Source organism: Mustela putorius, unplaced genomic scaffold, assembly GCF_011764305.1.
Source record: "Mustela putorius furo isolate JIRA1106 unplaced genomic scaffold, ASM1176430v1.1 tig00003937_pilon_pilon_pilon, whole genome shotgun sequence".
Taxonomy (NCBI): domain Eukaryota; kingdom Metazoa; phylum Chordata; class Mammalia; order Carnivora; family Mustelidae; genus Mustela; species Mustela putorius.
The window spans coordinates 8324174-8468352 of NW_025422082.1; the positions used below are offsets into that span (position 1 = coordinate 8324174).

At 35.5% G+C, this 144179-nt stretch overlaps 2 pseudogenes; both read right to left on the minus strand.

Annotated features, from left to right (window-relative positions):
• Nucleotides 1–23746: 23746 nt before the first annotated feature.
• LOC123389001 lies at nt 23747–83758 on the minus strand (annotated as a pseudogene).
• Nucleotides 83759–95641: 11883 nt separating this feature from the next.
• LOC123389008 lies at nt 95642–95742 on the minus strand (annotated as a pseudogene).
• Between the last annotated feature and the right edge of the window lie 48437 nt (nt 95743–144179).

Below are 144179 nucleotides of genomic sequence, written 5' to 3' on the forward strand. Positions count from 1 at the left end.
TTTTTGAAAATCACTCAATATAATCCATTATGTAAATAAATTAAAGTAGAAGAATCTTGACTGTATCAAAAGATGCAAAAAGTTGACAAAATTTAATATTCAATTATAGCAAAATTCAGTGAATTGGGTGGGAAAAAAATCTTCTACCTGAAAAATGACAACTATGATAAAGTAAGAACTTACACTATACTTCATGTTAAAAGAATAAATTTTCCTCTCAAATTCCAATCACAGTAAAAAATATTTATCCTATTAAGGCAATTAAGATAAATATAAAGCATATAAATTGAAGATCTTGTTTGATTAGAGATGACAATCTTCTATGCAATAAGTCATAAAAAACTCTACTAGAACTAGTAGAGTTTATCAAGATCACAACTTCTGTTCTTTATTTTTTTATTTTTCATTATTTATTTATTTATTTATTTTTTAAAGATTTTATTTCCTTATTTGACAGAGAGAGATCACAAGTAGACGGAGAGGCAGGCAGAGAGAGAGAGAGAGAGAGGGAAGCAGGCTCCCTGCTGAGCAGAGAGCCCAATGCAGGACTCTCGATCTCAGGACCCTGAGATCATGACCTCAGCCGAGGCAGTGGCCCAACCCAATGAGCCACCCATGTGCCCCATTATTTTTTATTTTTTTTAAAGATTTTATTTATTTATTTCACAGAGAGAGGGAGAGAGAGGGAGAATGCTATCACAAGTAGGCTGAGAGGCAGGCAGAGAGAGGGGAAGCAGGCTCCGAGCTGAGCAGAGAGCCCGATGCGGGTCTTGATCCCAGGACACCAAGATCATGACCTGAGCTAAAAGCAGAGGCCCAACTCACTGAGCTACCCAGGTGCCCCACAACTTCTGTTCTTTAAAAGACATTGTTAAGAAAATCAAAAACATTGAAGGGCAAGACACATACTGAATTAAATATTTATAAAAAATACACCTGAGGTAGAGGAGTCAAGATGGCAGAGAAGTAGCAGGCTGAAACAACTTCAGCTACCAGGAGATCAGCTAGATAACTTATCTAAAAATCGCAAACACCTGCAAATCCATCGGCAGATTGAAGAGAAGAAGAACAGCAATTCTGGAAACAGAAAAACAACCACTTTCTGAAAGGTAGGACTGGCGGAGAAGTGAATCTAAAGCGACGGGAAAGTAGACCCCGGGGGGAGGGGCCAGCTCCCCGCAAGTGGCGGAGCAACAGAACACAAAATCAGGACTTTTAAAAGTCTGGTCCGCTGAGGGACATCGCTCCAGAGGCTAAACGGGGGCGAAGCCCACGCTAGGTCAGCGTGGCCTCAGGTCCCGCAGGGTCACGGAAGAATCGGGGGTGTCTGAGTGTCACAGAGCTTCTGGGTATTGGAACAGGAAAGCCGGCTACAGAGACAGAGCCGACAGTGAGCTCGCAGCTCGGTGTTACCTTGAACCGGTCGCAGGCTCGGTAAGCTCGGAGCACGGCCGGAGGTCAGGCAGACGGGAGTAACTGGGCGCTGTTCTCTGAGGGCGCACTGAGGAGTGGGGCCCTGGGCTCTCGGCTCCTCCAGGCCGGAGACCAGGAGGCCGGCATTTGTATTCCCGTCCTCTGGAACTCTACGGAAAGCGCTCAGGGAACAAAAGCTCCTGAAAGCAAACCCGAGCGGATTGCTCACCCCGGCCCCTGGTAAGAGCGGTGCAATTCTTCCTGGGGCAAAGACACTTGAGAATCACTAAACCGGGCCCCTCCCCCAGAAGATCAACAAGAAATCCAGCCGAGACCAAGTTCACCTACCAAGGAGTGTGGTTTCAATAGCAAGGAGAGCAGCAGAATTCCAGAGGAGGAGAAAGCCAAGCACAGAACTCATGGCTTTTTTCCTGTGATTTTTTTTAGTCTTGCAGCTAATTTAATTTTTTTGTTTTTCATTTTTAGTTTTTTTTTTTTTTCTTGCCTTCTGGTAAAATTTTTTTTTTAACTTTTACCCATTTCTTTTTTAACTTTTTTAACTAGTTTATATATATTTTTTTCTTTTTTATATTTTTCTTTATTTGCTTTCTTTTTTTAAAAAATTCTCTTCTTTTCTTTTTTCTTTTCTTTTTTTCCTTTTTTTCTTTCTCCCTTTTTGAACCTCTTTTTATTCCCTTTCTCCCCCCTCATGATTTGCGATCTCTTCTGATTTGGTTAAAGCATATTTTCCTGGGGTTGTTGCCACCCTTTTAGTATTTTACTTGCTCCATCATATACTCTTATCTGGATAAAATGACAAGAGGGAAAAATTCACCACAAAAAAAAAGAACAAGAGGCAGTACCGAAGGCGAGGGACCTAATCAATACAGACATTGGTAATATGTCAGATCTAGACTTCAGAATGACAATTCTCAAGTTTCTAGCCGGGCTCGAAAAAGGCATGGAAGATATTAGAGAAACCCTCTCGAGAGATATAAAAGCCCTTTCTGGAGAAATAAAAGAACTAAAATCTAACCAAGTTGAAATCAAAAAAGCTATTAATGAGGTGCAATCAAAAATGGAGGCTCTCACTGCTAGGATAAATGAGGCAGAAGAAAGAATTAGTGATATAGAAGACCAAATGACAGAGAATAAAGAAGCTGAGCAAAAGAGGGACAAACAGCTACTGGACCACGAGGGGGGTAATTGAGAGATAAGTGACACCATAAGACGAAACAACATTAGAATAATTGGGATTCCAGAAGAAGAAGAAAGAGAGAGGGGAGCAGAAGGTATACTGGAGAGAATTATTGCGGAGAATTTCCCCAATATGGCAAAGGGAACGAGCATCAAAATTCAGGAGGTTCAGAGAATGCCCCTCAAAATCAATGAGAATAGGCCCACACCCCATCACCTAATAATAAAATTTACAAGTCTCAGTGACAAAGAGAAAATCCTGAAAGCAGCCCGGGAAAAGAAGTCTGTAACATACAATAGTAAAAATATTAGATTGGCAGCTGACTTATCCACAGAGACCTGGCAGGCCAGAAAGAGCTGGCATGATATTTTCAGAGCACTAAACAAGAAAAACATGCAGCCAAGAATACTATATCCAGCTAGGCTATCATTGAAAATAGAAGGAGAGATTAAAAGCTTCCAGGACAAACAACAACTGAAAGAATTTGCAAACACCAAACCAGCTCTACAGGAAATCTTGAAAGGGGTCCTCTAAGCAAAGAGAGAGCCTACAAGTGGTAGATCAGAAAGGAACAGAGACCATATACAGTAACAGTCACCTTACAGGCAATACAATGGCACTAAATTCATATCTCTCAATAGTTACCCTGAATGTGAATGGGCTAAATGCCCCTGTCAAAAGACACAGGGTATCAGAATGGATAAAAAAACAAAACCCATCTATATGTTGCCTCCAAAAAACTCATTTTAAGCCCGAAGACACCTCCAGACTTAAAGTGAGGGGGTGGAAAAGAATTTACCATGCTAAAGGACATTAGAAGAAAGCAGGAGTGGCAATCCTTATATTAGACAATTAGATTTTAAGCCAAAGACTATAATAAGAGATGAGGAAGGACACTATATCATACTCAAAGGGTCTGCCCTACAAGAATATCTAACAATTTTAAATATCTAAGCCCCCAACGTGGGAGCAGCCAACTATATAAACCAATTGATAACAAAATCAAAGAAACACATAAACAATAATACAATAATAGTAGGGGACTTTAACACTCCCCTCACTGAAACGGACAGATCATCCAAGCAAAAGATCAGCAAGGAAATAAAGGCCTTAAACGACACACTGGACCAGATGGACATCACAGATATATTCAGAACTTTTCATCCCAAAGCAACAGAATACACATTCTTCTCTAGTGCACATGGAACATTCTCCAGAAGAGATCACATCCTCGGTCCTAAATCAGGACTCAACCGGTATCAAAAGATTGGGATCATTCCCTGATTATTTTCAGACCATAATGCTCTGAAGCTAGAACTCAACCACAAAAGGAAGTTTGGAAAGAACCCAAATAAATGGAGACTAAACAGCATCCTTCTAAAGAATGAATGGGTCAACCGGGAAATTAAAGAAGAATTGAAAAAAATCATGGAAACAGATGATAATGAAAATACAACGGTTCAAAATCTGTGGGACACAACAAAGGCAGTCCTGAGAGGAAAATATATAGCGGTACAAGCCTTTCTCAAGAAACAAGCAAGGTCTCAAGTACACAACCTAACCCTACACCTAAAGGAGCTGGAGAAGGAACAAGAAAGAAACCCTAAGCCCAGCAGGAGAAGAGAAATCATAAAGATCAGAGCATGAATCAATGAAATAGAAAACAAAAAACAATAGAACAAAACAACGAAACTAGGAGCTGGTTCTTTGAAAGAATTAATAAAATTGATAAACCCCTGGCCAGACTTATCAAAAAGAAAAGAGAAAGGACCCAAATAAATAAAATCATGAATGAAAGAGGAGAGATCACAACTAACACCAAAGAAATACAAACTATTATAAGAACATACTATGAGCAACTCTATGCCAATAAATTTGACAATCTGGAAGAAATGGATGCATTCCTAGAAACATATAAACTACCATAACTGAATCAGGAAGAAATGAAAAGCCTGAACAGACCCATAAAAAGTAAGGAGATTGAAATAGTCATTAAAAATCTCCAAACAAACAAAAGCCCAGGGCCAGACGGCTTCCCGGGGGAATTCTACCAAACATTTAAAGAAGAACTAATTCCTATTCTCCTGAAACTGTTCCAAAAAATAGAAATGGAAGGAAAACTTCCAAACTCATTTTATGAGGCCAACATCACCTTGATCCCAAAACTAGACAAGGATGCCATCAAAAAAGAGAGCTATAGACCAATATCCTTGATGGACACAGATGCGAAAATACTCACCAAAATACTAGGCAATAGGATTCAACAGTACATTAAAAGGATTATTCACCACGACCAAGTGGGATTTATTCCAGGGATGCAAGGTTTGTTCAATATCCGCAAATCAGTCAATGTGATACAACACATCAATAAAAGAAAGAACAAGAAGCATATGATACTCTCAATAGATGCTGAAAAAGCATTTGACAAAGTACAGCACCCCTTCCTGATCAAAACTCTTCAAAGTGTAGGGATAGAGGGCACATACTCAATATCATCAACGCCATCTATGAAAAACCCACCGCAAATATCATTCTCAATGCAGAAAAACTGAAATATTTTCCGCTAAGGTCAGGAACACGGCAGGGATGTCCATTATCACCACTGCTCTTCAACATAGTACTAGAGGTCCTAGCCTCAACAATCAGACAACAAAAGGAAATTAAAGCCATCCAAATTGGCAAAGAAGAAGTCAAATTATCACTCTTTGTAGATGATATGATACTATATGTGGAAAACCCAAAAGACTCCACTCCAAAACTGCTAGAACTTATACAGGAATTCAGTAAAGTGTCAGGATACAAAATCAATGCACAGAAATCAGTTGCATTTCTCTACAACAACAACAAGACAGAAGAAAGAGAAATTAAGGAGTCAATCCCATTTACAATTGCACCCAAAACCATAAGATACCTAGGAATAAACCTAACCAAAGAGACACAGGATCTATACTCAGAAAACTATAAAGTACTCATGAAAGAAATTGAGGAAGACACAGAGAAATGGAAAAATGTTCCATGCTCCTGGATTGGAAGAATAAATATTGTGAAAATGTCTATGCTGCCTAAAGCAATCTACACATTTAATGCAATTCCTATCAAAGTACCATCCATCTTTTTCAAAGAAATGGAACAAATAATTCTAAAATTTATATGGAACCAGAAAAGACCTCGAATAGCCAAAGGGATATTAAGAAAGAAAGCCAACGTTGGTGGCATCACAATTCCAGACTTCAAGCTCTATTACAAAGCTGTCATCATCAAGACAGCATGGTACTGGTACGAAAACAGACACATAAATCAATGGAACAGAATAGAGAGCCCAGAAATAGACCCTCAACTCTACAGTCAACTAATCTTCGACAAAGCAGGAAAGAATGTCCAATGGAAAAAAGACAGCCTTTTCAATAAATGGTGCTGGGAAAATTGGACAGCCACATGCAGAAAAATGAAATTGGACCATTTCCTTACACCACACACAAAAATAGACTCAAAATGGATGAAGGACCTCAATGTGCGAAAGGAATCCATCAAAATCCTTGAGGAGAACACAGGCAGCAACCTCTTCGACCTCAGCCACAGCAACATCTTCCTAGGAACAACGCCAAAGGCAAGGGAAGCAAGGGAAAAAATGAACTATTGGCATTTCATCAAGATCAAAAGCTTTTGCACAGCAAAGGAAACAGTTAACAAAATCAAAAGACAACTGACAGAATGGGAGAAGATATTTGCAAACGACATATCAGATAAAGGACTAGTGTCCAGAATCTATACAGAACTTAGCAAACTCAACACCCAAAGAACAAATAATCCAATCAAGAAATGGGCAGAGGACATGAACAGACATTTCTAGAAAGAAGACATCCAGATGGCCAACAGACACATGAAAAAGTGCTCCATATCACTTGACATCAGGGAAATACAAATCAAAACCACAATGAGATATCACCTCACACCAGTCAGAGTGGCTAAAATCAATAAGTCAGGAAATGACAAATGCTGGCGAGAATGTAGAGAAAGGGGAACCCTCCTACACTGTTGGTGGGAATGCAAGCTGGTGCAGCCACTCTGGAAAACAGCATGGAGGTTCCTCAAAATGTTGAAAATAGAACTGCCTTATGACCCAGCAATTGCACTACTGGGTATTTACCCTAAAGATAGGAACGTAGTGGTCCAAAGGGTCACATGCACCCGAATGTTTATAGCAGCAATGTCCACAATAGCCAAACTATGGAAAGAACCTAGATGTCCATCAACAGATGAATGGATCAAGAAGAAGTGGTATATATACACAATGGAATACTATGCAGCCATCAAAAAAATGAAATCTTGCCATTTACGACAACATGGATGGAACTAGAGCGTATCATACTTAGCGAAATAAGTCAAGCAGAGAAAGACAACTAGTATATGATCTCCCTGATTTGAGGAAGTGGTGATGCAACATAGGGGCTTAAGTGGGTAGAAGAAGAATAATGAAACAAGATGGAATTGGGATGGAGACAAACCATAAGTGACTCTTAATCTCACAAAACAAACTGAGGGTTGCTGGGGGGAGGAGGTTTGAGAGAAGGGGGTGGGATTATGGACATTGGGGAGGGTATGTGATTTGGTGAGTGCTGTGAAGTGTGTAAACCTGGTGATTCACAGACCTGTACCCCTGGGGATAAAAATATATGTTTATAAGAAATGAAAAATTAAAAAAAAAAACTGTCTGTAAAAAAAAAAAATACACCAGAGAGTTTGTGTACAAAAACATACTGAACAATTCAATAGCAAAACAAACCACTCAATTAAAAATGGTAAAAATATTTGACTTTTATCAAGGAAGATAAACCAATAACTAACAAAAACAAAGCACAACAAAATAAAAATGACAAATGAAAAGATGCATATCTTGTATATATATATGTGTATATATACATATATTTATTTATATATCTATATATCTACAAATAATAAGACAACATTATATTCCCAATATAGTGGCTAAAAATCAGACTACCAATTGCTGATGAGAATCAGGACTAAATATCCTCACACATTTCTCTCTTGGGCATTTATCACAAAGAATTGAAAGGATATGCCCATAAAAACACTTGAAAATTAGTGTTTTTATCAGCTTTATTAAATTCGCCCCAGAATGAAAACAAACCAAATATCCACCATAAAATGAATGTGCGAATAATTTTATAAAATGGAATACTACTGAGCAATAAAAATCAATGTGTTATTCCCAAGATGAATGAACTGCAAAAGCTGTCATGAGGCTGAATCTACACAGAAAAGGCTGGTGAAGATTTCATGCATATACAAGTCAAGAAATGCAAAAATTACGTGGAAGATGGGAAGTACATACAATGTTTTACGAAAGAATTTCTGAGATGGTAAAATGTACTATAGTTTGATTATGCTGATATCACACAACTATACATAAGATTCATCAAGCCATACTTTTAAAATTGGCGAGTTTTCTAGTATATTACACATTCTACTCTTCAAAAGATACTGTTCTCAAATTTAATGAAAGTATACCTTAGTAAAGCAGAGAAAAGAAAATAGAGACTGAGACAGAAGGTAAAAGAGGGAGAAGAAAAAGAAGGACCATGGCAGTGTTATTCTCAGAGGCTAAAACCCAATTATATTTCTTCCCTTTACAAGAATAGTGAATAAAATATTCTACCTGTTTTCTAAGATATCTAAAGTTTACAATTTAATGAAATATGTCCTTGCCATTTGCTACAATGAGTGTTCGATGTTACTGGTATTCTTTTCTTAAATTTAAAAAAAATGTTTTTTAAAGATTTTTATTTATTTACTTGACAAAGAGAGGGACAGTGAGAGAGAGAACACAAGCAGATGGAGTGGTAGAGAGAGAAGTAGCCTTCCCGCTAAGCAGGGAGCCCGATGTGGGGCTTAATTCCAGGACTCTGTAATCATGACTGGAGCTGAAGGTAGACCCTTAATAACTGAGCCACCCAGGCGCCCCTGAACCAATATTCTTAACTGTCCATTCCAGTATTTTTATCTATAACCACATACATTTAGAGGCACTTGGATGACACAGGCAAGTATCTGACTCTTGGTTTTGGCTCAAGTTGTGATCTCAGGGTTGTGAGATCAAGCCCTACATTGGGCTTTGGGCTCAGCACAGAGTCAGCTTGAGATTCTCTCTTGCTCTCCCTGCCCCTCCTGCTTGTGCACTCTCTTGCATTTGTATTTTTTTAATTAATTGATTTATTTGATAGAGATATCAAATAAATCAATTAATTAAAAAAATACAAATGCATTTAGTAATTGCTGTCTTACTGGATATAGTTGACCACTCTTTATAAAATGTTTTCTTGACTTTCAAAACACAGCAATATTCTGGTTCTCTTTCAACTTCTTTCTTAAAGGCTGATTTTTGCTATGTTGACTATGTTACAAATTTTCCCTCCCTCTATCCTTAATTCTTTTAAAATATTCTGTGTTATCACATTTATAGCCCATCTTTATATTTTCCCTCATTTTGAAAATGGGATGTCACTCAAACAATTTTTCCAATTCTTTCTTATCCAGCAAAATATATAATCCCACTAATTTTAAATTCAGATCATAGATCTACTGTTGGAAAGTACATTAATTGCTCTCAATATGTGTTCTTCCTTTTCTACTTAGTAATAAAACCCTTGCTTGATATTTAGCTTGGCACATGCCACCTAGAAAAATGAACATATTTCCAAGCCTCCTTTGCATGCACATGTGGCTCACTGACTCCATTCTGGTAAATGGAATGTAAGTGGGAGTGGTATGTATAAATCTAGTGACATGACACATCCTGTTTCTGACTTCCTTCTGACTGGCAGAAGACATATAAGATCACGAGGTCACGCTGGGAATGAAATCGATGCATGACAGTGCAAGAAAATAGAAAAGGTCTGGGTCCTTTATATCGTATAACACCAAATCGTCCTTGAATTGACCACTTCAAATAATTCTTTTCTGAGAGAGAATTAGCTGCTATCAAAACTCTTATTTTAGAACTGCCTGATACTCACAGCTAATCCAATCCTAGTAGTATTCTAGTTCTCAGGTACCTTCAAAAGCAGACTATTGTCCAAGAAATAAAATATAAATGGTTAGTCTGTTTTGAGTCCATCACAATAGGGTCTACATCTATTTTTCAGTGCTCCCTCTTTTGAAATTAAACTTTGATTTTGTGTATATATGTATACACGTATAAACGTGTATGTTTCCTCTAAAGGTGCCCTGTAAACTCACTGCTTAGTAACTACTATTTCTGTTCTCTTCAGATGTCCAGATATCAATGACTGACTTTAATAATCTCTAAGCACCCTTCATTCATCTTTGCAGATCCAGTAATCTCTTTTGTTTAATTCACTGTGGATTTCTACCTGTACCTCCATTATCATGCTAACATTCACTGCCTTATTTATAATTATTTGGAGATCTCTCTTTTCACAGCGATCTGTTTTACGTATCAGTGTGCGTGTGAAGCAACCTCACATTAGAGACTGAGTAACAATTATTTTACAAAAAAACTACTTTAAAAATTAACATGTATTAAGCAACTGAATTCTTAGAACTGTTCAGTTTATGTGTCATTATTGACCATTTGCTTTTTTCTCACTGAATTAACTTTTGACTAAAACTCCTCTGAATTTTATATTATTTCTACTGATACAACATCATGAATTGGCTCCATTTTTTGGTGTATAACTGTGAGTTATTCAAGCTGAAATGTGTTACTTCTACTTAATCACTAAACATCATTTTAATACTAAGTTTCTCCATTTGTAAAACTAATAATTAAGTGACAGGATACAAAGTACAAAGTAGTACAAAGTACTAGATATTACAAAGTAGTAGATATTAAGATGGACTTGGGAGAAAGATTCTATGAGTAAAAATCCTTACTCTAAAATTTCCTATCTATAAAGAAATGATACTTCATAGGGTTGTTTTTATTTTATTTTTAAGGATTTTATTAATTTATCTGTCAGAGAGAGAGCATGCAAGCAGGGGAGCAGAAGGCAGAGTGAGAAGCGGGCTCCCAACTGAGCAAGGAGCCCAATGCAGGACTTCAGCATGGGACCCAGGGATCATGACCTGAGCCGAAGTAGATGAAAGAAGATGTTTAACTGACTGAGCCATCTACACATCCCTATAGGTTTGTTTTTAAAGAATAGATTGTTCATTGAATGTTATGTAATTAAACATTTTAAGTAGTTAGGTGATAAAATTTAAATTACATAAGATCTCCAAAATTCATGGAAAGGGTCTGGCCCAGGACAAGTGTTGAAGAAATGGTTACAATTAGTTTTGGTGACACTAAAGAATTTGAAAGTATGAAAACATTTTTAGAGGAATATTAAAATTATCTGCATCCCCATCATTCTTTGATTTCTTTTATAGTTTAATGCATTTAATTCCAGTGCTTTTTTTAAATCATAAAATTAACTATGGATTTTAAAAATATGTAATATGAAAATTATTTTATTTTATGTATCCTATGAATTTTATACATGGGCAAACTTCTCCATGTAATTAAGTAATCTTTAAACTTCAAATCCCCAAACTTCATTTATTGTGACTATTATACTTCTCAAAAAACTTTAAATTTCTTAAGTTTTCCTAAAAATATGACAATATCATAAGGCGCCTGCATGGCTCAGTCAGTTAAGCCTCTGCCTTCAGCTCAGATCATGATCCTGGGGTTCTGAGATTGAGCCCCACAGCAGGCTCCCTGCTCAGTGAGGAGTCTGCTTCTCCCTCTCCCTTTGTCTCTCCACCTGCTTGTGCTCTCTTTCTCTCTCAATAAGTAAAATCTTTAAAAGAATAAAAAGTTATGGAAATATCTCAACTTTAAGTCCTTTTCTAAATAAAAAATTGTTTAATCCTTTGTAATCTATTGTTGGAAGGAAAAATATTGGTGTGATCAAATGTTATTAAATGGAATATACTAAAACAGTACAGTTGGGCAGTGAACTTTACTTATAGCTAGTAAGAAATAGAAAATTATTAAACTCAGTGGCATTTTATTTATTGACTTAATGCCCTCTTTAAAAATCAGTTTGTAGAGAAAAACTGTAAATTGTAAAATGAGAATACACTAAAATGGAAATATTTGATTGCAAAAACAAATCAGCATCAGGAAAAAAATGCAAAAAAATAATTTTTTTTTATCTTTTAAAATTTAATTTAGTATTAAATTAATACATATGTATTTCCAAACCTGATACATGGAGGAAACAGGGACATCTTCCTAGCACCTGGAAGCACAACTTCTTTTAACTTTCTTCCTAGAATTGCAAAATCAAAGTCAGCACATAATAGATCTGATTAGAAGTTTATACAATGATAAAGACTGAAACAGTCAGTGGCCTCCAAGTAGGCAATACTAGGCTGTAAAGTAAATGATGGTATCAAATTTTAAGGAACTATGTGTCCATGAAAATATCAGAATCAAATTGACAGGGTCTTCACTGAGCAGTGTTCACCTAAGCACCCTCCAACAGAAAGAATTTCAATGCTTACAGACTAAAGATTCAAAATTCTGGACAAATATTTCCCTTTTATGAAAATTATATTTATAAGCTTTATAATGTGTTGTTACTACATTTTGAGACAATCAGTGTATATTTTCTTCAGTAGAATACAATTTCTGTGAGTGTAAGATTTTTGTCTGTTTCGTTAACTGCCAAATTCCCAGTGTCTGGACAAAGTCCTAGGGTCTGACCTCCATTATGTTCTCAGTGGGTATGTGTTGATTGTTGACTGACTGAAAGAAAGAATTCCATGCACATGTCAAGGGTAGTTGATTGTTTTTACAAGGAGACAATACACTGATCTTCTTTCATTAATATTTCAATTTGGTTGATAATAACATTTCTCAGTGGCCATGATATGAGAAAGGTGACGTATGAATGTGCCCTTAAAAAATATGCCAGGCTTATACTAAGTAGCTAAATAAACATTTCTTTCTAATCTCTCAGAAGAGATAGTTAAAATGATCCCTAAATAATGCTAAAACTATTGAAAAATGAAAGCTTCTGAAGTCCAGGGTTATCATAAGTAAAGAAATGAAAACTACTATAATGAATATTTCTTAAATATTAGTTTGGCAAATACTTAAAATATTAATAATAGCCAGGAATAGGAGGTGAGAAAACTGGTTTTCTCTTACACTGCTGGCATGAATTTTATGTTTACAAACTTCTTGAATATCAGTTGGGCAATTACTTTATATATATATATATATGCATATGTATTTATACACACACATACACACGTGCACTAAGATATTGATTGCAGCATATCTGTTACATTAAAATTTGTAACAAATCCAATAATAATTTCAACTGTACTGATTACATATGTATAACAAAGTATTAAACATCTGGGAGAAAACAGAGTGTGAATTATGTGTGTGATTACCTGAAAAATACAAATAGTAGATTTCAGAAAAATATATATTATAAATTCCTTTTTGGGAGAATATATGTGTACATGCATAAAAATACATGCACACATACATACATATATGTATATATCTATTTTTATTATGTTTCATACATATATTTGTGTCTATGGATGCATGTGTGAGATACATGTGCATATCCATTCACACATATATTTGTGTGTGTGTTTTTGTTTACTTACATAGGTGCTCATTAGAAAGCTGTTGCCTCTGGGAAATCAAAAGAGGAAAGATATGCATGTAAGTCATTTTTACAAAACAAAATTCTAGTTATAAATGAAAAACTAAAAAACGACTGACTTGAATATGAAGTCCATTTATGAAGAACAAAGAAAAGGCAAAATCAATTTATCAACTACTCAACTATTTTATGTTAGTTACCTGACCTTATCAAGATAGAAAGAGATTAGAAAAAATATGAATAAATGAACTTGTACTTTTGTATTTATACTTCCATTTGAATTTCCACAAACTCAATTGTAGAAATAGTTTTATTTAACAAAGTAAACTTCTTTGCTGTCCATCTTCTTTTAAACAATCACAAACTTACAGAAAAATTGAATAGTAAAAATAAGTTTTTGAACCACTTGAAAGTATTTGCTGATCTGATGTCTTATCTTTCTCCTGACTTCAGTTTGTATTTTTTATGACCACAGACATTTTCCTATATAACTAAGATACACTGTCAGATCAGCTAATTAATATAAATACCATCTGATTCTAGAATTAACTCATGTCTCAGGAATACCTTTTAGAGCAAAAGGTTCCAGCTGAGAATTATAGTGAACATTATAGCTTCGTTTCTCAGTTTTATTCAGTCTGGGTGAGTTTCTCGGTCTTTATCTTGATTTTTATGACCTCGATATTTTGAAGATTATAGGATATTTGTAAAATGTCCCTCAAATCACATTAGCCTGATGTTTCATAAGCACTAGATTCAAGTTATGTGTTTTATACAGGAAAATCAGAGGAAGAGCATTCCAAATGTTGCTGTACCCTCATTGCATCCTTTGCATTGGCACAGCATGTCATTTTGCCCTGTTACTGATGAACTTCATGTTGCTAACCTTATGAAGGTATTTACTGTCTGCCACACTTCTCCACTATACAGTATGTCTTCCCATCACAATCAATAAGTATTTTTCTGGGAGATGTACTGTAATTATGTAATTCTTCATACTTCGGTAAAATTTTGAACTATTCCAGATTTGGGAAGGGAAATTCTATTATTTTGTATCCTTTTGTAATATACTTTTTCATTAAGCATTCTTTCTGGCAGAAGATACTCTACGTCTTTTATATTTTCTTTGCCCCAGCCCACGAATCAGCAATTTTTCGAATTGGTTCTGTTTTGTTTTTGTTTTGAGGGAAAAATGTTAAGTAGAAACCAAGGTACAGGTACTAGATGTGCTGATTTTTATTCCATGCCCCATGCATCTCAGGGGATATAATTAGGCTGTACGTGTATGCATCCATGCACACATATACTCACTTGTATTAATATCTATATTTCTACATCTATCTTTATATGTTAAAAGCCATGACTTTACTGTGAAATACTCCATTTAGATCTAAACTACAACGTTCATTCTAGTTTTTCCTCTTTTTGAGTTTCTTTTCCCCAACTCAGTTTTTCTCACTGCATGTGGGTTTCAGCACTTCATCTCAGGATGTCCTCCTCACCCAACTTAGCTTTGTCATCCCCTAATAGGGTGCTCCCTTTTGAGATTTGTTTTCTGACACCCCATACAAAGAGGCCCCCATGCATGCATGACCCTGTCACCATGATTATGCCCCAGTAGCTCACGTTCACTGTTACTTTCCTCATTGCAACAGGCTCTGCCTTCTAGGTGGATGCCCTCCTCACTCTACTTAAACTCCCTTACTGAGCATACCTTACTGATTAAGCCTATTGCACAGTTGCTCTGCTTTCCCTTTTTCTGTTACTCACTCTAAATGTCATGACCTCCACTGATCAGATTCTGACATCCCACGCCATTCTAATTCTCTGCATATATATGTTCTTCTCACCCTTGCTCTTGTTATAACTTCCCAAGCCTAGCCTTTGCTTCTCTCCTGGAAACTTGCCTTGGCTCGTCTAGACTCTGACATTGCACTTTGAGCTCCCACATACCTCCCTCTCCAAACTTCATGGTGGCTGCCGTTCTTGCTTTGTTGCACCTAATAGTTTTATGCCTCAGTTTCTCAGCCAAGGAAGGTAAGAAAGCAAATAAGAAAAAGAGAAAGATGAAGATGAGGACTGAATCTTCAACTCATCATTCTTCGTACTACTATTTCTAAGAAAGTTGATATAGTCTTCCCTGTTTCCCAGGAGCCCATTTGTCTGTTCAATAAATATATACTGAGCCTTTATCACTTGCACAACATTTTACATTAGCCTGTAAATTCATGCATCTGTTCATTTGAACAAAGAAAACTATTTCCCTCAGATACAATATTTAGACTCTAATGTTAAACTCAAAAGTTCAGTAGATAATATACTGAGATTAAGATGTGCTATTTCATTGATAAATAATCACTATGAATAATATTACACTAACATCCATTCATTATATTTCCCTTTGTCTCAATGTACATTTTTTAAAAAATCAGTTGTAAGTAATTTGGAAGCTAATTGTGAGCTAGAAGCCATTTGAAATAATATGATTTCTTACATATCCTTTCATTGAATAACTTTTCCTTTTAGATTAACATTGACTTTAAGTATCATGATAGTAATTTTATACATACATTATACATACATAGATATATGATATAGATATATAGATAGATATTTATATCTATCTATATATAGATACGTATCTACCTATACATATATATACACACATACATATATGTATACATATATACAGAGATACATATATATATATATATATATATATATATATAGCACTGTATGCCAGCAATGATAACAGAATTTACACACTAACCCTGTTAAGTAGGTGCTGTTATCATCACAGTTACCATATGGGAAATCCAAAGTGTTAAGGTTGACTGGTTTTTCTAAGCTCACTGATCTTGTAGCAAAGGGGCATGGAATTAAACCTGAGTTGTTATAATTACTTATTTGATATTCCTAATCTTTATTTTTCATGTTCTGACACCCAACCCAGTTCTCATCAGAAACTCTATTCCATCACTTTACTATATACCTAAAACATAGCAAATTGCATATATAATTTATTTTATAAGTAGCTCCTCCCACGGTTTTAGAGCTTTTACACTGTGTTCCCTTACCTCCGTGATTTCTGTCAATTCACTTTTATTCTTGCAGACCTAGGACAGGAATCACCACTTCATTTTGAAAACCAGTATAGACCACTTACCCACCTCTAGACTGGTAAATTATACTTCCTATATATTCAAGTGTAAAATATTCCAATAAAGTTGAATCTTTTAAATGTATTTATTATTGAATTTTTATAAATTATCTTTTTATATTCTTTGTAAATCTACAATCTGATCCTTATTATTTTGAGGTAATTTCCAATTCACCTTAACCGTGTCTAGGTTAAACCAATGATAGTGTTTTAGAAAGAGTAGATGGTTATTCATTGTAGAGTAAAAAATGAATTGGTTTAATTTTTGGAGGGACAAAGTCTCTAAACCTATACAGCAGAGTGGTTATTCCATAAGACTTAATATTAGCAGTTAGAAGAAAATGTTTGCTCCAAGATAAATGTCACTGATACGGTTTAGATTATAGTTAGCTACAAAGAGTGAATGTCTTGCTCATTTTCTGCTTAGCATTTTGACATACATATTCTGTATCTGAGGACCATAGTTCCTCTTTTGGACTACTACTTGAAAGAGAGAAATCAAGCCTGTGGGTGAATCAGTTTTACGCACTGTAGAATACAAAATAGTCTATGGTGTTTGATAAATGCTAATATGAAGTTGAGCTATTAATGCACACAAAAATGACATCATGATGCATTAAACCTGTGTTCACTCCACTCCAGAACAATTAACTTGTCCTTTGCTTGTGAACCCACTCCAGAACATTAAGTTGTCCTTGGTATATCAGATTAGGGAAAAGAGTACCAGCTTGAAGGAGTAAAAAATATTCCAATATAGGGGCACCTATGGTTCAGTTGGTGAAGCATCTGCCTTAGGCTCAGACCATGATCCTGGGGTCTCGGAATTCAGCCCCGAATCCTCTACCTACTCAGCAGGGAGCCTGCTTCTCCCTCTTGTGCTCCTCTCTCTTTCCTCTCTCCCCCACTCTGCTCATGCTCTATTTCTCTCTCCAATAAGTAAAATATTTTAAAATTATAGAGTAATAATGGACTACACTGATGATCCATATGAACGGCCAGACCGCTTCAAATATTTTCTCAAGTGACTCTATGTCTTCATGATCAAGAAGGGAAAATCCCCATTTGTTTACATACATTTCAAAGGAATTTTTTTCCACAACCTAGATTAGAAATTGTTCTAATAAGACTGTAGCAATTACAGGATAACTGTTTCCATGCAATTTTTCAAGGAAGTGTAGAAAATATGATAATATTGTTGATAGCAATGCAATATACAGTAATTTATATTCTATATGCATAGGTTATTCATAAATGGAAGTTGATATATATATTTGGCATTTCACTTTCTGTATGTCACTGGATTTTCAATATGAACACCACCTTTACTTTAGAATTTACATTTTTCCTTCTGAAGTAATAAATGCTGTTTGTGGGTTTGCTTCAAAATGATGACATATTAATGAAAGTGAGGTTCTGTATGTATAATTATATACCATGTAGGTATCTTATTTATACTGCTTACATAGACACATTATTAAATGTTTGACATTAATTTTAGGATTAGGATGATCATCTTTTTACATTCTGAAATAAACATGTTTTAGCCACAACTGGCCTAGAAACAGACCTATACAGCCTATTCCTGTGTACAGATCACTTCTAAGATTAAGAAATAAGATTTGTAGAAATCTCTTATGCCAGATTATCTAAAATAGATTAACTGAAGGAAGGTATATGAGATATTTTGGATTAGCAGTTCTCAAATTTTGGTATTTGGGCCAGCAATATTGGCATAACCCATAAGCTTGTTAGAAATGCAAATTGATGGGCCACATCCCAAAAGACTGAATTAGAATCTCTGGGAATGGGACCTAGAAAATTGTTTTAGTAAGCTTTCCATGTTATTCTGTTTAACATTAAAGTTTGAGAAACAGCAGTAAAAATCAATCTACCTAATCTCATCTAACAATGATTAAATGAATAACGTGTAGATGAATATTTTAATATCTAAATATTCATATGTAGATGTCAATGCTAGATCTAAATGTATGGCTCTAGTTGCTGGGTCATTTGTGTGTTCTAGGTCATATAGTCATGGGGGGTATCTCTTGGGAAGAAAAAAGATGAGTGTCAGTGATAGCACCAACTCATGTTAGGGGGAAACATGGAGCACATATGTTTCTCATGACCAGGAGACTAACAGTAACTGGGGAGAGGGCATCAGTGATAAGCTGTAAAAGAATCAGGCCCTCATAGTATTAAAAATGAGAATCAGAGGATCACATATAAGAACAGCCCTATTACTAATGAGTCTCCTGTAATTTTTCTCAGGAAACCAAACAAATATAATCACTTATTTATAAGAAAACCTTGTAAACTAGCTATTTAAAAATTTTAAGGACAATCTGTATATTACTTAGAAATGTTTAAAGCATTCACTAAGCTTTTACATTTATCTTTTTTTTTTTTAAAGATTTTATTTATTTATTTGACAGAGAGAAATCACAAGTAGGCAGAGAGGCAGGCAGAGAGAGAGAGAGGCAGAAGCAGGCTCCCTGCTGAGCAGAGAGCCCGATGCGGGACTCGATCCCAGGACCCTGAGATCATGACCTGAGCCGAAAGCAGCAGCTTAACCACTGAGCCACCCAGGCGCCCTACATTTATCTTTGTTATATTTTTAAAGACTGTGCTTTTAGAGCAATTTTAGGTTTACAGCAACATTGAGAAGCTATAACAATTTCTATACTTTTTGCTCAACTAATTTCTATACTATACTATATACTATATACTATACACCATATACTATATACTATACTATATACTACTATATACTATACTATACTATACTAATGCATAATTTCTCTCATTATCAACATTTCCCACCAGAATGATACATTTATTACTATTGGTGAACCTACATTCTCAAAGTCCATAGTTTGCCTTAGGGTTCACTCTTGGTGTTGTACATTCTATGGATCTGGACAAGTACATAATGATATGTATCCATCATTATAGTATCATACAATAATCTAATCAAAACCTGTTTCCCAACATTACCTAGTTCTGCTTCTCTCTCTTTTTTTTTTTAATATTTTATTTATTTGACACAGAGAGAGAAATCACAAGTAGGAAGAGAGGCAGGCAGAGAGAGAGAGAGAGGGGAGAAAGCATGCTCCCTGCAGAGCAGAGAGTCCGACGTGGGGCTCAATCCCAGGGCCCTGGGATCATGACCTGAGCCGAAGGCAGAGGCTTTAACCCACTGAGACACCCAGGTGCCCCTGCTCCTTTTTTCTTTATGTCTTTAAGTGAGGTATATAACAATTAATTATAATTAGTTTGTAAGGGGCTGCATTTCATCTTGGATTTTCCCAATATCCTGGTTGATGTTTTTACTATTATTATTGCTGTTTGTTTTTTAAACTTCCCTCTTTGAGATGCACTATCATATGGATTTTAGGAAATACATATGCTATTTGTACCATTGAGCAGTTCCATTGTCCTAAATATCCCACTGGGCAACCCCTTTTTAGTCACATATTTCTCCTTCCACAACCCCTGATAGGTATTTGTCCCAATGGTTTTGTTTTCCATAATCATGTATTGATGGAATCATACAATGTGCAGGCTTTTGGATCCTTGAAAATGCTTTTAAAATTCATCCATGTTGATGCATGAAACAATAGTTCATTTCTTTCTATTCCTGCACAGTATTATATCGTATGAATAGACAAAGACTATTCCCCTGCTGAAGGGCAAATGAGTTGTTTCCAGTTTCTAGCGAATTTGAATAAATCTTCCATAAACTTCAATATACAGGCTTTTGTTTGAACATAAGTATTCAATTTGCTTGGGTAAATATCTAGAAGTGATTTAATTGGTTCAGATGGTAAATGACTTTTCAAATTTAAAAAAAAAAAAAAAAACTGCTCCACTGTTTTTCAAAGTGACCACAACATTTTACATTCTAAGCAGCAGTGAATGAGAGTTCCTGTTGCCCTGCATTCTCTGTGATATTTGGTATTCTTAAGATTTTTCCCCCATTTGCATTGTTGATAATTGTTTTAGCTATTCTAATAGATATATGGTAGTATTCTGTGCTTTTAACTTTCATTTCCTTAATGATTGATGTTGGGCATTTTTTTCATAAGCTTGTCAACTATATTTTATTCATTGAAGATTGTGTTCCATCTTTGATCACTAAATTTGGGGATTTTTTTTTTTTAAGATTTTAAGAGTTCTTTAAATGTTACAAATACGTAACTTGGTTATATTTTTCTGACTGAAGAGTCTTTTTTAACTTTTATTTTAGAGCTAGTCTGCTGACACCGAATTTCTGTTGTTTCTTCCCCTCCTTAATTTTAACAGATATTTTCACTGGATACAGAATTCTGGGGTGAATATGATAAGCCACGATGGTGCTTCCCCCCACCCCATTTCTGCATCTTCAGTCTTCTTAGATCAGTAGTTTGTGGCCTTAATTTTGGTAAAATCTGACCATTATTTCCTCAAAAATATCTTCTTCCCCCTCTTTTCTCACTTCTCTCTCTGGGATTCTGATCACACCCATGTTAGTTTGATAACTGTCCGAGAACTCTAGATAGTTCGTTCTGTTTTACTGACTTATTTTTCTTTGTGTATCATTTTCTTTGCATATCATAAGTTGTACTTATTTTTCTTTGCAGTGGTTTATCTTCAATTGTATTGTTTGTTTTCTCACCTGCATCAAGTCTTCTGACATGCCCATCAGAAATATTCTTCATTTCCACATCACTGTTTTTTATTTCTAGCATTTCCATATGCTTCTTTCGTATGGTTTCCTTCCGTCTGATGAAATTAACTATTTCCTCAGGCATGTGCTTACCTTTGAAATCAGAGCCTATAACACATTAATCACGGTTTTTTAAAATTCCCTAAGTGTTTAAACATCTGTGTCATAAGATTCTTGCTTACACTGTTTTTTGCCTTTCATATGCCTTGTAATGTTCTTATTGAAATTCAACATGTTTTGCAAAGTGGTAAATACTGAGATAAACACTTTTCTACTTAGAGATGAACTCATCCTTTTTTCAGCTATGTCTTAATGTGGGGGTTTGCGTTAATCTAGTTAGGAACTGCATGAGTTTTAAGTATCTGTTTCTGTGCTCATCCTCAGTGCCCCACAGTGATACCTTACATTTCTCTAGTGATATGTTGTGTTCATGATGTGGAATAATAAATCAGAGGATTCATCTCACTAAATGCTCTCTGCATCATTTGGGGTCTCAACTCTAGACTTTAGGTCTTCCCTTTGTGTTTCTCTGCCAAAGGAGCTATCTCTTATAGCAACTTCAGCTGTTGATGTCTTATTTTTACTTGGTTCTTACTACTGTGGCTGTGAGGATATAGAAGCATGTTTTCTAAAACCCTCTCACGTGTACAACCTAAGTCATGGGTAGGTACTGTGAAAATGGGGAAACGTCTAGGAGCATCCCTCCCTCCCTCCCCTCTAATGTATGTATATACATACATTAGATATGTATATAGATATACATATATACATATCTAATGTATGGAGATATCCTTGACCTTACCCCAAATTAATGCAAGTCCGGACCTAATATCCCTGCTCTTCCCCAGGAGCAGATATTCCCCACCTCGTCCCCTTATTTGTCTCTCCTAACTGCAACTGCACGAGTGCTCTATGTCTACATTTTTTGTGTATTGTGTTTTGTTTGTCTTACTCCCTATGGATTAAGGTTTTCTCTAGAAGTGTTCTATGTATAGTTTCTGCAGGGCCTTCGGTCCCCTTCTCCCAGCCCAGCACCACAGGGAGATTTCTCAGTAGTCCTCCTACCTTCCCCACGAGTGAGTGGTGGGGGTCCTAGAGAAAAAGCAACAGGGTGATTACTCCCCCGTATTTGCATGCCTTTAGGAGTTTTGCACCCTTATGCTACTCCACATTAATTTTCAGCAATTTGTTAAAAATTTTCTGTCCAAAACTTCTTACCGTTGAAACGGTATCTGGAATATGCCCCCAGGCAAACAAATGCTCAGGTCCTGTTTTTTTCCTTCAGATTGCTGGGGAAGGTCATTGACAAAATGTGACCCCCAGTTACCCGTGAGCTGGTCCAGTAATTCCAAGGCTCCTCACTTCCTCTCCTGTCCTTAGAATGTGAGTTCTGCTTGCCTTTCCCACTCCCAGAGGCTGCTTCAAGGACATAGCCTTGAGATAGTCATGTGGTGTGAAGAACAGCTGCATGATCTACATGACGACTCTAGCTAATGCCTCTGCATAAACTTTTAAGATGCGGTGGACAGGTGCAAGGGTGCAAGGGTCAACTTGCTACACTCAAGGCAAGCCTTTTGTTGATTAAAACTGCCTTCTGGGTGTGGTGCACAAACGATGAATCTTGGAACACTGAAAAAATAAAATAGAATTTAAAAAACAAAACAAAACAACACAGCCCTCAGCTAAGCAGGAATGGCCTGTTTCCTAGGTCTCTCCCTGCTCTCTGAGTACAAAGGCCAGTTTCAGATTACACTTGGGAAGCTCTGACTGCAAACCTACACAGACTTCTGCCTAAAAGTTACATCTGTGGTCACATAAGTCTTGTTTGCAACTGTTTCTTTTAAGAAAAAAAAAAATTTTTTTCTTTTTTTCTGTTTGTAAATTTAATGGCAATAGATTGTGGTGGGTCATCTCAGCTACTACTTCTGCTTTTCCAGTGGCAAGGGGGCCACTAATGTATGGAGCAGGGTGGGGGTGGCCACACAGTGGAGAGCTCTAGTGGTAGGAGGCAGCTACTAATAGAGACATCCAGGTGGCCCAAGACATAGGGATTGCTGGGTGGCACGAAGATCTCTTCCAGCTAGTGCCTAGGAATACGGAATGTGACCTCGGCTGCAATGGCTGCCTCGCCCTCTCACAGCCTTTGACAAGCACCTCCTCCTGGATGCTCTCACCTCTCCCCGCAACTTTTGCGGAGCCTACCCACAACAAGTAGGAATGTGAGCAGCCCACTGCCCCACTGAGGCCTACTCATTCCCTCCCTGTCACCTGATCATCCTGTTCTAGGAAGAGAAGCCTGGGATGATTGGAAGAGCTGCTCCTCTTTTCTTCCATTGGGGCTCAGTGCTGTGGATAAAAAACGACTCAGGCAGGGCCTGAGTGGCAGAGGACAGTCATGGTGCAGGTCTTAGTGTTCAGTGGTTGAGGAACCGTAACTGGACTCAGGCAGCAGCTGCAAGGGGCGGGCAGGGTTTGTTAGCGGCCTGCAACCTGAGGCCGAGGGCTAGGGTCCGGAAGTCCTCTCAAACTGGAGTTGGGAGGTAAGAAGGTGGGAAAGGCACAAGACAGGGCCAAGGAGGGGGGCAGGGGAACCTGTGAGAGTTAACTTACTTGGAGGTGTCTGGGTACTGGAAGCACATGGCTCTGGGCTCATCTGCCTGTGTTTGCAGGGCGTCCGCTGCCATAAAGTAAGTGATGGGCTGGGGCCTCCTGCGCGATCCTATGCAGCAGTGGCATGAGGAGACGCCACGCCTCCTAGAGCAAGTCGCTGAACTTAAGTGCAAATGCATCCCACAGAAGTCGTCTGGGATGAGGACTCGCATGCATTTGGGAGCTTCTCACACCTGTATTGACTACCATAAGCCAGGTCCAGTGTCTACACCTCGGGATCGAAGGACCATGCTGAGCTTTTTGGCCATCTGTTTGGTATGAGTGGCTTCATTGGGCTGCATGCACATCACCAGCTCCTTGGGCTTGCATTGCTGCTAGAAGCTTGTGGCTACCTTGGGAACAGCCGTACCTCAGTCTTGCGATCTTTCAGGACTCTGCCACACAGCAGGAAGAAGGGCACTCATTCTACCTTTTTGTTCTCTACACTGTGAAGGTGTCAATGGTGGACTCACGGAACACTGTGGGGTCATGCAGGTACACTTTGGTAGCCTCATCCTCTCCCTTGGGGTTCCGCACACATTAGTTGAGGAGCTCATTGTTCTCTTGTACTTCTGAGATACATTTTGATACCTTGACTTTCTTATTGCGGATACCCTCTGAGTTGATGGAGGCAGGCTTCTACACGACTACCAAACACAGCATCTATAGGAGGTCATTTTGCATCACATCAAGGATGATAACAAATGCATCAGAATAGCCCCCTGTGGCCCTCAGTGCCTAAAGGTTCCTTGAGGGTAAGAGTGATGTTATCCTGCTTACAAATGGGGCCAAAGATCCTTGTGGCAAACATTGGTACCATGAGGTTCTGGGCCACCTCCTTGACCATGTAGGGGTTAATTTGATAGATTCCCTCCTCCTGACACAGGAAAGAGATGTGCTTGAATCGCTGGACAGTCCCTCAGGAAGGGTTAGCTCCATGCTGAAGCAGTTCCATCCTTTCTAGATCATGTGGGTCTGGCCGATGTTCTTGGTGACAGTCTGAGTGACAGTTCTTGGTGATAGAGGGCATGGAGTAAGGTCAGGTAGTAGTGACATGTTGGCCTGTGGCCCTTGGTAGAGGGTGCTCATGTTGCTGTTGATGTACTTGTAAAAGATCACACTATTATACTTGCCAATCATAGAGTTTGGGTCAAGGAATGCCTCCAGCTTAGGTTTCTTCTCTAGAGTGGCTCTGAGGAAGGGCTCATACTTTTATGCAAACAGGCTGTACATTTTGGAGTCCTTATTATTTTCCCTGTGACCTCAATTCCCTGGTTGATTAAATTAAAATTATTAATTTGTGTATCTCTAGCTTTTTCCTTCTTTTAAAGGTGGAAACTGTGCTCATTCTTACTTAGTACTGTATAAGCTGAAACTGGTAGTCTTATCCTTTTATTTGTAATAAGTCTTATATGATTTTTAAGTACCAAGTATCATGTAGTTCAGATTGTTGGTGAAATTCTGAAATATTTATACTATATATGCTATAATTCTGACAGTTGGCATAGTTGTGTTTTTATAGTTTTCAATTAATATTGTAATGGAGAATTTATGCCACACTTTTACTCTCTTAATACCATGAAAGATTGGAGTTCAAAATTATTTTAAATGTGTCAAGTTTAGTGTTAGATTGTATTTGGCCTGTGAGAGAAAACTTGGTCTTATGCATCTTGTGGCATTAGTTGAGAAAATGAGAAGAAATTTGAGAGGTGATAGAGAAGTTACAAAAGCAGAAAATACAGCTGGCAAATGATGACTGAAATTGTGAAAATTGAGGTGGGTATGGTTCTCATGTGGAAGGGGTAAGTTTTAAAACTAACTTGGACCAGGTCAAGTGTTTGCACTGGAGAGGCCTGAATATTGTTATCTTAAGAAAAGGAAATAACTGGAAAGAATGCTGGAGAGGGTTGAATGTTAATATCACCCAAGTCCCATGGAATTACCTTCTATAGGAAGGAGAAATTGTTGGCAGATGCTGAATATATATTGAATGAGAGTTTAAAGTAAGTTTGTTAAAGTAACAACACTTTGTGGAAAACAGGCAATTTTGGGGGGTTGCATAAAGACATTTGGACGTAAATAAGCCTCTGAATAAAACTAACCAGTTTTTGGATATATTATGATTTTTGTCTAGTATTAGCGTTTTTCTTATTCCAGGTTTTAGTGGATCCCAGATTAAGTAATCGTTTGTCATATTATTCTAAAGTACATTGACAGCTTTCTAATTTTGGTTTAGCAACAGTTTGCTTCATTTTACAATCATGAGCTGGCATATTACTCAAACTGAGGAAGCTATTTTATTTGTATAGAAAGTAAATACTCTAACCTAAAATATATCAAGAAAATTAATTTGTCTAATATTTAATTGTCATTCTAGAGTTATCTGTTGGTATATTCTGCGTTCAAGTAACATCTTAGGGATGCCTGGGTGGTTCAGTTGGTTAAGTATGAGACTTTTTTTTTCTTTTTAAAATTTTATTTATTTGAGAGAGAGAGAGAGTGCTTGAGCAGGGGGAGGGACATAGAGAGGGATAAACAGATTCCCCACTTAACAGGGAACCTGTTTTGGGGTTCCATCTGAGGACCCTGAGATCATGAACTTAGCCAAGTCAAACACTACACTTATCCAACTGAGCCACCCAGGCCCCCAGGTGAGTGAATCTCGGTTTCAGCTCAGCTTATGATCTCAGGGTTGTGAGATCAAGCCTTGCTTTGGGCTTCACACTGAGCATGGAGCCTGCTGAAAATACTCTCTCTCCCTCTGCCCTCAGCTTGGGTACTTTCTCTCTCTCTAAAGAAAAGCAAACAAAAAACCATTAAACACTTCATGTGACTAGATGTTACATTGTCTAAACTTTTTCACTTGTTTAAAAAAATACTAGATATAGTAAATGCATTAGGCATAAAATGATGCCTTATACATTCAATTTTAGAAAAAAATTATATTGGAATTAACATTTCAAAACACTTGTAAATCAAGAAGATACCCTTTCTTTCTAATATCCCAGAAGATAATTTGTCTGTAATAGGTCAAAAGTCCATTACACTCTTTTAATAAGTCTTAAAAGACAGAAATACTAATAAAGAAAAGATATTTTGGGTAGAACGACAAATATTAGCAATCATTTGCCATTGGGGGATGGAGTATTAATTCCAGAGCCTGTCTTGGTCCACAGAGTCATTTTTCTTTGAGTTTTTGTACTGATTATTGCTAATTCTTAGGAAAAATTATTCTCTCCACCTCCATTTAAACATCTATTTGTCTTTGACCTATGGATCTACTAGCACAGAAATATTTCTGAAAAATCTGCTGTATCAAGCCAAATGGTGGTCACTGACTTGGCCATTTTCCACTCACTTCTTACAGATGTTAGCTGGCAACAAGCCACATGTTGGGGTTTTGTGATGGGGAGGCAATGATTATGACATTGAAGAAAAGTATGTATGAGTATTTAGGAATATGTCAATATTTATGTATTGGATCTGCATTGTATACATGTATATATGTTGTTGGGGAATGGATTAGTTTTGCTGTAATAAACATCACAGAACAGGTGATTGAAGCAACAGAAATATAGTTTTCACAGTTCTGGAGGCTAGAACTCCTGGATCCAGGCATCAGCGGGATTGGTTTCTTCTTCCTTTCCCCTTTTTATAGATGGCTGTCTTCTCTCTGTGTCTTCCAGGGCCTTTCCTCTGTGTCTCTGTGTCCTAATCTCCTCTTCCAAAGACACCAGGCATATTGGATTAGGGCTCACACTCATGACCTCATTATAATCTAATTATTTTTTTAATGGCCTATCTCCAAATACAGTCACATTCTGAGGTACTAGGGGTTAAGGACTTCTTCATATTAAGTTTGGGGAGACACAATTCAATGCATTACAGGAAGATAGATGAAGTGGCTAGAAAACATGTATAGATCTGTTACTATTTAGACTAATTATCATAAAGTGGCTATCATTAATTTGTAGGAGACATAGGTGTTATAAACATTTAGTTTCCAAGGATAAAATTGTGCTGTAAAATACAGTTATTTACCAATGCAGAACATTTCTGCACTGAATACCGGATAGTTTCGTTCAGAAAAAAAGGGTCTGAAAATGAAAATTAATCTATATCACTGGTAAGAAAGCATTTTCTATGGGCAAGACTACGTGTACTTTTCAAAGGTTGCTGCACAAGTTGTCTCTTATCCTTTGCACTTGAAATACAGTGTGAAGTCTGGCATTTCTAAAACTTTCTTACTTAGCAGCTGGTAAAATCAACCATCCTTAATAGTAGGTTTAGAAATAATCCCTGTAGAGAAAAGAACAAAAATCTGATGATTTTACTTAGTAGTTGTGTAACTGTAGGTCATGAGTTAGCTTCACATAGCCTTGGTTTAATTATCCCTAAATGAAGAAGAATTGTATCACCCTTGGAAGACTCTAGGTCATGATATCTCAACTTGAGTATGACTGACATTTTGGAAGGGATAAATCTTTGGAAGGGCTGCCCTTTTATACTATGCCGCTTAGCAGCATCTCTATCCTCCACCCACTACAAGCCACTAGGACAGTCCTCTCTCCCTTACCCTATCCCTAGATATGGCTAAAGGTTCCTCTGGAAGACACAATTACCTCTGGTTGAAAACCACTATCTAGCTATATGGAAACAAATATTGTGTCTGATGAGAATGACAAAGATTGCAAAAGAAGTGGTACAATAAAGAGAGCCCCACTAAAGCTTTTCAATTTTTTTTCCCCTAAATCCTCTCTAACCAAGAGAAAAGCCTAAAATTTTCAAGAAAATTATTAGAGAGTATATTTAGAAAGCATTCAAGATTTGGGCCAAAAATTTTTAAGTGCCGTAGATCCTGATGGGCTTATGGAGAAGACTAGATATGTCATCCTACTTTCACTTCTCCTTATTCGGCAGAGATGCCACCAATGCAGTAAGTTTAAGAAAAGTATAGGAAAAAGATACATAGGAGAAAAAAAAAATCACAGGCAGAGGCATTTATTATATGTATAAGAACTTTAGTACAGGAAAGGAGAGGTTTATACAACTTTTGCAAGTGCTGATGGGCCAGCCACCAATGATACCAGCCAGAAGCATTAAAGCAGGTTGTCCTCAACAGCTATCTAGAAACCCCCGAAAACTCCAGAAATTGTTTATTCCACTGAGGATAAGCTTCTCCTTTTGTTATGAAGAACTTCAATTGAATAAATTTGCCAGTGTTGACTGCTGTTTGCCTAGGCTGCCATCTTGGGGGCTCATGTTGTCTACATGATTAGCAAGAGCTACCTCTTCAGGTTGCCAGTTTGAGAGGTTTCATATGTCTATAAATACCTTGGTTCTCATATTTTAAATATCTCTTTCTCAGCTCTACTTGTTACCAAATTTTCAGATATGTCACTTACAGGTCTTTTACTCTGATGGTTACTTTTGTGTGCCAGTTTGGCTAGGCCATAGGGCCCAGATATTTGGAAAAACATTATTGTAGATGTTTCTGAAAGGGAGTTTTTGGGAGTAAGATTAGCATTTAAACAGATTAAATAGGATTTTGAGGAAAGTAGATTCCTTTTGTAATGTTGGTGGGCTTCATCCAATGAGTTGAAGGCCGTAAAGAACAAAGACTGCCCTTCCCCCAAAAGAGGAGAAATTCTGCAAAATTGACTTCCTGGGTCTCCAGCCTGTCCACTCTCCCTGAATTGTCAACCTCCATAATCAAGTGAGCCAATTCCTTAAAATAAATCTTTTTTTCTCTCTTTCCATATATATGTATACTCACACATATACACACACACACATCTGTCCTATTGGTTCTGTTTTTTTTTTTTTAAAGAACCCTGACTAAATATAGTTACTGTCTAATGAATCAGTATAAATCTGTACTTCTAACCATTTTGTCTTAAAGGCATACTTACTTAACCTTAATACCTGTAGATTTGTCAAATTTCTGCACACAGAAAGAATTTCTCTTCTCCATTATCCTTCAGAGAGACCCTCAATGGGGCTGTAAAATTACAACTGTTCTGTTTCTTGTGGTCCCACCATACTAGGCAGAACTACATTTGAATAAGTCCTTGGCTGGGAGATGCTGCACATATCTTCTTTTATTCTTTTAATGATATCTATTAATGATCAAAAATTACTCAATTTAAGATAGTGGAAGTGGGTCAAATCCCTCAAAACAAGCATAAAACTGTACAAAATTATTTTTTAAAAAATCAGTGCACTAGAAATCAACAAAACATGATAAGAAGTTGAGAAGCACTTACACCTGAAAACTGCCAGTGAGAAGTTTGTAGCTTTCTTGTCTTGATACTTTCCCATCTTGCTACCTCACCCTTATTTCCAGCTCAGGTTACAGAAACCTGACCTCTTTCTAAGTGGAGGGGATAGACTCATTTCACTGTGTCTGATGGGGCAGCTAAAACATTATTTTGGAAGTGAGAGGGCTATAGAAAGTGAGTTAATAATTTCTCTATGCATTTCTGACTGACTAATAACTGGATATATGCTGGAGACACCAGATAACATAGAGAAAATTGGAAGCCTGAGGAAATTTGCAAACGTGTTGAACTATTGAATGTGACCCTCAACCACAATCAACTCAGAGGGCAGATTTATTGACACAAATGTTTTAGCATAAATACTGTTCAAAATACTGTCTGCTAAGCTATATAAACACAGGGGAGATACCTGACAGTATAAGACTTAAACAAATCAACAAAAAAACAGAATAGTGATATCTGTAGTTGTACGTTATAGGTAACAAAATTTCACATTTGAAATCCAGGCAAGATAATTGTTTACTAAAACCAATAATATTAAAAAAACAAAACACAATCTAGAGATTTTATAAAACAAAGGCATATACCTGATTGATTCTATGCAGTGATTTACTTAGAAATCTGAGGTAGTGCAATAAGACAAAAAAGGAAAAGACAGATTGGAAATGAGAAAACAAAACAAAACAAAACAACTTTACCTGTAGGTGATATAATTCTGAAAGTAGTCACTCCTAAGACATCTATAAAATAGCTATTAGAATTTTGGGTGACTTTAGCAAGGTCATATACATTTATAAAAGATATAGGTTGATATGTAAAATATCAATTGTATGTATTATAAACAAAAAAAAGTCCAAGGACACATTTTTAAGTGTTTTATTTACATGGTATAAAATATTTAGAAATAAAATTTGACATAATGGAAACACAAGATCTGGGGGTGCCTGGGTGGCTCAGTTGGTTAAGCATCTGCCTTTAGCTCAGGTCATGATTCTAGGACCCTGGGACTGAATGGGATGGAGCCGAGCATGGGGCTTCCTACCCAGCAGGGAGCCTGCTTTTTCTGCTCCCTCTGCTGCTTCCCCTACTGTGTTCTCTTGATCTCTCTGTCAAATAAATAAATAAAATCTTAAACACCCACCCACCCACACACACACACACACACACAAGATCTGTATACTGAAAAGTACAAATCAGTACTGAGAGATACTGTGCAGAAGAATAAAGAATAGGAGGAAAAAAAATACCAGAAGCTTAAAAGATTCATTAAGCCTACAGAGAGTGGGTGGAATGAGATGGAAATAGTGGAGAAATAAGAATGAGATAACAGGCATGAGAAGTGGAAGACACTTCTAGGGATTTCTTTTTTATGCCTATGGTTGTTACAATCATGGCATTGTGTTATATATCCCAAAATAAATAATGAAAATCAACAAGTTTATGGAGGAAGCCCAAATGGAATGAAGTCAGTAACACATAAATCTGTCTTATAAATGAGTAACGTAATTATACCCAGGGGTTGGGGGAGGAAAGAACTAACTTAACTAATGTTGGAAAATATTTTAACTGTATATTGTAAAGTCAAAGAAAAATGAACCAAGAACAATATGAATTACGGTTAGTAAATTTGATTTTCACAGAGATATGAGCATATCTGAAACCAATTTATGCATATACTAGGAAAATTAGAAATTATTAAGAAAATGTATTGTGGATAATGAGAGCCAGTTTTCTCACTGCCAGGGAACAAGTAGAAAGATGGAAAATTAGAATAAATCCTGTGGAGTTAGATTGGTATTAGGGGTACCGGTATGAATGATTGGAATGTAAGTTTGTTTGTTTTTTTAATATACAAATATTAGTTAAGGGGATGAAATAGAAGTATAAATGTGTGTTAGGATACATAGATATTTAGCTTTACCTGTTGAGACTAAATGCAGTGACACCTGAAGGACAATAATAAATCTAAGACCCAGGTTGTATTTGTAAATGCCATTATCCAGTTAAGTGCTATGAATCTTTGAAGAGATGCTTAATTTCAGTTCTGGGGCAGGGAAAGTCCAAGACAAGCCTTGGACATCTTATGGGGTGAGCAAGTAAAAAAGTACTCACAAATGATGGAGACATTTTGAGAGGACACAGGAGCCAACCTGAAAGAGTTTCTAATTACCAAAGCTGGAATAATATGAGAAAAAAATAAATAATTATAATATTAGATTATAACTTATAAAATAAGATAAATATCATTTAATTATACTGACATAAATTTAAAAATGGGGAAGAAAGAGTCTCTCTTCCCTAAAGTAAAATTCTAATTATTAAATGTAGAAGTAATGAGGTTAATAAGAAAATCACCAAGGAGAACACTTCAGTAATACATGCTATAGGCAAGAATGATGGATGGATTTTAAAATTAATTGGGAGAAGTGTGATGAGAAATGAGATATTTGCATAGCCTTGAAATATATCCCCAAAAGGTATTTATTAAAGGCAAACCTATACAACTTTTCATGAAGAGACTCAGGCAGACCCTAGTCACACTGATTGATTAAGGTGGTCAGATGTGTTGACACTGTGTACTCCCTAATAGGATGCACTGAGGAGGGCACAACTCCACTTCCGTGGCTTGCTGCCCATATGCACAAACCCATCTGAACCATGAGAAAAACTGCAGGCCACCCTAAACCAAACATTCAGATATACCTAAACTATTTATTGAAAAGAATGTTTCTATATTAAATTACCTTGATTCTGTCAAAAATTTGTTGACCACATAGCTCTGTGTGTGTGTGTGTGTATATATATATATATATATATATATATATACACATTTCTGGACCCTGTTCTACTCCTTTGTTGTAAATGTCTGCCCATATCCATACCACATTATTCTAATTATCATAACTTTTTAGAGTCTTGAAATCAGGGTAAGTACTTCATATTTGCTCTTTGTTTTGAACATTTTACTAACTAATCTCAGTCCTTTGGATTTCCATGTAAAGTGTAGAATCAGCTCGTCAGTCTCTATGGAATATTTGGATAGATATATGATTGGGATTACATTGAAACTATAGAGAAATTTAAAGAGTAAAAATCTATAAAATACTGTTTTTCAATGTGTAAAAGGTAACTATCATTTTTTTTTTCTTTTTTTAGGTTTTTACTTCTTCACAATGATTTGCTGTTTTCATTCCCCAGGTCTTGAAAATACTGTGTTAACTTATTGCAAAGCATATCATAGTTTTGATGTTGTTATACATTGCCTTTTTAAATTTAAGATTGTTTGCTGCCAGTATATAGGAATCAAGTTGATTAATATATTGGTCTTGATTTTGGCACCCACAGCAGGATTGCTTGTTAGTTCTAGTAGCTTTCTTGAACAACACTGGGTGACAATTGAGTGTTTTCTGAGACTTATAGCTACAATGGTGGCTAAAATACTGCAGTAAACCCCAAAGTCCAGGAGGCTTTTGTCTTTTGCAATACAGTGTTGCCTTTATTCCAGGAGAGGAAGGAATCAGGCTGCTTCTCCGACTGCTTGGTTCTCCATTACTTTTAACTAATGGAGTGTCTTCAGAATTAAAACTCGGGGCGCCTGCGTGGCTCAATGGGTTAAGCCTCTGCCTTCGGCTCAGGTCATGATCCCAGTGTCCTGGGATCGAATCCCGCACCTGGCTCTCTGCTTGACCGGGACCCTGCTTCCCTTCCTCTCTCTGCCTGTCTCTCTGCCTGCTAGTGATCTCTGTCTGTCAAATAAATAAGTAAAATATTTAAACAAACAAACAAAAAACTCCTAGCAAGCTTTGCCGGAAGATTTCTTCCTGTTTCTGCCAAAAAGAATTGTGTTCATTAGAAAGAGTATGACTTTATAATGTGTAACTCAGTGTGTTATCATGGTGAAAATGAGGGTCGAACCAGGGTGAGTCCATCTGCCTTAAACAGTGACGTCATCCTGAAAGAGACTTGGCTGTTACTTTTCTATTTGAAGCAGACCAAACATATGACCTAAAAATCGGGCACTCCAGGATGCCTGGGGGGCTCAGTGGGTTAGGTCATGATCCCAGGGTCCTGGGATTGAGTCCGGCATTAGGCTCCTTGCTCAGCAGGGAGCCTGCTTCTTTCTCTGGCTGCCACTCCCTCTCTATTTTCTCTCTCTGTCAAATAAGGAAATAAAATATTGAAAAAAATCAGGCACACCATAAGGATGATATTGATACATTTCTCTGTTTTCAATTTGGACCCAGTCTATTGATAATTATAATTACTGGATACTCCTTACAAATTCTGAAAGGGTATTTTTTTTTTTTTAAGATTTTATTTATTTATTTGACAGAGAGAGAGATCACAAGCAGGCAGAGAGTCAGGCAGAGAGAAAGGGGGAAGCAGGTTCCCCGCCGAGCAGAGAGCCCGATGCGGGGCTGGATCCCAGAACCCTGAGATCATGACCTGAGCTGAAGGCAGTGGCTTAACCCACTGAGCCACCCAGGCGCTCCATGAAAGGGTTTTTTTATTAGAATTTTCATTTTTCATTATGTTGGAAGTTTAAGTTTTTAAACTTTTTTTTTTTTTTTTTTTAACTGAAGGGAGGTAGAGCGTCCATCAAGAGAGCTGGTTTCTAGTTTAGACATGTTATGTGGGGCTTGGTATGAGGCAAGTTACTAAACCTCACCTAGAACCTAAAGGGTTGAATTGAATTTAAAGGTATGAGTAGAGCAAAGAGTATATTAGGATGAGGGAAATACATATACAAAATAAAAATTTGAAATAAAAATTTCTGTCTCCTTGTTAGTTCTCTTGCTGTATTCTATGTAACTTTAAGCCTCTTAAATAACTTTTATGAGAAAAAGATAAATAAAAAAATTGAATGAAATTATAGTATATAGATTTTATCCTTTAAATTGAAATAATAATTCATTTTTATTTTATTAGAATTTTGGCAGATAAATTTTCTTTTATTTTTTTTAATTTTTTAAATTTATTTTCAGCATAACAATATTCATTGTTTTTGCACCACACCCAGTACTCCATGCAATCTGTGCCCTCTCCAATACCCACCACCTGGTTCCCCCAACCTCCCACCCCCCGCCCCTTCAAACCCCTCATTGTTTTTCAGAGTCCATAGTCTCCCATGGTTCACCTCCCCTTCCAATTTCCCTACAACTCCCTTCTCCTCTCCATCTCCCCTTGTCCTCCATGCTATTTGTTATGCTCCACAAATAAGTGAAACCATATGATAATTGACTTTCTCTGCTTGACTTATTTCACTCAGCAGAATCTCTTCCAGTCCTGTCCATGTTGCTACAAAAGTTGGGTATTTGTCCTTTCTGATGGAGGTATAATACTCCATAGTGTATATGGACCACATCTTCCTTATCCATTCGTCCGTTGAAGGGCATCTTGGTTCTTTCCACAGTTTGGTGACCGTGGCCATTGCTGCTATAAACATTGGGGTACAGATGGCCCTTCTTTTCACTACATCTGTATCTTTGGGGTAAATACCCAGTAGTGCAATTGCAGGGTCATAGGGAAGCTCTATTTTTAATTTCTTGAGGAAATTAAAAACAGCCACTGTTTTCCAAAGTGGCTGCTCCAACTTGCATTCCCACCAACAGCGTAAGAGAGTTCCCCTTTCTCCACATCCTCTCCAACACATGTTGTTTCCTGTCTTTGCTAATTTTGACCATTCTAACTGGTGTAAGGTGGTATCTCAATGTGGTCTTAATATGAATCTCCCTGATGGCAAATTTTCATATAAAATATTAAATAATGACTTACTGGTCAGTTAATATTGCATATAAAATACAAGGTACTTAAAAATAAACCATAAAATGGGGCACCTGGGTGGCTCAGTGGGTTAAGCCTCTGCCTTTGACTCAGGTCATGACCTCAGGGTCCTGGGATCGAGCCCCGCATCGGGCTCTCTGCTTGGCAGGGAGCCTGCTTCCCTCTCTCTCTCTCTCTGCCTGCCTCTCTGCCTACTTGTGATCTGTCTCTGTCATATATATAAATAAAATCTTTTAAAAAAACGATAAAATAAAAACAAATAATATTATTGCTGATATATGACATTTCAATTTTTTTATGGATTAAACATGTTTTTATATATTCATCTGGAGACCTAAGCACTATAATATGTTTTCAGGGAGAAAGATGAGTTTGTTTGTTTGTTTGTTTGTTTGTTTTAACCTACCAGCAGAGCATGCAAGTAGCACATTTCCCTGTGACAGACTCACTAGTATTAAGATAATGTAAATGTCTTTGCTGTTCTGTTGGTTCTGGGATGAGGAGAGAGTCTTGTCTTAGTAGTTCTTAATCTGAAAAGGTACACTGATAACTTCATTAGGCATTTGTCAGAGACCCTACATGGGTTGTATAAAAGTTTATTATTTTGTTTTTAAAACAAAAAGCAAGCATACAATGGGATGCGTCTTGATCATGTTTCCCTCTGAAATAATTATCTTTGTCTGATTGAACAGCCTAAACATTAAGCCTAAACCACCCTGCTGAGGTCCACCGTCCACCTGATGGCCTCTATTTGCAAGCATGGCGATGTACTAATGGCAGCAGTGACCATCTGAACTGTGCCTCCTACCCATCTAACCCTGCTGAAAGTCCTGTGTGGTAGTGCTATATCCTTATTTTATAGCCTATAGAGAATGTGAAATCAGGGAGGTTAATGACTAACCCTGATGTCTATGAATCTCAGTTAAGAACCCTCTTAGTGGGGATCTAGTGCCTACAGTTGTAACTTCTGCACTTCATTGCCTCCAGCATCACAATATGAAGTTTCTTAAGGGTCTTCTGATGTTCTCAGCCCCATATCAGTAAAAGCAAATTTATTTTTCCAAGAAGCTTATTATTTTCAGCTCACATGCTAGTCTACTTTCAAGGATAATTAACTTATATTGAAGTTTATAAGTTTCCACTGATTGTTTTAGGTGTGACATGCCTTGGAGAATTCATAGAGATATATTATCTGCATGTTGAGAAAGAGCTTTTTTTTGTAAACATTGTAAGTTTAAAGAGAATCCTAACATTTTTCAACTAGAGAATTTCAGTCTTAGAACATAAAATCTGAATCAAATTTTGATTCATCTATTTTTCTTTCTTTCTTTCCTTAATTAATAGTTAAGAAATACCTAGTGCTTTTTAAAATTGGGAGAATTTGTTCTTTTTTTCTTGTTCCCAGTGATTAAGAAATACTTTGGCAGAGTGCTCTAGAAGTCTTATATTTCATAATCTTCTGACAATTAGATCACAGATGGAATGTTCTTTGCTAGATGTCTTATTTAACAAAAAATATTCTATTCCTCTGTTCTTGTTTTTTATGGCATCTGTTTTTCCATGATGGATAATGAACTTCTTTAATAATTTTTATAGTTTGATAGGAAACTATTTGGAGAAAGAAAATTTTAAGTGAAATATATTTGACAGACATGTTTGGTAATATTGGCTTTCTTTGAATTTCACACACCTGACTTATTAATGTCCTATATAGGTGTAGACAACTGCAGTGCCACTGCTAGGTGTGCTAAAGCTTTTGATGTTGATTTCCACCACATAACCCAAATGAATGGTGAAATTTGGTGGCAAAAAAAAAGGGGAAATATCTTATTTATCCCTTCCTTTTACTTCTTCTTTTTTTTTAAAGATTTTATTTATTGATTTGACAGACAGAGATCGCAAGGAGGAAGAGAGGTAGGCAGAGAGAGGAGGGGAAGCAGGCTTCCTGCTGGGCAGAGAACCCAATGCAGGGCTCAATTTCAGGACCCCGAGATCACAACCTGAGCCAGAGGCAGAGACCTAACCTACTGAGCCACCCAGGCACCCTGCTTCCTTTTACTTCTTAAAGATTAACTCATTGTGTAGGTACAAAATTTTATGCTAAACAAACAAAAAAGTCATGTCTGATAACTAGTTAATTATGTGCACTCCAAAGTAAGTTTAGTATAAGACAAAATGTGATTCATGTGTGTGCAGTTCAAGGAGTTGTAAGTTGTGAGTATGTGTTTAATAAGAAAATGATAACATTTTAAGGAAATGATAGTATGCCAGATGTGGCTTGGGAAAAAAGTATGATTTGTACAGTCCATTTAATTAAAAGAAAATATTTTCCAAAAAAAAAAAAGAAAAAAAATTTTTATATAAATGAGTCACAGTCATTATCTAAAGAAATTGTCAACTTATGGAAAGAAACAGAGACATAGATAGAAAAATACAGTGCAGTGTGTTAGTTTTTGGTTTAAATATATATGTGGTAAGCTCTCACAAGGTTGAGGTACCAAGTATTGATAAGAACCTGAGGATGAATAGAAGTTAAAGATAAGAGTGGATTACAAAGTGTACCAGTATGAGGTATTACACATACAAAAACCAAAATGTGAAAGAAAACATAAACTCAGCTAGCTGAAATAAGATACATTTACTTCAGAACGTGAAGTGCAAGATTTGAGTGGTGTCACAAGTGCCAAGGAGGCTATACTTTATTCTAAGAACAGGTGAGTCTGACAACTGAAGGGCGACATAATTAAATTTGTACTTCAGCAGAATCACCGATTAAAAGAACCCACAATAAACGAGAGGAGGATGAAGTCTGTTTTGAGAATTCAGGTTCATGAAGAAAGTATTCAGAAAGCAAAATGTCATTAGGTCCACAGCAAAAATATTAAAATGGAGGAGAAAAGGGGAGAATTCCATTAGATTTCTAGGAAAATTATTGTCAACCTGGTATCATATACCAACCAAAAATTTCAGTTAGGTTTTGGGTAGGAACATAGTTTTTCAAAAGTGGAACAACTCAAAAATTACCTTTAGTATATAGGGAAGTTACCATAGAATGTGATCCAAAAATGAGAGATAGTAATAGAAAGGAAGGAAGAGAGGGAGGCACAGTAAGGGAAGAGTGGAGGAAGGAAGAAATAAGATAGGCAGAGGATCTAGGAAAAGGAGACATGATAGAGAGAGAAATAAAGAAATACCCACTGTTACCAGTGAAGAGAATGGCCAACATGAGAGAAAGGCAAGTCATACAACTCGGGTAAGAAGTTAAAAGGCTCTTCAAGATTGCTGTGGGGCTGGGGTGGGGGGTGGGGGAGCAATGGATCAATTACCTTTGTGCTTGACCATATTAGTTAAGTCCCGTAACTATTGACTGGTATTTAAACAAAACAAAACGGGGCGCCTGGGTGGCTCAGTGGGTTGGGTCGCTGCCTTCGGCTCAGGTCATGATCTCAGGGTCCTGGGATCGAGTCCCGCATAGGGCTCTGTGCTCAGCAGGGAGCCTGCTTCCTCCTTTCTCTCTCTCTGCCTGCCTCTCTGCCTACTTGTGATCTCTCTCTGCAGAATAAATAAATAAAATCTTAAAAAAAAATAAAATAAACAAAACAAAACTAAACTAAACTAAATTAAAAAATGAAGCAGTTAGTAACTTCAGAAAAAAAGATGATGGGCAAGAAGGAAAATGTAATGATATTGTACAATGTAAGTTGTTATTTGAATAACATTTACTAGTAAAATGATGCAAATCCTGAAATTTGATTTAACTTTATATTTTAAACTAACATGAGGAGGAGAACAGAGGGGTCATGTGTTTTGGGAAAAGGGGACAATGATATGAAAGAGTGGAATTTCCCCTTTATATTTGAAAGACATTAGATACTGTATAATATTAGAAAACCAAATGGCATTTATTATTTAGCATTAAAAAGTGAATAATAGGAGAAATGTCCAGAGAATGCACGTGGTTGACTATGAGACTGGACTTTGCAGGTGGAAATGGTAGGTAAGGTATTGATAATTTTTAAATTATCAATTTTAAAATTTTAAAATTTTTAAAATTTAAAAATTTTAAAAATTAATTTTCAATTAATTTTTAAATTTTAGGCTATATAGAACTATTGGCTGACTTTTTAAACTATGTATTATAATGATAAGATGAGAAATAAATTTTAAGATAAAAGATGTATAAAGATTTAAAAATAAAGGATTTACGGGCTTATATGGTAACTCTCATTCTGAAAGTTTGAGCAGTGAAGGATCAGAAATGGAGAAAATAGCTTGAATGATTACCAGTTACTTTTAAACTTTTCAAGGATTTGAATATCTGAGCATATGTAGAGGCAGAGGAAAAGGAAACAATGGTTTGGGAAATACTAAGATATTTAGAAAATAAAGAAATAACAGAAAAGAAAAATAAAGAATAAAAGAATAAAGAATATAAAATAAAATATAAAAATAAAGAATAAAAGAAAAGAAAATCCACAGCCCCTGGAAGGCATTTAAGACTGTCATATGCATACGCATCCTTTTAATTTGTTCTCTTTGTTTTCTTCAACTGTTGTTTAATATTAGTAAGAAAAAAAGTGCTAACCTCCTCTTTGTTTTTTCCATTCCACCTTGTTTATAAATAATAACCTTAAGCATTCCATTGGCTTTAAATGTAGTACTGGTCTATATCTAGCTAAAGAAAAGTTACCAATTGAAGTGAAAATAGTTGTAAGACCCAAGAGTATCATTTGATGTATGTAAAAGATTTAGAAGACAAATCTAAATGCGGTATGTAGGGTGAACATGAAAGAGAAAAGTAGTTCAAAGAGATGGTTCTGACTCCTGGGAAGAAGGCTTTCTCTGAAATCACTGAGGAGAGACTTGGAAGAAACTAAGGAGGACAGATACTGCCTTCATATTATAGGAGAAAGGTAAAAGATTGTAGAAGAGAGAACTTTTCCAAATGAATTTTACGCTGTATTTCTCCCCTAAATTCTTGCAACTTTAATGTTCCTATAAAGGCTTCACATTTTGGTTATAAGAAAGGTGGTTCCCTTGAAGTTTAGCTTTTCAGTTTTCCTACAGAAGCTCTTCACTTTGTGATACTTACAAAGATTGGAAGCTTTGTTTTTGTTTTTGTTTTAAGATTTATTTATTTATTTATTTGACAGACAAGATCACAAGCAGGCTGAGAGAGAAAGGAGGAAGCAGGCTCCCTGTTGAGCAGAGCCCGATGTAGGGCTGGATCCCAGGACCCTGGGATCATGATCCGAGCTGAAGGCAGAGGCTTTAACCCACTGAGCCACCCAGGCACCCTGGATTGGAGGCCTTTCTTTTATCACTTCCCTTGAGAAAACCATCTCTGACCCTCGGTTCTTCTCCAGAAGTACTCAAAGAGTCTTCATGTCTTGTGATTTCCTTCTTTCAAAGTAAAACTGACTATTCCCAACATCATTATCAAAACAAAGAAAATGGCTGTACTTTTAAGTCAAAATAAATCTTACATACTTTCTTCAGAAATCTTCACTGCTAATTAATCTTAGTTATTTTTCACAGGCCAACACTGCATGCTTGAACAAAACTTTCATTACTTCCTGTTACCTAAGAATCAAGTTAGAAGTTGTCTTGTTTTCTCTCAGAAGAGTCCTAATAGATAAACCAGTGCAGATTCATCTGTTGGCACATTTCTCTAGGGTACAGGAAGATGACTTGCAAAACACAGGTTTGTTGACACCAAGAGATGTGGGTTCCCATCATGGCCTTTCCTTTTATTAAATGTGGCATCAGGGATGTCATTTATTTTCTGTGAGGACATAATATTACCTGCCTCAAAGGAGATGTTGGTGTTGTGACAACTGTGTTCTTCTTGAGGGTTGATGTGCAGTCTCTTTTATTTTTATTATTTTGTTTCTGTATCTACCATGAGACCTCATACCTACTAGTTAACTCAACAAATGGCTTTTCCCCTTGACATGCCATGACAGGCATGAATGATCATGCCTGTCATATATAAATGTGGTGTCTGGCACAAGGTGAATGTTCCATGAGAAACATGCCTTCCTTTCCTTCTTGAATTATCTATGAAAAGGCTAATGGATAGTTTACTCTGGTTTACGTATTTGAAAAATTATATTATCCCTTTTTGGCCTAGCCTGACAGGCTTTGTGATGATATTCTTCATATGAAAAAGTACAAGTAAGGGTTTTCAAGGATTTTCATTTTGTATTGTTTAAAAAGCATACGATTGTGTTATAAACTGGAGACTGTCCCAATTATTAATAAATAACCAGAGATCTGTTCTTTTCACTTGACTTTGTATATTATATACATTAAGATAATATTACAGAAAGGAGATTCAGAGTCATGCTTCTCCCCTTCCAGTGTCCAAACCCAGGTCAATGTTGAAGAATTAGATAATAAGGATGAAGGAGAAGATTTGTACAAACTTGAGAAATCTCAAATCTTAACCTTTGAAGGCTGGATTGTTGTAACCCTGAAATCTGATACGCTAAGCTAGAAGCAAGCAAAGGCCAAGGGATATGGTGGAGAATGTGGCATAATTATAAGGTAGGACAGGGTTGTGTGAGAGGGCAAATGAAAAGCATAACATAAAGGATGAGGGATATAGATACAATGTATTTAAAATATTTGATAGCAGGTGCTATGCTGATTATTAGAAAAAAAAAAGCAATCCTTGATTCAGTGAGCTTACATTTAGTTAGGGGACAATGCATTACAATTAATTCTTCTATAGAAAATATGTTGTTAAAAAGTTCTATTTGAGGAAATCCCCAGTCTTAAGGAATGAAAAACAATTTCACTGGGTAACAGAAATCACTGGAAGAAAGAAGAACACTTGCAACTATATAGGGGCTTCAAAAGACAAAGCAAGAAATATAAGCAGTGCTCAGATGACAAGTAACCCTAGACGCCATGCAGAGGAGTTTGGATTTGAATTTATTGAAAATAGGATCAGGGAGAAAATTGTGATGTTCTTTTTCCTTTAAGAACTAACACTGGCAAAAGGGTGGTGTATGGATCTGCGGGTGGTAAGACTAGAGTCATGAAGATAAACTACTTTGCCTTAATGTTATTAATCAATTCTTTTGTCAAACAGTTATTGATTGCTTACGTAGCGCCAGTTACCAGGTAGGCTAAATTTCTTTTTAAAAGGGACTTTAATAAAGGCAGTTACAGTAGATCACAGAGTTGCTGAATTTTTAGAAGGTTGAATTAATAAGACTCTGTCATCTTTTTTGTAGGAGGAAGATCAAATTTTCAGAGGTCTGAGGCTGGCTCGTTAGGATGGTGGTAGTGTTCATGGTGAGATCTAGAAGCTGTCACCCGAAATCTTGGGTTAATTGAGAGAAGGAAGAAACTCATACAGGCTGAGTAGGAAAGCCAAGATAGATAGGTGAAGAACACAACCAAGAAATTCAGTCAGAATAATATATGGTTCCAGTTTCCAGTCTGAGATCAGTCCTAATAGAGCCAGAGTGAGCTGAGTATAATAAATAGAACTGAAGTCCTGCTATTCGACAAAAGAAGTACTCCCGCATTCATCTAGGATAAGGGGCATTTAGGGATCCGAGCAGAGAGGAAATTAGGAAAGAGCATGTTAGAATTTAGGGGCCATATTACCACCACATGGTAGAACACAGCTTTCTCTTTAAGCCTCCTTTCCTAACAAAGTGGATGAGAACTGTCCTGTGTGGAAGTTTAGCGTGTGTGTGTGTGTGTGTGTGTGTGTGTGTGTGTGTGTGTGTGTGTGTGATGATAGCACAGACAAAAGGCTAGGTCTAATCATCTAAAGTGTTCTTGTGAATCTTAGGCCAGATGTCCACAGTGGCGCAGTGGTCAGAGCGATGCTCAGTAGATTAAAAGAAAAAATTCTGGCCAGGGCATTCCTTCAGTGTGTACAGTGAGCCTTTGTTCCTAGCTGTCTGCTGTTCCGTTAATCCCTGTCATGCGATGGAGGCTAGAATTTCTGGTGCTCAGCATCTGTTTGTGTTTCTATTGTGTGGAGAATTTGGAAAATGCAGAGGGTGACTTTCTTTACCTGTAAGGCCAGGAGGATATTTTGTGTGACCTTCTATGAAAAAATTGGAAGATTTTAAAAAGTGTGTGAATGGGGTACCCACAGATGTAATTACATCTGTGACCTTTGAGTGTTCATGGGGAAGCTTATGGACTTGAGCTGTTCATTTTCTCTCTCCTTCTATCCCCCCTTCCTGCCTTCCTAGGTCACTCACTTCCTTCTTCCTTTCCTTCCTATTTACCAAGAAATGCAATTTTCCTGTGAGTTAGCATAATGTTGAGGATATAAGGATAAATGTGTCCTGGCCTCAGAAAGTTCTCAGACTGGTGGAAAAATGGCTTGTGAGTACCACAGAGCCTTACATGAGACTTACCAGTGGCATAGGTCTGTTGCTATGACTCTTCCTAAAGAGATAAGGGGACACTTCACAAAATAACTTTTAGCCTATATTTTTTGGCAGTGATTATTATGGTTATCACCATAACAAGAGAGAGGAAAACATCCTAGGCAGTGAATAGCAAGGAAAAGAAGTGTAAAAATATATGATGTGTTCACAAGGATTTGCTCATCTTGTGGTGTTGGAACATAGGGTATTGGAATATGATTTGAGGGGATATTGTAAGTTATCCCCAGTTTGTGAATGAGCTCATTTATCATGCAAAGCACTGAAAATTATAAGGAGCACACAGAGTATTTTACAGAAGGATGACGTGATCCAATTCTGTGTATATGATTTTGTTTTCTTTCTTTCTTTCTTTCTTTCTTTCTTTTTTCTTATTTTAGATTTGGTGGTAAATCCAAACTGCATGTCAGGGCATGTACTACAAGGTGATAACAGGAAGAAGATTGACTGGGTAGGTGTTTCTTGAGTAGAATTGCTAGGAATTGAAGTATATAAGAAAGGAATATTTTAGATATCTGGGATGAAGATCAGTGACTTCACTTGTGTGTTTTTTCAATACTTAACTATCTGTCAAATCCCCCAAACTAGAAGACACTAAGGATAAAATGTTGAATAAGAAACCATACTACTGCTCTATTAACCAAGCAACCTAGAAAGCCTTGATAAATTATAAATGCAACCACAAAAGGCCATTCCTGATTAATTGAATGCCTCTGGTGATCTCACACACACCATTTGACCTTACCTCTAATTTCAGAGATGGCTGTAGGAGATAGTTTTTAAGCATTTCACTTCAAGCATATGTCACTTAAAACTTCACCTCCCCCCATGAGATGTCTTATATAGTACAGAAACTTGCAGTCCTCCCATCAAAAATCCATGACCAAAGGTGAGGAAAATCCAGAATAAATGGCAGAAGATGGAGATGATGAATATCAAAGACTTAGGACCATTTAGAGCCAGATTATTTCATAAATCTTACATTTCTAAGTGTTTGGTTTTTTTTTTTTTTAAGATTTTATTTATTTGACAGAGAGAGATCAAAAGTAGAGAGAGAAGAAGGAGCAGGCTTCATGCCTAGCAGAGAGCCCGATGCGAGACTTGATCCCAGGACCCTGAGATTATGAACTGAGCCAAAGGCAGAGGCTTAACCCACTGAGACACCCAGGCAGCCCACATTACTAAGTGTTTTAAAGAGACCCAGCTTGCCTCTTGTCTGCACTTTTATTCTGTACATGCAAGCTTGAGTTAACACTCAGGAGGAAAATCTTGACAAGAGGGAAAAGGCCCTGGTGGATAAATGCTTATCAAGGTCAATCTTCAGGTTGATAATTCTGAGAAGCATCTTACTTGCTAAAGCTCCCAAACAGGAATTAAACACCAGTTTTCTTCAGTGTTGACTTCAGGATTCACTCTTATAGTAGCTTTTCATTCTTTATCTTTTTTTTCTTCATTTCTTCTCAGGCTCTGGTTTCATGTGGGTCCCTAAAACCACCAAATACAAAAATCAGTAGGCTATAGCCAATATTGAGGCAATAGATGATATTGAATAGAGGGAATTTTATGAGCAATGCAAGCTAACAGTGAGTGTATGCAGTTGCTAGTTGTTTTGGTACCCAGAGCAAGCTTTTCAGATGGTCTTATCTCTAGGCACCTTCCAACCTAGAATGTTTATACTTTCAGTTTAACTCTATTCCTAATTTAATATCATCAAACATTTTCATTGCTAAAAATAAAGATTCTACACTTAAACTGTTTAATTGACTTCCATTTGCAAGTCATGTACTTATGACTTGGGACCATATAAATGTCAAGATTTTTATCACACTGGTTGAACTGGAAAAAGCAGTTTTCTGGTCCAAAAAAGTGACATTGACAGTCTTTTCCCACCCTGAATAATATGAGAATAACTTTATAGAGAATTTTCCCAGATATGCAAATTTCTTTGGAACTTTTCAAGAAGTGTGGGTATCAAAAAAGTATTGAGATATATATCCCCACATATTTAGCCTATTTGATAAGCCTATAACATTAAAAGTAAACAAATAAAACATACTATAGTGAAATTCAGAGTGAAAATATTAAGGCTACTCAGCAAATTTTAAATCACTGGGTTATATTTGTTTGTTTGCTTTTTCTCTTTGAGTATTTCAGAGATTAGAAAAAGAAAGGAAAATTGATCTTTTCACACATTTTCTGTTATTGAAGAAAATAATGGTATTACAGACCATGAAAAATGATTTTCATATGGATGATTTTTATGTTGATACTTGATAAGATTTGAGAGCCTAATGCTGAGTTATTACACAGTAAATTCCATGGAAAATGCATTGAATTGTGAGACTATAAATGGACCATATTTAGCAGTCAAGGCAATCATCATATCCACATTATTTTCATACTGTGCATATTCCATCATGCTTTGGAAGCCACATTTAAAATGCAGAGCAGAAATGAGATATAATATTTGGAAGCAGTAAAATACCTTTATACAATTTAGTCATTAGATTTCTGGTCTATTTAAAGGAACATGACTGTATTTTATAATAAGAATTATTACTTCCAGTAGAATTTACAGTTATAAAATCTGTGCCAATAATAGAGTTAAAATTTTATCAATTCAAATAGAATCAAAATTTTAAAAGCACTAAAAATATATATAGGTTTATTAGTATGAAAATGTTAAGGTTTGCCTAGCCACTGTATTATCATCTTTTGTTTCTTCACGTTCCTGTATAAAGCAATTTTTGTAATCATGTGTTTTATTTAATAGGTAACAACTATATTTGTGGAGAAATTTAGGATGTTTTTCTACATTGAGTTGTATCATACTTAAGGCCATTGAAATGCAGAAATACAGTTTAAAATTTAAAAAATGGTTTTTCTAGCTAAGTTGTTCAAAAATACAGTTAATCTAATAGTTTATATTGAAATATATTCAGAACAAATACTACTCTGGGGGATTTCATGCCAACATTAGAGAAGAGGTTATTTCCAATACATATATCTGCTATTCTAATTTTTATTAAGAACTCTGATGAATTTATCTAACTGTATATTTGCCACTTCTAATTTGTTATATAATAGACTTATTTAAATTAACATGGCCAAAACAGAACTTGATTATTCCCTAACCTTCCAGTCCCATAGTCACCCCATTTTAACAAATAGTGTCACTGGCCAGTCTCCTAATTAAATCAAAACCAGATGAGATATCTCTGATTAAATTCTTTTATTAGCCAGTATTCATTCTATCTTCAAACCTTTATGATAAGAACTGTCAAAAACTGAGTATAGCAGGAATGTATCTCAGTATAATAAAGACCATATCTCATTTGTCCACAGCTGACATCATACTCCATGTGGAAAAGCTGAAAGCTTTTCTTCTAAGATTAGGAACAAGACAAGAATGTTCATTCTTGCTACTTTCATTCCAACATAATAGTGGAAGTCCTAACCAGAGCAGTTAGGCAAGAAAAAGAAATAAAATGTATCCAAATCAGAAAGGAAGAAGTACCGTTGTCTTTGTTTATAGATGACATGGTATTATGTATAGAAACCCTAAAGTTTCTACCAAAAACTTTTAAAACTAATAGATCCAGTAAAATTGAAGGATATAAAATCAATATACAAAAGTCTGTTGTTTTCCTATACACTAATAATGATCTATCATCAGAAAGAAAAATTCTGATCTATCAGAAGGGTAAATTAAGAAAAACAGTACCATTCACAATGGCATAAAAAAATCAAAATAGCCAATAATTTAAGATTTAACTGAGGTGAAATCCTGTGCCCTGAAAATTGTGACATTAATGGAAGATATTGAAGAAGACAAAAATAAATGGAAAGATACTTCATGATCATGGATGAAAAAAATGATATTGTTAAAATGTCCACACTACCCAAAGCAATCTACAGATTCAGTGAAACTGCTGCCAAAATTCTGAGTGGTATTTTTCTCAGAAATAGAACAAAAATCCTAGAATTTGAATGGGACCATAAAAAAAAGTATGCAAATAAGTAAGCAGGTCTGAGAAAGAAGAGCAAAGTTGGGAGCATCACACTCCCTGAAACCCAAGTGTATTGCAAAGCTGTAGTGGTCAAAGCTATCTAAAACTGGTATGAAAACGGATACACAGAGTAATAGAACAGAACAAAGAGTCCAGAAATAAACCCACACCTATACAGTTATTTAATTTATGACAACAGAGTTAAGAATATACAATAGAAAAAAGAAAATCTCTTCAATAAATGGTTTTGGGAAAACTGGACAGCCACATTTGAAAGAATGAAATTGGATCCCATCATACACCAGACACAAAAATAAATCCAAAGTGTACTAAATAAAGACTTGAACATAAGACCTGAAATCATAAAACTTCTAGAAGAAAATAGTGGGTAAGCCTTTTGACATCAGTCCTGGAAATGCTTTTTTGGATTTGACACCAAAAGCAAAGGCAATAAAAGCAAAAATAAACAAGAAGGACTACATCAAACTGAAAAGTTTCTGCACAGCAAATAGAGCTATCAACAAAATGAAAAGGAAGCCTACAGAATGGGAGAAAATACTTGCAAACCATATGTCCAGTAGGGGGTTAGTGTTCAAAATACATAAGGAACTCATACAGCTCAATAGCAAAAACAATCTGACTAACAAATGTAGAGGTGGAATCATTTTTTTTTTTTAAAAGATGTACAAATGGCCATCAAGTACATGGAAAGGTTCTCAGTATCATCAGTCAACAGGGAAATGCAAGCCAAAACCACAGTGTGATATCTCACTTCTGTTGAATGGCTATCAAAAAAGGCAAGAGATAACAAGTGTTGGCGAGGTTGTGGAAAAAAGGGCAGCTTTGTGCATTGTGGATGGGAATGTAAATTGGGGCAGGCAAAATGGGGCAGTATAGAGAGTCCTCAAAAACCTAAAGGTAGAATTACCATATTTTCTAGCAATGCCATTTCTGGGTAGAAGTCCAGAGGAAATGGACATAGAGTCTCAGAGATATTTGAACTCCTATGTTCATTGCAGCATCATTCACAATACCAAGATACAGATACAAACTAAGTTTCTATCAGTGGATAAATGGATAAAGAAAGTGAAGAAGATGTGGAATGTACACACACACACAATGCAATATTATTCAACCATGAGAATGAAGGAAATCCAGCCATTTGTGACATGGGTGAATCTTGAGGGCATTATGTTAAGTGTAAAAAGTCAGACATAGAAAAACAAATACTGTATAATATCACTTACATGTGGAATATAAAAAAGCTTAACTTACAAAAACAGAGACTAGAATTAGAATTGGGGGACATGAGAAGATATTGGTTAAAGATCACAAACTTCCAGTTTAAGATGAGTTAGTTCTGGGATCTTACGTTCAACATGGTGATTATAGTTAATAATACTGTATTCTATACTTGAAAGTTGTTAAAGAGAGCAGATCTTAAATGTTCTCACCACAAAAATAAAATTCTAATTTTGTGACATGATGGAGGTGTTTAGCTAATGTTATGGTGGTAATCATTTGCAATGTATAATCAACATATACACACACCTTAGGCTAACAGAATGTTATTTTTCAATTATATCTCTATAAAGCTAGGATAAATACTTTATGATATATTAGTGTTTATTAAAATGCTGCATCCCAATTTTTACAGCCTGATCTGACCTATGTATTTTATCAATTAATTAAGGAGGCACTCTGAGAAAGAAAACTTGTTTGTATTACATACCACTGCATCCCTAGTACATAATAGGTATATACAAATATTTGTAGATAGAGTTTATGAATACATTTTTGTATAACTTTTAGCATTAAATTCCTTCCTTCATAGAAAATAATTCTATTATGTCTAATGGTACGGAAGGCTGTTCACTAAGAAATATTAAATTTCGGGATGCCTGGGTGGCTTCGTGGTTTAATCATCTGCCTTTAGCTCAGGTCATAATGCCAGAGTCCTGGGATCAAGTCCCACATCAGGCTCTTTGCTCAGCGGGGAGCCTACTTCTTCTGCCTGCTGCTCCCCCTGCTTGTGCTCCTCTCTCTCTTTCTTTCTATCTCTGACAAATAAATAAATAATATCATTAAAAAAAAAAAAGAATACTAAATTTCTGGGTGCCTGGGTGGCTCAGTCAGTTAAACATCTTCCTTTGGCCCAGGTCATGATCTTGGGATCCTGGGATGGACCCCAAGTCAGGCTCCCTGCTCATCAGGCAGTCTGCTTCTCTTTCTCCCTCTGCCCATCTGCCCTGCTTGTGTACTCTCCTGCTTTCTCTCATTCTCTCTCTCTCTCTTTCAAATAAATAAATATATAAATAAATGGAATTTTTAAAAAAAACACAGAAATACTGAATTTCTTTGTATTCCTAGCACTCAAAGTGATACTCAGTGTATTGAAGGATAAAATAAATTTTTGGTTTTTAAGTGAATTAAATTTAAAACATGTTACTCTAGTTTAATGAAGATGATCAAAACACCACTAGTGTATCATTGCTTCCATTTGTTTACGCCCTTGAGAAAAAAAACTATGTTTTTGAGATGTAAAAGACATAATTGTCAAGATTCATGAGTTAATTAAGGGGGCACTAATTCAAATATGTATCTGTATCCATAAAATTCTAATTCATAATTCATGTATGAAAGTTAAATTTTTAATTCAAATTCATAAATTGATATAGAGGTTATAATATTTAGAAGATTTTTTTTCTAATTCAGACAAAATTCTGACTCTGATATAGATAAGACCATAGGCAATGGGAAACTGAATTTTCTTTCAGTAATAACAAAGATATCACTTGCTTGGCCCCTGTTTTCAGTAAGGAGATGGTAAGTATTCTTTGTCCACATTGTAGAATTTAATATTTCAGTAGGTTAGGTTATACAGGACATTATCTAAAAATTCAAAAAATGAATTAATTGTTGGGAAGAATAGCTTGAAGATGAAGATAATTTAATATTTGTTTTAGAGTTGTATGTGAGATAAACACACACACACACACATACACACACAAAATACTTACATAAGGTATTGGTGTGTCTTTTACATATCTTCAACCATGTTAAGACTTTAATTGTGTTTTGTTTCTTAGCACAATTACCATGCTAACCATAATATGTTGCTCTCAAATGTATAACTTTGTTTGTATAGGGATGGAGTGTTGGTAATGCAACATAAATCCTATCATGACTGGAAATTTTTTCCAAAATATCTAAAATGCAAATGAGGTCAGAACTGAAGAAATAAAGACTGTCCTAGGAAAGCAGAACCTCTTACATTTTAATATAATTGTTAAAGTCAGATTTCCTTAGGAATGTTTTTATAAACAAAATACTTTGTATGAAGTTGGAATGTCATAAAGTGTTAAAATGATTTAATCTCCAAATCAATTATTTGTTATGACAGAGTCACATGCCATTCATTATTTGCAGAGTAATGAGTACTTTTGAAGTTAAATGCTTAAAATACCAAAAGAGAAATATAGTTTGAAATTTAGATATGAAGAGAGGTCAAAGGAGAACAAAACGATCGAGGCATAAAACCTCATCCAGGGATCAGACTCTGGGGAAATAGGTAACAGTCGAACATAACAACATTAGGAGACTGTGAAGTGGGAACTGTTAATGTCTTTTCTAACTTAGCATGCTTTCCTTCCTCTAAATAACCCAGGATCTCTTAACTTCCAGTGGAGGCCTTTCAATGCTACGACATCAGAAGGACACATATTATGGCTTGCTTTGACTTTAGATAGAGCATTATATAACATTATGAATCAAACGACAATGAATATGCCATATATGCCATATAAAAGTATGCTTTTGTTAATTTTCTGCCTCTAAATTTTAAATAAGCAAATAAATGGACAGAAGCCCTTCAAATACTACCTCTATATGTTATTCATTAATTTTTTTCATCTTTCCTGAACAGAATACATATTCCATCTTTGTACCAAGCTAGTACTTAGACTGTTTCTTTAGCAAATATCTTTCTTTTGTGTTTATTTACTTATGTAATTCTTTCATTTTGCAATTAGACAATAAGTCCCCTAAGGTCTTCATATTAAGCATTTTCTCTCCATATTATGTCCTGTGTTTAGCAATTGCTCAGGAAATACATCTGTTTAGTCATATTGGTTAAATAAGATTTAAACTGTAAAAGTTTTAAACAATGTAAATATATTAATATTTTCATTATTTAACTTGCCTTGATATGAATACCAGAAAAAATTATCATGATTGCAACTGTTTTCTAAACAACTATCATTCTGATTTTAATTAGTATGATAAATGTAAGCAGAAGACATATCCATTTGTCATATAACATTATTATTTACATTTTTATAATTAAGGTGAATAAGAGTCAGATTTGTATTTCTTCATTTAATATCAAAATGCCATTAATCTATTATTTCGTTTATAGACTTTTCTTTTTTTAAGATTTTATTTATTTGACAGGGATCACACGTAGGCAGAGAGGCAGGTAGAGAGAGAGAGGAAGGGAAGCAGGCTCCCCGCTGAGCAGAGAGCCAGATGCGGGGCTTGATCCCAGGACCCTAAGATCATGACCTGAGCCGAAGGCAGAGGCTTTAACCCACTGAGCCACCCAGGCGCCCCTCGTTTATAGACTTTTAAAAGCATTTATGGTTTCTTTCTCTTGATAGCATATGAGATAACAAAATCTTAATGTCATTTTGGGTTAATGTTTGCTATTTCAGGGAGAAACATGAAATACTTAATTTTTGTAAAATAGGGAATAACTGCTTGTCAAATAAGTGAAATATTATAAAGGATGGAATTTATTTCTAGATAAATTATTTAAATTCAGCTATCATATTGCTTTGCATCTTACCTTAGTACTTAACAAACACAAAGGACACAAGATATATTAAGTAAATTTTGTGTTTTAGCTAACTTTTTATAAAAGGGCACTGTTTTATCATTTTCCTTTACTGAAGTATTTTGTGTCCTCTTGCACTAATCTCCCATGCAATTCAAAGCAATTGTATCTTCACTGAAGATGGTTTAAATCCTTACTTTGGTCCCCTGCACTTGAAAATGTCTAAATATAAGGGTAGCAATTAGCAGTGATTTACTGAACACATACATATACGCAAGCATGACAGCTAGAGGCCATAAAGTTTGATCTCATTGATTTTTATAATTGGAAAAATTAAGAATGTCCAAATAAGATAGCAGAGTAATTTAGCTTCTTGGGACATTTTTTTTTCCTTCAATAAGAAGATTATTCAGTTAGTTACATATGAAATCACTATATGGGAATATCTGTGTCATTAGTTTATGTGGTGACAGCTACCAGGTGCAATGAAGATCTACCACATTTCACTTATCCATTTATCAGTTGATGAACATTTGAGTCGTTGCCACTTTTTAGCTCTTGTGAACAGTGCTGTAGTAAATATTTATCTACCAATTTTTGTGTGGATATATGTTTTAACTTGCTTACTGGAGTGAGTTTGTGGGTTAATAAGGTAATTCTGTTCAACACCTTAAGAACTTTTCAAATTATTTTTATTTTTTGTTGTTTATTTTTTAAAGATTTTATTTATTTATCTGACAGAGACAGTGAGAACAGGAACACAAGCAGGTGGATTGGGAGAGGGAAAAGCAGATTCTCTGCTGAGCAGGGAGCCAGATGTGGGGGCTCAGTCCCAGGACTCTGGATCCTGACCTGATCCTAAGGCAGACATTTAACTAACTGAGCCACCCAGGTGCCCCATGTCAAATTATTTTTAAGGTGACTGCACAATTGTATATCCTTGCCAACACTGTATGAGGGTCTCAATTTCCACACATCATCATCAATGCTTGTCATTGTCTTTTTAATTATAGTCATCCTAATGGGTGGGAAGGTTCTATCCTTCTTGTTTTCACTTGGATTTCCCTGATGACAAATGTTGAACATATTTCACATGGTCATTGTATATCATATTTGGAGAGGTGTCTGTTCAAATTTTTTGCCTATTTAAATTAAGTTGTCTTTTTACTTTTAAGTTGTAGAAGTATTTTTTTTTTTTATATTCTAGATAAAAGTCATATATAAGGGGCGCCTAGGTGACTCAATCATTAAGTGTCTGCCTTTGGCTTAGGTCATGATTCAAGGGTCCTGGGATCAAGCTCTGCAATGGGCTCCCTAATCGGAGGGAAGCCTGCTTCTATCCTCTCCTACTCCCCCTGCTGTGTTCCCTCTCTCGCTGTGTCTCTTTCAAATAAATAAATAAAATCTTTAAAAAAAGGTCATATATGGTTTGCAAATATTTTCTTCTGTTCCAATGACTTGTGTTTTCACTTTTTTGACAGTATTGTTTGCATCACAAAATTATTAAATTTTGATGTAGTTCATTTTATCTATTTTGTGTCATTTGTGCTTTCCTCATTAAAACTGTAGATTCCATATGTTTTCTTCCCCTGTAAGAACAAAAATGCAAAATAGAAGCATTAATGAAAGAAAACAGTGCTTAGAAATCTGATTATTTTCCCTTACTTTACTAGCTAATATCCCTGCCACTTTCTTAGGCTTGCTCATTCCTTCTTAAATCTGAACTTTTGAACTTAATTTGCCTGAATTCTGGACACAGAACCTATCAGGAGTAATCTTAAAGCCAATTTTCATTCCTGCTTTAATAAGGTAAAGAATGTTCCTTGGCCTTATAAAATCAAGGAGGCCATATTTAAGCTGTAAGAGAATTCTGTTCAGGAAAATGCCTTATCCTAGTCTCTTATGGCCCACTTGGCTCTGCACTGTTTAGTATTCCAGTGAATGCTCTGATTATCCCATCATTAGCCAGCCTTCCATCTTTCTCAAAATCTCAAATTGTTCTAAATCTTCTGTTTCTCCCAGCTTCTAGAATCTCTCACCTTGAATATGCCTAACAGCATCCCCAGAGAGTCCATCATCATCTCAGTGTACTCTGAGACGCTTTGAATTTGAATTTACTTATAAGCTTACCTATTTGTTTAATCTTCTTTATGGAATTTTCCAAAATTTGTCAAAAAAAATTCCACAAACATTCTTTAGAAAGTACATGCTTTGAAAGTTGTTTTCAGTATTTTTAGTAGATTTATGATATTTAAAGATAATTTGTTTTCTTCTCCCACCAGTAAGGGGTGAACCCTTATGGCCAAAATCAGAATCAAAATCAGACAACTTAAATATAAAAATTACTAAAGAAAATAAGAAAAGAATACATTAACATTTAGTGAAGACCAGCAAATGAAATTGGACTACAAATTCATCATTTTCTATACATTATGGAATATTTATTGAGAAATATGTAAAAGTAAAGTAGAAGTTGTGAAATGACAGTTTATCCACATGTTATGCTGGAAGACCTAACCTTCCATCATTCCTTTAAAAAAGTGAAGGCTAATATTAAGAAATATTGAGAGAGTATCTCTGAGAAATAAGAATCTAAAGTTGATACCAAAAACTGTCAGCCACTAAACTATGATTAAATATATTAGGTCAAGCACTGTTTTATTAGCTGTATTACAAGGGAGATGACATATTGAAAATCTTTAACACTGGTTTCCTGTCAGTAGTGAAAAATCTTACGTTAATATGAAATCTACCTCTCCATTCCAAGAATTATTTGTCACGTAAAATAGATTGAAGCTGGTGACCAGATGACCAGTAAAATAGATGGATTTTGACAGAAAACCGCCTGGATAAAAAATGAGTCAGACAAGCCGGTGAATTGTCACCTAGGCTGAAGCCTGATTCTAGGAACTGAAAAGGTTTAGCTAGCTAGGGAGAGTGGTGTGGAGTCCTCTGAGGATTTTCATTGCACAGTTTGATCAGTGCAAAAGGACAGCCAGCTCGTGGGGCAGGGCGGAGTCTGAAAAGCTGAAATCTCTGACAGTCAACAAAGGCTTGAGAAGCCAATCCGTAAACCGGGGTTCATCCATCTGTCAGTGGAGGCAATAGATCCTTTTGGTATTATGTTTGTTCAGAAAGGCTCCTTAGTGACCTTTTCTATTCAGAGAGGTGGCCATTATTAATTGGCCTGTGTAGAAGACGTTGATATTTGTGACCAAGTGTCCCAGATCATTTATAAGCAACACAGGCATAGTCCATGTAAAGTTCCATTACTAGAAAAGATTATTTTTTTCTTGATGTAAACATGATAAACATGTCATATCTGTCCCATGTTACATTGACCTTCGGTTCTGCTTTTAGACAGAAGACACCAGATTTGAATCCCTTTGACATTGATTCACAATGATCCTTTTCTCCTCTCCAGTTACAACGGATGTAGAGTCTAAGACTGATCTTTTTATTTGTGCTTTGTGCAGTATACTCTTCCATCCTTAAAGATTTTTCCCCACCCTTCCTTTTTCTGTGTATTCATCTTCCACCTCTTTACTGGCCATATATAAACCCCATTTTGTTTTATTTTTTAAAAATATTTTGTTTATTTATTTGCCAGAGAGAGAGTGAGTGAGAGCAACCATAGAACAGCAGCAGAGGGAGAAGCACGTTCCCTGATGAAAAAGGACCCTGAAGTGGAACTCCATCCCAGGACTCTGGGATCATGATTTGAGCCAAAGGCAGATGCTTAACCAACTGAACCACCCAGGCATCCCTAATCCCTATTTAAAAAAAAAATATATATATATATATATATATACAAGCCTCTTAAATCTGTAAAATATATTAAACATAGAACATTATTTCTTCCTATTTGTTCCCATTTCTGGTGCCATACTAATGTTGCTTACCAAAACACCCACAAGGAATTACCTAGATTTAGAGTCTTGATTTCTTCATTTTCCATACATTTCTCAACCTGTCGGCTTTCTATCCCTCACCCCCAACTTGATGGAAACTGCTCTTTCCAAAGTCACCAAGGTTGTTTGTTTGTTTTTTAATTTTCAAATACATTTCATACCTATTTCTCACTCCTCATCTTTTACTAATTTTTTCCAACATTTTAAATTATGATTTCAGAAGTTTCTCATCCTTTACCACCCACTCTTTGGCTTGCTACATTTCTAACTGCATGACCACTAATCTTATTCTTTCACTTACATTCTTGTTTTTCTTGATGTTCTGACCCAAGCTTCCCTCTTTTACCCCTTACTCTTCATATATTTTATAAAGATGTTCTTACACTTCTATGGCTCTAGTTACTGTCTCCTTCCTGTTGATTTCCTTTCTCAATCTCTAATAAAGATCCCACTTCAGTGATATAAAGTAGCATATGTGGCTGCTTTAGAACATATCCACTAGAATACCCTAGAGTTATCCCCAATGCATATTTAAAAGCAAAATGATAGACCTGTGTCATTCAAATCTGCTCTTCTTATCACAGTGAGTATTATATCACAATAGCTAACATTTAGCAAACACTATTTACCAGGCACTGGGTTAAGTGCTATAAACACATTAGCATATTTGATCCTTTAATTTTTGAGATAGGTACAGTTATTAACCTCTTTTCCAAATGACAAAACTGATGTACAGGCAACACTTAATCAAAATCACACATGTGGTAGGTAGTGAGACCTTGACTCACACAGCCAGAGTCTGGTTTCAGAATCCATCCTTACCACTACTTTCTTTTGCATTGCTCAAATTAGAAACTTAGTTACATATGTGGTGCTTCGCTATGTTTTAACCAAAATAAATAAATTACCAGTCATATAGAACTACTTACAGATAACTAAAAGTCCTAAAAGTTTTCTTTCTTTCTTTTTCTTTTTCTTTCTCTCTTTTTTTAACCTGAATATGCTCGTATTTCTGTCTCTTTAAATATCTTCCACATCCATTGGTTCTGTCTTAATTCTCTCTTTAAATATCTTATTTCTGTCTCCTTAAATATCTTCCAAATCCATTGGTTCCCTCCAACTGTCATTGTTAGGAATCTACTTCCTTCTTCTTAAATCTCTTATGGATTTCACTCTAACAGCCTCTTAACTCTGGTTTCTGTATTTGTTTTTTGCCATGCCAATCTGTGATTTTCTATCCTATAGTTAGAGTGAGCTTGGAAAAAAAAAGTATATCTATAGTTAGAGTGAGTTTGGGGGAGAAAAATGTATATACTATACATTTGTGTAAAAGAATTCAATTAAATTTTGAACAAATTTTTGAAATCTTAACAGTTTATATTATTAGTCATCACATGTTCCCTAGAAGCAGAGTAAAGCATAAGCCAAAAAGCTGTCTGGCAAGTGAATTTCACAAATAGACTGATTTTTTTTTTAAGTATTCATTAGAATCAATTTTAGAGAGTGAATTACCATAATTTAATTATATTAATTCACTTAAAAATCTACTTAGTCCATTTTTATTCCATAGAATGAAAGATTTTTGTTTGTTTAGAGACTATTTAAATGAACAATAATTTCATAGTTGTGAATTTTTTTGGTATTTAAAGTAGAATTCTCTTGAGACTTTGTCTTCGATTGAGTTCCTCAATTAGGAATCTACCTTTCTTAGAAATATAAAGGAATTAATATTATTGGTACTGATAAATAAAGCATTTAAAATATATTCTCTTGCTTTTCCATTTCCTGGTTGATTCAGTTTGGAAATTTATATTAATATTTCAAACCATAAAATTGATAAACTATAAACTTAGAACGGTGCTTTATTAAAAGCAATTACTAAGTGACTGAAATTTGAAATGATACAATTAAATTGAAAGTAAAATTTTAAGTTACAAGAACCATAGTTGCTTGTTAATATGTTAAATCAGATACATTTCTTACAGTTATCAATAAGAGTTAATACATTAAATAATAAAATCCTCATTTCAACTTCGGGGTGTGTGTGTGTGTGTGTGTGTGTGTGTATTTATGTGTTTCTTCAGCTAAATAAATATGGAAGTAAAATGGAAGTTCTGAGAGAAGAAATATTTTCTGGCTTAAATCCCCTTTTACATTATTGTTGGAGTTGATTTACAAATCACATTCTTTGTCCCACAATTATATCTACTCTGGACATAATTTATCAAAAGTGCAAGAAGGAATTGTATTGCTGAATAAGCCTGATAAATTTTAAAATACAGTTTTCAAACACCATGTTATACTATAAATTCTGAATACTTTCTACTTAGGATTGCTTTAAGCTGCATTTGATGATACTATATTTGAAATTTAGAATTAATCACTCAGTATGCATATGTTTAGATTTTGATAGTTTTGAATAGAACATGAAAGTGTTTTTGAGATCAGTTGTAGGATCCTGTTAGTATTCCTTTGCCAAAAGGTAACTATAAGGCTGAAATTACCAAAATTTTGAAAATTATATACTAAGGATTGTGTGCTTGATTGTGACAGTCGCCAAACAAAAGCTGGTGATTTTGTATAGCTCCAATTGTTAACTATCATACTAACCTCCTTAGTATTCTGAAACAGCTCTTTTAGTGTGGAAATGTTCTTCCTTGATTACACTAGATCTTAATGTCTCAAATTTCAGGATGCTATTTTGAGATATAAGTAGAAGTGTGTCTTAGTCCATTTAGGTTGCTATAACAAAACATCAGAGCTTGGATGGCTTATAAACAACAGAAATTCATTTGACACAGTTCTGGAGACTGAAAAGTCCAAGATGAAAGCCCCAGTAGATGCAGGGTCTGATGAGAACCTATTTTCTGTTTCTTGAACATTTGTCTCTTCCCAGTGTCCTCATGTCTCAGAAGCACCAGGGCTTCTTTATAGGGGTCCTAATCTCTTTCATGAGAGATTTCCCTTCATGACTTAATCATCTTCTAGGCTCCACCTCTGAATATCATCATATTGGGAATTATATTGCATGACATGATTTAGAAGATATATATATTTGGTCATTGAGATGATTATATTTATATAAATTATAATTTGATCATTCCCATATATATTTCTCAAGATATATCTGTTCTTCATTTACAGTTAGGGCTTCAATATGTATCTTTTATTTGGTTATTGACTCATATCCTTTATCATATCCCATAATAAACTGGTAAACATGTTACCCTGAGTTCTGTGAGCCTCTCTAGCAAACTAAAAGAACCTAAAGAGGAGGTTGTTAGAATCTCCAGTCTGTAGCAGATTGTTCTGAAGCACATATAATGGCCTGGGGCTTGAAGTGGCACCTGAAGTAAGGATTGGTGTATACTCTTGTAGGACTTGTAGGACTGGGATCTTAACCCATGTAATCTGATGCTGTCTCCAGATACATCATGTCAGAATTGAGTTAAATTCCCAGACATCCTGCTGGTGCCTCAAAATTGCATCATGTTGTATATGGGCAGCATCTTCCCACAAACACCTTGTGGGAATTTGACATTTGGGAATGCCAAAAGAGGTTTCAACATAGGAATTTGGGGAATACACATATTTAGTCCATTGCAAAAGAGATAGTTTTACACACACGCACACACACACACACATGCATACATGCATATTAATCTACTCAGACTGCCATAACAAAATGCCGTTGACTGGGTAGCATAAATGACAGAAATTAATTTCTCACAGTTCTATAGGCTGGGAAGTCCAACATCAGGGTGCTAGAATGATCAGGTTCTGGTGAGAGCTCTTCTGGGCTCATAGACAACTGACTATTCACTGTGTTCTCATATAGCAGAGAGAAAAAATAAGCTCTCTGGTCTGTTCAAATGTATTAATCCCATAATGAGGGCCCTATCCCTCATGACTTCATCTAAACCTAATTATTTCCCAAAGGCCCCATTTTCAAAATCATCATACTAGAAGTTTAGGCTTCAACACAATGAATTGTAGGTAGGGGGACACATTTCAGTCCATAGTGATAAAAATGGATATCTGTGTGAGTATGAAAATATATAATACATGTTTTTAAAAATATCTCTTCCACTAGATGGAGGGGAAAATGTATCTTTTCAGATTTTCATTTTTTTCAAGTTTAAGGACAGACTGAAAAGGAAGAAGTAAGCCTGTCTTTATTACAGGTTACAACTGACATGATTCTATGCACAAAAAATCTTCTGTAATCTGCAAAAAAGCTATTAGTAGTAACAGAATACAAACCTGATGAAAAATTAATTACATTTCTGTATGTTAGTAACAAATAATTAGAAATTAAAAATAATAACATTTATAGTAACTTTAAAATGATAAATCCAACAAAAAATCTATAACCTATATATATTGCACACTACAAATATTGCTAAAAGAGATTAAAGATGACCTAGATAAATGGAGGTTTGGTGGGCTTATTATTATAATAATGTTGCTCCCCAAATTTATTTATAGATTCAGTGCAATTCTAGTCAGAGTTAAGCAGACTCTTTTTGTATAACCAACTGATTTTATAATTCACATAGAAATGCAAATGAACTAGAATAGCCAAAACAATTTTGAAAAATAAGAACTGGTCTGGAAGATTTAAAGTATCTAACTTCAAAATAAAAAGACCACAGAAATCAAGACAATTAAGAATATACAAATAGAGAGTCTAGAACAAAATACAGAGTCCAGAAGTAGACACATATATATGTGGTCAATTGATTTGCAACCAAACTACAAAAGTAAATCAGTGGGAAAAGGATAGTTTTCAATCATGGGTTTTAGAAAAACTAGACACTAACATGCAAAAAATAAAGTGTGATTCGTACTGCATATTGTTCATCTCAAAAATGGACCATAGATCTAAATGTAAAACCTAAAACTATAAAACTTCCGGAAGAAAATGTAAAAGAAAATCTCTGTGACCTTTGGCTAAGTGAAGTTCCTTTGAATAGAATACCAAAAGCACAATCCATTAAGATTAATTAATTAATTAATTAATTGGACTTTATCAAAATCAAGAAACTGCTACTCTTTGAAAGACATCTTAGGAGAATAAAAAGACAAGCCACTGACTGGGTGAAAATAATCACAAATCACATATCTGATAAAGAACTTATATTTAGGATTTATATAAAAAGTGCTCTCAAAACTCAGTAATTTGTAAACAAACTGCAATTTTAAGAAGTGGGCAGACAAGTCATGGAAACGTTCTAAATGTGAATGGATAAATAAAATGTCACACACACACACACACACCCAGGGGATATTATTCAGCCATACAAAGGAAATCCTGCTATTTGCAACAACATTTATGGACCCTCACGTCACTTATGTTAAGTGAGATAAGTCAGAGAAAGACAAATACTGTATGATACGACTTACATGTGGAATCAGAAACATAGAACTCTTTTTTTAAATTTTATTTGTTTATTTGACAGACAGAGATCACAGGTAGGCAGAGAGAGAGGAGGGAAGCAGGCTGCCTGCTGAGCAGAGTGCTTGATGTGATTGATGCTATGTGGGGCTGGATCCCAGGACCCTGAGATCCTGACCTGAGCTGAAGGCAGAGCTTAACGCACTGAGCTTAAAACACTGAGTCACCCACGTGCCCTACAAACCTAGAACTCTTAAAGAGTAGTTGCCAAGAGCCAAGGGGTGGAAGAAATGAGGAGATGTTAGTCAAAAGATAAAGCTTACAAGCTTTGTATATATAATATTATCCAAAATTATAAAATGAGTAAGCTCCAGGGGCTAAGGGACACAGGGTAGCTATAGATAACAATATTGTATTGAACATGTGAAAGTTGGTACGAGAATAGAACTTTTTTTTTTGAGAATAGAACTTTTTATTGCTCTCACAGAACAACAAAAACAATATTGTAATTATGTAAAGTGAAGACTATGTTAACTAACATTATTGTGGTAAACATTTTGCAGTATATATGTGTACCAAATCATCACATTAAGCACCTTAAACTTACACATTGTTATGTCAGTTATATCAATAAATCTGGGAAAAAATTAAAAATTAAAAATGGGCAAAAATTAAACAGGCACTCTACCAAAGAAGGTGTAGGAATGGCAGATAAGCACATGAAAATATGATTAACATGGGTAGTCAATAGGGACATGAAAATTAAATCATAATGAGATACCACTTCACCTATAAGAATGGCTAAAATTAAAAATGATTAATCATACCGAGTGTTGGTAAAGATGCTAAGCAACTAGAACTCTATCTCATACTGCTGATGAGAATGCAAAATAGTACAAATACTTCAGAAAACAGTTTAACAATTTTTTAAATAGTTAAAAATGTACCTTCCGTTTGACCAAGCCATTTCACTCCTAGGTATTTATCCCAAAGAAATAAAAGTATATAGTCTGTATATGACTTTTAAGAGTAAAAAATGGGAAATACCCCAAATGTCCCATATCAGGTAAATGGATATACAAACTGTGGTATAGCCACACAATTCAATACCACTCAGCAATTTTAAAAATGCACTATTAATTCATGCAACATGGATCAATGCCAGAATACTTACACCAAATGAAATAAGCCAGCCTCTACCCTCCTCAAAGAGTACATACTGTATGATTCTATTTAAAAATAATTCTAGAAAATACAAACTAATTTATAACGAAAGAAAGCAGATCTGATTGCCTGAGGACTGGGTGTGTTATGTGTAGAGAGGTGCTGTGGTTGAAAGGGGTCGAGAAGAACGGAGTAAGAGATTACAGAGGGCACAAAGAAACTTTTGGTGGTGATTCATTATCTTAATTGTGATGGAAGTTTTAATGTCAAAATTTATCAAAGTATAGATCTGGAAAATAGCATTGCATGTCAATTAAACCTCAGTAAAACTGTCATACAAAACTTTAAAACATGATTTTAATTTATCCAGTTAAGGAAAATCTAAATTATTTCTATGTCCTCTATTTTAAAACGTATTTCTTTTTAAAGAGGGCATGTTTCTGGAAATTGATTTTGTTGTTGTTACCTCCTGGGACTTAAAGTCTGTGGTAGTGTAGCTTTGGGCCAAGGAATCTGAGCTGCAAAATTTTCTTAGCTTATTTCACAACTGAAGGAAAAAAGGTATAGAAATAAGCTGTATGTGTGTGTGTTTTAAGATTCTTTGCTTCAAAACCACTCGAATCATGGCATTTTGTTTAAAATGACCTTTAGATTACTTGAAAAACATTGCTGTAGAAGCATTTTTCATGATTACTAAGGTGATAGTAAGAACGATAAAAAAGAGAATCTGGCCCACTCTGATTTCCTTTGGAACAAAGGGTATTTCAGATTGGAAAAGAAATGAAGAAAGCAGTTTTTCTGGGCTGGGATCAGATTAAGTTCACATTCAAGCTGTAATCCTTTCTTAACTGCTCCCAGAAATATCTTATAAAAATGTAGTCATTTAAAAGAAGTGGTTTCAGATGAATTATTTCCCTTATACCTAGGCTTTTAATTGTTTTCCTTTAAAGAGTAGTTCTACTTCACCTCTACTTTAGTTCAGAAATGAAAACTAGCTGAAAGTTTTATCAGAGCAGGGAAGACACTCCCTCACAGATAATTTGAAATGTTAATAATGAACTGCTGTGATACATACTCACGACTTTGATAGACTTTGTCTAAACCTCCTTTAAATAGTAAGTATGTTGGCTGCTTGACTGCTGTCTCTTCCCTAGCAGTTTTCTAGACAGGCTATCTCTCAGTGAAGTCAGACACTCTCTTCATAGTGTAGGTCACATGTATATCAGCCAACTCGTTAAAGCTCAAAGTGAGGGGATGCTGCCAACCTTACTAACTGCAGATTTCATTTTCATTATCAGTAGGTTAACTGTTCACTGGGTCTCTTATTAAGGTCAGCCTGATTCAATAGCCTGCAGTCTTCTTGAAGCCAGTCTGCATTCTCCCTGTTTTTCTCTGTGTGTGTTTTCAAAAATTTTTTTTAATTGCTATTGTCTATTAACCAGGTGAATGTCATAAATAGACTTTTGTTCAGGGGCAGATATCAGAACTTAATCCTGATATTCCTTATGTGCTATTTCCATACATTTTCAAATTAAAGTTGTGCAGCTAATAATCATTTGGGGAGTTTGGGGATTATTTAGGTCATTTAGGGGCAATGTTTTAATAATTCAGACACATTAAATGAAATAGCAAATGGATTTTTCCAAATCAATTTTATTTCCTTTATAATATAGCATATCAGGTTTTATATCCTGTGTAGAAATAACTTAGGTCTGTAGTCAGATGGCAATGAAGAGTCTTCCCCTAATATCTCCTTCGTGAAGATCAATTTTTAATAAAGGGGAAGGGAAGATCAGATCTCAGAAAGTCATAGAGCAGGGGAAAGTCATAGAGTAGAAATAGGCTGGAAAGCAGTAGAGCACTTGGAGTTTGGGAAAATGCACAATTCGGAGCCTATTATGGTAATTATCATTATGTAAATATGGCATTCATACACTTCTGTTTGACTTTCATGGTTTCCTTTTTCTCTACACCCAGCCAAACAAAAGAGATACAGCTCCACAGTGAATGAAGGGATTGGCCATGAGGAAAGAAGAGAGGAATTCTTTTGAGAGGACAGAAGGAACAAATAAAATGTTTCATTTAGTTTTGTCACTTAAATTGAATTGAAGTACTTGCTAATTGTGTGGTACTTTTCAGAATACCTATGGATAGAATCATGTGTTCTTTTTTCTTTTTTTTTTCAACTACCAGTACTCCGACCACAATAAATACCTCAATAAATAGTAACCTAGTGTTTAGTGCACTAAGCCTCCCTTTTAGTTACTAAGAATCTCTGTTCAGCCCCATTCTGTGTGATGAGGAAAACTTGTCATCTTAGGACATTTCACACTTTGGATCCATTGTCTATTTGGTTTTGTTGTTGTTTTGGTTAAGCAGTTCCAGAAATCTGTCGTGGGTCAACCTAAGCTTTATTGTCTGTTGTTTTACTGTACAATGCACATATTTCAAAAACATAAAAAAAGAAAAAGAGGATTCTACATATATGTAAAGGAAGACCTAGACTTTTCACATTGAAGTAGATAAACAAATTTAGTGGTAAAGATTGCATGTTTTAAAGTAAGACAAAATTGGAGTCAAAGTCTTCATTAATTCCTTATAATCTTGGGAAGATAGGTTACATAAAATCACTGTTAATTCTTTATGTTGAAAACAAAAGGGGAGATGAAAACAAAAACAAACCTGTGGTAAAAGCTAAGTAAGGTAATTTTACTAATACTCAGTTTTAGCCCTAGTTTTAGCCACCACTGCCGGTCATTGTTATGGTTTTAGTTACAGTTTGTTCTCAAGCTCCCAATTCATATGAAATGTAACATTTTATAAATATGACACAGGAGAAAGGTTAATCTATCAAGATCTCTTTAAATCGAGATGTTTATTCTGCCTAGTTTTGACTAAAAGAAAAAAAAAACATTATTTTGGGAAGAAAACATCAAATGTTTTCTTTTTCCTTAAAGAATGACATAAAGTGAAAAAAAAATTCACTTTATTCTTCCTTTAAATCCTGCCAGCATCCCTGCTCTTCTGAAGCTACATGGATTCTTTACACAGCGACAGTCATAATTCAGTGCATCTGAGGAGAATACAGATTTGCTTTAATAGTCATATTCCGGGGAACCTGGGTTCTCAGTTGGTTAAGTATCTGCCTTTGGCTTGGGTCCTGGGATGGAGACTTGCCTCAGGCTTCCTGCTCATTGGGGGAGTCTGCTTCTCCCCACTGCTCCTGCTCTTTCTCTCAAATAAATAAATAAATCTTAAAAAAATACTCAAAAGCAAGTTCTTCTGAGAACAAGCATCAACCTCACTACATTTTGGAGATTCCCATCTTCTTGAAAGTTTTACAGATAATATGCTAACACAAATAACATATTTACACATTATTAATGATTTTTAGTTGTGTCAACCAATAACCAAACACCTCTAGTCTTGTCTTTATTTTCTTAAATTTCATGTCAGAGAGTGTCTTTTTCTGTATTTGTATAATATGAAAGGTAGATTAATCAGCAGCCCCATATTTACTAAGTACATCTTTTATTTGCAGGATTGTAATTTCTTTTTTATTTCCCACTGATTAGTTCCTTTATAGAATGCAAAAAAGTTCTCAGAGAAAGATGAACATTCTTGAATTAAAATTAGAAGAGGATAATTTAAAGAGTGAAATTTGATAAACAAGAAAATCTGTCATATCTAGAAGGGAAATCCTGTGAATCTAAAATTAACCAGAGTGTTAAAATGACAATATAATAAGATTCTGTCATACCGTAAAGATGTTACCAGAGCAGCGATATTTAGTGCTCAGCAGAGTTTGGGGATTACTTCCTTTCCTTTTTCCTTTTCTCTGAAAGAAACAAGTCCTTATAGAATAATTTTGGGGAGGAATGAAAAAGTAAATTTGTTTTACAGGAGAATATTTTTTTTTGTCACTTCTCAATGACTTAGAATTTAAATATATCTTCAGTTAATAGAAGCAATAAGATGCTTTTAATAACATAAAATTAAAATATTAACAGTTTAGAGAAATTATTAGAACAATAGGATCAATGAAATGATAGTGGATAATATAAGGAAAACAGTATTTCTTAAAATTTGGCAAAAATTATTTTTTTAAATTAAAACTTATTTTAATTTAAGTTGTATCGATTTCTTTCTTGTTCCTCCTAGGATTTGAAAATACTCTTATGAGTTGGTTATAAAGTTCAAGAACATTTTAAAATATTAAAATAAAAGCCCACTGACCATTGAAAAGTTTGTAAAGTATATGAAATAAATATAGCTGATCAATGATCTTCAAGTATTAAGGTTATAAAAAATCATGAAAGATTGAGGATCTGTTACTGTTTAATTTTTGAATTTTAAACACTTCATTCATTCTTTCAATATACATAACATAAGCTATCCTTTTTCAGTGGGGCTATATGTGATTTGCTAATATTTTCTTTAGAATGTTTGCATTCTTGTTCATAAGTATATTCATAAGTCATTTTCTTTTCTTCTAATGTTCTCACTTCCTGGTTTGGTGATGATACTGGTTTCAAAAAATAAATTGAATTTCATTCCCTTCACATTTCTGAAAAGGCTTGTACACTACTGGTATGATTTCTTCCATAAATATTATATAGAACTCACCTGTGAAACTGGTTGTTTTCTATGTGAAAATATTTTAAAATATTAATTCAATTTCTTTAGATATATATGGCTATTCAGATTTTCTATTTCCTTTGGGGTCAATATTGGTAAATTGTATTTCCTATGTCATTTTATTTCTTTACTTACTTGCCAAAACATATGATCACATTTTATGATCATTCATATGATCACATTTTATCATTATAAAGTTGAGAATCTGTAGTGTCTTTTGTCATTCCTGGCATTGCTAAATTTTTTTTCTTGATTTTTCTACTGTTGATTGTTGTATTTAAAAGTCCACAGTCAGCTCTTAGAAATATCAAATATTAGCTTCTTATATTTTCTCTATTATGTTTTGATTTTCTGTTTCATTGATTTCTATTCTTCATTGTTTCCTGTCTCTTGAAAATGAGGCGGAAAAATGAACCTTCAATCATTGATCTTTTGATTTGTATATTGTTGTTAACTAACCTGAGTCAGAAAAATTTGCTCTTCCTGCTGTGGTTCTTGTTTACTCTCACACTACTATCATACTTAGGACACTTCTGACACCAGGTGTGTTAGTTAGTTAGTTAGTTAGTTAGTTAGTTAGTTTTTTCTCCACATTAAGCCATTCTGCAACATCAACTGGGTATCCTACAATGTAATTCAATTCTAAAACTGCCTACCTAGAAATTGCATTAGATCCTACAGATTAAAGGCTCAGTCTTACAGAGCTGTTTCCCACCCTCCAATGTCAGTCATAAGTCCAAGTTGTTACCTGTGCTTCTGACCTGTAGGCTGTAAATTGCAGGCTCCCAAGACTCCCTCTTTGGGCTACATTAATTTGCTCGAAGGGTTCACACAACTAAGGAAAACAATTTACCTTTTATCAGTTTATTAAGGAAGGATATGACAAAAGATACAGATAAAAATCCACATGGAGAGATATCTGGGTCAAGGTGTGTAGAAAGGGGCATAGAGCTTCCATGCCCTCTCCAAGTGTATCACTCTCCCAGCACCTCTGCATCTTCTAACCTGGAAGCTTTCTGAACCCCATACTGTTAAGATTTTTATGGAGGTCTCAACACAAAGGCATGATCAGTTATTAACACCATTAATAATCCTTTCTCCCTTCTTTTTTTTTTTTTAAAGATTTTATTTATTTATTTGACAGAGAGAGATCACAGGTAGGTAGAGAGGCTGGCAGAGAGAGAGAGAGAGAGAGGGAAGCAGGCTCCCTGCTGAGCAGAGAGCCCGATGTGGGACTCGATCCCAGGACCCTGAGATCATGACCTGAGCCGAAGGCAGCGGCTTAACCCACTGAGCCACCCAGGTGCCCCTCCTTTCTCCCTTCTATAGGGAGAATATTGTAGGGAGAATGTAGGGGCTGGATATTTCAGACTTCCAATCCTGGTTTTGTCATTTTAGTGATTAACCCGACTCAGGAGCCCAAGAGTCACTTCACTAGAACACAAGACACTTATCACTCAAGAAATTCTAAGGGTTTAAAAAAAAATGTTCCTATTGCTCTTATTACCTGGGAAATTCCAGTGGATTTAGGAGTTCTGTGCTAGAAATCAAAGTTGGAGATTAATATGTATATTTTCTATGTATATTTTCTATATTCTATTCTCACATAATCATATTCAACTTAACTCATTTTTTAAAATTTAAATTCATATATTTATGAATAATTAGCCAGTTAGCCAACATATAGTACCTCATCATTTTCAAATGTAGTGTTCAATAATTCATCAGTTGCCTATAACACACAGTGCTCATCATATCACATGTGCTCCTTAAATTAATGCCCATCACCCAATTACCCCATTCTCCCACCCAGCTCCCCTCCAGCAACCCAAAGTTTGTTTTCTACACTTAAGTGTTTCTCATGGTTTTTCTCCCTCTCCAATGACTTCCCACTCAGTTTTCCCTTCCTTCCCCTATGATCCTCCGCACTGTTCCTTATATTCCACAAAGGAGTGAAACCATATGATAACTGTCTTTCTGACAATTTGATGGTTGACTTATTTCATTTAGCGTAATACCCACAGTTCCATCAAGACCAGTGTAAATGGTAAGCATTCATCCTTTCTGCTGGCTGATTAATATTTCTGTGTGTGTGTGTGTGTGTGTGTGTGTGTGTGTACCACATCATCTTTATCCATTCATCTATTGATGGACATCTCAGCTTTTTCCATAGTTTGGCTATTGTGGACATTGCTTTTATAAACATAAACAGGTTTATAATCAGGTGCCCCTTTGGAACACTACATTTATAGTGCAATTGCTGGGTCATAGGTAGCTCTATTTTTTACTTCTTGAGAAACTTCTCTATCTTTATCCAGAGTGCCTGTCCCAGCTCACATTCCCAACAACAGAGTAAAAGTGTCCCTTTTCTCCACATCCTCTCCAAAATTTGTTATTTCCTGTCATTGATTTTAGCCATTCTCACTTGTATGAAATGATATCTCATTGTGGTATTCATTTGTATTTCCCTGCTGCCAGTTGATGTGGAACATTTTTTCACATGTCTGTTGGCCATTTGTTTCTCTTCTTCGGAGAAATGTCTGTTTATGTCTTCTGCCCATTTCTTCACTTGATTATTTGATTTTTGTGTGTTGAGTTTGATAAGTTCTTTATAGATCTTGGATACTAGCCCTTTATCTGATATGCCATTTTATTTATTTATTTTTTAATTTTATTTATTTATTTGACAGAGAGAGAGATCACAATTAGGCAGAGAGGCAGGCAGAGAGAGGAAGGGAAGCAGGCTCCCTGCTGAGCAGAGAGCCCGGTGTGGGGCTCGATCCCAGGACCCTGGGATCATGACCTGAGCTGAAGGCAGAGGCTTTAACCCACTGAGCCACCCAGGCGCCCCTGATATGCCATTTTAAATAGCTTCTCCCGTTCTGTAGGGTGCCTTTTTAGCTTTATCTACTATTTGCTGTGCAGAAGTTTTTGATCTTGATGAAGTCCCAGTTTTTCATTTTTTTGTTTCCCTTGCCTTTGGAGACATGTCTAGCAAGAAGTCAGCTGAAGTCACGGAGGTGCTGCCTGTGCTGTCCTCTAGGATTTTGATGGATTCCTATCTCAAATTTAGGTCTTTCGACAATTTTGAGCTTATCTTTGTGTAGGGCATAAGAAAATGGTCCAGCTCCATTCTTCTACATGCTGCTGCCCAATTTTCCAAACACCAATTATTGAAGAGACTATCCTTTTTCCATTGGATCTTTTTTCCTGCTTTGTAGAAGATTAGTTGACTATAGAGTTGCAGGTCCATTTCTGGGTTCTTTATTTTGTTCCATTGATCTCTATGTCTGTTTTTGTGCCAGGACTGTCCTGTCTTGATGATTATTATCTTTGTAATATAGCTTGAAATTAGGCATTGTGATGGTTCCAGCTTTGATTTACTTTTTCAACATTCCTCTGGCTATTTGGGTCTTTTCTGCTTCCATACAAGTTTTAGGATTATTTGTTACAATTCTGTGAAAAATCTTGATGGTATTTTGATAGGGTTTGCATTGAATGTGTAGATTGCTCTGGGTACCATACACATGTTAACAGTATTTATTCTTTCAACCCATAAAAATAGAATCTTTTTCCATTTCTTTGTGTCTTCCTTTTTTTCATAAGTGTTCTGTAGTTTTTACAGTATAGATCTTTTATCTTCCTGGTTAGGTTTATTCCTAGGTAACTTATGATTTTTGATGCAATGTAAAATGGTTTGATTCCTTAATTTCCCTTTCTTTTGTCTCATTGTTAATATATAGAAATGCAACAGATTTCTGTGCATTTATTTTATATCCTGCCAATTTTCTTAATGCATGTATGAATTCTAACGACTTTAAGGTGGAGCATTTTGGATTTTCTACATAGAGTATCATGTCATCTGAGAAGAGTGAGAGTTTGACTTCTTTGCTGATTCGCATGCCTTTTATTTCTTTATGTTGTCTGATAACTGATGCTAGGATTCCTAGTACTTTGTTGAAAAACAGTGGTAAGAGTGGACATCACTGCTGTGTTCCTGACCTTACAGGAAAAGCTCTCAGTTTTCCTCACTGAGAATATTTGCTGTGGGCTTTTCATAGGTGGCTTTATGATATTGAGTTGTGTCTCCTCTCTCCTTACACTATGAGAGTTTTAATCAAGAAACAATGCTGTATTTTGTCAAATGCTTTTTCTCCATATATTGAGAGGATCATATGGTTCTTGTCCTTTCTTTTATTAATATAGTATATCATGTCATTGATTTGTGAATGTTGAACAAATTTTGCTGCCCAGGAATAAATCCCTCTTGGCCATGGTGAATTATCCTTTTAATATACTGTTGTACCATATTGTCTAGTATCTTGGTGACAATTATTGCATCCATGTTCATCAGGGATACTGGTCAGTACTTCTTTTCAGTGGGGTCTTTGTCTGGACTTGGGATCAAGGTAATATTGGCCTCATAAGGTTTGAAAGTTTTTCTTCCCTTTCTATTTTTTGAAACAGCTTCAGAAGAATAGGTATTAGTTCTTTAACATTTTGATAGAATTCCCCTAGGAAGCCATCTGACATTTGACTCTTTTTGTGGGGCGATTTTTGATTACTGCTACAGTTTCCTTGCTGGTTATGGGTTTTTTCAGGTTTTTTATTTCTTCCTGTTCCAGTTTTGATAATTTATACGTTTCCAAGATTGCATTCATTTCTTCTATATTGTCTAATATGTTGAGGTATAGTTGCTCATAATATGCTCTTATAATTGTTTCTATATCTTTTGTGTTGGTTGTGATCTTCCCTCTTTCATTCACAATTTTATTTATTTAGGTCCTTTCTCTTTTCTTTTTGATAAGTCTAGCTAGAGGTTTAAGAATCTTATTATTTCTTTCAAAGAACCAGCTCCTAGTTTTGTTGATCTGTTCTACTGATCTTTTGGATTCTATTTCATTGATTTCTGCCCTAATCTTTATCAATTCTCTTCTTCTGTCGGGTTTAGGCTTCATTTCCTATTCCTTCTCTGGTTCCTTTAGATGTAAGGTTAGGCTGTGTATTTGAGACCTAATTTCTTTTTTTTTTTTTAATATAATTTTTTCTTTTTTATAAACATATATTTTTATCCCCAGGGGTACAGGTCTGTGAATCACCACGTTTACACACTTCACAGCACTCACCAAAGCACATACCCTCCCCGCTGTCCATAATCCCACCCCCTTCGCCCAAACCCCCTCCCCCCAGCAACCCTCAGTTTGTTTTGTGAGATTAAGAGTCACTTATGGTTTGTCTCCCTCCCAATCCCATTTTCTTTCATTTATTCTTCTCGTACCCACTTAAGCCCCCATGTTGCAACACCACTTCCTCATATCAGGGAGATCATATGATAGTTGTCTTTCTCCGCCTGACTTATTTCGCTAAGCATGGGTTAGCTAGTTCCACCCATGTTGTCGCAAAAGGCAAGATTTCATTTCTTTTGATGGCTGCATAGTATGCCATTGTGTATATATACCACATCTTCTTGATCCATTCATCTGTTGATGGACATCTAGGTTCTTTCCATAGTTTGGCTATTGTGGACATTGCTGCTATAAACATTCGGGTGCACGTGCCCCTTTGGATCACTACATTTGTATCTTTAGGGTAAATAACCAATAGTGCAATTGCTGGGTCGTAGGGCAGTTCTATTTTCAACATTTTGAGAAACCTCCATGCTGTTTTCCAGAGTGGCTGCACCAGCTTGCATTCCCACCAACAGTGTAGGAGGGTTCCCCTTTCTCCGCATCCTCACCAGCATCTGTCATTTCCTGACTTGTTGATTTTAGCCATTCTGACTGGTGTGAGGTGATATCGCATTGTGGTTTTGATTTGTATTTCCCTGATGCCGAGTGATATGGAGCACTTTTTCATGTGTCTGTTGGCCATCTGGATGTCTTCTTTGCAGAAATGTCTGTTCATGTCCTCTGCCCATTTCTTGATTGGATTATTTGTTCTTTGGGTGTTGAGTTTGCTAAGTTCTTTATAGATTCTGGACACTAGTCCTTTATCTGATATGTCGTTTGCAAATATCTTCTCCCATTCTGTCAGTTGTCTTTTGATTTTGTTAACTGTTTCCTTTGCTGTGCAAAAGCTTTTGATCTTGATGAAATCCCAATAGTTCATTTTTGCCCTTCCTTCCCTTGCCTTTTGCGTGGTTCCTAGGAAGATGTTGCTGTGGCTGAGGTCGAAGAGGTTGAAGCCTGTGTTCTCCTCAAGGATTTTGAGGGATTCCTTTCGCACATTGAGGTCCTTCATCCATTTTGAGTCTATTTTTGTGTGCGGTGTAAGGAAATGGTCCAATTTCATTTTTCTGCATGTGGCTGTCCAATTTTCCCAGCACCATTTATTGAAGAGGCTGTCTTTTTTTCATTGGACATTCTTTCCGGCTTTGTCGAAGATTAGTTGACCATAGAGTTGAGAGTCTATTTCTGGGCTCTCTATTCTGTTCCATTGATCTATGGGTCTGTTTTTGTGCCAGTACCATGCTGTCTTGATGATGACAGCTTTGTAATAGAGCTTGAAGTCCGGGATTGTGATGCCACCAACGTTGGCTTTCTTCTTCAATATCCCTTTAGCTATTCGAGGTCTTTTCTGGTTCCATATAAATTTTAGAATTATTTGTTCCATTTCTTTGAAAAAGATGGATGGTACTTTGATAGGAATTGCATTAAATGTGTAGATTGCTTTAGGTCACATAGACATTTTCACAATATTTATTCTTCCAATCCAGGAGCATGGAACATTTTTCCATTTCTTTGTGTCTTCCTCAATTTCTTTCATGAGTACTTTATAGTTTTCTGAGTATAGATCCTGTGTCTCTTTGGTTAGGTTTATTCCTAGGTATCTTATGGTTTTGGGTGCAATTGTAAATGGGATTGACTCCTTAATTTCCCTTTCTTCTGTCTTGCTGTTGGTGTAGAGAAATGCAACTGATTTCTGTGCATTGATTTTATATCCTGACACTTTACTGAATTCCTGTATAAGTTCTAGCAGTTTTGGAGTGGAGTCTTTTGGGTTTTCCACATATAGTATCCTATCATCTGCGAAGAGTGATAATTTGACTTCTTCTTTGCCAACTTGGATGCCTTTAATTTCCTTTTGTTGTCTGATTGTTGAGGCTAGGACCTCTAGTACTATGTTGAATAGCAGTGGTGATAATGGGCATCCCTGCCGTGTTCCTGACCTTAGCGGAAAAGCTTTCAGTTTTTCTCCATTGAGAATGATATTTGCGGTGGGTTTTTCATAGATGGCTTTGATGATATTGAGGTATGTGCCCTCTATCCCTACACTTTGAAGAGTTTTGATCAGGAAGGGATGCTGTACTTTGTCAAATGCTTTTTCAGCATCTATTGAGAGTATCATATGGTTCTTGTTCTTTCTTTTATTGATGTGTTGTATCACATTGACTGATTTGCGGATGTTGAACCAACCTTGCAGCCCTGGAATAAATCCCACTTGGTCGTGGTGAATAATCTTTTTAATGTACTGTTGAATCCTATTGGCTAGTATTTTGTTGAGTATTTTCGCAGCTGTGTTCATCAAGGATACTGGTCTATAGCTCTCTTTTTTGGTGGGATCCTTGTCTGGTTTTGGGATCAAGGTGATGCTGGCCTCATAAAATGAGTTTGGAAGTTTTCCTTCCATTTCTATTTTTTGGAACAGTTTTAGGAGAATAGGAATTAGTTCTTCTTTAAATGTTTGGTAGAATTCCCCCGGGAAGCCGTCTGGCCCTGGGCTTTTGTTTGTTTGGAGATTTTTAATGACTGTTTCAATCTCCTTACTGGTTATGGGTCTGTTCAGGCTTTCTATTTCTTCCTGGTTCAGTTGTGGTAGTTTATATGTTTCTAGGAATGCATCCATTTCTTCCAGATTGTCAAATTTATTGCCGTAGAGTTGCTGATAGTATGTTCTTATAATAGTTTGTATTTCTTTGGTGTTAGTTGTGATCTCTCCTCTTTCATTCATGATTTTATTTATTTGGGTACTTTCTCTTTTCTTTTTGATAAGTCGGGCCAAGGGTTTATCAATTTTATTAATTCTTTCAAAGAACCAGCTCCTACTTTCGTTGATTTGTTCTATTGTTTTTTTGGTTTCTATTTCATTGATTTCTGCTCTGATCTTTATGATTTCTCTTCTCCTGCTAGGCTTAGGGTTTCTTTCTTGTTCTTTCTCCAGCTCCTTTAGGTGTAGGGTTAGATTGTGTACCTGAGACCTTTCTTGTTTCTTGAGAAAGGCTTGTACCGCTATATATTTTCCTCTCAGGACTGCCTTTGTTGTGTCCCACAGATTTTGAACCGTTGTATTTTCATTATCATTTGTTTCCATGATTTTTTTCAATTCTTCTTTAATTTCCCGGTTGACCCATTAATTCTTTAGAAGGATGCTGTTTAGTCTCCATGTATTTGGGTTCTTTTCAAACTTCCTTTTGTGGTTGAGTTCTAGCTTTAGAGCATTGTGGTCTGAAAATATGCAGGGAATGATCCCAATCTTTTGATACCGGTTGAGTCCTGATTTAGGACCGAGGATGTGATCTCTTCTGGAGAATGTTCCATGTGCACTAGAGAAGAATGTGTATTCTGTTGCTTTGGGATGAAATGTTCTGAATATATCTGTGATGTCCATCTGGTCCAGTGCGTCGTTTAAGGCCTTTATTTCCTTGCTAATCTTTTGCTTGGATGATCTGTCCATTTCAGTGAGGGGAATGTTAAAGTCCCCTACTATTATTGTATTATTGTTGATGTGTTTCTTTGATTTTGTTATTAATTGGTTTATATAGTTGGCTGCTCCCACGTTGGGGGCATAGATATTTAAAATTGTTAAATCTTCTTGTTGGACAGACCCTTTGAGTATGATATAGTGTCCTTCCTCATCTCTTATTATAGTCTTTGGCTTAAAATCTAATTGATCTGATATAAGGATTGCCACTCCTGCTTTCTTCTGATTTCCATTAGCATGGTAAATTCTTTTCCACCCCCTCACTTTAAATCTGGAGGTGTCTTCGGGCTTAAAATGAGTTTCTTGGAGGCAACATATAGAGGGGTTTTGTTTTTTTTATCCATTTTGATACCCTATGTCTTTTGACAGGGGCATTTAGCCCATTAACATTCAGGGTAACTATTGAGAGATATGAATTTAGGGCCATTGTATTGCCTGTAAGGTGACTGTTACTGTATATGGTCTCTGTTCCTTTCTGATCTACCACTTGTAGGCTCTCTCTTTGCTTAGAGGACCCCTTTCAATATTTCCTGTAGAGCTGGTTTGGTGTTTGCAAATTCTTTCAGTTGTTGTTTGTCCTGGAAGCTTTTAATCTCTCCTTCTATTTTCAATGATAGCCTAGCTGGATATAGTATTCTGGGCTGCATGTTTTTCTCATTTAGTGCTCTGAAAATATCATGCCAGCTCTTTCTGGCCTGCCACGTCTCTGTGGATAAGTCAGGTGCCAATCTAATATTTTTACCATTGTATGTTACAGACTTCTTTTCCCGGGCTGCTTTCAGGATTTTCTCTTTGTCACTGAGACTTGTAAATTTTACTATTAGGTAACGGGGTGTGGGCCTATTCTTATTGATTTTGAGGGGCATTCTCTGAACCTCCTGAATTTTGATGCTCGTTCCCTTTGCCATATTGGGGAAATTCTCCCCAATAATTCTCTCCAGTATACCTTCTGCTCCCCTCTCTCTTTCTTCTTCTTCTGGAATCCCAATTATTCTAATGTTGTTTCGTCTTATGGTGTCACTTATCTCTCAAATTCCCCCCTCGTGGTCCAGTAGCTGTTTGTCCCTCTTTTGCTCAGCTTCTTTATTCTCTGTCATTTGGTCTTCTATATCACTAATTCTTTCTTCTGCCTCATTTATCCTAGCAGTGAGAGCCTCCATTTTTGATTGCACCTCATTAATAGCTTTTTTTATTTCAACTTGGTTCGATTTTAGTTCTTTTATTTCTCCAGAAAGGGCTTTTATATCTCTCGAGAGGGTTTCTCTAATATCTTCCATGCCTTTTTCGAGCCCGGCTAGAACCTTGAGAATTGTCATTCTGAACTCTAGATCTGACATATTACCAATGTCTGTATTGATTAGGTCCCTAGCCTTCGGTACTGCCTCTTGTTCTTTTTTTGTGTTGAATTTTTCCATCTTGTCATTTTGTCCTGAGAAGAGTATATGAAGGGGCAAGTAAAATACTAAAAGGGTGGCAACAACCCCAGGAAAATATGCTTTAACCAAATTAGAAGAGATCCCAAATCGTGAGGGGGGAGAAAGGGGATAAAAAGAGGTTCAAAAAGGAAGAAAGGAAAAAAAAAAAAAAAGAAAAGAATTTTAAAAAAAAGAAAACACCTAAGAAAAATATAAAAAAGAAAAAATATATATATTAGGTAAACTAGTAAAAAATCGTTAAAAAAGAAAAAGGTAAAAGTTAAAAAAAAAATTACCCGAAGGCGAGAAAAAAAAACAAAAAACTGAAAAAGAAAAAAATTAAATTAACCGCAAGACTAAAAAAAATCACAGGGTAAAAGCCATGAGTTCCGTGCTTTGCTTTCTCCTCCTCTGGAATTCTGCTGCTCTCCTTGGTATTGAAACCGCACTCTTTGGTAGGTGAACTTGGTCTCGGCTGGATTTCTTGTTGATCTTCTGGGGGAGGGGCCTGTTGTAGTGATTCTCAAGTGTGAGACCTTATTTCTTGAGAAAGGCTTGTATTGCTATGTACTTCTCTCTTAGGATTACCATTGCTAAATCCAAAGGTTTTGAACAATTGTGTTTTCATTTTCATTTGTTTCCATGAATTCTTTAAACTCTTCTTTATTTTCTTGGTGACCTCATTCTTTAGTAGGATGTTCTTTAGCCTCCATGTATTTGAGTTCCTTCCAGATTTCTTCTTGTGATTAAGTTCCAGTTTCAAAGCATTGTGGCCTGAAAATATGCAGGGAATAATAATAACAACATAATAATAAAAAATAATTACAAAAAATTATCCCAATCTTTTGGTATCAGTTGACCTAATTTGTGTCCCAGTATGTGATCTATTTTGGAGAATGTTCCATGTGCATTGTAGAAGAATGTGTATTTTTTGCTTTAGGATGGAATGTTCTGTATATATCTGTGAAATCCACCTGGTCCATAGTGTCATTCAAAGCCCTTGTTTCTTTCTTTTTTTTTTTTTTTTAATTTTTATTTTTAAATTTTTGAAATAAACATATAATGTGTTTTTATCCCCAGGGGTACAGGTCTGTGACTCGAGAGGTTTACACATTTCACAGTACTCATCATAGCACATACCCTCCCCAATGTCCATATCTCCACCACCCAATCCCGTCCCCACTCCCCCCCAGCAACCCTCAGTCTGTTTTTGGAGATTGAGTCTCTTATGGTTTGTTTCCCTCCCAATCCTATCTTGTTTCATTTATTCTCTTCCTACCCCCCTAACCCCCCATGTTGCATCTCTACTTCCTCATATCAGGGACATTATATGATAGTTGTCATTCTCCGACTGACACACTTCGCTAAGCATAATCTTCTCTAGTTCCATCCAAGTCGTCGCAAATGGCAAGATTTCATTTCTTTGGTGGCTGCATAGTATTCCACTCACATATATCTATATATGTGAGTGGAATACTATATATACCACTCTTCTTTAACCATTCATATATTGATGGACATCTAGATTCTTTCCATAGTTTGGCTATTGTAGACATTGCTGCTATAAACATTCGGGTGCACGTGCCCATTCGGAGAACCATGTTTGTATCTTTAGGATATATACCCAGCATTGCAATCACTGGGTCATAGGGTAACTCTATTTTCAGTTTTTTGAGGAAGCTCCACACTGTTTTCCAGGGTGGCTGCACCACCTTGCATTCCCAAAGGGTTCCCCTTTCTCCGCATCCTCTCCAGCATTTGTCATTTCCTGACTTATTAATTTTAGCTCTTCTGACTGGTGTGAGGTGGTATCTCATTGTGGTTTTGATCTGTATTTCCCTGATGCTGAGAGATATGGAGCATTTTTTCATGTGTCTGTTGGCCATCTGGATGTCTTCTTTGCAGAAATGTCTGTTCATGTCCTCTACCCATTTCTTGATTAGATTATTTATTCTTTGGGTGTTGAGTTTTCTAAGCTCTTTATAGATTTTGGATACTAGCCCTTTATCTGATATGTTGTTTGAAAATATCTTCTCCCGGGATGCCTGGGTGGCTCAGTTGGTTAAGCAGCTGCCTTCGGCTCAGGTCAAGATCCCAGCGTCCTGGGATCGAGTCCCACATTGGGCTCCTTGCTCCGCAGGGAGCCTGCTTCTCCCTCTGACTCTTCCTTCCACTCTGTCTGCCTGTGCTCGCTCTCACTCACTCTCTCTCTTGACAAATAAATAAATAAAATCTTAAAAAAAAAAAAAAAAAAAGAAAATATCTTCTCCCATTCTGTCAATTGTCTTTTGGTTTTGTTAACTGTTTCTTTTGCTTTGTAAAAGCTTTTGATCTTGATGAAATCCCAATAGTTCACTTTTACCCTTGATTCTCTTGCCTTTGGCGATGTTCCTAGGAAGAAGTTGCTGCGGCTGAGGTCAAAGAGGTTGCTGCCTGTGTTCTCCTCAAGGATTTTGATGGTTTCTTTTCTCACATTCAGGTCCTTCATCCATTTTGAGTCTATTTTCATGTGTGGTATAAGGAAATGGTCCAATTTCATTTTTTCTGCATGTGACTGTCCAATTTTCCCAACACCTTTTGTTGAAGAGGCTGTCTCTTTTCCATTGGACATTCCTTCCTGCTTTGTTGAAGATTAGTTGACCATAGAGTTGAGGGTCTATTTCTAAGTTCTCTATTCTGTTTCATTGATCTATGTGTCTGTTTTTTTTTTTTTAAAGATTTTATTTATTTATTTGACAGACAGAGATCACAAGCAGGTAGAGAGGCAGGCAGAGAGAGAGAGAGGAGGAAGCAGGCTCCCCGCTGAGCAGAGAGCCCGACGTGGGACTCGATCCCAGGACCCTGAGATCATGACCTGAGCCGAAGGCAGAGGCTTAACCCTCTGAGCCACCCAGGCGCCCATATGTGTCTGTTTTTGTGCCAGTACCATACTGTCTTGATGGTGAGAGCTCTGTAATAGAGCTTGAAGTCCGGAATGTTGATGCCACCAATTTTGGCTTTCTTTTTCAATATTCCTTTGGCTATTCGAGGTCTTTTCTGGTTCCATATAAATTTTAAGGTTATTTATTCTATTTCTTTGAAAACAAATGGATGGGATTTTGGTAGGGATTGCATTAAATGTGTCGATTGCTTTAGGTAGAATAGACATTTTCACAATATTTGTTCTTCCAATTCATGAGAATGGAACATTTTTCCATTTCTTTGTGTCTTCCTCAATTTCTTTCATGAGTACTTTATAGTTTTCTGAGTGTAGATTCTTTGCCTCTTTGGTTAGGTTTATTCCTAAGTATCTTATTGTTTTGAGTGCAATTGTAAATGGGATTGACTTCTTAATTTCTCTTTCTTCTGTCTTGTTGTTGGTGTAAAGAAATGCAACTGATTTCTGTGCATTGACTTTATATCCTGACACTTTGCTGAATTCCTGTAAAAGTTCTAGAAGTTTTGGAGTGGAGGCTTTTGGGTTTTCCACATATAGTATCATATCATCTGCAAAGAGTGATAGTTTGACTTCTTTGCCAATTTGGATGCCTTTAATTTCTTTTTGTTGTCTGATTGCTGAGGCTAGGACTTCTAGTACTATGTTGAATAGCAGTGGTGATAATGGACATCCCTGCCATGTTCCTGACCTTAACAGAAAAGCTTTCAGTTTTTCTCCATTGAGAATGATATTTCTGGTGGGTTTTTCATAGATGACTTTGATGATATTGAGGTATGTGCTCTCTATCCCTACACTTTGAAGAGTTTTAGTCAGGAAGGGTTGCTGTACTTTGTCAAATGCTTTTTCAGCATCTATTGAGAGTATCATATGTTTCTTATTCTTTCTTTCATTAGTGTATTGTATCACATTGATTGATTTGTGGATGTTGAACCAAACTTGCAGCCCTGGAATAAATCCCACTTGGTCATGGTGAATAATTCTTTTAATGTACTGTTGAATCCTATTGGCTAGTACTTTGGTAAGAATTTTTGCATCTGTGTTCATCAAGGATATTGGTCTGTAGTTCTCTTTTTTGGTGGGATCCTAGTCTGGTTTTGGGATCAATATGATGCTGGCCTCATAAAATGAGTTTGGAAGTTTTCCTTCCATTTCTTTTTTTTTTTTTTGGAACAGTTTCAAAAGGATAGGAATTAGTTCTTCTTTAAATGTTTGGTAGAATTCCCCTGGGAAGCCATCTGTCCCTGGACTTTTGTTTCTTTGGAGATTTTTGATGACTGTTTCAATTTCCTTACTGGTTATGGGTCTGTTCAGGTTTTCTATTTCTTCCTGGTTCAGTTGTTCTAGTTTATATGTGTCTAAAAATGTATTCATTTCTTCCAGATTGTCAAATTTGTTGGTGTAGAGTTGCTCATAGTGTGTTCTTATAATTGTCTGTATTTCTCTGTTGTTGGCTGTGATCTCTCCTCTTTCATTCATGATTTTATTTATTTGGGTCCTTTCTCTTTTTGATAAGTCTTGCCAGGGGTTTATCAATCTTTTTAATTCTTTTGAAGAACCAGCTCCTAGTTTCGTTGAAATGTTCTGGGGTTTTTTTGTTATTGTTGTTTGTTTGTTTGTTTCTATTTCATTGATTTCTGCTCTGATCTCTTCTGCTGGGTTTAGGCTTTCTTTGTTGTTCTTTCTCTAGCTCCTTTAGGTGTAGGGTTAGGCTGTGTACTTGAGACATTTCTTGTTTCATGAGAAAGGCTTGTACTGCTATATATTTTCCTCTCAGGACTGCCTCTGCTGTGTCCCACAGATTTTAAACCATCGTGTTTTCATTGGGATGGGTCTTGCTTTTTTAATCCAGGCTGATACCCTGTGTCTTTTTATTGGGGCATTTAGCCCATTTACATTCAGAGTAATTATTGAAAGATAAGAACTTAGTGCCATTGTATTACATGTAAAGTGTCTGTTTCTGTAGATCATCTCCATTTCTTTCCGGCTTATGTTACTTGGGAGCTCTCTCTTTGCTTATAGGATTCCCTTTAATATTTTTTTGTACGGCTGGTTTAATGACCACAAATTCTTTTATTTTCTGTTTGTCCTGGAGTTCTTTTTTTTTTTTTTTAAAGAATTTATTTATTTATTTCACAGAGAGAGATCACAAGTAGGCAGAGAGGCAGGCAGAGAGAGAAAGGAGGAAGGGAGGAAGCAGGCTCCGCGCTGAGCAGAGAGCCCAATGTGGGACTCGATCCCAGGACCCTGGGATCATGACCCCAGCTGAAGGCAGTGGCTTAACCCACTGAGCCACCCAGGCTCCCCTGTCCTGGGAGTTCTTTATCAGTCCTTCCATTCTGAATGACATCCTTGCTAGATAAAATATTCTTGGCTGCATAGTTTTCTCACTTAGTGCCCTGAATATATCATGCTAACCCTCTGGCTTACCAGATCGCTGTGGAAAGGTCTGCTGCCAGTCTAATGGTTCTACCATTGCAGGTTATGGAGCTCTTGCCTCAAGCTCCTTATGGGATTTTCTCGTTATTTCTGAAATGGCAAGCTTCAATATTATATGTTAGGGGGTTGATCTATTTTTATTGATTTTGTGGGAGAGTTCTCTCTCCCTCTTGGACTTGAATACCTTTTACCTTCTCCAGATTAGGAAAGTTCTAGTTATGATTTACTCAAATATACCTTCTGTCCCTCTCTCTTTCTTTTTCCTCTGGGACTGCAATAATTCTGGTATCACTGATCCTCCCAGGGGAGCAAGCAATGATCCTCCCAGGGGAGGGAGGAGGATAGCTGTAGCCTGCTGATTGCAGGTCCCTCACACAGAGAGCTGTCACCCAATTGCACTGCGGTTCATGGTTTATGGCAAACCTACCTGAGAGCCCACTCCCATGCTCATTGATTGTAACCCATTTCCCTGCTCCAGTGCTTGGGAACTCCACTGGCTCAGGCATTGCTGTTCTCTGTGACCCTGGAGCTCTGGAGACTCCCCTGTCCCACCTAGGATTCTGCCCTACTTCACCACCTTCCAGGCAGGGACATCTCTTACTGGAGCAGACTTCTAAAAGTTCTGATTTTATACTCCAAGGCTATATAACTTTCCTATAGCCAACTTAAGGAGGCTCCCAACCCATGCAATTTATCTTCTGATATATCCCCTCCAATTCACTTCTCCACACTTACCTTTCAGAAGGGAGTTACTTTTCTATTTGTAGAATTCCAGCAGTCCTTTTCTTACCTTTCAAGCTGAATTCATAGGTGTTCAGAATGATATGATAGTTACCGAGATAAATTCAAGGGACTAGATGATATGAGGTCCCCTACCCTTCCATCATCTTGCCTTCCTTCCCTAAAATTTACTTATTTTAAAAAATATTCTTTTTATGTTCCAGGAAACTGCTTAGGTACTACATTATATATGGGTATTGTAAGGTTTTACAGGCAAGATAGACATGACACCAGGTGAGATAGGTGCAAGGCAAGGTTTATTAAAGGCGCCTCGGGCAAGGTTCCTCACTCAGGAGAGGTGAGTTGGGGAAGTCACACCCGGGAAGGGGTTGAGTGAGCTTTTATTGGGCCAAGGCAGGGCGGGGGCTCATAACCATATTTGGTAAGGTTAGAGGTTGGGGGTTGGAGAGTCCCAAAGTAGCTGGTTTCTGTTTTTTGAATAAGTTTCGGTTTACTTAAGGTGACATGTCCTTGATAAATGCCCTTCTGTCAGGAAAGTCCTGGGTAGGGGGAAGATGTTGGTCTGGCGGCCATTTTATTGTTCCTCCTGCATTCCCAGGGCCACAGATCTAACAGGTATCATATTTCATTGGTCTCCTAATGCTTGTGCCACTTCCTTAGACTTTTCTTGGTTTTGATATTCTTGACAGTGTTTAGGAATACTAATCAGGTATTTTGTATATTATCTCTATATATGGGTATTTCTCATGTTTTTTTCTCATAGTTAGATGGATATTATATCCTTTTGGGAGGAAGACCGTAGAGCTAAAGTGCCATTGCATTATATCAAGGGTACATATTATCCTGACATTATTTATCACTATTGATGTAAAACTTGGTACCCGTGGCTTCTGTCAGGTTAGTTGGATTTCTCCACTTTAAAGTTCTTCTTCCTTTCTTTCTCTCTCTCTCTCTTCATATAATACACTATTTAGAAGGAACTCATGAGAATCCCAAACTTATGGAGTGGAGAGTTATGCTCTACCTACTTAAGGGAAGGCTATCTACATAAGTTATTAGGAATTCTTCTGAATGAGAGATGTCTTCCATTTATTTTAATCATTTATTTATATTGGTATGGACTCATGTTTATTTATTTTATACTTTAAATTCAATACTATTTTATTTTCTTTCTTAGGGGTCATAGTGTTGGCCACTTGACATTTCTCCACCATTTTTTAAAGTACTTCCTTCCTTTCTTGCACTACATATACTATAAGCTCATTTTGTTTTATTTCCTAAAATAAAATCAGTCCTAAAATCAGCCGTGTATCCCATAGGCCCTATAGTTTTCTTTAAATTGGGAAGTTAGACTTTGAGCTCTGGGTGCTAAGCATGTTTGTTGCTGGAGGGATGAGGGGTGTTATTTCTTTTGTATTATTCCAATTTACAATAAAGAAATACATGTGCATATCCATTCCTGTGTGTATACACATCTACAAATATTTTTGTATGTAAATTTATCTCAATATGGAAGTACACTTAAGTTTATTCTGATGTCTCCAATTCTAATCTATTACCGTATGGATCATTCTAGCCTCCTCACTTCACTTATTTATAAATTTTCCATCCTGATGTGAGAAACCTGACTCCTACCAGCCATGATACATTTTCTTAATTTTTCAATTCCAGTGTACATGTATAGCTCTATTAGAATTGTCAACTTGTATTTCCATTGGAGGTATCTTTATAAATTAGAGTGCTACGCATACATAGCACTATTAGAATTGTTAATTTACATTTCCATGGAAAATAATTTTATCAGCTAGAGTACGTTGCTTGCATATACTGGCTTTTGCCTTAGTCTTACAGACTTCTCTCATTTCTAAAACATTTTAATCCTGCTTCCAGTAAATTTGCTTAATACAGTTGTAATAAGTTAAATGATTTTCTCACATTTGTCCATCAGAGGACTCCCCAACCTATTAAATGATTTTAAAAGTAGCATACATTAATGTTCACTCTTTGGGTTGTAAATTTTTATTGGTTTTGACAAATATACATATGATATATATTCTGTTACCACATCATAAAGAAAACTTTATCATCCTAAAAGAACCCTGTGTTTCACCTATTCACCTTTCTCTCTGAGCATTTTATAATCACTGAGCATTTGTCTCATCTCTATAGTGTTCTTTTTTACAGAATATTGAATTAGAATCATCCAGTATGTAGCTTTTTAGAATGGCTTCTTTTGTTTAGCAACATGCATGTAAGATTCAAGTATGTCTTTTTATGTCTTATTAGTCCTTTTATTTTATTAATGAACAATATTATATTGTGTGGATGTACCATAGTTTGCTTATTCATTCACCTCTTAAAGTCTATGTTGGTTGTTTTCTTTTTTTGCAATTATAAATAGACGACTATAATTATTAAACTGCAACATCTTGTGTGAGCGCAAGTTTTAAATCTGTTAGGTAAATACCTAGGAGCATAATTGCTGAATTGCTGGCCCCTATGGTAAGAACATGTTTAGTTCCTTTGTTAGAATATATATATATATATATATATATATATATATATATATATCAGAGAACATGATTGTCTATATATATATATATATATATATATTGTCTATATATATATAGACAATCATGTTCTCTGCAGAGGAAAGACAATTATTTCTTCTTTTCTGATCATTGTCTCTTTCAGTTCTCCATTTCTGTCCTATATCACTTCTTTAACTTCTTTAATACTTATTCCACAGCAGGTCTACTAATCATAAATTCCCTCATTTTTATTTTTTCTGATAAAGTGATTATTCTCATTTTTTAAAGATGGTTTTATCTGCTGTAGAATTCTTGATTGGTGTTCTTAATTTTGACATTTTAGAACATCTTACTCCAGTATCTTCTTTCATGCATACTTTCTAATATGATATGCTTAAGTACAGTTTTTTATTATTACTGCTATTTTTCCTATTGTTTTCTGATCTTCATGAGTCTGTGGTTAGTTATTCATTAATTTGGGAAGTTCAGAATTACCATTAGTAATTTAAATATTTTTTTATTATTTACTCTCTTCTCTTTCTATATTCAAAATATACTTTTGTATGTATATTGCAATTGATCCACAGCTCTTGGCTTTTCTGGGATTTATCTTATTTTTACCTTTTAATTTTTTTTGTAATTTTGCTGGAGAAGTTTACTGACATTTTCATGCTCATTAATGCTTTCCTTGGTCATATCCATTCTACAGATGAGCCTATCAGAGACATTCTTCATTTCTGTTACACTGTTTGAATATCTAGCATTTACTTTAAATTATTTTTAGGGTTTCTGTCTCTCTGCCTACATACTATATTTATTCTTACATGCTGTCTCCTTTCTCCATTAACATACCAATCATAGGGGTCCTGTGGGGTGGCTCAGTAAGTTAAGTGTCTGACTCTTGATTTCAGCTCAGGTCATGCTCTTGGGGTTGTGAGATCCAGCTCCACCTTGGGCTCCACATTTGACACAGAGTCTGGTTGAGATTTTCTCTCCCTCTCCTTCTAACCCTCCCCCTGCTCGCTCTCGCTCTCTCAAATAAATTAGGGAGAGTATGTGTTGTTGGTGAGCGCTGTGTATTGTGTAAGACTGATGAATTACAGAACTGTACCCCTGAAACAAATAATATATTATTTTAAAAAATCTATTTAAAACAAACAAACATACCAATCATAGGTGTTTAAAATTCCACATTTCTGCAAAGAAGACATCCAAATGGCCAACAAACACATGAAAAAGTGCTCAGCATCACTTGGCATTAGGGAAATACAAATCAAAACCTCAATGAGATACCACCTTACGCTAGTCAGAATGGCTAAAATTAACAAGGAGATGACAAGTGTTGGGGAGGATGTAGAGAAAGAGGAATCCTCCTCCACTCTTCATGGGAATGCAAGCTGGTGCAGCCACTCTGGAAAACAGTATAGAGGTTCCTCAAAAAGTTGAAAATAGAGCTACCATATCACCCAGCAATTTCACTACTGGGTATTTACATGAAAGATACAAGTGTAGTGATCTAAAGGGGCACGTGCACCCCAATGTTTATAGCAGCCATGTCCACAATAGCCAAACTATGGAAAGAGCCTAGGTGTCCATCAACAGATGAATGGATAAAGAAGGTGTGGTATATATATATATATATATATATATATATATATAGTAGAATATTATGCAGCCATCAAAAATTGAAATCTTGCCATTTGCAACAATGTGGTTGGAACAGGGGGTATGATACTAAGTGAAATAAGTCAATCGGGTAAAGATAATTATCTTATGATTTCACTGATCGGAGGAATTTGAGAAACAAAACATGGGATCTTGGGCGACAGGAGGGAAAAATGAAATAAGAGGAAACCAGAGAGGAAGAGACACTGTAAGAGACTCTTAATCTCAGGAAACAAACTGAGGGTTGCTGGAGTGATGGGGGCAGGGATGGGGTGACTGAGTGATGGACTTTGGGGAGGGTATGTGCTATGGTGAGCACTGTGAATTGTGTAAGACTGATGAATCACGGACCTGTACCTTTGAAACAAATAATAAATCATGTGTTAATTAAAAAAAAAAAAAAAGAGCTTCAACATAGAATTTATAAATATCTCAAAAAAAAAATTTCATGTCTGTTAATTCCAAAATCTTTGTCATGTATGAATCTGTTTCTTATTCTTGCTTTCTCTCTTCATTTTTTGGTGCTTTTTGGAATACCTTGTTATTTTTCAGTGAAATCTGAACGTGATGTATCAAGTAACAGAAACTGAGGTGTGAGGCATTTAGTGTGACAATTTATGTTAACTTAGATAGAAGTTGAGTACCGTTTAATGTTTGTTGTGGTTGCAAGGGAGAGGCTTCAGATTTCTTTAATGTCCTTCTCTTTTGACTTTGGACTTTCGTAGGCCCACCTCCTGAGGGACACTGCATATTATAGTTCTTTCAGCTGTGCACCATTGTTTTTATACAAAGGTCTTTTTTATGGGGTGGTCAGGTGTGGAGGAGGGAAAGTTTTCTGTAGTCTTATGATTAAACTCATTCTTTTAGTTGTTCTGGCATCAAGACTATGGCATTTAGACTTAAGACTATTTTCCATTGGTATAGATTCCTTCCCACTCACTCAGCCCCTTGCTGAGACAAAAATGCTAGAAGGGGATAGATTGGGAGGACTACTCTTCCACACTGTGATCAGGCTCTAATAAAACTGATGCCCCTGAAGGCTATGACTTTGTCAGGGAGAATCTTAAAAGAAATCCACATAATCACTTTTTTTTTTCCCCTCTCTCAGAGTCTAGTGGGTATCTTTCTCAGATTTCTACCATCAAGACCTGGTGGATTTCCTGACGTAAAGTCTGTGAAAATGTGAGGGATTCCACTGAAACTTCTGCTCCAACGAGTTTCTCACTCTTTAATACACATTCAACCTCCAGCAGTTCGTCAAAATGACTCTTTAAAACAATCTGAGAGTTTTTTTTTTCTAAAGATTTTATTTATTTATTTGACAGAGAGAGATCACAAGTAGGCAGAGAGAGAGGAAGGGAAGCAGCCCCCCTGCTGAGCAGAGAGCCTGATGCGGGACTCGATCCCAGGGCCCTGAGATCACGACCCAAGCTGAAGGCAGGGGCTTAACCCACTGAGCCACCCAGGTGCCCTAATCTGAGAGTTTTGAAGGGGCAGAGGGTGGGAAGTTGGGTGAGCCTGGCGGTGGGTATTATGGAGGGCACGTATTGCATGGAGCACTGGGTGTGGTGCATAAACAATGAATTCTGGTACACTGAAAAGAAATTGAAAAAGTAAAATATTATAATAAAAAAAGACAAGAAAAAAAAATGGCTCTTTAAACTTCTGTACTACTTCATAGCTTAAGCAGCTTCTGCTCCAGGTAAGCAGATCGTATCTGTGGTGCTCTTGATATGCCTGTGTCTTCAGATTTTAGAGTTGTGGTTTGTTCTGCAACTTTAGTTCCTGTGGGCCAAACAATAAAGTAGGTTAAGTGTGAATCGCTTTTCTTGTTGATACATTGTTGATACATTGTTGATACAATGATGACTTTTCAAGCTCTTTACATATTGGGACTAAAACAACAAGTCCTCTAGATCAGCAGTATTTAAACCTTTTTCCTCTTCCAAGATGTTAAATTTTCTCTTTCTGAACATTGCTTTTGCTAAATCACATATATATCCATGCAGTATTTTCATGTTTTTTTCAGTTGGCAGTTTATTCTAGTGTAACTTGGTATATGTTTTGTGAAAGGATTAGGAAGAAATATTTTACTAAACTTGCAAGAATTGAGGCTTTTCCTCATATTGTATTTATTGATTTGTAATTTAATTTTAGTTTTACAAGTTCGATCTTTTGCAATGTAATATGCTTTCATTTCTCACCATATGGTCTATCTTGATGAGTAGTTACTATATAATTTTTTAGATAAATGGGTATTCTAGAGCTATAAGATGTAGAGATGTTTGAGTTTTGCTCATTGTGTTGTTGAGGTCTTCTATATATAATAATCAATTTTCAGCAGTTCTATCAATTACTGAGAGATAGTTGATAAATTTCCCCACTGGGGTTGCAGATTTATTTTAAGTTTCTGTTTAGTTTTTTTCATATATATGCTTTTTTAAGATTTTATTTATTTATTTGACAGACAGAGACCACAGGCAGGCAGAGAGGCAGGCAGAGAGAGAGAGAGGAGAAAGCCGACTCCCTGCTGAGCAGAGAGTCCAATGCGGGGCTCAATCCCACGACCCTGGGATCATGGCCTGAGCCGAAGGCAGAGGCTTTAACCCACTGAGCCACCCAGGTGCCCCAGTTTTTTTCATATATTTGAAAGTCATTCATATGCAATTAATCTATTTTTTAAAAAAACAGTTGGGTTTAGCTCTTGTGCTTTACTCTGTATTTTCTGTTAACCTGTTCCAATTATTATTTCTTTATAAATACATTTTTTATAAATGCCTTGTTTCCTATTGAGTAGTAGTAGTATTATTTTATAATCAGTTCATGCTCCTTTATTGGCTTTTTAAGCTATGTATCTTTATATTATTTTTCATGGTTGCTGAAGGGATTGAAGGAGTACATTTTGTTTGTACCTTTCATACTTTGTGCTATTTTTATCATATATAATACTTAAACATACATTTTTAACCCCAACATATCTATGTATGCTATTGTTTTTCATGCACATTTGTTTACTTTTATCAAAAAAGTTGCAAGGAGTGTATGAAAAAGTTTATTAAAACTTTCCCAGATACAATAGTTTTTAACATTTTATCACATTTGCCTTATAACTTCTTTATATCATTTATGAATAGATAGTATGCGCCAAGTTTTTAAGTGTCTCGAATTCAAAATCATTTTGTTCACTTAGGGAAGAAAAAACATATATTGGAATTATAATATGCAAAATGAGGTTTGGCAATATATGCCTAGTGTCATTTTTAAAACTATTTAAATCTTTCAGTGTAGAAATAAATTTTATGAAATTAACCAGGGTTCTCTGCAGAATGCAAGTATTTTAACATTAACTTTATTTGTCTTAGTTACAAATAAGGAAAATTTAAAGTTAGGCAAAATTAAATAAATTGTAATATGTCAGTTTGATAGAATATTAGACTGCAATCTATGATAATGTGGGTAAATTTCATGATGCAATATTAAATGCAAGCAGGGTAAAAACCTGTATGTTTTATGCCATTTGCAATGACATGGATGGAACTGAGGGGTATTATGCTACGTGAAATAAGTCAATCAGGGAAAGACAATTACCATATGATCTCACTCATATGTGAAATCTAGGAAACAAACCAGGAGATCATATGGGAAGAGAGAAAATAATAAAACAAGATGATGTCAGAGAGGGAGACAAACCATAAGAGACTCTTAATCATAGGAAACAAACTGAGGGTTACTGGAGCAGGGGGTGGGGTAGTTGGGTGATGGACATTAAGGAGGGCATGTAATGTAATGAGCAACAGGTGTTATAATGATGAATCACTGACCTCTGCCTCTGAAACTAATTATACATGTATGTTAATTGATAGAATTTAAATAAAAAATCAATCATTCAATCAGTCTCTTGGGAGTAGCACTAGAAATGAAGAAGTTAAATAATGAAACCACGTGCCAAATTGCCTTGGGAATAGGTTTGACCAAGATTAGTGTCTTATTTTGAACTGACTGCCCTTTTAGAATCAAGAATGATTTATGTCAAGTCATTCACAATGATCATCATCACCATCACCATCTGAGTGCCTGCCATATGCTATGAATTTCTTATGGCAGATGGTTAATGTATCCCCCCCACCAAATTCTTATAACAGTTCTCCAAGATAAGTAAATAAAGTTTGATACAAAAAAGGAAAGAAAGAAAGAAAGAAAGAAAGAAAGAAAGAAAGAAAGAAAGAAAGAAAGAAAGAAAGAAAAGACAAGACATTTGGGTAACTAGAAAGCCTGGGTTCAAATTTTTACTTAGTCCAATGGAACCATGAGTAGTCACTCAATACTTTAGTTTTCTCATCTGGAAAATGGCTTAGTAATAATACTTAAGCCCTGGATTGTTGGAAAGAGTGAATTAATTAATGTAAATAAAGCATTAGAAACAGTGCCTGGTATATCTGTATATATTAACTGACAGTGTATATGAGATAACATGTCTAATTGGCTAACAGGAATATTTATAAGCAATCCTAACTGGATGTGAAAACTCACTATGAATCTAATGTGATAAACTTTAATGTTTAAAATATTTAGAATTATTGTAATAGAGGAGTATAACATATTTAGGAACTTTGTTTTGTGAACAAATATACATTAGTTATAGTATGAGTACTATAATAGGATGACCATGTATCCCAATTTTCTGGGATAGTCTTAGTTTTTGTGTGTTACTTTGAAGTATATGTTAATGGCCACATACTTTTACTCTAAAAACTAGCTTGTGTTAGATACTAAAGTATGTGCTCACCTTAGTAATTACATTTCTTAACCTCCCTGTTAGCTTATAAAATGGAAATGCTAACCGTTACAATTGAAGTCAAGTAAGGAAAAAAAAATAATAACCACTCTGCAAATGCAAACATTAAATTTCCTACTCATATTTACTTTGCCCAGTCTTTCAGTTTACCTGTAAAATTATATGACTGGAAATAAGATGGTCATTGAAAATCCCAAGAAGTATTACTATGGAGATTATGAAAGAGAAATATATATATGTATATAGCACTGCAAATTAGGTGAAATTTGTGTAGTAGAACTGTAATCAACATAACCATTGATTTTTAAAACAACTATCATAGGAGCAATTTATTTTTATTTTTAATTTTTTTTTAGATTTTATTTATTTGGAAGAGAGAGAGAATGAGCAGGGGGGAAGGGAAGAGAGGTAGAGGGAGAGGGAGATACAGACTTCCTGCTGAGCAGGGACCTTGATGAGGGACTCAATCTCAGGATGCCAGGATCATAACCTGTGGTGAAGCCAGATGCTTAACCTACTGAGCCACCCAGCCCCCAGAAGCAATTTTTTTTTTTTTTTTTTTTAGTTGACAGAGAGAAATCACAAGTAGGCAGAGAGAGAGGGAGGAGGAAGCAGGCTCCCCACAGAGCAGAGAGCCCAACGTGGGGCTCGATCCCAGGACCCTGGGATCATGACCTGAGCCGAAGGCAGAGGCTTTAATCCACTGAGCCACCCAGGCGCCCCCAGAAGCAATTTAAATAGACAAAAAAATCCAGTTGCCTGGCAACTGATTATAAAACTTCAAACAATAAAAAAGTATGCAATAATTTTGTTTTTCCTGTCTATAACTACTGTATTCCTTTGGGATGGCTTTTTAAATACAAAACTGTTATGCACATCTTTGAATTGTAATTATGACAACTTAAGTCTGTTTGCCCCTCAAGGATACTATGAACATTACATTCATAAACTATTTTGATATCCTTAGAAGAAATACATATAAATAATATGCATTGTTGGGAATAGAAGTTATTTACCTTGGGAATCTGACTGCCACATTGTATAATGCCAGTAAGACAGTTTACATATGACAGGGAAAAGGAATCTTTGAAATACATGTTGCAATAGCCAAATTATTTCTGTGTGTGTGTGTGTGTGTGTGTATGATTTTATTATTTTATCTTACAGAGACAGAGAGCGAGAGAGGGAACACAAGCCCGGGGAGCAGCAGAGGGAGAGGGAAAAGCAGGCTTCCTGCCAAGCAGGGAACTGGATGTGGGGCTCGATTCTAGCACCCTGAGATCATGACCTGAGCCGGAGGCAAACTGAGACACCCAGGCACCCCTATATATTTTTCTTAAAATGAACTCTTAAATCTCACCCAGAATGAAGTACTATATATTATGTTGAGGGTCTTTTCAACCAAAACCAATCATAAATGTGCAATTGCAAAATGTATCTTTAACTTCTTCAACCTCTAATTTCTCTTCTGTTTTCTATGACAGACACTAATCACCATGTGAGTCACATTAGACTCTCATGATTGCTCCTGTTCAAAATAAGTAACTGTGTTAACACAAAATTTGAACTCTCAAAGCAGACTTTTGTAAATCATGGATCTAACCAATCACCAAATTTTATTAATAATCCAAAAAGAAAGAACACAGCAATGATATTGCATTTCTTTCTAAAAGAGGTCAGAACTATTCCTTCACTTACTTTGAGTCTTTGGTTTGGGTAATGTATGTGTTGCCATGGCATATAAAGAGATATTGTTCTCAAAGGAAGCCATTTCCATTTTGATTTTCCTGTTTTATACTGTGTTAAAAGCTACCCAGAAAGAAGTAGTCTATATGACTATTTTCCATTCTTCCAAATCCACTTAACCCATGAACTAAGTGTTCTGTTGTTCTAGTTCTTGTTGTATTATTTTGGCTTTGTTTTCATTTTTTTCAGTAAGAAAGGAAGACAAACTAGATTTGTTTTCCCAAAAATCAATTTTAAAGCAAGGACTCTCCATTATTATATTTCTGTAGTAAAAATCATCAGTCTGTTTACGAAGAGTTACTTCTTGGTTTCTATTACATGCATATGGGACCACTTAATGTTGCCTCACGTATCAAAACAGAACTAACCAACCAACCTACCCTCCTTCCTTCCTCTCTCTCTCTCTCTCTCTCCCTCCCTTCCTTCCTTTTCTTCCTTCTTTGAAAATATGGAGCACTTCACAAATCGGTGTCATCCTGCACAGGGGCCATGCTAATCTTCGTATCATTCTAGTTTCAGTATATGTGCTCCTGAAGTGAGCATGAAAGCAGAACTACTTAAAATAAATATCTCCCCATTACTTAAATTGGATAATTTCTATTAATCGTCTGCAATTTCATGGACCATCATATCATCCTCTCTCATCTTCTATTAAGTCTATCTATTAAATTTTTCATTTTAAGCACGGTGATACTCCCTTCTAGAATTTCAACATAATTACTTTTACCCTTACCGTATCAATGCTTGGATTCCAAATCTATCCAATTATTTTGATCTCAGTTTCACTTCTGTCATTGATTGTTTTTATAACAGCTAATGAAAAGGTTTTATCTGTTAATTTAAATATTGGAGTCCTCTCTGGACTTGTTTTTTCGTTTTATTTTATTTTTTTGACTGCCTTTGATCATGGGCAATGGCTGTCATTTTCCTGTGTCTCCGTGTGTTAAAAAACTTCAGATTTATTTTGCTCATCAGTGATTGTACATTATGAGAACTCTGAATTTCATGATCTCTGTCTCTTAATAGTGTTTAGTTTCATTCCAGAAAGCAAATAAATTAAGAACTGTTCCTTTTTGTGTGGTGATATGTCAGATAACTCTGTTTCAGTGTTGCTCTTAGTTCATGATGAGCACCCTAATTCCAGGACACAGTCTTTCTTCTAAACATGGATCTTCTGGAATTTTAAATGAAAGCTCAGAGTATGTCCTTTGTTTCTCTAACTTGTCATATTCAAACTCCAAACTATTTTTCTTTTGTGCTGGAGTCGGCAGAAATATCAGCTCTTTAAACCTTCTACCACTTGCTTTCCTTTGGAATACTGGTATTCTTAACCAAACCAAGCACTACTCTTGGGGCAGTCAGTTTTGAGAGCTTTTTTTATCCAGATGTCAGGCACAATCTTCTTCATATTGCAGGACTTTCTTTCTCAATTTATACCTTCTTTGGGGCCCCTGAATTTTGTTATTTGCTATATCATATCAATAAGCTAATCTTTCTTCTAGGTTTTCTTCTTTTTTCTAGGTGCTCTAAACTGTATAGACCACAGGGGAAAAGGTGATATAAAGTTGGATTTAATCCAATGAATTACCGTCATTCAAAGATTAAATCCTCTCTAGTTTCTCCCTTATCTTGGGTCCTCTCCAATTGTTTTAAATAGCTGTTTTAGCATTTATTTAACCCATAATTAATATTAAATATTATATCCTTTAGGAGATAATATAAGCTATTAGGACTAAAACACCTTTTTTTTTTTTACATAGCTTTCTTCAAAGTTCATAGAGCAAAGAAATACAATCGATAAGAATATAGAAAATATGAAGGACAAAATTAGCGAGCCTGACAACAGCAGACATTCAACCAATGTTAAAAGAGTGCACATTGTGTTCAAATGCATGTGAATTATTGATCAAAATCGACTATACACTGCACTATAAATAAAGCCTCAAAAATTTCAAGGAACACTTGTATGTTCTTAAGTGAAAAGTGAAATGAAACTTGAAACTCTCGTTGTTTAGGAATCATCATAATTCCAAAGGATTCATTGATCAAAGAACAATCATAGAAATTATAAAATATTTGTAATTGAATAATTATAAATGATAAATCTTCTGGGCTATAAATAGAGCTGTATTTTAAATGCATATAGTAAAAATAAATAACATTTAATGACCTTCATCCTGTATCTGAAAACAGATGGGAAAGTAGAACTAAATTTCATAAAGTAAAAGGGAAAACATAGTAATGATGATAGTATCAATTAATAAAATTGAAATTAAATTTACTTGAGATAGGCTTGACAAAGCAGAAGTATTGTTATTTGAAATTGTTAATAAAAATGATAAACCCTTGGCAAGTGGCAGGAAAAGAAAGAACAACTAAAATCTGAAACACGAGTGTCAGACTTTTAGAAAAACACATCATATTGTGACTGACTAAAACGTTAAAAATCCAAGTAATCCTATATCTAGTAAAGAAATAGAATCTGTACCAAGAATTTTCTCAAAATAAAAATCTAGATCCAGAAGATTTCACTTGTTAATTTAACAAAGCAAACTAAAATACCAAGGGTTACAATATTCTTTACTCATAGAGCATCATACAATGTTTTTGATGAGTGTATGATAACATTACAATAAAACCTGGCAAGGAAGTTAACGATAAAGTTGGCTTCTTAGTTTTATCCATAAACATAAATTCAAATATCCTAAGCAATATTTTAGCTAACTAGATACAGTGTTATATAAAAAGGGTAATATATCATGACCATTTAGGATTAACTCTAGGAATGCAAGTTTAGTGTAAAATTTATATAGAGAATAATGTTTGAACATTAATAAAATAAATGAGCAAAATCATATGATTAATTCAACATTTGCAGGAAAGGCAGAATAAAATTAAATAATTAATTCATTATAAAATCAACTGCCAAATTAGGAATAGAAGAGAACTACCTTAATGAGAGTTTAAACTTACTCCACAACCATGGAAATCTGTTTGGCCATACTTACTAAATACGAATTTAGTAGATGTTATTTACAAGCTCACTAGGTACAGAAATTTCACTCTTCTAAATGCCCAATGGAAGTGAGGGCAAATATCCACCAAAAAATACACAAAAGATTGTTGTTAAACGTAATTTGAGGAATATTGGAATTTTTGAATTTATTTGAGGAAAGATTTGAATTGGGCAGCACTAAACTGGAAGTGGTTAGGAACACTCCATGCAAAAGCAATGAATAGTCTTCTTATAAAGAAGACGTAGAAGCAAAACAAGGAGCTTATTTCAATGGCTATAGCTGCTTAATAGTTTCCCTTTTGGGGAAAGGCTAGTTGGAGGTTTTTGATTGGTTGTACGCAGGTGTTGATTTCTTAATCTTGACATAGTTAAATGCTTAGATTTTGGTTTGCTTACTTAGGTTGGTGAGGCGTTAGAGGGACCTCAATCTAATGACTTCTTTGTTTAATTACCTTAACAGTATTTAAATTGTTTAAATTTTTAATTAGTTTTTAAAAGAAATGTTTATTAATTATTTTTAAAGACTTATTTATTTGACACCTAGAGAGAGAGAAAGAAGGAGCACAGGGAGGGATGGAGGGAGAGGGAGAGAGAAACTTTAGCAGCCTCCTCAGTGAGCTTGAAGCCCAGCATGGGGGCTTGATCTCATGACCTTGAAATCTTGACCTGAGCTTAAACTAAGTCGATGCTTAACTGACTGCACCACCCAGCGGCCCCTCAATTTTAATAATTGAACAATATCAGCATACTCATAATCATTCTTACAGCAAACAATATGAATTTTCATAGAGATGATAGATAAATTATTTTTATGTGATGGCAAACTATGCTATAATGCCAATGAAGAAATTAAAATCACAGAATCATGATGAATTTCACAAATTAAACGAGAGGAAAAATCTATACATATATATAAATATGTGGTATCTACAGAGTTGGCTTTCTGACTGTTGCACAGGGTCCACACTTGGCTTAATGTTCTAGTGTCACCATCTTGAAAATCTTAATGCATTTTAAATAAATGCCCTAGCCATTTCATTTTTCACTGAGCCTCTGAAATTATGCAGCCAATTCTGAGTATATGATTCCATGTACATAAATGGAAAAAAAAAAAGGTCCTTCTAAATATATGGATTATAAGTTTAGAGAGTAGTTATCTTGGAATAAAAAGAATCAGTGATTACTGGGAGAGGTCTCTGGATATAAATAAGTAAATATTCTTTTTCTAGATGTAGTTCCTGATTTTATAAGTAGCCTTCATGATAATTTATTGAACACTTTTATGTAGATATGTTATACTTAATTTAAAAAATTTTTACAAAAGAATTACTTTATACTGTTGTTTTTACATCACTTATGGGAGTCTAGTGCCTTAAAATTTTCTCTGGATAATGTCAGTTATGAGGTCCCAATTTTTGGTAACAATAAGTCCATTTAATCTTCTGTCTCTCAGTAGAAAATAGAATCAATGAATGCCTGATTGGATTTACATTATCTGTATCTTCCACTATGTTTTTATGGGCTGGTTACTTGTAATTAACTTTGAAAGAGAAGTATATTAACTAGTCACATTGGCAAGTTGACATATCTGAGAATTAGCAAAAAGAACAGGAACTTTACGTTTGATTCCTTTGCCTTTATAATATACATGTCCTTAATTATGAGAGATTCAAGTCAAAGAGTAGTGCTCAAAATTCAGAGGGAACAATAGCATTTTATTCCATCCAGGCAAAGCAGTTGTGCTCAATGGCCCTAAATACATCTTGCAGTGGGACTTTAAGTGGGGTGCTGATCTTTGTGCCTCTTTGGAAATTAGTGTGTCATTTGGGAAAATCTTAAATGAAAGACAATTGCCACAAAGATTTTTTTATAGATGAGAATTTTCCTATTTAAGCACTCCCTATTCTATTGCATAATTTGAACCTGTGGTTTTGTGGCATATTATGGATTTATTTTTCATAAATTGTTGCATTGGGAAAGAAAACTTTAATGGAGAAATATAAAACTAGATAAAGTTAAATTAAAGAAGAGATACTGATCATTTTAAGTTCTTTATCCATAAATTATTATCAGATACATCAAATATTAAGTACTAAAAAAGTTTTTTAAATTCCTATTAAATTCATCCTGCTTCATATATATACAAATATGTACCTATGGTATACAGCCAAATAGACAGAATTACAGCTTATCATAGCAGAAATTGCAGCAGAATAGATTTATTATCCTTAATTTGAACAATCAAAAAGTGAATATAACAGAAGAATATATATTAATTTTTTGTTTTAAAATCCTACTTTTGAATATTATAGTGGCCTTTGTTCTTAAAAATAGCTAACACAATTACAGTATTAGTTCTAAAGATCTTTCTTAGATTTGAAATTGCAGCCAGTGTTGGCAGAACCTGAAAGTCTTTGAAATTCTGCTTTATTCCCTCACAATCAGCCTATAGCCATAGATAAAAAATATCCATTTTATGTCTGATTGCCATAGCCAGGGCTCTATAGTTAATGTTCTGATTTCCCAGCAGGGACGCATTATTGGAAGTTGTGCTTCAGGGTGTCCCTTTTTTTCTTACGCATACTACTGGTTGACCCACTTCAGCTCACAGTAAAAAAGCTGCTCCTCAGCCCTCAGCCACATGGCAAAAGCATTACAATATTATGTTTAGGCAATGATGATCATCAAATTTCATAGTCATATGGTTGCCCATCCCAGCACCAGCCTCCCCCATCCTTTGCGTCAAAGGACACAATTAACTTGAAGAGAGTAAAATACAACCTGATTGTTAAGTGTCCCCCCGAGCCCCCAAAAAACAAAACAAAACCAAAAAAACAGTAAAAAAAAAACAATCCCCCAAACCTTTTCAAAACAATGAGTATCATTTATACAGTGCATGCCATCATGTATGCCATACTAGGGAATTAGCTGTAGTTTCAAATAAAAGCCAGCTGTAGTTTCAAATAAAAGCCATATAGTAATAGCACAAGAAGAAGCGAAAAAACAATGACAGAAAGGGAAGCTTTTGGTTAGAGATAAGTGAACAAAATCAAGGACAGGTGATTCTTTGGTTAAAGCCAAGAATATGGGTGTGGGTGTGTGTGAGAGAGAGAGTGTGTGTGTGTGTGTGTGTGCACGTGTGTGCTTGTATGTGTGTGGGTGTGTGTGAGTGAGAAAAAAAGGGAAGGAGGGAGAGAGAGAGAGTAGTATCCAAACACCATAAAAAGGCATATACAGTAAAGTCTAAATTCTGGAAACTATAGTTTGAGAGAGCCAAGATATCGTGCAAAAATGAGATAATTTGCAAATTTGGTTTCCTTGAGGCTTTTAGAGGAGGGATGGAAACGTTATTGGCCAGAGAACAAGAGAATAAGGATGTAGGAAAGAGAATGGCTGCCTGCTGGGTGCTTCCCAGGCAGAAGAATTCTCAAAGACATTTTTAAGAGCATGGTTCTTGATTTCTTTCTTTCTTTCTTTCTTTTTTTTTTAAGATTTTATTTATTTATTTGACAGAGAGAGACCACAAGTAGGCAGAGAGGCAGGCAGAGAGAGAGGAGGAAGCAGGCTCCCCGCAGAGCAGAGAGCCCGATGCGGGGCTCGATCCTAGGACCCTGAGATCATGACCTGAGCTGAAGGCAGAGGCTTTAACCCACTGAGCCACCCAGACGCCCCATGGTTTTTGATTTCTGTTTCACCTGAAATCATGAAAGGCCAATGACATTTTGGAATCTTTGCACATACTTAATTACATATAACATCTTCTGTTAAATTTTTGTGATAGTCTAAGGAAGAGTTAGAAGAAAGATAAATAAAATCACTACATTCAACTAGAAAAAAAAGGTGTATTATTATATGTTTTTGTAATGGGTTCCCTGAGGTATTGATTTCTCTTCTAACTATTCTTTTACTCCCCACTTTTAATCTCCAGTTGAACTTTTTCTTCTGTCAGCTACTTCATTTTTTTTAATGTTTTATTTTATTTGTTAGTTCCAGCTAGTTAACATACAATGTACTATTAGATTCAGGAGTAGAATTTAGTGATTCATTACTTACATATAACACCCAGTGCTCATCCCAGATGCCTTCCCTAATATTAACCCATCATCCATTTAGCCCATGCCCCACCCAAAAAACTCTTTCCATCAACCTCAGTTTGTTCTCTATAGCTTAAGAGTCTCTTATGGTTTGCTTTCCTCTCTTTTTTTTTTTTCCCTTCCCCATGTTCATCTGTTTTGTTTCTTAAATTCCACATATGAATGAAATCATATATTTGTCTCTCTCTCTGACTTGCTTTGCTTAGCATAAAACTCTCTAGCTCCATCCACATTGTTGTAAATGGCAAGATTCCATTCTTTTTTTTTGTGGCTGAGTAATATTCCATTATATGGGTGTATGTGTGTGTGTCTGTGTGTGTACATACCACTTCTTTTTTATCCAATCATCAGTCAGTGGACATTTGGGGTCTTTCTATAATTTGGCTACTGTTTTTTGTTTTTTGTTTTAAGGTTTTATTTATTTACTTATTTGACAGAGAGATAGAGTCAAAGGGCACAAGCGGAGTGAATGGCAGACGGAGAGGGAGAAGCAGGCTTCCCACTGAGCAGGGAACCCAATGCAGGGCTCGATCCCAGGACTCTGGGATCACAACGCAAGGCGAAGGCAGACACTTAACAGACTGAGCCACCCAGTTACCACAATATAATTTAGCTACTATAAGTATCTAAGTACACATCTTCCTTCAAATCAGTACTTTTGTATCTTTTGGGTAAACACGTAGTAGTTCAATTGCTGGGTCGTAGGATAGTTCTATATTTAACTTTTTGTGGAACCTCCTCCATACTATTTGCCAGAGTAGCTGCACCAGTTTGCATTCCCACTAACAGTTTGAGAGTGTTCCCCTTTCTCCACATTGTCACCAATGTCTTCTGTTTCCTGTGTTGTAAATATTAGTTATCCCAACAGGTGTGAGGTGGTATCTTAATGTAGTTCTTTTTTTTTAGATTTTATTTAACCATTTGACAGAGGGAGAGAGTGTACAAGAAGGTCTTGACGTAGGCGGAGAGAAAAAGGAGAAACAGGCTCCCTGCAGAGCAGAGAACCTGACGTAAGTCTTGATCCAGGACCCTAGGATCATGACCTCAGCCAAAGGCAGATACTTAGCCATCTGAGCTGCCCAGGTGCACCTCAGTATAGTTTTGATTTGAATTTCCTTGATGGTGAGTGATGTTGAACCGGTTTTCATCTGTCTGTTAGCCCTCTGGATGTCTTTTTTGGAAAAATGTCTGTTCATATCTTTTCCCATTTTTTAAACTGGATTATTTGGTTTTTTTGGGTGTTGCATTTGATAAATTCTTTATAGATTTTGGATACTAACCCTTTATCAGATAGGTCATTTGAAAATATCTTCTCCCATTCTGTAGGTTGCCCCTTAGTTTTGTTGGTTGTTTCCCTGGCTGTGCAGAGGATTTTTATCTTGATGAAGTTGCAATAGTTCATTTTTGCTTTTGTTTCCCTTATCTCAGGAGACATGTCTAGTAAGAAGTTGCTTTGGCTGAGGTCAAAGAGGTTGCTGCTTTTATTCTGCTGCAGGATTTTGATGGTGTCCTGTCTCACATTAGGTCTCTCATCAACTTTGAATTTATTTTTGTGTATGGTGTAAGAAAGTGGTTCAGTTTCATTCTTCTATATCTTGCTGTCCAGTTTTCCCAACACCATTTGTTGAAGAGACTGTCTTTTTTCCATTGGATATTATTTTGTGCTTTCTCATAGTTGACATATAGCTATGTGTCCATTTCTGTGTTTTCTATTCTGTTTCATTGATCTGTGTGTCTGCTTTTATGCCGATACCATACTGTCTTGATGACTAGAACTTTGTAATTTACTTTGAGTCCAGAGTTGTGATGCATCCAGCTTTGCTTTTGTTTTTCAAGATTGATTTAGCTATTTGGGGTCTTTTGTGGTTCCAGAACAATTTTAGGATTGTTCTAGCCCTGTAAAAAATGCTGGTGGTAAAAAAAAAAAAAAAAAAAAAAATGCTGGTGGTATTTTGATAGGGATTGCATTAAATGTGTAGATTACTTTGGATAGTATAGACATTTTAATAATATTTTTTCTTCCAATTCATGAGCATGGAGGTTTTTCCATTTCTTTGTGTCATCTTCAGTTTTTCTTTTCATCAGTGTTCTTCAGTTTTCAGAGTACAGATCTTTCATCTCTTTGGTTAGGTTTATTTGTAAATATCTTTTTGTTTTTGGTACAGTTGTAAATGGGATTGATTCCTTGATTTCATTTTCTGCCACGTCATTATTGGTATACAAAAATGCAGATTTCTGTACATTGATTTTGTATTCTGCAACTTCATGTATCAATTCTAGCAATTTTGGGGTGGAGTCTTTTGGATTTTCTGTATCGAGTACCATGTCTTTTATAAATAGTGAAAATTTGACTTCTTCCTTGCTGATTCGGATGCCTTTTATTCCTTATTGTTGTCTCATTGCTGAATCTAGAACTTAAAGTACTGTACTATCTTAATTAACAATGGTGAGAGTGGACATCCCAGTCTTCTTCCTGACCTTGGTAGAAAAGCTCTCAGTTTTCCCCCATTGATATTAGCTGTGGGTCTTTCGAATATCCTTTATGATGTTAAGGTATGTTCCTTCTATCCCTACTTTGTTGAGGGTTTTTATCAAGAATGGTTGCTCTATTTTGTCAATGGTTTTTCTACATCTATTGAGAGGATCATATGGTTCTTATCCTTTCTTTATTAATGTGGCATATCACATTGATTGATTTGTGAATATTGAACCACCCTCACAACCCAGGAATAAATCCCACTTGGCTGTGGTGAACAATTCTTTTAATATACTGTTGGATTCAATGAAGCAGCTACATTCCTGTTGTTCAGGTAAACCTTTACTATATAAATATGTCTGTGGCATATTAATTCTTATAGAAAAGTAATATATTATCCTGCTTACATATTACCCATTCAAATGAATGATAAAAATTATTCATTAATTTCAGCCTGATATGGTTTAAATAAGCATTTTTGATAAATCCAAGTTGAAATTTTCTTAAAGTCCTCATTAATGTTCTGTCACTTCTCCCAGATTATCCCCTTTGTCTGTCTTTTGAGCCACAGGGAAGCTGAAAGAAAATTCATTAGGATTTTTTAAATTCTTATGTTCTATATGAATAGCCTATTTTACCCATATGGAAAATTATTTTCAGAACAAAAGTAACTTATTTCATACCCACTGAAGTTGAAAAATATTACTTTGGTAGTTTGCAGAAACCACAGAAATCCCAGCTGTATGAAGTATTAAAATAATTACAGTTATTTTAGAAGTTATGAGTTTTTTATTGATTATAATAATGGATTGAGGCGAGGGCATTTTCTTTGTACCCTAAGAGGCTTCAACATATAATGAGGTATAATATTAAGAAATAGTCATTTAAGGAAACAATTTCTCACTATAGAAAATAAGGCTCTGTTATTAAAATTATGTAATACTGAAAGAGTCTCTTTTCCAGTAATATGATTGTTAATCAATTTCTGGTAAAAGGATGGATTAATATTAGTTGTTCCCATTTTTTCTCACTTGTTTCTAGATGGTTTTAAGCACTTAGAATTCATTTTCTCTATTTTAAAAAGTCATCTGAGTGTATTGGTTTGCCCTTCTGGATCACAGAGCATATCTGTGGGCTTGTAGGCAATTCCTTGCCAAAGAATTTCCAGTATTATTCTTCATTCCACAGGAGACTGGGCCTTTCTTGATCTCACATCTTCTATTAACCATTATATGTGGCATTACATTTTAATGAAACCCCTGGATTGAGAACGTGGGCCCTTTTAATTCTAAGTGCTTTCTGACTGGGAAGTGAAGGGACACTTAACGACTAGAACTGGAGTGTGAAATTACAACCAACGTTTCATGAATTCAGCCCTCTCCTTTCCATAAGCTTACTCCCCTGAACAACCACCTTGGAGGAATCCCTTTCACCTTCAAGTTGCCTGTGCATTCATGATCTCTTTATTTGCCTTCACCTGAAAACATGGTCTTAGGGAAAATGAACAATATTCAGAATTTAAACAACAATAGGCAGTATTTATTAACTCATGATAGTATTGACATTTGAAATAAGTAACACTTTTCCTCAAGTTTTTCTTTATGAAAGCTAAAATTTAAGCTAAATTAGATATAAATGAGACAAGTAGTAAAGTTTAAAATATCAATATTGAACTCTGCCTCTGAAACAAATAATATACTATATGTTAATTAATTGAATTTAAATAAAAACAAAAAAATCAATCATTGAAGGATATTTGTATTTTAACAATGACATCACATAGTGATCAAGCATTAATGTCATCAAGTTATCATTCTAAGTTCTAGTAAATCCCCAAAACTATGATTTTTAATTAGGGACACATTAAAATGATATTAACAAAAGTGGAGAGTCAGATCATCTTCTCTGACTAGAATATGTCTCTGAGAATATTATAGATAGAAACTACGGACCATTTGAGTATAATAGAGTATCACAACTTTTCTTGAGTCTTGAAATGTTTAAGCATTCATTCATTCATACATTCATTCACATAAACAAGGATGACAACAACAACGAAAAAGATTACTCTTCAAGGCACTGAATTAGGTACCCAAAAGAAACATTGTTCCTGCATTCATAGGACTTATTTTCTAACAAGAGAGCAGACAGTAAACAAAGACTACAGAATTAATGTGATTGAGAATAATACTATAAAGGTAAAATACATAATGCTATGATAATTGTATTTATCAGCATTACATAAACAGGATTCCTTAGGTTATACCTGTACTGAAGATGAAGTAGGATTTTCCTAGGTAAAGGCAGCTGAACCTCAAAGCAGGCATAAAAGCTTTACTGCCCATGGCCTGGGGTAGTTTGCAGATAGAAATGTAACAAAATACAGTGATTGGTGACCTCCAAATTGCATTGGTTCTTAAGGCTTCTCAGTGGTCCATATACCTCTTAAAAGACTCTTAAGTCCATCTTCATTCATTCATTCATTCATTCTTTCATTTATTTTACATGCTTTCTTATTTTCTTCTCACATTTCTTTAATGTGTGTTCTTCTGGAATTATTATACCAATCTGTCATTATGTTTAGATGTGGATCTAAAATAATGTGAGTTAATTAAACCGAGAACTCTAAGCCCTACAGTTTTTCTCTGTACCCTGCTGCCTTCTACCATTCAGCCTGTGGTGTCCGCTGAGAGGGAAAGTATGTGTGACTGAGAGGAGAAGAAGACATGGCTTACTTTAGTCTTCATAATAAAGTTTTGTGGATTTTTTTAAAGATTCTATCTATTTATTTGACAGACAGAGATCACAAGCAGGCAGAGAGAGAGAGTGGAGGAAGCAGGCTCCCCGCTGAGCAGAGAGCCCGATGCAAGGCTCGATCCCAGAATCCTGGGATCATGACCTGAGCCTAAGGCAGAGGCTTTAACCCACTGAGCCACCCAGGTGCCCCAATAAAGTTGTTTTTAATTGATATTTTAAACCATAGTAAAGATAATGCAACCTAAAATTCACATTACTTTTATTTATAAGAGCTGGACACTTCAGAGAGGGGAGATATTTATCTTTCTTTTGTGCCTGTAAATCTGTTTTGCCACAATACTTCTAATCAGTGGCATAAAACAATAAACATTAATTTTCTCAGACATCAGTAGATTTGCTGGAAACTGAGAGATTGAAAATGCTTTTAACCTTGGTGGCTCTGCTGCACTAAGCTAAACACCCACACACCTTCAAATGAGATGGGGATCTGCCTTTCTAGACTGCCCACAGTAAGCACACACACACACACACACACACACAATTTCAGTAATGTTTAACAAAAAGTATTTATTTAGTTCCTACTTCCTCATTGTTAAATGAGGGCCCACAGACCTTGGCTAGACTTGGCTGGGGACATGTATGTGTATACCGTTGGTCCATGTTTTTCTTATATCCCCTGGGACCACCAAGCTTATTAGTCCATGTTGTTATGGTGATGACAGTACTGCAGGAGCAAGCTCAGTTGCCCAAGCACCTTTTGAAATGTTGCTTGCATTCTAAGAATCTCCCAATGGATAAATCCAGTCATGATGCTGAGCCCAGAATCAAAGTAGGAGGACACTGCAGTCTCACATGATGAAAAGTATGGATGTAAAATTCTGTCACAGAGATAGAGTCAAGAGTTGGAACAAGCAGCAAGTGTACTAAGTTTAATTTTTTTTAATTTGATGTGGTAAAAGAAACATAGTGAAAAAATACACTCTTAACCTTTCGTAAAAGAATAGTTCTGCGATATTAACTACCTTCATATTGTTGTTCAATCATCACTATTGTCCATCTCCAGAACTCCTTTCATCTTGCAAAATTAAAACTTTATAATTATTAAACAATAATTTCCTAGTGCCCCTTCCCTTTGGCCCTGGAAACCACTATTCTATTTTCTGTCTGTATGATTTTGGCTACTCTAGATACCTGATATAAGTGGGATATAGTAGCTGGCTTTTGGTGACTGGTTTCATTTCACTTAGCAAAATATCCTCATATGTTGCATCATATGCCAGAATTTCCTTCCTTTTTAAGGCTAAATAATTTCCCATGGTATGTATATACAATATTTTCTTATCTATTCATCTTTCAATGGGTAGTTGAATCACTTCCACATTTTAGCTGTTGTGAATAATGAACATGGTTGTACAAGTATCTTGTTGAGACTCTGATTTGAATCTTTTTTTTATATATACTTAGAAGTGGAATTGCTGGATTATATGGTAATTCTATTTTTTATTTTTGGGGGAGTTGCTATACTGTTTTCCACAGAGGGTGTATTATTTTGCATTCTCATCATCTGTGTATAGGGATTCCAGTTTCTCTATATCCTCACCAACACTTATTTTGTATTTGTTGTGTGTGTGTGTGTGTTGATAGTAGCAATTCTAATGGATGTGAAATGGTATGTTATTGTGATTTTAATTTTCATTTATTTAGTGGTTAGTAACATAGAGCCACCCCTACTCTCTTTTTGTTGCTACATTTTTGCATCCTTTCACTTTCAAACTCTGTGTCTTTGTATCTAAAGTGAATCTCTTTTGGACAGCATATAGTTGGTCCATGTATTTCAATCTATTCTGCTGATATTTGTCTTTTGGTTGGAGGGTTTAATCCATTACATTTAAAGTAATTACTGATAAGATGGGACTGATCTCTTTCATTTTGCTTTTTTTTTGTTCCTCTGCATGCCTCTTGTGGAATGAATATGTCATTGCAAAATTATATATTGAAATCCTGTGCCCAATGTGATAGTATTTAAAGGTAGGGTCTTTGGGAAGTATTTAGGGTAAGATGAAGTCATGAAAGTGGATCCCTCATGAATGGGATTCATGCTCTTTTACATCATGGGAGAGTTTGCCTTCTCTCCGTTTTTATGGTATGTGAGGGCACAAAGAGAAGTTGGCAGTCTGTAACCTGAAAGAAAGCTCTCAAAAGAATCTGACCATGATGACACCCTGACCTCAAAATTCCATTCTCTAGAACTGTGAAATTTCTGTACTCAGAATTTCTTTCTCAGAACTGTAGATTTCTGTTGTTTATAAACCACCCAGTCTATAGTACTTTGTTATAGCAGGCCAACTGAGTAAGATGATGCCTTTTAGATTTTTTTGTCACTCATATCCTGTATTAGTCTCTTTTGTGTTTAACTGTTTTGTTTGCTTGTTTGTTTGCTTTTTGGTAATAAAACATTTTAGTCACCTTCTCATTTGTTTTTGGTATATATCCTGTTTCCTATGTAGTTATCATGGGAATTATAGTTTTTCATTCTAAAGTTATAACACTACGATTTGAGTTTATATTAGCTTAACTTTGATAACATATAAAAAATCCACTCATTTACAACTCTATCCCCACCTTTTCAGTTATTGATGCCATAAAATACATGTCCAAAAAAGTTAAATAATTGCTTTTTAGTATATTTGTATCTTAAAATTTTTAGAAACCAAAATGTAGAGTCATAAACCAAGGTTACAATAATGTTGGCTTTTATCATTGCCCATATATTTATATTTATTGATATCTTTTATTTCTTCATGTAGCTTCTAGTTACTATCTAGTATCCTTCAACTTCAACCTAGAGGATTTCCTTTAGGATCTCTTACAGGGCAGATCTAGTGATAATTAACTCCTTCAAACTTTTGTTTAACTGGGAATATCTTAATTTCTTCTTCACTTTTGAAGGAAAGTTTTGGCAGGTATTGGATTTGGTTGACAGTTTTTTCTTTTATTGCTTGGACTGTATCAGCTCACTGCTGTCTCGCCTTTTAAGTGTCTGATGAGAAATCTGCTGATGATCCTATTGGTGATCCCTCCTATGTGACAAGTTCCTTCTCTCTTGTTACTTTTAAGACTTTATCTTTGGCTTTTGTTGATTTAATTATAATGTGGCCTTTTTTGGGTCTCTTTGAATTCATCCTACTTGGATTTTGTTGAGATTCTTAGATCTTTATATTCATGTCTTTCATCAAAATTGGGCCATTTTCTCATTATTTTTTTAAAAAGTATTGCACCTCTTTTTCTCTTCTATTTTTGGAAATTTTACAATGTGTATGTTTGTCAGCCTGATGGTATCTGACAGGTCCCTTAAGTTCTGTTCATATTTGTTTAATTTATTTTTTTTCTGTCCCTCATAATCAGTTTTCCTGTCTTTAAGTTCACAGATTCTTTCTTCCACTTGCTCAAAACTGTCTTTGACTCTTTTAGTAAATTTTTCATTTCAGTTATTTTACTTTGCAGCTCTAGAATTTATTTTATATTTCTTTTTTTAGATTATCTATCTCTGTATTGAAATTTACATTTTGTTCATACATAGCTATCTTAACTTTCTCTACATCTTTAGTTCTTTGAGCATCTTTGAGAGAATTGTTTTACAGTTTGTTTCCAATAGGTCTGCTGTCTTTTCAGGGACTGTTCTTGTTTTATTTTTGTTTTCACTTTTTCCCCTTTGAATTAGCTATACTTCCTTGTTACTTTCTATGCCTTATAACTTTTTATTGAAAACTGGGTAACTGGAAATAACTGGAAATCAGTTTTATTTGTTTATTTATTTATGTATTTTTTTATATTTTGCTTTTGATTATTTTAGGGTGCCTCTTGGTAAAGTTCAGCTTGAGATGTAAACTTAAACTTCTCAGATTTTTTGCAAGCCCGTGCCTTTCTCTGGGCATGTACAATTTTTCCTCTATATGCAGATACTTTTAAATATACTCATCTTTAATATCTGACTCCTGGAAAGAGAAAAAGAGAAAAATAAAGGTTAGGAGAATACCAGCATTTTAAACCCCATAGATGTTACCAGGAAGGGAAGGTCTTGCTACAGTGAATGGATGCAACTATGGCTGCTCACTTCTCTGTCTATCTCCATCATCAGAATCAGCAGTGATCAGAACACAGATCCTCAAGATTTGGAGAATAGCATCCTTATTTTCCACTCCATCCCACAAATTGCATAAAAGTTGCTCCATGAATACTTGAAGGCTTCCTGCCCTGTGGCTGGGTGTTAGGAGTTGGGTAGCTACTGCTGAGCTAGTACCTGAAATTGACTAAAATTAACTTCCATTTATCATCCAAGCTGTCTCCTGGAACTTTAAAGCCCTCAGTAGATTCAAGAGTTCCAAAATAATTAAATCAGACAGATTCTGCCAGTCAGTTGTTGCTTAGAGAGACAGATTCCTGGTACTTTCTATACCACCATCTTCCCAGAATATTTTCTCCAGACTTACTTGTTTTTGTTTTAGTTTGTTTATTTTTGTTCTGAAAAGAAGAAAAGGCTTTTCACAGTGGTGCCTTGGCATACAGATTATCATAATAATAGGAAAACCTGCTTAGTAATAACACAGTAGTTTTGTTAATACAAACAAAAGAGCTAATGTCCTTTACTGATTAGGAGCAGTGACTTGGGGTATTTGTAAACAGAGAATTGAGAATTGTGGCAAAAGTGAGGAGTCTGATTGTTGCTTCCACTTTTAGGGGTGAAATGTGTATTGGAAGTGACTAAAAGCTTTACCTAATTGAGAATCTTAATAAAGCGGAGATTTTGCCCTACTTAATGGAAGCTCACAGAGAAGGCAATCTAGACGAGTGTCCTTTGCCAACATGGGACACACAGCTGCATTAGAGTAGGAGTAATTGCATAACAGGTCTACATAAATAGAAGGATCATATGGTCTTCATCATGGTTGTCCTCAGACCAATAAATGTAATAAAGAGAATATTCACTTATAGGCAATATCTCTAGAGATTCCAAAAGTAGTCAGGAATTAAGAACCTATGTGTCTCTTCCACGGTTACTGTGGTACAAGCAGGGAAATATCAGCAAGAGGCTGCATTATGGACAGACCAGATTAGGGAAGGCTGGAGGAGGACCGTAAAGATCAGTGGTACAATGAGATCTTTGGCAGGGCTGAGTCAGCAGGAGGAGACCACAAGCCTTCCCTAAAGCATCCACTCTACATTGTTTGTACTAAGAGAACAGGTGATGAGAAAGGCCACCAATACCCAAGAGCCAGGGGGAAAAAGCCTTATAACTGATACTTCTCCCATAATACTAGAAGGATATATAAGGTCCTTCAAGACATACCATCTCTGATAAGAGAGGAAAAGAACTGTAGGAACAGGAATGTTTTATGGAGGTGAAAGGATATTTAATTATGGGGGTTAAACAAAAGAGAATGAATTTAAAACTAAAGTGCTTTGAGTAGTAAGATTGAACTTCGGGTTGTCATTTCTAGAAATGAAAAAATAAAGTAGCTTCCATCTTTAATTATTCAATTTTTGTTCTATATATTAAAATTTTTCCCAATATGAAAAATGGCTGGTTTTCTCTTTCTTTTTTTCCTCTCTCTCTTTCTCTCTTCTTTCTTTCTAGCTATCTACCTACTTTTACTTTGTATTTATGGCATACATTCATATATATGTCTGCATATAAATGTACATAATTTAGCTCAGTATTGTGTTCTATTCTACATATGATTATATGCATAATTATGGATTTTAATATATACTTCATTTTTCATTAATAAATGATGAATAGCAATTATATAATAGGGATATTTACATTATATATCAAATGGTCTGAATGCATTGTATTTTATATGTATAGATGCATATTACATATCCATTAATGTACATCCCTTAACATTTTATTATATATGTTCCTATATACCTCATACAGACACACACACACAAATACCTTTAAAAACAGTTGATGCAACATATCATTTTTTACAGAATGCTCTGAGAGTACTTGCATGATTAGGTGTTGTACACACACACACACACACACACACACACACAAATACCTTTAAAAAAGTTGATGCAACATATCATTTTTGACACCAAATAAACAGAATGCTCTGAGAGTACTTGTGTGATTAGGTGTTGTCCTATTTCAGTAGGTGTCTATTTCTGTTACATTAGAATCTTTTTCTACCTCTGTCTGCTAAATGGTGAAGGTAGCACTGTCTTCTATGCATCTTTTCAATGAAACTACATCTTAGAACCATTTTTACTGCTTTTACCTAGTAAATTGTGGTTCCGAGAAACACTATAATGAGTAATCGTTTCTCACCACAATATACGCCAATGGTTTTCTGCCACTACTCCTTCTTCAGCCATTCTCATTCTTACTCTTCCACACTCAGACCCGTCTTCCACTCTGTAGGTTTTCTCGTCTGACAATCTGCTGCTGTTACTGTTTCTACCCTAAACTGAAGGAGAAGAGGTTCAGCTGGCTTGAACATGTTCCACCTCTGCTCTTGAGGCACAAATAGCAGCTGAGTGAGGCACACTAAGCAGACCATGGCAGCCTCACTTTATGGTGCATTAGCCTATAATCTACTCTTCTATTATGGACTCTCAGGGATCCATTTCTGTAATTTTATTACGTGTTATCAAACATCAGGAGCTTTTACTAGAGAGAAAGTTAATTATGGGTTTGGTAAAAATATTTTGCCAAAGTGAGAAATGACATTTCTACTAACATTTCCACTTATAAACTGCTATAAGCTTTCATGTTATCCCAATAGCTTTACTATAAGAAGCTGCAAGTGTTTTTATTTTGATGTTAATCTTATTTTAGCCTCAGGTGCTCTCAATTAGCCACTGTCTTTGTTTCATGAGAAATTGCTTTTGATTAACAGGTTTCTTGGCTTACATGGTTGCTCAGACCATATTGCAACAGAAGAGCTAATTTGCTGCCCAACTGTCTCTCTTTTACATTAGAGATGGCTAGAGTATTAAGAGGATTTTACCTACTTTTAAGTAATTACAAAGTAAATTATGCTAAAAGTTTTATCAAATAGGGGTTATTCTTTTCTATTACTCTTACCTTTATACCTTTACTTAAGCTTGAATTCATCGCTACTTATTTTTTTAAAGATTTTTTAAAATTTATTTGAGAGAGAGAGAGAGCATGCAGAGGAAAGGGTAGAGGGAAAGAATCTGAAGAAGACTCATGCTGAGCATGAGGCCTGATATAGGGCTCTGTCTCATGACCCATACACCTTTTTACAAGATGGAAAAGCAAATCCTGTAAGATTTTCCAGGAGCCTTCTGGGAAATCTCAAAGTCAGTGTGAGAAGAAGAAAATTCATTTAGTATTAGATTTGGGGAAGGCAAAATTGTCAAAAATACAGGAATATTTTAACATTTAATTAAATAGGCTTATTATTATGAAACAATACTTGGGTTCTCTTAAATAACCAAGAGCATGATAGAAGTTAACATAAAGCTCAGGAAATTATTCTGATAAGACACAAAATCTTGGTTTTCTATGTAAATTACTCAAGATAAAAACCTTTTGCAACTGAAGAACAGATAAATAATCCAACAAAACTTTGTTGTTGTAGTTTTGTAGCAGTACATTTTTTATATGAAGGTACATTTTTTAAATAAAATAATTCATTCAGATCTTTGCAAGCTTAACTACATGAGATAAGATCTCTTTTATGAAAAGCTTTTCCAACTTTTTTGCATACATTCAGGTTTTTTTCCTACATTTTCTCCTTTCTAATTCAATGACAACCAGCTATTTCACTTTATAATAAAATTAATTTCTTTTTGCTGTCAAAAACACATCCTACATACATACTTTTCATGCAAAGCTCTCTTCATTTTTATGATTTCCAGTAGTTTTATTTACATGTATTATAATTTTTTTACCATTAGTAATCTTTCTTTTACAAAGAAAACTAAAAGTAGACGATGGTAACTTGTCACATACCAGGATTCTGTACAAGTAGAGTAGCAAATTTTATGAATATATCAACTCACCCTTACAGGTATATGCTCATAGTATGATTTCCTCATATTGTAATTTCTCACATTTATTAACAGGCCCAAATATATTTAACTACTCTGTACTATATGAAAACAAGACGCATAAATATATAAACTTAAATTTCTATCCATAAATGAATGTTTCACTATTTCATCTCCATCTTATTCTAGAGTATTTGTTTATTACTTAGGTTACTTAACTTAGTTTGCAAGATACCAAGAAGATTTTGGAAATTTCTTTGAAGTAGACATGATGTAACATCAAACCATCTCGAGTTATTTCCCTCTTAACAATTTTTAAACTTATTTGATTAGCAAACCCAAGTAGAATAAGAATGTATGTTCCTATTATACTTAATGCTGATATGTAGAAGACACAGCTATTTTTAGCAAACCAGAAATCTTTAAATAACTATATTTTTCAAAGCTTTATCCAAATCTCTGAACTTGAAAAATATTTGAATTGGTTTCTATTTTTCGAGAGTTATAAGAACATTTAATTTATATATTCACTCACTTATCTCTAAGCCAATTTGAATAGAACTCCTTTAAGGGATTTTATAAATTAATTTGTTAATACCATCCAGAGGTAGAAAAACATCACATATGTATGACATACATACATGCATAAATTTACAGATAGATGTGAACAGACATCTTTTAGCTTTCCATTCTAAAATTTTAATCATGAATTTTTCAGTATAATTGTATAGAATTCACTGGCTTTTTATCTGTTTTGTCTCTGACAAAATGGAACAAGTTGAGGTACCTAGTCAACAAGTACTAAGCTTTTTTTTTTTTTTTAACCATTTTTTTAACCAATGTTTGTGAAGACTTTTAACATTTTCTTTTGTCCTCATGTGAATTCTCATGGAGGCTGCTGACTACATTTTAAATGCATGACTGAGGAAGCATGAAGTGACTATCTAAATGTCCCCAAAGCCATCTGAGCCGACAAAATACTCATTCTATTTCTAATTAGCCTTTTTCCTTTTCAGCCTCAAGTAGTTGTTTTAAGAGAACCCTGAGTCCTTTGAGAGCCCTGATGGCAGCAGGAGACCTAAAGTTCCAATAACATTAGGGAGTTGAATTGCTGGAGTGGGAAAGGAAAGTCCTGGCAGGGTCAAGAGGTGGTGGTGAAAGAGGTAGGGTTCTGAAGAGGACATATCAAAGGATTTAAGTAAACTAAAGGAAAAATTGAAGATGGTAGAAGGAGGAAGGAAGAGTGGAGGTGATGGGAAGGGAGAGGTCTTAGAGGAAAATTTGGGGGAGATTTAAAGTTTTCCAGAGAGGATACTGAAGATCAAATTATCCTTAGTAAATCATGCCAACAGGAGAGAGGTAGACAGAGTTGATGGAACATATAGTGAGGAGGGGTTCAAGAAGGGGGTGTCAGTGATTGAGAAGTTTCCATGGCAGGAATAGGCTCAAAGGGAGAATAAAGAAACCTTATAAACAGGAAACCTTTTCCAGCCCAGGAGTCTAGGAGTGGGTCTCCATTCTCCTTCAGTCAAGGAGAAGAACTTCTAGTCCAAGAGTTAGGGAATAATCCCCATGTGAGGCAGACCAACAGATAGAACTTTTAGTCCAGCAGGTGACTTCCTAAAAGACAGGTCTGGGCCTCTAACTCAGCTTCATACAAATAGTTGTTTCCATGAGACTCTTTTTTTTTTTTTTAAGATTTTATTTATTTATTTATTTGAATGAGAGAGAGAGAGAGAATGAGAGAGGGAACACAAGTGTGTGTGGGGGGTTGTGGGTGTAGGAACAGGCTTCCCACTGAGTAAGAGCCTGATGCAGGGCTTGATCCCAGGGTACTGGGATTGCAGCCCAAGCCCAAGGCAGATGCTCCACAATTGAGCCATCCAGGAGCCTGTATGTCATGGACCTCTAACCAAAAGTCTTACAAAGGAAAAAACCTAGGATTCTAACCAGCTTCTTTTTGTCTGAAACTCTAACTCAGCTTCTAGAGTATACTTAGATCTTAAGAATTAAAATCTGTCCTTACCAGATAAGCTTTAACAAATGTTTGTACACAGCAGTGGATCTGGAGAGTCAGACTCACTAATTGATTTGTAATCAATTGATTTGTAATCAGTTAGGAATGAAGACAAAGGCTTCAAATGCATGCACGAGGATCTTGGATAAGAGGTCCAGGGGTTCAGTGATAATTATGATTATGTCTGAGTTATGGTAAATGTTAAAGAAGAAAATATTCATTCTGATTCTTGTTGAAGAGTGGTTAAGACAGACTCTATTCAGGACCATTGCAATAGATGTAGAGACTTCTACTGTGGAGTTTTGTAGTGGGAGAGAGGGACTCCACATAGAATCAGGACAAGTAGGAATTTATAGCCAATGAACAGAGTGAGAGTCAGAGGATGGAAAATTACTTAGAGGAAACATCATGAGTAAAGGAGAACTCTGGGTAACCACGCCAACAGGATTCCTGCTGTATCAGGCCAAGGTGATCAGATAGCACCCAGAGGATGTTGGAGAATAAGGAGCCTGATCAAATACCAAGGATGATCAGATATCAAGGTTGGGAGATTCTGGCTGCAATAGGTTAGCAGGATTCTTGCAAAAATGACAATGAAGATACAAACACAGAGGCCCAAAGTCAGGGTCTAGCTGAAAAACTCGGGAAAGTCTTAAATTAGAGTTGAGTCAAAGAGAGAAATTTTGTGACTAATGAGCAGCATGAATATACTTAACTTTTGAAGACCTATTTAAATTAAATTGATTTAAATTGGTTTATTTAAATTAAATTAATTTAAATTAATGAGTAGAATTTCCTAACATTTTTCCTTAGGATTCTTATTCATTTTTCCCAATTTTTTTTTTCCCAATTTTTGAATGGAAGTATAGTTGAGTTACTTTAGTTTCAGGTATACAACATAGTGATTTGACAAGTCAGCATGTTATGCTATGATCGCCATAAGTGTAGCTACCATCTGTCGCCCATTGACTATATACCATTTACTATATTCTCTTTGCTGTAACTTTTATCCCTATGACTTATTCATTTCATTTCATAACTAGAAACCTGTATCTCCCTCTCTTTCATCCCTTTGGCTCATACCCCACCCACTCCCCTCTGGCAACCATCAGTTTATTCTCTGTGTTTATGGGTGTGTTTCTGCTTTTTGGTTTGTTTATTCACTTACTTTGTATTTTTAGATTCCACATATAAATGAAATCATTATGGCATTTGTCTTTTCCTTTCTCATTTATTTCACTTAGCATAATACCCTTTAAGCTTTCCATGTTGTCACAAATGGCAAGATTTCTTTGTCTTTTATGGCTGAGTGATATCCCTTTATTTACACGCACACACACACACACACACACACACACACAAACACACACACGTTCTTTATCCATTCATGTATTGATGGACGCTTGAATTGCTTCCATACCTTGGCTTTTGTAAATAACATTGCAGTACACATAGGGGTGTGTATATCTTTTTGAATTAGTGCTTTTATATTTGGATAAATACCCAGTGGTGAAATCATTGGATCATATGGTAATTCTATTTTTAATTTTTTGAGGAAACCCCATAGAGTTCTTCACAGTGGCTGCACTAGTTTGAATTCCTTCCAGTAGTGCACAAGGGTTTCTTTATCTCTATATTCTCCTATATTCTCACCAATACTTGTCATTTCTTGTCTTTTTTATTCTAACCCTTCTGACACGTGTCAGGTGATATCTCATTGTGGTTTTAAATTGCATTTCCCTGATGATTAGTGATGTTGAGGATTTTTTCATGTGTTTGTTTGACTTCTGCATGTCTTCTTTGGAAAAATGTTCAATCAAGCCCTCTCCCTATTTTTAATTGGATAATTTGTGGAGGTTTTGGCGTTAAGTTGTGTAGGTTCTTTATGTATTTTGAATATTAAACCCTTACTGGATTTATCCTTTGCAAATACATTCTCCCATTCAGTAAGTTACATTTTTGTTTTGTTGATGGTTTCCTTTGCTGTGCAAAAAACTTTTAAATTTGTTGTAGTCCTCATTTTCCCTATTTTAAAAATCTATGTCTTCATCCATAAGGGGAGTTCAATCATTTAAAATAAGTATCTCCTTAAATATTGTGATATTTGGGGGCCCTCCCTCCCTGCTTTCCATTTTTTTCTTTTTCTCTCCCTTCCTTGTCTTCTTCCCTCCCTCCTTTCTTTCCTTTCTTTGTTTCTTTCTTTCATTACTTAGAATAGTAAGCAAGCGATGCTAACTCTACACTTATTGATTTATTAATTTTATGTCCATTGCTGAAAATGTGAAATTCTATTGCAAAGGGAATTATTTGGAGAAAAATCAAGCTAAGGTATTATACTTGCATATGAATATTTTGTTATTAAATTTAATGTGTTACACTTAAATTTGACATACAGTTATTGCCACATAAATGGAGAATTTCTTTAGTTGTTGACTCTATTGTCATATACGTTATCAAATATGTAGTCTTATATATCACTTTAGCTCAGGCATTCCCATCTACTAATTATATTTCTTCCCTGTGAATGAGACACTCTGGGACACTTATGCACCCCATTGGTTTTTTATATTTCACACTTGATTTCAATTACTATGCAATTTTCTGACAAAAAACCCTCATTTCTCCCCACATCTAGATATGACATACAGATACAGCAAATATAGATAGTGTAGAAGCAATTAATTTGAATAAACTTTTTAGAACTGAGCGGTAAAACCTAGTTAACTCCATGGGAATCGTTGGAAAACTAAAATAAATAAAAATAAACAGTTCACTTTATTGTTCACTTGTAAATACCTGAATGCAATCTATGAATGTGGAACCTCAGCACAAGAAACACTTTAAAATGTCTATACTAGTGAATGTGCTTCTAGATAGTATAAGCTGATTTTAGTGGAATTTGTAATTCTGTATATATATATATATATATATATACATACACTCACATATATATTTCATAGGTATGAGGATTGACGTTTTGAAAGTTAGTCTGACTTACAGGCTTTCCTTGATGAGCATACGCACTTAGCTAACAAAGAAAGTGTCTTCTCTCAGTTTTACTGTGTCTTCAGCAAAGAAAAAGAAAAGTTGATTGTTTTGATATTTGCCCAGTGAAGTGTCTTATTCACTTTTTAAATCTTTGAGAATCATAACTTTAAATTGAAGCTTCCAATTGAAATGTGCTTCTAAACTTTGCTTAGAAATATAAATTATTCATTCCTAAATTGAGTTGAAAAGTTATCTGTATGGATATCATGCCTATTTTACGATGCTTTCTGACAAATAGGCCCTAGGTAAATTTTAGCGGTGATTTTGTCATTGCAGGCCTAAGCAAAATTGGAAGAAAATGAAGTTTATCTTTTTCTCCTTCTATCTCATTTCCATACTTCATGCCTATTTCCTGAGACCCTAATTCCTGTATCCCCATGCTATATTCTACTTCATTAATAGCATTGCCCTTTTGAGGTTTAATGTGGGATTTCACATGCTTAGAAGAATGAAAAATCAATGATATAATTTTAAGCACCAATAACCAATCTAGGTAAAGGACATTTATTTTTGACTAGGATTCTTTTGCCTTCACAATAAGACCATGACAGTGAGGAGTGTATATGTTGTGGTGAGAGCTAGGTGTTGTATAAGACTGATGAATCACAGACCTGCACCCCAGAAACAAGTAACACATTATATTTTAATTAATTAAATTTAAATTAAGAGTAGATAAAAAAAATAAAAATGTGAGGTCCTGCTTGTGGTGTTCATTTTTTTTTTTTAAGATTTTATTTATTTATTTGACAGAGATTACAAGTAGGCAATAGAGGCAGGCAGGAAGAGAGAGGAGGAAGCAAGCTCTCCGCGGAGCCACAAGTCCAATGCGGGACTTGATCCCAGGACCCTGGAAGGTGACCTGAGTGGAAGGCAGAGGCTTTAACCCACTGAACCACCCAGGCGCTCCTATGGTGTTCATTTGTAAGGCCAAACTTAGTCTGTGACTTTATTTAGTAATTGAGGAAAAAGTAAAGAATACTTGTCAATTAAATAAATAAAAATAATCTTTAATACCTGCATCTAGGGAAAACTGTTGTTGATAATTTGATGTGTAAACATTTTTTCCTACACATACAGACACACATACAGACTCATTACTTAGGGAAAAATTGGCTTTAAGTTTGTGACTAGTACATTTAAATGTTGTACATTTAACAAGATAATATAGGCACCTTTTAGGCCAGTAAGTATTTGTAGGTCATATTTTTTTTATTGAATTAGTATATTTTATTATTTGGATGAACCTCAATTTACTTTACCAAGGTCCTAGCGCTGAATAAATTGTTTGATAAGAATATTGTTATTTTATACAGTGCTTTTTTTTTTAAAGATATTATTTATTTATTTGAGAGTAAGCAAGAGAGCATGAGTGGGATTAGGCAGAGGGAGAGCAGACTCCTGCTGAGCAGGGAGCAGGGATCAAGACCATGGCCAAAGCTGACACTTAACCAGCTGAGCCATCCAAGTGCTCCCTCATAATGAAATGTTTTTTTTGTTTGTTTGTTTCATTTTTCTGTTTTGTTTTAATATAAGACTGGTGATTCACAGACCTGTACCCCTGAAACAAATAATACATTATATACTAATTTACAGTGCTTCTAAGAATATCTTTACCATTTATTTTTGATCTACTACTTTCAGGTATTTGTTTTAGAAAATCATCCAGAAGTTAGAAATACAATTGCAAATAAATACTCAAATCTCTTTGTAAACAAGTTTTTTGGGTTATTTGATGACAACTGCCCATTATTATTATTATGACATCGGGAATTTTTTTTCAATGGAACAATTAATTTTCACCTTTTAAGTTTTGGTCATTTGGCACATGGCTACTTTAGAAATGAGGTTAACAAAGCAATTAATGAATTTAATAAAAGACTTGACACTTGCCCCATTTTTCTAGGTCTCAGTCATGAGTAGGATGAACTTATTACAAATACACTCCAGGATACTTACTGAACTGTTGGTTAAATAGCATTTGCTCTCCTTTCTTTCAGCAACAAGAACAAGAATAAATCACACCGAAAAGAATTGTTTTGTGTATTTATTTTTTTGTCTTTTGAGGATCCATTCTTATATTTGACATCAACTATAAAGTAGCTATTTCTTAAAACATAACACTTTTTGCATCCAAATATGAACTAAGGAATTTTAATTTTATTTCACCTATATTTTTGGTTACATAAATACAGGTTGAACAGTCTTAACAAACACATTATTCAGACTAAAATATAATTCAAAGTTAGAAGATAATCATTTCATTTTAAGTAATTAAGCAGTTTTCTTTGGTTGTGAATATGTTTGTGAGTGTGCTGGAGTGAGAGAGAGAGAGAGAGATTGATTAATTGAAAGGGAAAGAAAGGCAGAAAGGCAGAGATAGACATAGAAAAAAGTTACAACACCATAAAGTGAAAGGATTTTTATTTTAAAAATAAAATTTCTATTTTAAAAATTGGGTTGTATCTCATGGTAAAAGCAATACTTTGCCTTAAGATAAGAAAACACAGATCTTCCTTACCAAATATATGACTAGAAAAAAGGAAAAATATATATTTATCTTTTTTAAAAGATGGAATGAGATTTACTGAACTGTATTCTCTGATCTCTAAGTGTAACTATTACTATACTAGTTGCTTAATTGCTTGTTACCTCAGGTTTTCCATCTATAAAGCAATAATAGTATCAATAACCTCAGGTTACTTTAAGGATTAAATGAGATACAACCTATACAGTGCTAAGTTAGGACAAGCTCTGTACATAGGAAATTCTCAGCATTTTTTAAATTTTTTATTGTATTTTTATCAAGATCCAAGCTCTTGCAGTGTCACACAATTCTTATGCCTTGATATTTTCTTGTTGTTTCTTTTTCTTGAAATGTTACAATGCTTTCATAAATCTAAGTTACAGTGTATATTAAAGTCACCACTGGTGATATGTCTTCCCCCAGAGATTCTTTAAATCCTCCCTACAGGGTATGCATGCAACCTTTTTCTCCCTCTTAATTCTCCTTCTTCCTTTGACAGGAAGTGATAGGTCTTTTCATCTTGGCCTTTACCTTGCATTTTGCTTGTCTGTTCTTTTGGTGTTACTATTGTATCTCATTCAAGCAGTTTAAACACAAAACAATTCTGGCCTCAGATTTCAGTGTAGGGAAAGAGGAATGGAGAAAAAGAAGAGGTCCTGCGCTCACTATTTTGTTAGAAGCTTAAATATGGTAAATGTCCTTTTTGTCCCAACCTAGTGTGCAAGAGTTGTCTGAAATGAGAAATTAAGCAAAACTCACATAGACTAAGGTAGGTTTGATGTTCCTTACCCCCCTTTCTATAGGATATGGCTCTTTTACCTAATTTTCTCATTTGTTTACTACATTTAATAACCTGACATATCTTTTATTCTCTAAGATTCATTGAGATTACTGGAATTTTATTAATTTCATAGTTATATTTATAAAATCCAAACAAAAATAGCAAAATGAAAATAAATATATTTGATGCTAAAATAAGTTTTTAAGAAAAAATGATAAACTTGGAGGAAATGTCTCCAACAAATTTAACTAAAAATGACCTATATACTTAATAAATAACATTGAATTAGATTTTGTTTAAATAATCAGTAGTAGTATTCCAATAGACAAATGGCTTTCAGCACTCAAAACCAGAGAGACTAGCAGCATATACGCCTCATTTGAGGTAGTGAGGGGTTTTTTTGGTTTTGTTTTGTTTTGTTCTATATATAAGTGAGACCTATATTATTTGTCTTTGTCTGACTTTACTTAATCCTCTCAAGGTCCATCATGTTGTTTCAATGACAGGATTTACTTCCTTTTTATGACTGAATAATATTTATATTCATCGATATGATATGATGAATATTCTTTTTTTTTTTTTTTCCCCTCCAGAGAAAGAGCACAAGTGCAGGGAAGGGGGAGAGACAGAATCTTTTTTTTTTTCTTTTCTTAATGCTTTATTCATTTGAGAAAGAGAGAACAATCAGGGAGGAGGGAGAGAGGGAGAGAGAGAGACAGAGAAGCAGACTCCTTGCTGAGCAGGGAGCCAGATCCCAGGACCTGGAGATCATGACCTGAGTGGAGGGCAGATGCTTAGCTAACTAAGCCACCCAGGTGCACTGGGAGAGGAGAATCTTAAGCAGGCTTGTCACTTAGCTCAGGGCCACACATGGGACTAGATCTTATTACCATGAGATCATGACCTGAACTGAAATCAAGAGTCAGACATTTAATCGACTGAGCCACCCCGGTGCCCCCATACATCTATATTCTATATTCATTTTCTTCACATGTTTTATCCATTTCAGGTTTTTTTTATCCATCCACTGATGGAAACTCAAGCTGATTCCATATTTGGCTATTAGAAATAATGTTGCAAAGAACATGGGAGTGTAGACAATTCTTGAGATTCTGCTTTCATTTCCTTTGGTGATATAACCAGAAATGGGATTGCTGGATCATATGGCATGGTAATTCTACTCTTATTTATTTATTTATTTATTTATTTATTTATTTATTTTTGAGGAATACACACACTATGCAAACACACATGTACACACACACAAACAATGGGATATTATTCAACCCTAAAAAGAATTAAATTGTACCATTTGTAACCACATGGATGAAACTGGAAGACATACACTTAGTGAAATAAGCCAGATATAGAAAGGCAAGTACTGCGTGACTTCACTTAGAAGTGGAACCTAAAAGATTTTAACTTAGAGACACAGAGAGTAGAATGATGGTTCCACAGCCTGAAGAATGAGGACAATGGAGAGATGTTGGCCAAGAGTACACATTTTCAGTTACGTAGAATGAATAAGTTCTGGAGATCTAACATAGAATGTTTACTATAGTTAATGATACTGTATTATATATTTGAAATTTGCTAAGAGAGTAGATCTTAAATGCTGTCACTAAAACAAAACAAAACAACCTATATGAAGTGATGGGTTTGTTATTTTGCCTGATTGTGGTAATGACTACATAATGTATAATGTGTACATTATGTAAATATATACATAAGGTAATGTATACATAAATCAAAACATATTATACATATATATATAAACATATGTATAATATGTTTATACACACACACATATATATATATAATTTTTGTTTGTCAGTTATACCTCAATAATGCTAGGGGAAGTAAAACCAGTTGTGAAAGAGGATTTTTCTACCATAACTTCAGGGAAGATAACGAGGAAAGAATTTGCCTGTGGATAAATGCAAATTAGAGAAGAACAGATCTGAAATGTCAAAGGAAAGAGTTTCAGTCCTGGTAAGATTGTCCCATCCATTCATGCCTATGAAAGAGATACTGATTTTCTACACTGGCAGCAGAGAGGAGGCAAGACCTTGATAGAAAATCAGTTGTGCTGTCTCTGTTCTGACAGGGTCAGAAAGTAAAGTAGCTAAGTGAAAAAACAGAGAACCATGGAGCCACAATGTCATGACAATCATAAAATGAGCATGTCAGCAAATTCCTCTTCAGACTGGTAGACCAGGATCAGATTCCAACCCAAACAACAAATGCATTTGCACTAATAAGTTCACAAATCCCAGAAAGCATATGATAGTGGTAAGTTTGGGCTTGCCAAAAAAAAATTACAGAGAAAAAATCATACCTGTACACTTAGATGGTAGACCTCCACATACAACATATATTGTGTAGCCTTCTCTCAGACTAAATAAAATTTTGAAATATTTGGAAAAGTTTATTAAATATTTCTCTGGAGGCATTTAGCATCTTATAAAAAGAGTTTTGGTGAAGCTCTTTCTTGAGGCAAGAGATTAAATGTTCCTTTGAAATAATTTTCAGATTAATGATTCAATGGTATTTGCTTTTATGTTCAGTATAAATGTCAGTATTTATACTTCAAAACCAGTGGCTTTTATGATTTTTTCAGTTCTATGACAGTTTTATTATTTATATAGGAAAAACTTGAATCTCCATAGGCACTGCATAATAAGAATTATGTAGTATGAAGAAGTGAGTTTTCTTTTTATCATCAGTTACTATTATTTTGAGTAGCAGAGTATAGATGTCCACAGCCCATCCAAAGCAGCATGTGAAATGTTAAGTTAGCTCTAAACATCATGGCTTTGTGGTGGCTTTCTCTTTGCTTAAATTATAGCTCGGTATCTATAATTACCATGATGGCTTTGCCTGTCTTCATTTCAATACAATGGCTATGTAATATATTATGTCACACTTTAAAGTCTGATATTAGGATTATAACCCATTCCTCCAAGTATTAGCTGTAAGACTGGGACAAATAATTTATTAACTATAAAATTCCATTTCTTTGTAATAAATTTACCTGAGTTATTTTATTAAAATAAAAACATGTAGACACATTTTTTTTTAAGATTTTATTTATTTGAGAGAACACAAGTGGTAAGGAGGGATAGAGGGAGAGGAAGAAACAGACTCCCTGCTGAGCAGGAGCCAACGTGGGCCTTGTGGGGCTCATGGGGCTCCATCCCAGGATCCTGAGATGATAACCTGAGCCAAGGGCAAATGCTTAACTGACTGAGCCACCCAGGCTCTCTGAGGCCTATATTTTAGAGTCCTATTTGTTTCAGCAGTCTCTTTATCAAAATTTGCTGAACTTAAATTGACTTATTGTATTTGATATTTGGTTAAAATAAAATATTAAATTTTTACTTAATTTAATCAGTCTCTTTGCTTGTCAGAATATTTTTTAAAATAGCATACCATTAAATGCCTTTAAATTATATTTCTTCCTTGCAATATCCCAAATAGGTTAGTATCATTATTTTACTCTTATAAATGAGAAATATGAAGCACAGTGAATTAAGTAACTTGGCTCAAGATCACAAATCTTGAGTGACCAAAATGGGATATAAACACAAGTCTAAATCCACAACATAAATTCTCAGCTCAGTATTCCATTATAGTCCTGCTTCTACTTTTAATTGGCATGACATTGATCCATTTATCTTCTCTGCTTCAGAATTCTTTTCTGGAATGTAGAGATTGAGACCACATGATCTATAAAGTACCTTCTGACTTACATATTTTATTCTATGAGACAATAACTGGATATATTTTCAAGAATGTGACACACCAGTGACCATTATTTCTTTCTACATCCACGAATAATTTCTAACATATTTTGCTAATTAATGCTTCTTTGTACATATGGAAGTAATGTAGCTTCAAGTACTTTCCTTTGGAATGAGAATATTTTTTAGGATCTTTATTTATTCATTTATTTATTTGCCAAATAAAAATTGTATATAATTAAGATGCACAAGCTATTATTTTGATATATGTATACATTGTGAATTTATTACCACAGTCAAGCTGATTAATATAGTCATCAGCTCACACAGTTATTTTGTGTGGGGGGGGGATTTCAATTGTATAAAACAGTATTATTAACTCTGGTAACCATGCTATTCATTAGATCTCCAGAGCTTATTCATTCAGCATCTATCATTCTCTCAGCTTCTATAAGTTCACTTTTTTAGATTCTACGTATAAGTGAGGTCATGCAGTATTTGGCTTTCTGTACCTGTCTTATTTCACTTAGCATAGTGCCCTGTAGGCATAACCATATTGTCACAAATGGCAGGATTTCCTTCTTTTGTGGAGGCCAAGAAAAACAGGGCTGTACCCACCTCGAGTCTAGCCCTGACATAAGTACAGCCATCTTGGCAAAGCAAAAGCTGGCACCTTGCACCCCCTCTTCACCCGCTCCCCTCCCCTCGGCAGTATGCGTGACATTCCTCAACCACCTCTAACTGCCCTAAAAGAAAAACAAATAGTTAACTAACAGAGATCACAATCCTGCAAGACAGGAGTCTCCCTAGGTTTACAAATGTCCTAGAGATTTACAAACAAAGAAGCTATCTAACAATAGCACAATTTCCAGAGGCAAATAACTCAGTTCCTCAAGCCCTAAATAAAGTTAAATTTCTTCTAAACCCAAATCTCACTAACAAGGATGCTTGATAGCAAGAATGTGACATTCCACCAGGAAACTCCCAATTGTCTTCATGCTAGTGCCTCATTAAAGGGAAAAACGGCCTTGGCTTGATAGTAACCAGGCCTTCAATATCCTGACAGTCTTCTTTACTCTGATAGCCCTTCTGAACACCCCCTTTGTCCTCACTCACCACCGAGTCCACCCCTACTCTGCCTTTAAAAATTCGAGGTCCAAGACCCTACTCCACTGTGTCAGTTATACTTGGGCCCAAGCTTAAGCTTGTCAAATAAACCCTCGTGTGATTGCATCCGTGCTTGGCTCCTTGGTGGTCTCTGGGATGGAAAAACTCGGGCACAACACTTTAAAAGGCTGATTATTCCATTGTGTATATATACCACATCTCTTTTATTCATTCGCTGATCAATGGATATTAGATTGTTTCCATATCTTAGCTAATATTAATAATGCTACAATGAACTTGGAAGTACAGATATTTCTTAGAGATACTACTTAATTTATTTAGGATATATACCCAGAAGTGGGAATGCTGGATCATATGGTAGTTCTATTTTTAATATATTTTTTTAAAGATTTTATTTATTTATTTGACAGAGAGAGATCACAAGTAGGCAGAGAGGCAGGCAGAGAGAGAGAGGAGGAAGCAGGCTCCCTGCTGAGCAGAGAGCCCGATGCGGGACTCGATCTCAGGCCCCTGAGATCATGACCTGAGCCGAAGGCAGCGGCTTAACCCACTGAGCCACCCAGGCGCCCCTATTTTTAATATTTTTAAGGGGAACTCCATGCAGTTTTCCATAGTGGCTGTTAGTAGTTTACACTCCCAACAGTGCACTTATCCTTATCAGCATTTACTATTTGTCTTTCATTCTGACAGGTCTGAGGTGACATTTCTTGTGGTTTTGATTTGCCTTTCACTGATGATTAGTGACACTGAGCATTTTTTCATTTGCCTGTTGGCCATTTGTAGGTCTTCTTTCAAGAAATTTCAATTCAGATTTTTTTTCTTTTTTTTTTAAGGTTTAATTTATTCATTTGTGAGAGAGAGAGAGTGAGGGAGCACAAGCAAGGGGAGTGGCAGGCAGAAACAAGAGAAGCAGGCTCCCTGCAGAGCAAGGAGCCCAATGTGTGACACAATCCAAGGACCCTGGGATCCTATCCTGAGCCAAAGGCAGATGCTTAACTGACTGAGCCACCCAGGTGTCCCTCTATTTAGGTTCTTTACCCATTTTTTTTAACTGGGTGATTTGTTTTCTTACTACGGAGGTCTACAAATTCCTTATATGATTATGATAGTAACCCACCCCACATTAGATACATAGTTTGCAAATACTTTTTCCTTTTCCATTGGTTACATTTCACTCTGTTTTTTCCTTTACCTTGCAGAAACTTTTAGATTGATGCAATCTTAGTTTTCTATTTTGGTTTTTATTGTGTATGCTTTTGGTGTAATTTCCAAAAGAATTATTGACCAGATCGATGTCAAGGAACTTTTTTCTATGTTTTCTTCTGGGAATCTTATGTTTTCAGGCTTAATGTTTACATCTTTAATACATTTTGATTTAAATTTTGTGTATGGTGTGGAGTTAAGGATCTAATTTCATTCTTCATGTGGATATCCAGTTTTTGCAACACAATTTATTGAAGAGACTATTAATTTTTCATTATGTGTTTTTTGCACTCTTACCAAATATCAGTTGCCTATAAATGCATGGATTTATTCTGGGTTCTCTGCTCTGTTCCATTGGCGTGTAGGTTGCTTTTTATGCCAGAATCATACTATTTTTATTACTATAGCTCTGTGATATAATTTTAAAATCAGAAAATGTAATACATGTCTCCAGTTTATTCCTTTTCCTCAAAATTTCTTTGGTTACTTGAAGTCTTTTGTTGTTCTTAATGATGTTTTTTTCTATTTCTGTGAAGAATATCATTTTATAACATTTGGATGAGTCTGTAGATCACTTTATGTCATATGGTCATTTTAACAGTATTAATCCCTGGAAATTGTATGCCTTTCAATATAGCTCTGTCTTTAATTTTCTTCAATAACGTTTTAATATTTTCAGTGTACAAGTATCTTACCTCTCTGGCTAGTATTTTATTCTTTTTGTTGCAGTTGTAAATGGAATTGTTTTCTTCATTTGGGGGAATAATTCATTGTTTGCAGATAGGAAAACCACTGATTTTTGTATGTTGATTTGGTTTGTTGCAAATTTTCTGAATTCTTTTTATTGAGTTCCAATAGTTTTTTTGTCTTTAGAGTTTTCTACATATTTGATGATGTCATCTGCAGAGGTGCTTTAACTTCCTTTTTTATTTGGATGTATTTTATTTCTTTTTCTTACCTAATTGTTTTGGCTAGAACATCAAGTATTGTATTGACTAGAAATGGCAACAGTGGGCATCCTTGCCTTGCATCAGATCTTAGAGGAAAAGCGTGTAGTTTTTCTCCATTGATTATGATGTTAGCTGCAGGCTTTTTATATATGGCCTTTATTGTGTTGCAGGAATTTCCTTCTATACATAAATTGTTGTCATGAATGGATGTTGAATTTTTTGAAGTGCATTTTCTGCATCTGTTGAGATGATTATGTTGTTTTTATCTTTCATTCATCTAGCACAGTGATTGATTTACATATGTTAAAACCCCTTTGTATTCCAGAGATAAATCCGACTAGGTCATGGTTTTGTAACCCTTTTAGTGTGCTATTGAATTCAGTTTTGCTAGTATTTTGTAGACAATTTTTACGTCTATAATCATCAGGGATACTGGCTGGTAGGGTTGTGTGTTTTGTTTTATTTGCTTCCTTGTAATGTCTGTTTCTCGCTTTGGTGTCAAGATGATTTTGGCCTCATAAGGAGTATGGAATTATCCTGTCTTCTATATTTTGGAAGATTTTAAGGACTAGTAATAATTTTTCCTTGAATATTTAGTAAAATTAACCAATGACACCATCTGGTTCCGGGCTTTTCTTTGTTGGGATATTTTTGATTACTCATTCAGTCTCATTTATTATTGGTCTGTTCATGCTTTGTGTTTCTTCTTGATTCAGTTTCAGTAGGTTGCATGTTCTAGGAATTTATCCATTTCTTCTGATTTTTTGGTGAATAATTTTTCATATTAATTCTTTATAATGTTTTTTATTTCTGAATCATCCATTTTATGTCTGTCTTCCATTCTTTATTTCATTTATTTGAAACGTTTCTCCCTTTTTGTTAGTCTAGGTAAGAGTTTGTTGATTATATCTTTTCAAAACACCAATTTTGAGTTTTGTCAATTTTATCTGTTGTTTTTCTATTTACTTTTTTTTTCTTTTCTGCTTCAAGTTTTATTATTTCTTTTTTCTTTCTGCTAATTTAGGTTTAGATTTTTTTTCTAGTTTCTTCATGTTAAATGTTAAGTTTAATTTGAGATCTTTTTTTGTTTTTTTCAATATTTACTTATTTATTTTAGAGAGAGAGAAGGTATGCAAGCAGGGAAGCAGAAGGAGAGGGAAGGAGAGAATCCCAGGCAGATGCTGATGCAGAGCCTAACATGGGGCAAGACACCGAGATCTTAAGGAGCCAAAATCAAGAGTCAGCCACTGCGCCACCCAGATTCCCCGAGATCTTCTTTTTTTTTTTAAGTGGGATATAACTGACACACAATTTTTTTATTAGTTTTAGGTGTTCAACATAATGATTTCATGACTGTATATTGCTAAACAGTCTCCTTTTTAAAATTTTTTTATTTTTTATAAACATATATTTTTATCCCCAGGGGTACAGGTCTGTGAATCGCTAGGTTTACACACTTCACAGCACTCACCAAAGCACATACCCTCCCCAATGTCCATAACCCCACCCCCCTTTTCCTAACCCCCCTCCCCCCAGCAACCCTCAGTTTGTTTTGTGAGATTAAGAGTCACTTATGGTTTGTCTCCCTTCCAATCCCATCTTGTTTCATTGATTCTTCTCCTACCCACTTAAGCCCCCATGTTGCATCACCACTTCCTCATATCAGGGAGATGATATGTTAGTTGTCTTTCTCTGCTTGACTTATTTCACTAAGCATGATACACTCTAGTTCCATCCATGTTGTCACAAATGGCAAGATTTCATTTCTTTTGATGGCTGCATAGTATTCCATACCACATCTTCTTGATCCATTCATCTGTTGATGGACATCTAGGTTCTTTCCATAGTTTGGCTATTGTGGACATTGCTGCTATAAACATTCGGGTGCACGTGCCCCTTTGGATCACTACGTTTGTATCTTCTCCTTTTTTTAATATAGGCCTTTTATCACTATGTCCTGCCTTTGCTACATTCCACAAATTTGGGGATTTTATGGTTTTATTTTTGTTTATCTTAAAATCTTTTTAAAATTCTATTTTATTTTTCTCTTTGACCTAATGGTTGTTGGTGTAGGTGTTGTTAATCTTCCATGTGTTTTTTAATTTTCTGGTTTCTTTACTCTTGGTGATTTCTAGTTTCATTCCGTTGTGGTCAGAAAAGAGACTTAGAATGATTTTTGTCCTAAGTTTATTAAAATAGGGGCGCCTAGGTGGCACAGTTGGTTGATCAACCTTTGGCACAGGTCATGGTTGTGGAGTCCTGAGGTAGAATGCCGCATCAGGCCTCCTGCTCGGAGGGGAGTCTGCTTCTCCCTCTGATCCTCCCCCTTCTCATGTTTTCTCAGTCTCTCTCTTTCTCAAACAAATAAATAAATAAATAATCTTTAAAATTTATTTTGTGACTAATACTTGATCTATCTGGGGAAATATTCTGTGTGTACTTAAAAAACAATTGTTGGTAGGTAGAAAATCCTTTCTATGTCTATGTATTTGGTCTCTAGTGTTGTTCAAGTCAACTTATTCTTTATTGATTTTTCTTTCTGAATATTCTATTATTATTCAGTGTGGGGTATTGAAGTCTCCTACTATTGTACTTTTGTCAGTTTCTCTTTTTAGAGGTCTTTCAAATGTCAGGTAATCAACGCTGGAGTGTATACTCCTGATTATGATACAGTAGATATTAACAAATAACAAACACTTGGCAGAAGTTTTAAAGTTAGGTGTTTTTCCATTTTGTGGGCCTGGTCTAATTGTAAAAGAATTCCCTCACTGACCTGTTCTTTTTTTTTTTTTTCAAGATTTTATTTATTTATTTGACAAAGACACACACAGAGAGAGAGAGAGAGAGAACACAAGCAGAGGGAGGGAGAGAGGGAGAAACAGACTCCCGGCTGAGCAGGGAGCCCAATGCTGGAAAGGATCCCAGGACCCTGAGATCATGACCTGAACTGAAGACAGATGCTTAAAGACAGATCTACCCAGCCACCCCATTTACCTGTTCTTTTCGATTAAAGCAGAATTGTAGATAACTGTAACATTTCCTTTGATAATGATGATTTTCAAAATGAGAAGGAAGGCCAGTGTTCTTCTCCCTTAACCTCTATTTAGTATGCTTACAATATAATAAAGGAGACAGATATCGGTGCATAAACCATGAAAGGCCATTGCACGAAATAATATAATTATCATAATGGGGCTTATCATTGTTTGGATGATAATACAGCCACACAATGAAAGATTAAAATAAAAATTCACAGATGTTGGGGAATTTAAAGGTTGTGAACTAAGAAAACATTAAAATAATCAGATAAAATTTGGGTGCTGAAAACTGCATTTGTAAACAAGAATAATTTAATATTCAACACAGTTATTTATATGCTCTATATTATTAGTAAAAACACACTAAAACATATTTTTTATGAGATTAAGTATTACTCTACACCTACTAGCCAACATCCACTCTGGACACAGCCATAGTCAAATAAATGATGTTTATTTAACTTGCTACAATAAGAGAAAGTACACTCTGGAGGGGATCTGGGAAATGTCTCATTAAAAAGAGTGGAGAAAAGTTTTTATAGAATTTGGCCAAGTGATTCTAAGGAAGGTAGAGGGAAATGAGGACCAGCTTGGGACTGGGTGCTCTCAAGTAACCAGGATATTTAGTGGTTGAATATCTCGGTAATAATTGTTGAGGTGGTAAGAGGAATGAAATTGAGCTAAAATATCATTGGTAAAAAAAACAAAAAACAAAAAACAAAACAAAACAACAACAACAACAAAAAACAAAAAACAGCCATAGTTCAAAAGGAGGGCTATTATTCATTTTCCATCCATGATATGATCATTGGAGGACACTGTTTTTATGGCCTTGTCAATATCCCATTGTGTTGTTTCACAGTTTGGTTACCAACATGGATGGCTTTTACTTTTGAATATTCATGCACCTCCCTGAATGATTCAGGAGGGTTAATCATTTATTCATTTAAAAATTATTAGAAACCTATTATATATTAGCATCTGAATAAGATATAAATCCTTCCCTTCAAAGGGTGTTTAAGATACAGGGCATGAGAAAGACAGTGATAGCCACAATTATAACATATTGGCAATGAGAGCATTACTGTTGAAAACTGACCCAGGCCAATTTGGTGGCTTAGCAAGTATCAAGTGCCATTGGTAATTATTGTTAGCTGATACTATTTAAATAATTTTAGGGACCAATTAATTAGATGGAAATGTCATAATGAAAGTAAGTCTAAAGCCACATATCTCCAAGCACACAAATGTTATTAGGAATCAAGGAAAACAATCATACATCTGTACCTCTGGGAATTTACATTCACTAACAATGCACTATAATCAGCACTTTGCATGAGGCTTGACTTGGACATAGGTGAAAGGCTATGTAGACTGAAGGATCAGCTGGCCTGTAACTGAATGAAGTGGTATAGATCCTTTGTGAAAAGAAGCAATGCAAGACCAACAGGACTCTTGAGAGAGTAGTACTCCAGTAGCGTTTGGCCAGATTTTATATCATTTTTTAAAAATCAATTAATTTATTTGAGAGAGAGAGAACATGGACACGAGCACAGAGTCGGGAACAACGGCAGAGGGAAAGGGAAAAAAAGAGACTTTGTACTCAACCCCATGCAGGGCTCAATTTCATGACCCTGAGATAATGACCTGAGCTGAAATCAAGAGTCAGATGGTTAACCAACTCAGCCACCCAGATGTCCCAGATTCTTTCTTTTTAATGCTTAGTTTGGGATGATATGATACTTCCTATCAGTTAAAACCTTGAGCTCTCATTTCCCCATAAAAGAGAAAATTTTAACATTCTTCTTACTAGTGAACAGACTTTGATACCAATGCTATTAACAAAGTTGAAATGGCATATCATTACCTCTCATTTTATTGATTCTTGATTGAGGTACATATGACATTATCAGGAGCTTTGATTTTTTTTTTTTTTTTTTCCTTAAGTAAGCTACATTCCCAGCATGAAGCTCAATGTGGGAACTTGAACTCAAGACCTTGAGATCAAGACCTGAGCTAAAGTCAAGAATCAGACACTTAACCAACTGAGCCACCAGGAGGCCCAGGAGCTTTGTTTCTTCATTTTGTTACCTCACATGCTATCTCACCATCCTTTGGTTCTAGATTGGAGCAAACATATACAAATAAGTGTGTGTGTGTGTGTGTGTGTGTGTGTGTATACATTCTGTGGTTTATTCTGAAGTATTTTAATTCAAATTATAGCAAAGCCCATATAATGGATATATTGGTGTAAGACCTTGGACTTTAATTATTCTTCCAAGATCTACACTGATTTCTAACTCTGTCAGAATAGGATCCTAGTCATTAGAGGAATATTTGATAGATTATACTTCCCACAACAATAAGATTAACAGAAAAATAGGCATGTAATCGAAATAAACACAAAATAATTTAGTTGTCCCTCCATATACCTTAAATACTTCTCTGTTTTCCAATAAATATCGACTGTAGTTCAAAATCCCCCCCAAACCCTCAGCACTTTGTCCATTCTCTGAAACCTCTTTATTGTCTATTGTCTTTTCCACTAAATATTTCATCCTTCCTGCCTTGGGTGGTTCCTTGAACAACGTTCAGCAAGGACCAATTATATTACAGACAGTGTGTTAGCTTAGGTATAAAATTACTATGATCCTAGCCTCAAAGAAATTCAGTCTGTATGAAAAGAAAATACAATATGATAAATCCTAACACAAATATGGTGGACCTACAGAGACATAATGCATTTATTGATGAATCATTTATTGCTGTGACTCTTTTGTTCTAATTTATAATGATACACACACTGCTTGGTTATTCTTGGTGTTTATTTGTAGTGCAGGATGCATTAAAACTTTATTAAATAAATGAAATCTACCTATTTTTAAATTTTTCTTAGAGTGAAGTGATGATCATATATTATAGTTAAATCAAGAGCTGCCAAATGTATAGTATATGTGCAACCTGTCTCTTACTTTATTTCAGCTCAAACGTGGTAAATCCTGAACTTGGTGTGGGTTGAAAATCTTCAACCCAGTATTCTAGTCAGTTGGTACCAATTAATCATTACTGGAAATCAAGATACAAATCATTGTGATTATTAGTAGAGCTGGCATGATCTAATGAGTATGCAGTTTTTTTCTTTGTGTATTAATCCTTATTTAATGTATTTGCATAGCCTAAAGCAAAGTTTTACTGTGCCATTGTATTAGGGAGCTTTACAAAACACACGCCCTGTGGTTCCTTTGTAAAAGCAAATCAAATGTGTTCCTAAATAGGAAGCAGGTTCTAAGCCACCTAAAACCTTTCTCACATAACCTTTAAATCAAAACTTTCAAAAAAGGTTTTTCTGCAACTTTCTTTTGCTTTTTGTGAGTTTCTGCTAACCCTTTATGCTTGACACAGTTTTGCAGTGTATTTGCTAAGTTGTGCTTTGACATGTTGTAGCTTCATCCTTTTCAGCTTCCAGTTTGAGCTGCCTTTCAAAACAGCTGTGCTTCATCATTCTTTCTTTTGTCCAGAGAATACTAAGTGGTAACCTGCTGTCATGCTGCTGCCAAAGCAAATTAGGTGCTGTGATTCCTGTGTAGTGCCCCAATTACAGATAAGGAGGGCACTTAACACGTAGTACTTGCCCCAAGATGTGGGAGTCACAGATTTCAGCTGGAAAATAGTTGTTCCTATGAAAGACACTTAAGGCTGATTACATATATTTGATATCATTTCAAAACTAAAAAACAGAAATTTTCTTTGAGTACCTAATTTTTTATAAGTGTCAGTGCAGATAAGAAATTGAACTACCAGTTCTAGGCAAGAAATTTCTATAATATTTTGGATTAATTTAACTGTGAGTTGAAGCCTGTGCTCTAAATGTGGGTATATATATATTATATATATATATATATATATATATATATAATATATATAAAGATATATTATATCTTTATATATATTATATATATATTTGCCATCCTTTTTGTTCAGATACTCTTATTTTGTTCTCTGTACTCATGAAAGAATTTAGAAAATATATTTCTATTTTTTATAGAAATTACCAATCCATTCAGTGGTAGTATTCTCTTTTTAGATGTTTGCTTGTTTTGTTTTGTTTGTTTTTCCTTTCATGGCAGGAAAGGAAGCTAAAGGTTATATGATATGTGCCAGGAACTGTGCTGAGGACTTTTATGTGTATTACTTTATTTTATTCTTGAAATAACCCTGCGAGTGTCTGGAACACTATTAGTTCCTGGTACTATTATTTCCATTTCACAGATTAAAACAATGGGGATAGAAGGATAAGATAACTGGTATAAGACAGAGTAAAATAATGCAGCCAGAATTCTAGAAGCAAGTTTGTACCCTGGCTGTATGTTTGCTGGTGATCTCTTCCTCCATAGTTCCTGAAGAAATGCTGGCACAGGGACATTTTCTGATTTACATCCCACCTGATGATAATTAATGGGAGAAGAAACTCTGAGCATCCTCTTTGTGTAACTTTGTTGTTTCTACTCTATACCGAATACTTTTTCTGTCCCTTTGTTTACATTGTTCTCCTTTCTCATCATCCCCCTTGTCAACCTCTTCATGCAATACCCACCCTTCATCTGTTCTAAAGCATCTTATCTGAGATGAAACCTTCCAGATCATTCCAAACCACTTGGATCTCAAACCTGCCCAGATCCTTTGCTCTTACTATCTGAACTTCCCTCCTCAGTCAGCAATTTGTAAAATCTATCTGTCCTTAAAAATTTGTCACTTACTTTCTTCCTATTCAATATTTTTATATGTTTATTCTTCTCCTTTATCTAGATTGAATGATTAGTTTGAGCAAAGACTGTATCTTCCACCTCCTTTTGAGGCCCATAGTTTTAGCCTATTATTAACACCATAAAAAGTGTCCAAAAGTATTTGATTGATTGAACTGAAGGCAGTACTCACTAACCTTAGAGCCAGTCTGCTGCTCTAGACACTAGATTGCCCTACTTGTTATGCCACTAAGATTGACATTAAACTTTGCGAGCATGTACATGAGCAGTTCAAAATAATTCCCAATATAACTCAAGTCTGATGACATTTGGTACTACTGCACTTTCCAGAAATTGATGGAAAATGTCAATTCTTCCCTGTGGCAGTTTTGCCAATTTCAACTAAAGTGAAAATATATGTTGCTGGGCAAACAAACCAATTTCTTCCAGAAAAACACATGAGTTAATGAGCAAGGTGGTTTGCCTCTAAAATATGTATACCTTAAAAAGGATGTAGGATAATACTGAAATTACACTATTTGAGCATATGACCTTTGAAATATTTTAATAAATTAACAGGCTGAGGTTACTTCAGCCAATTTATATTTGATAATACTTCTCTGAGTATAATATAAAGGTAGTATAGTGAAAAATACAAAAATTAAGTAATCCCTCTTACGTGGCAATAAGTCTCTATGCTATGCTAGGCATAAGGGATTGAAATTTGATCCAGAATTGGTCTCTGAACTTAAATAACTCGTGATCTCCTAGAGAGAGAGATATACAAACAAAGACAATTAATTGTGATTATTGTCACAATAGGAACATTTACAACTACACTGGTGGCTCAAAGCAAGAAGGCTTCATATTGATGTTGGGAGTTCAGACAAAGATGGTTAAAAAAATCTTGGGCTGAGGTTTGAAGGATGAATGGTGGTTCAGCAAGCAGATGTAGAAGAAAGTCATTTGCTAGTTTTAAAATATTGTCTAATGTCCCCAGTACAATCTGCAAGTGTATATTATATGAAGGAGGAAGAAAATAGTTTCCTAAGACTTAGAGTGCTGAGGTGCAGCTTGGATACTTTTAGGTAAACATCTAAAAGTTTTATGCAGAAAATTGAAAGAAATCTCCTTACTATTTAAATTGGCCCCTCTGGGAGGCAGACTGAGCAGGGATGGTTGCAGAGTGGAGGTGGAGAGACAATGAAACAGGAAGAAGAGTGAGAAGACATTTCTGTCAGGGAGATATAACTGGTTATGGACAATGAGCATTAGGTTAGTCAATTCCTTTTTGGCCTTTTGGCTAAAATCAAGTATAAATTAGGTTGGTCAAGATTGAATGACCTCAGAGAATTCTAATGTTGACTTTATCTTTTATTTTTTTTTTTTTAAGATTTTATTTATTTATTTGACAGACAGAGATCACAAGTAGGCAGAGAGGAAGAGAGAGAGAGAGGAGGAAGCAGGCTCCCTGCTGAGCAGAGAGCCTGATGCGGGACTCCATCCCGGGACCCCGAGATCATGACCTGAGCCGAAGGCAGCGGCTTAACCCACTGAGCCACCCAGGCGCCCCCTAATGTTGACTTTAAAACAATCTGGAAATTCAACATTTATGAGATTTGATAGTTAAAATATGGCTAATTGGAATGTTTTAAGACATTTAAGTAAATATATATATGTGTATATATATGTATGTATATATTCATATATAACTTCTAGTGAAATTAAATTATGAGCAAAAGTTAGGGTTTTTTTTAAGATTGTGTTCATAGCAGTTATTGTATTTATATTTCCATTTATACATAAAGTCTTCTTTTTTTAAGATTTTATTTATTTATTTGACAGAGAGATCACAAACAGGCAGAGAGGCAGAGAGAGAGGGTGAAGCAGGCTCCCCTCTGAGCAGAGCCCAAGATCATGACCTGAGCTGGAGGCAAAGGCTTAACCTCTGAGCCACGCAGGAGCCCCTATACAAAAGTCTTAAGGCATTGATTAAGATGCCGTCCATTCAACAAAGCCTGGAAAGACACTTTCCTAAATTTCCCATTCATTTCCATTTATCATTAGAGAAGAGTCCATCAAGGGTATAGTCAGCCTATCTTAATTCACTTCCATATGCAGAGAATGAGAGCAAGAGATTGATTTTAAATTTATAGGCCAATCTGTCTTATAGGCAACTCCTCCAGCATTTGTTCTGATTGAGTGCGAGTTAGAAGATGTCAATCCATTCCCAGTTCTCAACTCTCTCTCTTGTAATATAAAGATAATTCCCAACTGTAACAAAAAAAAACAAAAACTTTAACATTAAATGTGCCTGTGTATGTATATATTCTTAATTTGCTATCTATTAAGATATTTTGACATCCTTAAAAAACCTTTCTGGCAGAGGAGAGACTGCTCCTTTCTGGACTAGCTAATTCTTAGGTGTAGTAAGGGGCTCAGCTGGGAGCATGCCTCTGACGTGTGAACTAAGTAATCCAGAGCCATTCTTCCTCTTTCTGGCCCTTGCATTCCAGGAGACAGTTTTTCTTTGCCTTAATCATCCCAGGGTCTAGTGTCAGGTAATTAATTAGAGACAACCCATATGACTCAAAGCCCACCAATTTGAACTTACCCAAAGTAACCAGTCCCAAACTGTTCACCCTATTCTGCTTTTCCTTTCCTAAAGAAACCCCAGTAAAGGCTCTGGTCTGATGGTTTCCCCTCCTTCCTATCTTCTACCTCCTGACCCTCTTACTGTCTTTCTCACATGGTCCTGCAAGGCCTGGCATGTCTCCTGCCTCTAGGACCTATGAGCATACTAAACACAGTTTTCCTGAGTCTCTTCCTCTGTTTCTTCTTTTGGTGTCACCTGACTGACCATCATATTAAAAAAATTAAAAAAACACACACACACACACAAAACAGTCTGCATATTTACTTTAGCTTCATTTTATTCATGATTTAAAGAAACCAGGGGTAATTTTGACTATCAGTTTCTAAAAATGTCTCTAACTCTGTCAATGTTCATGTGAATAATCACATCCTGATTGATTCATGAGCGGATCTTCTAATGTCTTGTTTTTCTTAACTCTTGTTTTTCTTATCTCTTATCTTATTATCTCTTATCTCTTATTTTTCTTGTCTCTTATTTATGTGCTTTTTTGACTTTTCCTAACCTAATTTTTTTTTAAAGATTTTATTTATTCATTTGAGAGAGAGACAGTGAGAGAGAGAGCATGAGCGAGGAGAAGGTCAGAGGAAGAAGCAGACTCCCCATGGAGCTGGGAGCCCGATGCGGGACTCGATCCCGGGACTCCGGGATCATGACCTGAGCCGAAGGCAGTCGTCTAACCAACTGAGCCACCCAGGCGTCCCCTTAACCTAATTTTTTAATACCAGTCTTTTATATCTCTTGTGCCTTTTTTTTCCACATTTGATTTTATTATACAGTCCTGTATAGATGATGGGATTATGCCTATAAACATTCAATTATTCTGGGTTAGAACTGGGCTCAGTAAATGTATTTGCTTTGAGATTTTGAGTAAAGTTATGTCTAATTTCTGAATCTTAATCTCATCTGTGTTAGCTTTCTACTTCTACCTTAACAAATTAACCATGAACAAGTAGCTTAAAGTAGCTCACATTTCTGGAGGTTCTGGAGGTCAGAATTTCTAAAATCCAGGCGTCAACAAGATTACATTCCTTCAGGAAGTTCCAGAGTAGAATCCATTTCCTTGCCTTTTTTTTGTCTCTTAGGGGCTACTTACTTTTCCCAGCTTGTGTCCCTTTTGTTTCACTCCAACCTCTGCTTGCATCATCTTATCTCCTTCTAGGATTCTGACCCTCTTGCCTCCCTCTTAAAACTGCATTGTGATTATATTAGGCCCAATAAGTATCTCTCACTTAAAACATCTACAAAGTCCTTTTTGATATGCAAGATGACAGTCACAAATTCTAGGAATAAGGACTTGGCTGTCTGTCAGGGAAGGGGGCATTTTTCTCTCTACCAAATCATCTTCTAGAATGGGGAAAAGAGCAACTTCTGTACTTATTTCCATGGTTTGTCATTAGGCTCAACTGATATAATTTTGGGGAAGGTTTATACAATCAGTGAAGGTATCATTTACTATAGGAGAATCCATCCTGTTGCTCCCATTTCGTTTATTTCTCTTCATTGGATAAAACATTTTTCTTTTTATACTCAAATCATTATGTGGATTTATTTGAATGTTATGAATGCTGTTTTTCATACAACTTTTTATACTACAGTGCATTTTATCATGGTATTACGATTTTGTTATTCCCAGAAAACTCTATTAAGAACTTATTGATAAAGATTTCTTATAAGTTATAAAATATGGAATGCAGTACTGCTATAGATTTCTTTAAAACAGAAAACGTTGATGCAGAGACTGAAATCAGGAAAGCAAAAAAAGGGAAAAGATTGTCATTTTTTGCCAGAGATTCTGGCCATTAGTTACTTTCACAGTATTATTTTCTGCATTTTTCAAAACTACATGAATAACCCATGCACTGAAAACATGTGGACACATTTAGAGTGATATAAATTCTGATTTCAAGAGCAGAGGTGCTTGTCTGTTTGATATACATACATACATATCTAACTGCCGGGTAGAGCACAAACCCATCTGTTTAGATGGCATTGTGCCTATTTCCAGTTGTTGGTTGTTTAAGTTCAAAGAAACAAATATAAGAGAAGTATATTCTCTTTGATTTAATTGATTGCTTTCATATTCCCACTTAAGGTAGTGCTTTGAAACATTGGCATTGACATAGATAAAACCGTAAAATTAATTGTATTTTCATTTTTGTAAGGCTCCCACACAATGAAATAACAAGGCATCAGATACTAAAAAGTGTCAAAGGGAGATTCAGTTTTGATTTTTAATTTTTTTCTGAACTGTATTTATTTATTTTTCCTTTAATTTTATTGTATAAATCAATATACCATAAAATTGACTCTTTTATTGGTGCACAGTTTGATGAATTTTAACACATTTATAGATTTGTATAACCACCCTTCTCAACAGAATATAGATCAATTCCTCACCCAAAAACCTCTCACCAGCTACTCTTCTATATTTACTACTCCAGCCTCCAACAACAGCTAATCTCTTCTCTTTCACCATAGTTTTCACTCCTTGCTTCTGGAAATTCAAATGTAAAAACAGTTTGGTAGGTAGTTCTCTATAATGATGAAGACGCATTTAGCAAATCTCCAACAATCTGACTCCTAGGTATTAACTCCAGAGAAATAAAAACTTATGTTCCCACAAAATGCTTATAGTGACAGTACAAATAATTGCCCTAGACTGGAAAAAACAATCAAACAAACAAAAACAAAAAACAAAAAACAAACAAGGGGTGCCTAGGTGGCTCCAGGGATTAAGCTTCTGCCTTCCACTCAGGTCCTGATCCCAGGATCCTGGAAT